Genomic DNA, 106445 nt, shown 5'->3' with positions numbered 1-106445 from the left:
CAGGAACTTTATAAATATTTAGTCTTATTGTTGCACCTTAGGCACAAGTAGACAGGAAAATTATGATACTCCCATATTTAACTATGAAATAACCTCGTTCAGACAATCCTGGTTCATACCAAGGACTCTGCACTGGCTTGTCAGGGTCTCTTGAGTTTTCATTTTTCCATCCTCCTCCTCCCCCTGGCAGTTGACAAATGTGGAAATATAAATAAACCTTCCACAGCAGCAAGGGTTCCAAGGTAAGGAAGCCCAGCATGCATTCAGTCGCACTGGCTGATGGCATGCTGTGTATCAGAATGGGTGAGGATTCAAAATAAACATCACATTTAAAATTCCTGATTGAAAAGTGTGAGAAAATGACTCATTTTTAAGAATGAGTAATTTGGTTGAATGTACTGAACTAAAGTCAGACCTCACTGAATTTCCAGTTTTATCTCTTTTCTGTTTCTTTTTTAGATACATGTGTAGAGAAGAAACCTAAAAAAATGTGACTGGAACTGGCAGGCTTAGAGTCATTCTTTATTTCAAGTGGAGTTTTTCAAAAGTAATTCACCTGTTTCTTTGCAAATTCCTATTCAACAGGCTCTTCCTTCAAGGTTTTAATGGCTCTAGGTTCTGGAATGATGTTCTTGGAATGCATACAAGGGTTATTTTTGGATGGTGGAATTTCAGGTGATATTTTTAAATTGACTTTATTACTCATATTTTCCTGCATTTCTTGACCTTTAGCTTTAAATAAGAAAGAAGTATTATTTTTACAAAAACAATAGTGAATAAATAAATTTGAAACCCCTTGCTACTGATTTTATTCTCTTCTTGGCCATATATCCTGAGTTTTTAATGGACCAGTGCTTTCTTCCTGCTTTCTTTAAGGATTTAAAACAAGCAGTTGTACAGTAATTAATTTCCAATTGGGAAACTGAGAGTTTATGAAATTGAATGGGGAGATGATTTTGATCCAGGGAACCCACTCAGCGTATAAAGCACACTTAGATAAAATTGTCTCTTTTGTCTTCATTTACTGGGTAATTCAACCCAAGGCAGAATGGATCTCTTGAAGGTGAATTATGCTAATAATGTTCTGTTGATCTAATCTCAAGATGATTCTATTAGTTTTAATAGTTCTTGAGCACTCAGGGTGCTTTAGCTGCAATGCCAGCTGCAGACAAGCAACAGGCAATAACTTCACATTCAACAATCTTACTTGATGAAAGAATAAAACGATTTAAGACTCTGTTTTGTGTATTCGTGTGTGGTCGCTTTTCTATTTTGCCTTTATACCAGGGCAGGGCAGAGCATTTGATCACACAGGGGGCCAAGCTTTCCCTTCACAGCCCATCTTTGTTAAGAGGATGCTTCCTGGAGGATCTGAAAAGCATCTATTTATTCTTCCTACAAGTCTTTATTAAGCACCTATTGCATGGTGGTCCATATTCTAGGCAATGGGTTAGAATAAGGAACCAGAATCTGTTTCTGATCCAAAAGGCTCCTGAAGGAAACTGTCTATAGACAGACACTGAAATGTTAGGAGTGAGGTCTGAAGAGAACATTCCACGGACATCAGTCCCACTGTGTAAGGGTCAACACAATCTGATGGAAATGTGGGAAGGAGGATTAGAAAATACTTCAAAGAATGGAGGGAAGAAAAGGCAAGTGTGGCAGAGCATGAGCAATCTGAAAAGGCAGAGTGATGGGAGAGAGCGGGGCTCTCTTTTAGGATTCTAGAGGCAATTTTTATATGTCCTTCTAGTGGGAAATGGGTGAGTGATATGAGAATGATTGATGGAAGGTAAAGCCAGAACAATAAACAGGGATCGGACTCTAGACGTGAATTTGGAATTTATATAACACCCCTCCCCCCACCAATGAAGTAGATGTAACCACATGTTCCAGGCTCCTCTATGCTAGGAATAAAAAGTAGGGTCACCAAAAAGGAAGTTTGCCTTTGATCATTCTGGAGTGACATAACTCCCTTGAAATCCCTGTGTTTCATGTAGCACCAAGATTGACTCTTCTTGGTCTCTGTGTCCACCATTTTGTTCCTCTCTCTGTATTCCTCTTCTCTTCCTGGCTAGAGCCATAGCAGTAACCACACCCCTGTACTTGTAAAATCTCAGTTCTAAGGATGAAATTCTTAGTTTGCTGAAGTTGATGCTGCTGTCTCTGATGTCTGCCCAGGGATCTACTGCGGCTACTCTCAACGGGTCAGTTCCTTTAAGTCTTCACAGGCTCTTTTTTTTCTTGCCTTGTCCCAAGGTTTCAACACCTCTCTTCTCTGGTCTATTGTCATTGGCTAAACTTATAGATTTCTGTCCCCTCTCTCCTTGAGATGAATCCCCTCTCAAGCAATTTCCTGAACTCCCTGGTAAGCAGACCCACTGGAAGGTTGCCTTCTGGAATTAGTCAAATATGCCTGAGTCGTTGGGAGAGCACAGTTCTGATGCATGCTGGTAACTCTGGGAAAGTCACAGGAAAAGGAACGGGAAGAGAAAACAAGAGCAAGAAAAAACAGGCTGAAACATGACTCTAAGAGACAAAGTAGGCAGCTTGTGTGGAGCTTCCAAATGCAGCGCAAATAGCACCATTTGTATATTCTTCCTGCCCATGCTGTTTTCATCTGATATCCGCTCTTATTTTTCTATTCTGTATTATTTGTATCTTATGAGCCACCTTAGAACGTTTTAGAACGTTCTTAGAATATAAATAAATGAATGAATAAAGAAGGTAATTTGCAGTTACACTGAGTAATTAGCATTCTGAAGACAGGAGTGTTGTAGGTAAAAGTAGAGGCAAAAACACTTTTTGACAAACACGACTATGGCCAGAACTTGAAATAGTAGGAAGACTTCAAATTACAATTTAATTCCCAAATGATTTTTCAACCTTGACCTACTCTGCTGACGGCTGAGTACTTTGGCAGAATTTCTCCTAACCAAACCAAACCAAACAAAAACCAGGCATAAAGAGGCAAGCCTCAGGGCACTGACTCCTGGGGTCAGGAACCAAATGCGCTGGTGGAGGTGAACCGTGGGGTTAAGGGCATCGCTGTTTACAATGGTTTCCGATGCAGCGAATATCGAGATGTCAAGCAGTTACCCTGGACGGGACTTTCTCTCACTTGCTGTCCATCAAACCCAGGATTATTCCTCTGATTACTCAGGTCCTCCCCACCTCTGCTAAGCTAAACTTGCCCTCGCTCAGCAATCTCTGATTCTTTCCCCTGGGATCCCCACCCCCTGTTCCCCGCGACGTGCCCACACTGCCCAGGCAAGCACTAGCACTCCGCGCTCCTTTTCTGTCGACCCCCGGTCCTCGGCTTCTGCCTCCTCCTCTCCTCTTCCAGGACGCCCGTCACTGCGCTCCCCACTGAATCAGACCTCGGGGACCAACAAAGTCGGGGGCGCGAGGCGGCAGGTGGATGGACCGGAAAGGCGGGTCGCGGATGGAGTCGGCGGCTCAGCCAGCAGACCGCCGGGGCTGAGAGGGAGAGCGACTTTGCGGCCCCTCCCGGCGGGCGGGCCGGGGGGCGGTCCCAGGCCGCTTGCTCGCGCCGCCGCTCCGCGTGCGCCCTCCGCGCTCCAGTCGGCGGGAGCCCAGGTGCCCGTGGGCTGGACGCGCCCGAGGATGTGCCGCTGGCCGCTGCTCCTCCTGTGGGGGCTGCTCCCCCGCGCGGCGGCGGGGGGCTCGGGCTGGCCTTTCCCGCACCGCACGCTCCTCGACTCCGAGGGCAAGTACTGGCTGAGCTGGGGCCCGCGGGGCGGCCGGCTCGCCTTCCGCCTCGAGGTGCGGACCGCCGGCTACGTGGGCTTCGGCTTCTCGTCCACCGGGGCCATGGCCGCGGCCGACATCGTCGTGGGCGGGGTGGCCCGCGGGCGGCCCTACCTCCAGGTAAGCGCGTATATACCCTCCTGCAGCTGCCCCGCCGAGCCTCCGCCGGTCCGGATTCTGGGCAGGCAGGCGCGGTTGGGGGGCGCCCTGGGCCACCCGGCTTTCTCTCCGGCGGAGGCTGGCCGCCGTCTCCCCCGTATCCCCGCAGCCTCAGCCCGGCTTCCCCTACCCTTTGCGATTCGCTCTTGCACCCCGGAGCCCAAGCCCCTGGGGCTGGACTTCCCAACTCCGCCGCCCAGCCCCCGGAAAGCTGAACACGGTAACCCTGGGCTAGCTTTCCGTCTCTGAACACTTTCCTGTCCCCTGCGCCCCAATTAATACATGCCCCAAGTGCACACCTGCCACGCACCACCAGTCATCCCTGATGGTTAAGGAGACATCTTTGGGCTTTGGGGATCTACAGGACGGCTCTCAGGGTTGAAGGGACCGGAGAGTTTTGGCATCTGCTGTCTAGCTGTCTAGAATCGTGGATCTCAGAAGGCTTTTCTGAAGCTTCCCAACTCTGGGGCTGGGTCAGCTACCTCATGCCAGCAATGACTGAAAGGTCCCCAAGAATCCTTAGGAACTTGCTATTGGGAGCCGTTTAGGAAGCTGCGAAACCTACAAAACCTGAAGTCTTCAGGCAAAACCCCATATTAAGTGACAAAACGTTTCACTTACTTTGAGTTCAGTTCAGTCGCTCAGTCGTGCCCGACTCTTTGCGACCCCATGGACTGCCGTACGCCAGGCTTCCCTGACCATCACCAATTCCTGGAGCTTACTCAAAACTCTTGCCCATCGAGTCGGTGATGCCACTTACTTCATTTAATAGCTAACAAAATTAAATTGACAGCTACCGTTTTGCTTTGAAAGAGCCAGAGTAGAGACGTTGCCCGTTCACAGATATTTTAATGAATAGGAAAAAAAATTAAAAAAGAATTGAAGTGATCGGAATGATTAGATGCTTAGGTTTTTGGACATTTTTGTCTGTTTGATCTTGACCAACATTTGAACACTTCTCCACTATGATATAACATCGTGGTGAATATAGTGTTGCTTATCAAAGTTCATCCAAAAATACTGCCCTTTGCTAAAAGTCTCTTAATCCATATGAAAGCTAGTTCTTCTGGCTATGTATTACGTTTTGATGATAGTAAAATCGATGTACCTGATAAATTCCCAAAAGCATTTCTCAGTAATTTTATTTCTGACGTCTAAGTTTGATTGCCATTAATTTTTAACGCTAATTCTGGCAATGAGCTGTTAACTGGCTAGAAGTTTTAAAAATGACAGCAATAAAAACTTTAAAACCCTTCCGTTGTCTATTTTTTCATGAATTAGTCCTTTCCTCCCCCAAATAAGCACAACTCCAATCAAGTTTTATGAGAATTACACCGTTGAAGTCATTCATGTATAAATTTAATCCTCCTGCAGCATCTCAGACATTAAATTTGTAAATCAAGAATTTGACCCCAAACACAGGCCTCACTAGCTGAGTAATTCAGCTCTCTTCTGATATGAAGTAGACAGTACCTTATTTCAACATCTATTGAGCCACATATTTTTGCTTGTCTATTTTTTTTTTTAGGATGGGCAGAATCAAATGCCCCTTAACTATCCTTAAATGTTTTGTTGAAGGGAGCATGGAAAGTCTTACTTTAGTGGTATCATAAAACATGTATACTTTAAAGATAACTTGATGTTTTTCTCAAAGAGTAGCGTTTCTAGAAAGCCCATCAAGTTTGATATCAAATGAAAGACTAAGAGCAGAATTCTGTTTCAACATGCTATAAGGGGCACACCACAAACATAGTTTGTTAAACTACAGTATTTCCACACTGCAGGTGGCTCTTTGTAAAGAGAAAATAAGAACTAATTAAGGGCCCTTTAGATGGGTTTTGCAGCAGCAGCAGCAGCAGATGGGTTTTGAAACGTAGAACTTTTCTTAAGGTAATTTCTAAACACATAATACTGTTCAGTAAGCCTTGGATATGGACCTTTTCCCAATATATTTAATGAGCAAGAAATAGAACTTTCCCTTCTATTTTTATTCCTAAGGAAATGGAATTTTTATTTTCATATATAAAGGATTGTCATTTTCTCAATTGACTGACATCCTTTACTACTCCATTTTCTTAAGCATTGGTAAAGAATTTGCATGCCAGTGAAGGAAATGCAAGAAACTGGTTCAATCCCTAGGTCGGGAAGATCCCCTGGAGTAGGAAATGGCAAGCCACTCCAGTATTGTTCCCTAGAGAATCTCATGGACAGAGGAGCCTGGGGCTTCAGTCTGTGGGGTCGCAAAGTGTTGGACATAACTGAACACACACACAGCACAGCACAGCTCACTCATTTTAAGGCATATAATATACAATAAAAATTATGCATAGCAGTTAAGTAGAAAGAAAATTGATTAAAAACCTTTTTAATAAAATTAAAGACCCCAGACACTAAAAACAAAAAGAAATGTATCAATTCCAGCTGGATCATCCAGGTTGGGAGATTCCATTTTCCAACACTTGAAATTGTATCTTCTCCCAAAACCTACTAATTTGAGATTCTTTGTACAGTGAATGGCATCTTCAGCAACTCTACCAAAAGGTAAATAAAGTTCTTAAACATTGTGTATGTGATTCCATTAGGAAACTTTGATTTTCATGTAATTTTACTTTCAGTGAGAACAAACTTTGCGTGAAACAATACAACACCAAGCATTGCTTCTGGGGCAATGGCATTAAACTGTAGATGACTGATGACAACCTAAGCTGATGTCCAAGTCACCTTCCCTTGTGGCTACTTTCTGTATATATTATTTCATTCTTTCTTATTTAATTAGAAAACTTGACCTTTAGATATTTTATTTTATTATTATTTGGACTTTTATTTTTTTCTGATGATATTAAGACTCTTCTTTCAATAGAATTTTAACTCCTGGATAACTATGTAAGACTAAATCCCAACTAGCCAGGCAGAGAATTGTTGGTGAAACAGATGTCATAAACCCAAATCCATACAGAGGTCAGGAAGCAAATGTAAAAGAGTGACAAGACTCCAGTGGAAAGGCAGTATTGTAATGCAGAAGAGTAGAGGGGATGGAAGAAACCCCAGTTTTCACATGTGAATTACTGTTATGTGGGAATGCAAATCAGGTATTGCCAGATCTTCTGTTTGTTTTTTGAGAGATGACAGATGTGTGTGTGTGTGTGTGTGTATGTGTGTGTGTGTGTGTGTGTGTGTAAGTAAAATCTGATTAGTAAATAGCAGCCACAATTCAAATTTGTATAACACACCCTGTTTTGCATATATACACACATAATTTCAGTTGAGATATATCCCATGGACAGCTTGATCTGAGACCAAGAGGGAAAAAGCTAAAGTGAATCAACCCAAATTATGAAATCTGGTGAAAGGCTGAGAGGCAGGTTCCAATTCTCTTCAGGCCCCATTTATTCTGTGTTAGGAAATGTTCAGTGTCAGAGGGGACCTTGCCCCTCTTTTGGTTATCTATCACTGTGTATAAACTACCCCCCAAACATGGTGGTTTGTTTTGCTCACAAAGCTACTATTTGAGCAGGGCTTGGTGGTGACAGGTCTTTTTTGCTTCACTTGGTGTCCACTCCAAGGTGAGTCACTGAGTCATCTGGAGGCTCTCTCACTGGTTTTTCTGACTGGTGACTGAGGCTGGCTGTTGGCTGGACCTCCCCAGGTACTGTGGTAGGAATGTGGCCTCTCCCTGCAGCTGCCCGGCTTCTTCCCAACAGTGGCTTGAGTCCCAACAGTGAACATCTCAAGAGGCCCAAGTAGAAACTGTATGGCCTTGGAGTCCTGGACTGTGTCTTTTGCTGTGGTCCCAGTCCCTCTGGATTCAAGAGGAAATCTAGATACCACCTCAACATCCCATGGTGAGGAGGTCACATGGGAGGGGAAGATATTAGCATGGCCATCTTTGCAAAATCCGTGCAACCACACTCATTCTCACCAACCTGTCAATCTCCCTTCAACCACCGCTTCTGAGTACCTATTACTGTGTATCCACTCTACACTGCTGAGATGGGGAGGCAAGCGTTTACTTATTCACCTCTTTTTCACTCCCTCATGCTTACACACACACACACCCCACTCACAAGAAGTTAGTGCATAGTTAGTCTTCCTGGTCCACACCCTTTCCACCCTCCCCCTGCCCTTCAAAAAAGAGTTCTAAACCTCAGCAACTCCAGATTTTTCAGTGGTTGCCAGTCACTAATTCAGGACTGGATGCAATGAGACTACCTCCAGGGGGCAGTGCGATATTTGCTTGTAGATGGAAGTATCAGATTTTGATTCTGTTGCCTCAAGGCAGTATACTGGCTTGGACACTCTTAAAACTACACCCAGAGATGAGGTATTATGGAAATTGGCCCTGCCCATTTTGTAATCCTCCAACCCTGGAGCAGATGTTTCTTTAAAGGGTATATAATCGGGTACCATCAAAATGGGAAAGAAGAGAGAAACGTGGTTGTGGAGTAAAGCCCTTCTCCATGTAACCTATCAGATAAGTTGTTCACTTAGGGACACAGTACTCCTGGGATGGTACTGAGGTTGGCTTCCAGGCACTGTATTTCAGAGAGTTGCCAGGGGTGGGAAGCAGTCTTTCCTTTCGCCTTGGCTTTGGAAAGCCTCACTATTCTGTCTCAGTGAATTAACTCAATGCTTACTTCCTTGATAGATTCGTGTCCTCTCCTTGTACTTTGCCCCTTTCTGACACAGAGCAATCCCACCCCCATCCAAGCCACTTAGCAACTGTTGAGTCGCCATTTGGGGAAAGTAATCAGGGTTGATGAATGCCTAGTTTGTGCGAGTTGGAGAAGAGGGCAGCATTGTCAGATGTGCCTGTTGAAATCTGCACAAAAATGAATTCACTCTTCCTTTGGGGGTGTAAATTGCTGGAGAATGGAGGCAGAAACCGATGTCATCATTTGTTACAACCTCACTGGTTGGCTATTGCCACCACCAAAACTTTGCTGTGATGAGGAGTCTCTTCAGCAGCGGGGTAATTGCTGCCGGGCTGCTTGCTGAGGAAGTGCTGGGAAATTGTGCTGTGATTTGGAATCCCAGAAAACAGTGAGCATTCTTTGTGGTTAACGATGTGCTTCTTTTAAGTGCACCGCAGCCAACGGCAACAAAGAAATGTTTGGAAAGCAAATTGAAAAGCTGTAAGGGGAAGACGAAGAGAGTGTACAACCCCGACACAGATCAGCTGGGGCTTTGTTAAGAGGTATTTATAAATCTTCAGGTTATGCCCTGCCCCCTGCTCCCTCTTTGCCAATTTCCAGATGACAAGGGACCTCTCCAACCTTCATGTTTGGTGTATTAGTAGTAAGTCCACATGCACCAGTGTAAGCGGGAACCAAGAATCACCAGGATGCTCTTCAGCTGTGTGGTCTCCCTGACCGAGCAAATGATTTCAAGAAGCCAGCCCGAGGAAAGGACTAAGAGCCAGGAGAACAATGCACCTGAATTGACCGCCAAAGTTCAAGGCTTCAGGCGACCAACGGCCTATTTCTGGATTCTTGGGAAGAAAGCCAAGAGTGCATCCACTTCAAAGAAAGTGAATGGTGGTTTATTGATTCATCATTCGTAATAGAGCCCTGTTAAAATAGAGTTGCTGGCCAAAAGAATGAATTCACTGTATATCATCTTGTTTCTGGAAATGTTTGATCTATATGTAAAACAAACAAACAACTCTGCCTAAGGATGCCTCGTAATGTGGCTTATTGTAACTTTTAAAAGATAATTAGTACAGAACTTTTAAACAGAGAATTATTTCTCTAGAAAACCTCTTCTCCACTTCTGTCTTTTTTTAACTTGTTAAATTCTGGAGTAGACCAAAAGTAAAGAAAAGCTTAAAGCTTCACAGCATATAGTATGCACATAAGCAGGAAATTCTGCAAAAATAAGAAAGCTTCAAATGTATTAATTTTTGTTAACAGTAAAAATGGGATTATATATGAATGCTATGGAAATAATGTATAGTTCAAATTTAATTTACTATTGAGGTCTTTTGTATTCAACTAATATAGCCAAATATTATGATAAATCTTTAAACAGTGTTTGGTTTTACAAATTGAATATTGATATTTTGGGCACTTACTTGTTGCTCTTCAGAGCTCAGAGTTCAGTTGATCCGCCTTAAATTTCCTAACTCTCCCACCTGAATTTTACAGTTAAGAAACTGGGCCTTAGGTACCTATTAAGTGACCTGTTGGAAGCCATATAGGTCAGTGGTCTGGATTCATTTCCTCTTGGTCCTGGTTTGGTGTTCTTTCTTCTGCAAGCAGCTGGTAGCTTAAATAAAAACATTCCAATTTTCTTCCTCAATAGTGAAAGAACGTGTTAATGAAAAGCAGTTTTAAAAAGATTGGTAAAAATAAAATCATAGTATTTCTGTTACTATTTTTGTTGTACAAATACCATAGATATATATTTCTGTAATGTGATTTTTCATTCATGGAGTTCTTAATATATGCCATACATTATAGTCTTTCAAGTGTGTTATCTCATGTAATTCTCACAATAGCCCTATGAGGTCAATATCTTATTTCTTCCATTTTGTAAATGTATAAATTTGAGGCTCCACGCCATACAGCATGGGGATCATTTGTGAGTTTCACATGACTGTTTTAGTAAAGTACTCACTGATAATGTTGGAGTGTTCATTCATTCATTCAACCAATATTGATTAAAGGTTTATTGAACAGTTCTAGATCCTGGGGTCATAGCATTGACTGAGAGGAAATCAGTAGTCTCAAGGAGCTCCCATTTTGATGGGGGTAAACAAATAAGCAGGAAAAATATCAAAAAGTGATAAGTGTGTGCAGAGGTTTAAAATAGGGTGATGTGATAAGGGGCAGTGCTGTGGCTATATCAGATTGGGAGGCTTACAATTAAAACACGAAGGAAAACAAGTGTCCGAAGTTTTAAATGTTGTCTTTCAAAATTAACTATAGCATTTACCATTCAAAGTATTATATACTATGAGGAAGATTATCTGGCATAGGCTTCAAAGGACTCGGTAGACATTGACTATAGGAGTCTGCCTACGTGGAAGAAATATAATTAAAGTGTCTGAACCACCTGAGCTCTTTTCTGTTTCTGTAGCCTTGTTACACACATGTTTAGTAAGCTCAACTAGAGTCTTTCAGGCTTTGATCTAGAGATTTGGTGATTTTATAGGAGTTTCTTTCTTAATACTAGGTGTGAATGTTTTTCTCTTATACCCTGTGTTCCTTCTCATCTTCAATAATATGAGAGAGCTAAAGGACTTGGAGAAGCTAGATCAACAAAACTACATGAGTCTGGGGAAGATTTCCATCTTTCAGGCAATTTGTAAACTAAAACCTGAGAACCTCAGTTTCTTAGATACAACTAAATTGCTATTATTTTTTTTCCCCCCTAAAAGCTTCATGCCCAGAAGCCCATTCATAGAGGAAAACTCATGGTAGATGAAACCATGTAGAAGCAAGGCCTCCTGGTATTTTGGACCTCCAGATCCCTTCAGACAGGGCCAAGATGGCAACAGCAAATTGCACTCCAGTGGTGAGCAGGCAGTGCTAATAGAGGACTGAGAACTGGGAAGATACTTCCCATGTCAGAAATTCCCAAATTTGCACGTTGGAATCACCTGCACATCTTTTAAAAATTTTAGCATCCAGGCATCCCCCCTCCCTCCTTTACACCATTAAATCACAGCCTCTAGCAGTCTACACAGGCCTTAATGTATTTTAAAGTTTCTTAATTGATTCTGTGCAGTCAAGTTCAGGAACTACTGACCTTGTGTGGTCAGGCTCTTTGATCAGAATCAGGTAACTCCCATGTCCACCTACAGAAGCTTGGAAGATTCCAGACTCTGGGCATGGAGATGCATAGCAAGATTCCCAACAAAGCAATTCAGAGTGACTGATGTTTGAAGCAAGGGTTAGCATGTGCTTGGATAGAGATTATTTTGTAAAGTCGAAAAGTCAAGTGGGTTTTTCTAGAATTGAAACACTTCTGAGATGTTTAACAAATGTGTTGATAATTTAAAGTATTTTCTCAAAGTTACATGCTGAAATGAGAACAGCGATGGAAGAACTGTGGGTAGCCGTGTATTTTGAAATACTCTGAGCCAGAAATCTCCCTCCTCCCCGTACCTCCCTGCCATTCCTACACACCTTTTGTCAGTTGGTTCTAGCTGCTATATTTCTAAGCAACAGAAATATCTGCCCACACAAAGCCTAAAATTGGTAAGTTATATATGGTCACAGGGCATCAAAGGAATATTAATAAATGAAAGTCTCAGGTTCGTCTCAGCCTGCATGTAAGCCAAGAGATGTGTTCTGCTCTCAAATCTTTTATTAGAATGAACAGTAACAAAATGACTCCCTTTGTATTTGGAAAAATTCTGAAGTGTATTTCTAGTTAGTGTAAAGTGTAAATAGATACTCTTTCCTTTCCCACTTTCATTTCCCAAGATTACTAATAAGCAGTGAAATGCCCTAAAGCTATAGTTGCAGCAGGGAGAAGGAGGAAAAGGAGTTTGCGTAGTAGATAATTAGTGTTTAATTAGGGCGTGGATGGAACATCTACAAGCTGATGAGTGTCTCATTTCCTGAGGGAACAGGAAAGAGTCCATTTGCCTGGTGGGTCCTCAAGAAATACCTGCTGAATAACTACTGAGCAGTTAAGAGCAGGAAGTCCTGCTATGAGTCCCAACACTGCTTGCTGCTTATTCCTTATGTGGCCCTAGGCCAACTCTTTAACCTTGCTCAAGTGACAGTTCCCTTTATGAAGAAGGAAATTATATCTACCCATGGCATTTGTTTGTGAGGACTCAATGAAATAGGCACTTAAAGCTCTTAGTAGAGTATGTGGTACACTGAAAGTACTCAGTCAATACAAGGTACTGTTAGCATGAGTCAATCACTTAGTGAAATATCAGAATTGTCAGATGACTGTGTGCATGAGTGTATGGTCAGTCACTCAGTCCTGTCTGACTCGTTGCAACACCATGGACTGTAGCCCACCAGACTCTTCTGTCCGTGGGATTTCTCAGGCAAGAATACTGGAGTGGGTTGCCATTTCCTGCTCCAGGGGATCTTCCCAACCCAGGGATCGAACCTATGTCTCCTGCATTGATATGTGAATTCTTTACCACTGTGCCACCTGGGAAGCCCTTATCAGATGATTACATGGAGACAAATGTCCCAGATTTTCAACTTGGAGGTTGAGAGTCATTTGTGAAAACTCAAGGACAAACTTTAAGCAACAAATTTGTGAATGCTTTGCCTGAAGCAATTGGTTTGTGACTAGAGGTCAACATGCTTTCAATAAACACAAATTATACTGACAAGACTGCATTTTCTTTGGCATTTGATTTGCTGGACTTGTAGTTCGGCTAATAAATGAATGTTGTGTCTAAATGATACTAAGGTAATTGGCAGGTTTCCTATGATGTCACTGTAGAAGATGGACTAATAAAGTTGAATTCGTTATTGTAAATATTTAAACATCCATACCCAAAATATGTTGATAACAGGCTGCCTATATTAGGCTACAGAATAAGGACTCAAAAGATAGTGATATATTAAAATAAAGAAAGAAAACTAAAAATTAAAAATTCAGTGAGAATACAAATAAACACTCTAATGTTTAATTCTGTATGTACAAAGTGTGTAAAGTTGGTCTTAATTGGAATTCATATTAGGTAGTCTTTCATCCTAAGCTCAAAAGATATGCCTGTTGAATACATGAATGCAATGCAATGCTGCTGCTGCTAAGTTGCTTCAGTCGTGTCCGACTCTGTGCGACCCCATAGACAGCAGCCCACCAGGCTCCCCAGTCCCTGGGATTCTCCAGGCAAGAACACTGGAGTGGGCTGCCATTTCCTTCTCCAATGCATGAAAGTGAAAAGTGAAAGTGAAGCTGCTCAGTCGTGCTGACTCTTAGCGACCCCATGGACTGCAGCCTACTGGGCTCCTCCGTCCATGGGACTTTCCAGGAAAGAGTACTGGAGTGGGGTGCCATTACCTTTTCCACATGAATGCAATATTAGCCTTTAAATACTACATTGACATCAAGGGAAGTAATATTGACATTGTACTCTATTCTAGGCTAATCATTCCAGAAGATACCTTCTAGAATAACTTTTTAAAAGATGTATGGGTAACCTGGATTATTCTAAAGGCGAATTACAAAGATAATTGAAATCTCTGGAAATTGGGCTACTGAGGCAATGGGAAGCATCTGGCAATATTTGGAGAAAGAACAGTTGGAAAAGACATAATCTTTGCCTTGAAATAGTGAACAGCCTTCCTCAAGAAAGATGGATTAGATGTTACCTATTAGGCTTCAGAGGAAGAAAAAAGACCCAATTAGTATACTTTAAAGATAGAAGCTTTCAGGTTAGTATAAGAAATACATTTCTACCATCAGAGTTATTAAAATGAGTTGCAGTATTTCCCTGGCTGTCCAATGGTTAAGACTCCACACTTCCAATGCAGGGAGCATGGATTCAATTCCTGGTAGGGGAACTAAGATCCCTCATGGAGCAGCATGGTGTGGCCAAAAAATAAACTTGTTAAGTGCATGAGCTTTGTCACTGGAGATATTGAAATACTGTGATCCTTTCCTAAAAACATTTTTTAAAGAAATCTTCCTTTGGTGGGAACTACGATTAGGTGTCATATCTTTTTGCCTTTTCATACTGTTCATGGAGTTGATGAAGAATTGATACTTTTGAACTGTGTGCTGGAGAAGACTCTTGAGATTCCCTTGGACAACAAGGAGATCAAACCAGTCAATCTTAAAGGAAATCAACCCTGAATATTCGTTGGAAGGACTGATGCTGAAGCTGAAACTCTAATACCTTGGCCACCTGATTAATTGGAAAAGACCCTGATGCTGGGAAAGATCGAAGGCAAGAGAATAGGGCAGTAGAGGATGAGATGGTTAGATAGCATCACCAACTCAGTGGACATGAATGTGAGCAAACTCAGGGAGATGGTGAAGGACAGGGAAGCCTGGCATGCTGCAATCCATGGGGTCCCAGAGTCGGACATGACTTAGCAACCGAACAACAGCACAACATGGGTTAGGTATACTTCAGGCTGTCTTCCAACTTGAGTGTGATGCTGGAAATAACTTTACTCCACAATCATACTTTTAGATTATTCAAGAAATTACCAGAAGAGAAAACATTATCAACTATGAAACTATGTGTGTGTTTTTTGCCACTTTATTTTTTTAATTGAAGGATAATTGTTTACAGAATTTTGTGGTTTTCTGTCACACATTATCAAGAATCAGCCACAGGTACACCCATGTCCCCTCCCTCCTGAACCTCCCTCCCACCCCCCTCCCCATCCCATCCTTCTAGATTGTCACAGAGTCCTTGTTTGAATTCCCTGAGTCATACAGCAAATTTCCATTGGCTATCTATTTTACATATGGTAATGTAAATTTGCATGTTACTCTCTCTACACTTCTCACCCTCTCCCCTCCCACTCCGTGTCCATAGGTCTGTTCTCTGTCTGTTTCTTCATTGCTGCCCTGAAAATAAATTCATCAGTACCATCTTTCTAGATTCCATATATATGTGTCAGTATATGATATTTATATTTCTCTTTCTGACCTACTTCACTTTGTATAATAGACTCTAGGTTCGTCCACCTCATTAGAACTGACTCAAAATGTGTTCCTTTTCATGGCTGAGTAGTATTCCATTATATATGTACCACAGCTTCTTTATCCACTCATCTGTTGATGGATATCTAGGTTGCTTCTGTCTTCTAACTATTGTAAATAGTGCTGCAACGAACATTGGGGTACATGTGTCTTTTTCGGTTTTGGTCTCCTCAGGGTATATGCCTAGGAATGGGATTGCTGGGGCATATGGTGGTTTTATTCCTCGTTTTTTAAGGAATCTCCATACCTTCTTGCATAGTGGCTGTATCAATTTACATTCCCACCAGCAATGCAAGAAGGTTCCCTTTTCTCCACACCCTCTCCAGCATTTATTGTTTGTAGACTTTTTAATGATGGCCATTCTGACTGGTGTGAGGTGGTATCCCATTGTAGTTTTGATTTGCATTTCTCTAATAATGAGCAACGTTGAGCATCTTTTTATGTGTAAAAATATGGAACACTTCATGAATTTGCGTGTCATCCTTGTGCAGGGGCCATGCTAATCTTTGTATCATTCCAATTTTAGTATATGTGCTGCTGAAGTGAGCACATCTATGTTGTTTTTTAACCTGCCTCAAGAAGTTTTGTTTCTGTGGATAGGTGTGCAGTGAATCTTTACAATTATTGTGAGAGTATTTCATTTCTTTCCCTACTATATTTCAGTATATTTGAATTATATACGTGAATATATGTTAATCCTATATGGTGAATATATATTCGTTCTGAAACCTAAAAAATGAAGAAAAAGAAGAAAGAGAATGTTTTATGACTTGTAAATACTCAGAAGAGTTTGGGGGGCTTTAGGAGCCTTTATATTCAAGGCTGACTATAGAGTCAGTGAGTTTCTGAAACTTGGTTGATGCATTATTTTGATCTAAGAACAGTCTGTATATACTCTGCCTCTAGACTTTCTCACCTGGATGTCTAGATAGCATCTCAAAGCTGCTTCTTCCCTGGCCTTTCCCATCTCAGTAAATGGCACCTCCTGGTAGCTTCTGTCAAAAATTAGGGGTCATCCTTTTTTCTTCTCCTTCCTTCATCCCACATATAAAACCTGTCTTCAGGTCTATTGGTGCTTCCTCCAAACTAAATCTAAAACCTGCCTACCTCCCTTAGTTTTATCACCATCACTCAAGCTTGAACCCATGGGATCACTGCTTGATTCCTGTCTTCTGACCATGGCTCTTCTTTCTTCTTTTCATTTTTACACGGCAGCCTCAGTAACACACATACACACACTCTCTCTCTCACACACACACATATGCACACATAGGCACATATATACATATTTGCACATCAATCAAAATATGGCACTTGCTGCTAAAGGCTCAAATGACTGTATAAGCTTAGTATTAAATTTGAGCTCCCTATATTGATTTGTAAAGCATCGTAACCTTTGGGGCATCAGCTGATCCCTGCTGACTTCATTTTTATGTTTTGGGCACTGGAGTTCAGTCATACTGGCATTTATTTGCTCCACCAAACTGGACAAACCTTGCCCCTGCCTCTTCCCCTTCTTTCCAACAGCTGCTATCTCTTCCTGGACCTACTTCCTCCACACTTTTCGTTGGCTGGCTCCTAAATGTAGTTTATTTCTCAAAATAAGTCTCATTGTCTCAGTGGTGACTTTTCTGATGCCTCAACTCCAGGCTTTCCAATCCATCTCTAGAATCTCTGTTTTATTTTCCTATAAGCACTTATTGTCAAAATATTTTTGGTTGTATTATTATTTAAGCTCAAAAATTGTTTATTCTGCAACTACACTATCAGTTTGATGATGATAGGGACTTTGTCCTGTAGTCTATACTGTACAGTCATGTGCTCTCAGCCCTACCACAGGGACTGAAGAGTAGCCACCATGCAATAAAATATGTGTTGGAAAAAAGGAGAAGGAAGGAAGGGAGGGAGGGAGGAGGAAAGACAGGAAAGAAGGAGCGTTCTTTTCAAAATTTATTCCTTGCATCAACTAGTCATTGGAGAAGGAAATGGCAACTCACTCCAGTATTCTTGTCTAGAAAATCCCATGGACAGAGGAGCCTGGTCAGCTACAGTCCAGGGGGCCGCAAAGAGTCTGACACAACTGTGCGAGTTGACAAACTGGTCATAGAGAGTTAAGAGAAGCCATCTAAAAAATTTTTTAAGTTAATATGATGAAATAGGTTGAAAGTAAAAATATGTCAGTGGTAAAATCTGTAATTCTTTTTTTCGTTGAAGTCTATTCTTAGAGATCAAGTCAAAGTTTTAATTTTACACTTTATCTGATAATTCTATAATGATAGCAAAGTATTGTTTCTCTCCATGAAAACTAAAATGAGGTGATTGGCTGTGGGAGAAAAATCAGGATGTGTATTTTCAGAAGGTAGCACTTAAAGAACAACCAAATTGCTCCGGTGGCCCCTCCCTGGAAAGCAAGCTTACAGGGCTCCTGTTTTGATATTCTGGCAGCTACTTAACAGATCACTTCTTAGAACTAGAGTCTCAGTTTTATCTGAAGTGGTTCCTAGAAGGCAGTCCCCTTCTGTTTTGACATTCCTCTCAAATTTTCAAGATTAGCAAAGAAATAACTAATTAAAATCAGCTTATACTGAAATCTGAAGATTATATTTATATAGTTTGTTTATAGGGTTTTATGGTTTTTTAGGATGAAAGATTCCCTTGAACACAAAATATCTATTATACTATCAGTATTATTAAAGCACCATAACGCTTATTACAGAAATGGATATTACAAACAGAAATGTTTGAAGTAACAAGGCTTTTGTGATTTAGAAAAAGAAGAAAAACTATAAGCACCTGTTGAAGAAAATGATGACAGATGGTCACATTTTTCTCAAGGTTTCCCCTGCAGCTGTGCTTACATTCAGTTCCCCAGGCCGAACTGGGGTTTATTCATATCTTTTATTACACCCGTAAGAATTTTCACTTCATCCTGTTTAACACAGCCACAGTCAAAGCTCTATGCTGTTAAAGAGATTTTATTCAAGAGAGAAAGACTGACAATGAGTGAGGACCAATTTCACATCTGTGTAATCATGTTTTTTAATAAGAGTTTGTAGCCACCCTGTGGATTATCAAGGCTAGCGTTTGGGGTATGTTATCTTAGTTTGTAGGTGGCAGTCATTACTCTGGCTGTCATGCAAAATGATGATGCCAACTTCTGCTGATGTTGGCTTCACTTTACTATTGCCACATAGCATTTTGAAGTCTCAGTAATATGTTTCATTTATTTCAGAGCATAACCTGTGCATAAGGAAAAATATCCCATGAGAATATGTTTCAGGAGTAATATTTTTATGATACAACTGCAGATTTATTTTATTGCCAAAGTCTAATTATCAAAGCAGATTTTCAAGGGTAAAGCTAATATTTTATGTTTAAAAAGTATAAACAAGGTTAATATATGATTCATATAATAATCTTTGATTAAAACAAAAAATAAAGCCTCAATGATAATTCATATTGAAACTTATCTTTATGCAGATATTTGAGTTCAAATATTATTGAAATCCACATAAAATCATTTATCTAGGAAAATATTACTTTCACATTTCACTTTACAGAACATTAGAAATGAATAAGTAGAAAGAAGAATGACTTTTGCATAACAGCTTTTATATATTACATAATTAAAACATTACATATTTTTATTCTTAAATGCTTAAAAAATCTCTATAGAATCATGATTCTCTGAATCGTCTTCAACCCTCCTGCTCTCATAAAGTCAATTTTTAGTGATTAACCAGAGCATACCTTTATTTATCAGTATTTTATGTTATATTTATAATTTGTAAATATATTTAATACATATATCATGCAATGAGACTTTTACACTGGCTGTGATTTTTATAGTCAGACCGTGATAATAAGAGTGTACTGTGATCAGTATTCCTGCTTTTACCTTAAAAGTCCTGGAATATCAAGCACTATAGCAAGATGGCTAAGGAATGGCCTTCACCATGGATGGACAGTGAAGCTACATCTGGCCCCCTTTGCTAAATGGATGAGGAGTGAGAGGGAGGAGAGCCATTTGTTTCTAATCCTAAAAGTGAAAATCAAATAGTAAAAATGATCTGGAAAACTTCCTTAAATATCCTGTAAGTACTATACTATCTGATTTTGTGAAGATAAATTTCTAGGTCATGTTGCTGCTGCTGCTGCTGCTGCTGCTGCTGCTAAGTTGCTTCAGTCGTGTCTGACTGTGCGACCCCATAGACGGCAGCCCACCAGGCTCCCCCGTCCCTGGGATTCTCCAAGCAAGATCACTGGAGTGGGTTGCCATTTCCTTCTCCAATGCATGAGAGGAAAAGTAAAAGTGAAGTTGCTCAGTCTTACCCAACTCTTAGCTACCCTGTGGACTGCAGCCTACCAGGCTCCTTCGTCCATGGGATTTTCCAGGCAAGAGTACTGGAGTGGGGTGCCATTGCCTTCTCCACTAGGTCATGTTATCAGTATTCAAATTCTTATTTGAATGTTATTCTATGTTTTGCTGTCATTCTCCATTTTTTCCCCTAGAAGATGATAGTAACAAAGTAAGTATTCTATTTAATTACCCACTTGAAAACATTTATCCCTTTGTTAAACTGTCAGGAAACCCTTGAACTCACTAAAGTTTTTTTTTTTTTGGTTTAGCCAATTTGAAGGACCCATTCTCAAGATTGTTCTCTTAGTGACCCGCTTTCTTTTCCTCCTTCCTTCTTCCTTTTTTCCTCTCTTCTCTCCTTCCTCCCAGCTAGAATAATTGAAGGATAAGAAATTTGAGACCCAGGTTTTTTTTTTGCCCTTTTGTCTCCTCTTGATTCATTTAATTGTGCCTTTAAGGTTTGCCAGTATGTCATTCTTTTATTGTATAATATTGACATCATTGAGCCTGTGTTTAATTATAGTTCATATATTTTCTTAATACAGGCTGAAGGAAGAAGGTAGGAACTACTAGGGAATATTTTGCTCCTACTAAGTCAAATTATTCCTATACCACAAAGATATGAATATTGGAGGTTCATCAGTTCTTTTAGCTTCAAAATTACCCCCTCATTTAGATTTATCAAAAGGAAAGGCAGGATGTTACTTTCAAAATTGCGCATAATGTATTTAATGACTCCCCAATATGCAAGTCACTCCATTAGACACTGAGGACATAAATTAACATTAGAAAATATTCTAAAATAGGGTTTCTCTTTCTCAAATCTGTTTTTTTTTTTTTTAATTTCTTTAAAATAGGTAGGGAATACCCCCTAGTGTAAAAGGATTTCAATGAACTGTTGTTCATTGAACATGCATAAACTCTTTTTCTAAATGTCGATGTCAGTTTGATAAGATTCATGTCTGTTTAAGGGCTAAAAGGTCACAACAGCCTTCCCAGATGTGTCTGCATCACAGATCATGCAGACCCAAACTCATTCTAGCATATGGTTAAATACATTCCACACCAGGTCTTAAACATATGTAAATATTATTAAGAACAAGTGGGAAAATAATCTGTTGCTCCCCTCTTTTTGTTTCATTCACAATATAAACAACTTTTTTAAGGTGTAAATTTATAACTGGATTAGCAAGATTAAGTGTCTATTTCTAGGCAATTACCACTGGTTAGAGATACCAAGAGAATATTTCATGCAAAGATGGGGACAATAAAGGACAGAAACAGTATAGACCTAACAGAAGCAGAAGATATCCAGAAGAGGTGGCAAGAATACACAGAAGAATTATACAAAAGAGATTCTAATGACACAGATAACCACGATGGTGTGATCACTCACCTAGAGCCAGACATCCTGGAGTGTGAAATCAAGTGAGCCTTAGGAAGCATCACTACAAAAAAATCTAGTGGAAGTGATAGAATTCCAGCTGAGCTATTTCAAATCCTAAAAGATGATGTTGTCAAAGTGCTGTAATCAATATGCCTGCAAATTTGGAAAACTCAACAGTCACCACAGGATTAAAAAAGGTCAGTTTTCATTCTAATCCCAAAGAAAGGCAGTGCCAAAAAATGTTCAAACTACTGCACAACTGCACTCATTTCACATGCTAGCAAAGTAATGCTCAAAATCCTTCAGGCTAAGTTTCAATAGTATGTGAACTGAGAACTTCCAGATGTTCAAGCTGGATTTTGAAAAGACAAAGGAACCAGAGATCAAATTGCCAACATCCACTGTATCAAAGAAAGAGCAAGAGAATTCCATAAAAATATCTAGTGCTTCATTGACTAAGATAAAGCCTTTGACCGTGTGGATCACAACAAACTGGAAAATTCTTCAAGAGATGGGAATACTAGACCACCTTACCTGCCTCCTGAGAAACCTGTATGCAGGCCAAGAAGCAACAGTTAGAACCAGACCTGGAACTATGGGCTGGTTCAAAATTGGGAAAGGAGTACATCAAGTACATAACTTACATGCAGAGCACATTATGCAAAATTGCAGGCTGGATGAAGCACAAGCTGGAATCAAGATTGCCAGGATAATTATCAATAACCTCATATATACAGATGACACCACCCTTATGGCAGAAAGCAAAGAGGAACTAAAGAGCCTCAATGAGAGTGGAAGAGGAGAGTGAAAAACTGGTTTAAACTCAACATTCACAAAATGAAGACCATGGCATCTGGTCCCATCACTTCATGGCAAATAGATGGGGAAACAGTGGAAACAGTGTCAGACTTTATTTTCTTGGGCTCCAAAATCACTGCAGATGGTGACTGTGGCCATGAAATTTAAAAACACTTACTCCTTGAAAGAAAAGCTATGACAAACGTAGACAGCATATTAAGCAGAGATGTTACTTTGCCAACAAAGGTCCATATAGGCAAAGCTATGATTTTTCCAGTAGTCATGTATGGATGTGAGAGTTGGACCATAAAGAAGGCTGAGTGCCAAAGAATTGATGCTTTTGAACTATGGTGTTGGAGAAGACTGTTGAGAGTCCCTTGGACTCCAAGGAGATCCAACTAGTCAATCCTAAAGGAAATTAGTCCTGAATATTCACTGGAAGGACTGATGCTGAAACTGAAGCTCCAATACTTTGGCCACCTAATGCAAAGAACCTACTCGTTAGAAAAGACCCTGATACTGGGAAAGATTTGAAGACAGGAGGAGAAGGGGACAACAGAGGATGAGACGGTTGGATGGCATCACCAACTCAATGGAATGAGTTTTAGCAAGCTCCAGGAATTGGTGAAGGACAAGGAAGTCTGGCGTCCTGCAGTCCATGGGGTTGCAAAGAGTCAGACATGACTGGGTAACTGAACAACAGCAACCACAGTGGTTGAGAAGATAATGCTGTGCCTAGAATATATTGCATGCTACACAGGAATGGAAATAGAGGAATAAGAATTTGGAGAGGGAATGATCACTTCCAGTTGGAATGATTAGAGAAAACTCTGTAGAAGAATCATGAGTCTTGGAGAAAGGAAGCTTTTCAATGCAGTTGTTTCAATGGGTGGAGGTAGTGGTGAATATGTCAGTGAGGTGAAGACAGTGGGGGAGATAGAGAGGAAGAATATGAACAAAAGCAAAAGGCTGGGCAAAGGCAGAAAATTGTGTGTATGTGTGCTCAGTTACTCAGTCTTGTCTGACTCTTTGTGACCCTATGGACGGTAGCTTGCCAGGTTCCCCTATCCATGGGATTTTCCAGGAGGATGCTAGAGTAGGTTGCCATTTCCTACTCCAGGTGATCTTCCTGACCCAGGGATCTAATCCAGGACTCCTGCATTGGCAGGCAGATTCTTCACTGCTGAGCCACCAAGATTTGAAGGGAATAATAAATAGATAATAGAAATTATGTGGTGAGATTAATGATAGACACCCTGGAAAACCAGGCTAAACTTTAGAGAAATTTGAATCTAAATTATAGAACTTAGTACTCTATACTGTTAAATAAAATGTAATGGCATGTTGAGAGTGATTTTCAAGGAAGAGCTTGACAAAAATATGGAGTAATAGAATCTGAACTTAGAAACTGAATGGAGCAGAGGTAAAGGTGGGTTATTTTTGAAAATGAGGAATCGATAGGACCGGGGATTATCTGTGGAGTTTTGAGTAATAAAGGAAGAAGTTAATAATACTGATTTTTGAATTTTGATTTTGAATTCACCTTATAGGTAAAAGGTGAATACAATTTTAATCTTACATTTGAAATGAAAGTAAAGAATTCCGAGTAATGGTATCCAATGGACTTTTGGATATATGGTACTAAATAAGGGTAATGATTAGAAACTCTTGGAGAAGATGAGATTACCAAAGGATGAAATATGAAAACACAGTAGTGTAATGTCAAGGACAGAACTTTGATGACTTAGTTCAGGAATGGGAATAATAGAGACAAACTGTCAGAGGTGGACAACCAACGATGGACCTTTCTGAAAGTGAGGAGGTGGATATCCTTGCCTTATCCCAGGACTTTCTTGTTCCCATACTTAGTGGGGAAGAATTCAGTCTTTCATCATTAAATGTGATGTTATTAAGTTTGTATGCTTGCATGTTAAGTCGATTCAGTCTTGTCTGACTCTTTGCGACCTTGTGAACTGTAGCCCTTAGGGCTCCCCTGTCCATGAGATTCTCCAGGAAGGAGTACTGAAGTGGGTTGCCATGCTCTCCTCCAGGGGATCTTTCTGACCCAGGGATCGAACCCACCTCTTTCATGTCTCCTGCTGGTAGGCGGGTTCTTTACCACTAGTGTGACCTGGGATGCCCTGAGGTTTTGTAGACTCTTCCCTCATAGCTTAGCTGTTAAAGAATCCGCCTGCAATGCAGGAGACCCCGGTTCGATTCCTGCATCAGGAAGATCTGCCAGAGAAGGGATAGGCTACCCACACCAGTATTCTTGGGCTTCCCTGGTGACTCAGCTGGTAAAGAATCCACCTGCAATATGGGAGACCTGGGTTCGATCCCTGGGTTGTGACGATCCCCAGAAGAAGGGAAAGGCTACCCACTCCAGAATCTGGCCTGGAGAATTCCATGGACGGTATAGTCCATTGGGTCGAAAAGTGTCAGACATGACTGAGTGACTTTTACTTTTACTTATAAGGTTGAGGAAATACCTTCTATTGCTAGTTTACTGAGAGATTTTACCATGGATAAATGTTTCAAATAGGTTTATGTATTTATTGAGATCATTGCATGGTTTTTTTTTTTTAGACTTTGATATATTGAGTTGCATTGATATTTTCTAATATTGAACCAACTCTGAATGACCATAATACAGTATCCTTTTTTAAAAAAATATCACTATGTTCTACTTGCTGTTACATATTTTTAAGAAAACTTGCACTTTGGCCTATGAGAGGTCATGATCTTTGTTTTTTTTATAATGTCTTTGATTTTGGTATTAGGGTAAGTGAAGTGAAGTGAATTGAAGTCGCTCAGTCATGTCTGACTCTTTGCGACCCCAGGGACTGTAGCCTACTACTCCTCCATCCGTGGGATTTTCCAGGCAAGAGTACTGGAGTGGGTTGCCATTTCCTTCTCCAGAGGATCTGCCTGACCCAGGGATCGAATCCAGGTCTCTCTCACTGTAGGCAGACTCTTTACTGTCTGAGCCACCAAAAAGTGAGTTAGGAAGTATTCCCTCCTCTTTTCTCTTCTGGAAGAGTTTGTGAAAGATTGATATTACCTCTTCCTAAAATATTTGGAGAAATTCCCAGTAAAATACATTTTGGCTTAGAATTTTCCTTGTAGGAAAGTTTTTACCCCTAGGTTAGACTATAGGCCATTGAGTGTCTTTTTTTTTTTTTTTTAACATTTTAATATATTTATTTTTAGTTGAAGGATGATTGCTTTAAAATATTGTATTGGTTTCTGCCATATATCAACACAAATTATCCTCCCTCTTGAATCTCCCTCCCACTTTGCACCCTATCCCACCCCTCTGCTGCTGCTAAGTTGAGTCAGTCGTGTCCAACTCTGTGCGACCCCACAGACGGCAGCCCAACAGGCTCCTCTGTCCCTGGGATTCTCCAGGCAAGAATACTGGAGTGGGTTGCCATTTCCTTCTCCAAGGCATGAAAGTGAAAAGTGAAAGTGAAGTCGCTCAGTCGTGTCCACCCCTCTAGGTTGTAACAGAGACTTGGTTTGAGCTCCCTGAGTCATACAGAAAATTTTCACTGGCTATTGGTTTTACGTAAGGCAGTACATATGTTTCCATGCTGCTCTCTTCATCGTCCCACCCTGTCCTTCCCCACAAGTCTGTTCTTTATGTCTTCATTGCTGCCCTGCAAACAGGTTCATCAGTACTATCTTTCTAGATTCTATATATATGCATTAGTATATGATATTTGTTTTTCTCTTTCTGGCTTACTTCACTCTGTATAATAAGCTCTAGGTTCATCCACCTCATTAGAACTGACTCAAATGTATTTCTTTTTATGGCTGAATAATGTTCCATTCTCTGTATGTACCACAGCTTCTTTATCCATTCATCTATCAGTGGACATCTAGGTTGCTTTCATGTCCTAGGTATTGTAAATAGTGCTGCAATGAACCTTGGGGTACATGCTCCTTTTTCAGTTATTGTTTTCTCAGGGTACACGCTGAGTAGTGGGATTCTTGGAACATATGGTAGTCTTTTCCTAGTTTTTAAAAGAATCTCCATATTGTCCTCCATAGTGGTTATATCAATGTACATTCCCACCAATAGGGCTAAAGCAGTCCCTTTTCTCCACCCTCTCCAGCATTTATTGCTTGTAGATTTTGGATGGTGGCCGTTCTGACTGTGTGAGGTGATACCTCATTGTAGTTTTCATTTGCATTTCTCTAATAATGAGAAACGCTGAGCATCTTTTCATGTGTTAATTAGCCATCGTCTTTGGTGAAATTTCTGTTTAGGTCTTCTGCCTACTTTTTGATTGTGGCGTTTGTTATCCTGGTATTGAGTTGCATGAGCTGTTTGTATATTTTGGAAATTAATCCTTTGTCAGTTGTTTCGTTTGCTATGATTTCCTCCCATTCTGAGGGTTGTCTTTTCACCTTGTGCAGTTTCCTTTGCTGTGCAAAAGCGTCTAAGTTTAATGAGTTCCCATTTGTTTATTTTTGTTTTTATTTCCATTATTCTAGGAGGTGGGTCATAGAAGATCTTGCTGTGATTTATATCATAGGGTGTTCTGCCTATGTTTTCCTCTAAGAGTTTTATAGTTTCTGGTCATTAAGAGTATCTTTTATTAAATACATTTTTCTGGTTTGTGTTCTTCAAGTACTTTGTCTGTTTCTCACCTAAATTGTTCAAGCTTTTCCCATCAAAGTGTATATAAAATTATTAACCCTTTGATGTCTGTAGGATCTATTGTAATATTTCTGTTTCATGTCAGTTACTTTTTGCTTTCTGTTTGTTTCATCTCTTTGTTTTTTATTTCTCTTTTCCTGCTTTGAGATTGATTTTTATGATGCCATTAAGTGATATAATATTTAGAATAGACAGAAGGCAAGATATAGCTCACATGTATATCATAACTGAAATTCTCTCAGTGAAGGGAAAAGTCTGATCAAAAGCTGAGGGCGGGAAAATGTTGGCATCTTATATAGAGAGGGTTTAGAATATTTGTTCTAGGAGATCTCCCAGGAATAGTAAGAGATTAGCTTGTGGGTTTTTAAGTAAGTAAACATGTACTGATAACACTATTTGGGTAATTAAGGTGTACTCTGATCAAATCTGAAGATATGTCTCCAAACAGACCCGAAAAATTGAAAAATGAGGAAAAAAAATTGTAATGGAATTACAGTGGTGATTAGGCTATTTCACATTTCAACCTTATATAAAGAAAGCTCAGTACCGAAGAATTGATGCTTTTGAACTGTGGTGCTGGAGAAGACTCTTGAGAGTCCCTTGGACTACAAGGAAATCCAACCAGTCAATCCTAAAGGAAATCAGTCCTGAATATTCACTGGAAGAACTGATGCTGAAGCTGAAACTCCAATACTTTGGCCACCTGACATGAAGAACCGACTCATTGGAAAAGACCCTGATGCTGGGAAAGATTGAAGGCAGAACGAGAAGGGGACACCAGAGGATGAGATGGCTGGATGGCATCACCGACGCGATGGACATGAATTTGAGTAGGCTCTGGGAGTTGGTGATGGACAGGGAAGCCTGGCGTGCTGCATGCAGTCCATGGGGTTGCAGAGAGTCAGACATGACTGAATGACTGAACTGACTGAACTGTACGTTTCAACCTTAGTTTTATTCAAACCCACTTATGTTTTCCCTTAGTGAGGTTGAAGATACCAACTTCTTTTGGACAAACACACTTTTCCAGACGTGTATAACTTTGACATAATTGACAGCCGTCTTTTCTGAACATTGAACACTCAGTGGTTCGATGAGTGCTCACAGTGCAGATGAGCTCAAGGGACTTTCAGTAAGACCTGAATGAGCTTTCTCCCCCTTTCTCATAGTTCAGTTCTCCTTTACTTTTCGCTTTTCTTCTTTTCACAGCTATTTCTCATAGTTAAGTTATCTGAAAAACCAGAAAAAGGTGGAATAACTGAAAAGAATTGGTTTTGGTGAGTGGAAATAAAACAAATGGAAAATTGGCAAGCCAGCTGGGTATTTTGTGGTACTAAGGCTTTGGAAACATATTTGCAAAACTCAGATAATTATTCTACTCTTTGAACTGATTGCATTTTGTATTGTATTCTGTTTGTTTGCAAAAACCGTGATTGCTTCAATCATGTAATGTAATGTGAGCTTGGTGTAAAGACAGTCAGTTTATCTAAATCTCTCATCCACAGGCATTGTTATTTCATTTATATACTGAAAATCTATGTGATCAAAAGTGAGAAAAGCATGGTTATCATTGGAATATTTCATTTGAATTGCTTTCACAATTACAGCTGGTACATTTTTGACAGACCCTGACTTTAGCAGTAGAAAAAGTAACACTTTATATGAAAAAATACTTGATGTATATAGTTCTGTAGGCAGAAGTATTTAAACTAACGCATCCTTTTCCAGCAGTGGCCACTGTGGTGTAGAACAGTGAAGGAGGCTCAGACCAAACTGCCTGAGCTGCAGCACTGGCTTTACCACTTACTACCTGTATGATTCTGGCCTAGCTGCTTACTTCTTTGTGCTTCAGTGAAACAGGAACATCATTTTGTCTCATAGCCTTGATATGAAGATTAAATGAGCTAATACATGTAATATGCTTAATCTGGTGCATAGAATGTACTCAGTATGTTGTCATTGTTACCAGAGTGAAGTTAGTTAGGGTCTGTGCATCACCAATAATGTGAGATTTGAACAATGTCAGGATGTGGTACCCTGAATGTCAAGCTTACATACACTAGATAGCTACCTTAGAAAAGTGCTAGGAATAAAAACGCTAAATGCCATCCATTTGAGAATGACCATTTCTTGTTCTTTTTTTTTTTTTTCACTCTTAAACGTTTAAGTGTATAATTACCAAGAACAAGGACATTCTCTTACATAACCATGATAATTGATGTTAGGTCATTTAACATTGTTATAATACTATTATCCATATCCTAGAGTATGACAATTATAGACAACTTAAAGTTTTTCTCTTGTACAACAGTATTTTCTCTGTCAAGCATGCAATCATTTCTTCAAATGTAATTTTAGTGTTATTAAAACTAGTTGTAATTTTATTTCAGCATGTATATTCTAAATCAATTCTTTGTGATTTATCAGACATAAAATACCATTATATGCTGAAAAACCAGTATAATTATGGCAAATTTTATATCTTCTATAAGTAATAAGAATGAACAACATGATTTTTATAACTCTTAACATAGAAAGCCAGTGGTAAAAAGCATAGAGAATATTTTGGGGAAAAACTACTCTAATTGCAAAAGAGGGAAGAAGATTGGCATTGAGTGAGCTCTAACTATGGTTGGCATTTTTTCCCTTATATACTATTTCATGTATTTATCTTTCAAAATTCATACAAAAAGTATGTATTATCTCAATTTTATTTTATTTCCTTTTTTAAAGATTTTATTAGTGTGGACAATTTTTAAAGTCTTTATTGAATTTGTTACAATATTACTTCTGTTTTATGTTTTATTTTTATTTGGTCACGAGGCATGAGGGATCTTAGCTCCTCCACCGGGGATCGAACCCATACCCCTTGCACTGGAAGGTGAAGTCTTAACCACTGGACCATCAAGGAAGTCCCTATCTCAATTTTATTAATGCTAGAACAAAAGTTCTGAGTTCGATTTCAACAATTCGTTAACATTTTTGGAGTAGAACTGGGGGGCTCAGATCCTAATTATCTGATTCAAAGCCTATGTGATTTCCATTGCATCTGTGTGCTTCTAAGAAGTGATCTTACACCATTGAACTAGTTTAGTATGAGAATTATAGCTGAACCATCAAAACAAAACATCTCTAGTTTTTCACTATCTTGTAATTCAACTAGAGTAATTTCTTTCCATATTATCCCACTGCATTTCATTTTAATAAATGTATGTCATTAAAGCTCATACTAAAAAACCCTATAACCTTAGCCTGAGTCTCCTTGCTTTTAGAAGTGCAGAAGGTAAGCACCGTAAAATGTAATAGTGGAAAAAGTGCTGGTACCGGGCCTGGTCCTGGTTTTACTATGAACTAGTTATTCATTTCACTTTGGAGCAAGTCATTTCCCTGTGTTGAAGTTCTTTTCATCTGTAGAAGGAGGAAAAAGTACTCAGTGATTACTCATTCCAGCTCTTTCAATACTCTCTGTTGTAAATCCACACTGCCTTTTCCTGAAGGGCCAGAAGTTCAAATATGGATTTGTTTCCTAGGGAACTGTCCCTAGGGAGAATACTCCAGCCCCTTGGAAATTCCCAGGACTTAAAAAATGACTGTAAATACAGGATTTTGTAATGAGCAAACCAGAATTATTTTTCAACGTTATATGTATATGCTCTTAATCTAAATTCTTTTCACTCTGAATTTAGAATAGCTGGGTTTTCCTTTTTCATATTTTCCACAGGATTATTTTACAAATGCAAACAGAGAATTGAGAAAAGATGCTCAGCAAGATTACCACCTAGAATATGCCATGGAAAATAGTACACACACAGTAATTGAATTTACCAGAGAACTGCATACGTGTGACATAAATGACAAGAGTATATCGGTAAGAAGTCTATCAGTAAATGCATGCATGAACAGATTGTACATTTACAGTTGGGAAATACTTTGCAGAATAAAAAATATTTAAAAATAACCCTTAGCAACAAAGTCACATAATCTTTTGGGAATATTTTTGAATTCTCCTTAGAAGCCATGGATTGGGGTGGGGGGGGCCACCTATGACTATAAACTTCAATAAAGGCAGTTTTTGTGTGAATCTAAAACTTGGAAGAGTTGCTTAAAGTATGTGTGATTTTATCTATAAAAGATTGTAGCTTCTTTATAAAGTTTGAAAATAAGCAATTGATAAAGGTTGGAAGAAATCATATTACATAAGAGAGAATTATGATACTAAATACTAGGCTATAATTCATCTGAATTGTTACTGATTCACTTTTGTGAATTTCTGAAGTCAAGATGAATAGTAGACTGATGAAAATTGCCTGTCAACATGTTATACAAGATTTGTTATTGTCAGGCATCATGCAAAAATTAACATCTTTGTGCATATGCAAATTAAATATTTAGAGGATCTATAATTCATGTGGTACTTTGAAACTTTCCATGAATTTCTGAAACCAATTTCATTTTGTATAGACCAACAAGATTACCTTTTTTTTTTAATTGTAATTCATAACTTTAAAAATGGAAATGTAAAAATCTGAGGCAGTTTTGATTAACATTCTGCATAAAGAGTAAAAGAGGAAGAAAAATGTGTGCAACAACAAGGACCACTTTTATGTAATATACAGTGCTCTTATACTTTAACTGTAATAATAATTATAGTCATTTGACTTATTAAGAAATAATATAACTTTTAAAATGAATAGCTTTTGTTTTGTTGTTTATTTTCTTTTTTTAGAATAAATTTATTTATTTTAATTGGAGGCTAATTACTTTACAATATTGTATTGGTTTTGCCATACATCGACATGAATCTGCCACAGGTATACACGTGTTCCCCATCCTGACCCCCCTCCCACCTCCATCCCCATACCATGCCTCTGGGTCATCCCAGTGCACCAGCCCTGAGCATCCTGTATCATGCATCAAACCTGGACGGGCGATTCATTTCACGTATGATAATATACATGTTTCAATGCCATTCTCCCCAATCATCCCACCCTCGCCCTCTCCCACAAAGTCCAAAAGACTGTTCTATACCTCTGTGTCTCTTTTGCTGTCTCATATAAGGTTATCGTTACCATGTTATTTATTTGCAATGTTCTCATTATAAAGATCTGACAAAGGCATCTTTATGTGTGGGGTACTAAACTATTTTTTTATATCCCAGCACACCCTCCCCGCTGCCCCACCACCCTTTGGGCAACCAGTTTCACCTGACAGCACTTTTCCTAGTTGGAATGCCTCAGTCCCTTGAAAATTCCCAGAGTTCATGAAATGATTACACCTAGATTCTACGATAACAAACAACCCAGAATCAGAAGTTCCTCTTGCATTTCCACTTTCTCTAAATTCATACATGTGACTGGCCTAGAGTCTAGGAAAAATCTATTGTGAAAATTAAAATCCTGACCTGGGAAGTCATTTTAACTTTCATTATATTTATTTGTTTTCTTTAAAATGTTCCATAGCATTGAAACAGGTTTTAATTATCCTAAACTCCTGCTACTTAACAAGAGTAATTACCTGGTAACTACTAGTTTGTTTTCAGTGTTTGGAGTTTTTGCATGACAATGATTTACTGTTGCTATCAGCATGAAAGGATAACTACTAAGTCACTTGTCCTTCATTCTATTGGGTTGACCACAAAGTTCACCTGGGTTTTTCTGTTAACAATTTACTATAAACCCAAACAAATTTTTTGACCAACCCAATGTTTTGGAACATATTATCTTGCAAATATAACATATATATCATATAACATATATAAAACATATATCTTGCATAATATCTTCCAAAATATGTTTTGGAATATTTTATCTTGAAGAGATGATTTCTTTCAAAAAGGAACTCATCTATTTGGATTTTTAAGACTTAATCAAATCAATTAAGTGAGAGACCATATTGAGACCCTGAATGTCATGCTCTTTTCTTTGCTTCTGTATCCTGCTTTAGGTAGCATTCATTAAACTCAATTCAATGGTAAAGAAAGTGCTGTCATGAGACATAACCCTACCCATTTCTGTTCACCAGGAGAGCACAGTAAGGGTGATCTGGGCCTACCACCATGAAGATGTGGGAGAAGCAGGTCCCAAGTACCATGAATCCAATCGTGGTACCAAGAGTCTGCGGTTACTGAATCCTGAGAAAACCAGTATGTTGTCTACAGCCATACCATACTTTGACCTGGTCAATCAAGACGTAAGTTTTTTTGTTTTCAGGTTTTTATGATTCTAGGGATGGGTTTATTGAAACCGTATAATAGTTGTGTTTCATTTTTTTACTTAAATTATTGTTTTTAATAGAATGTCAAGCCAATATGACTTTTGTCCCCTTCTCCTTTTTATTTATTTATTTTTAAGATAGGTTTCCATCCCAAACAAAGGTACAACATACTGGTGCCAAATGTTTAAGATTCCTATGCTCCAGGAAAAGCATCATGTCATAAAGGTATGTGATTCACGCACAAGCTAAACTTAATTTGTATGAATGGAGGAGAAATTGTTCTTAAAATGAAAATAATAAATTTATAGAAATGATTTTCAGTTATTCAAAAGTTACTTAGAGAGCAAGAAATCGGCTTATCTGAATCACCCACTGTCCTAAAAGTCACTGAATTTAGCAAGAAACTTGGGTTGTAGCTAGTATTTTATGTTTTGTCTCCTAATTTTATATGCTTAAAGGTTAAAGTTTTGGGATGCATTTGTACACCTCTGGTTATTTCTGAGGTAACAGTTCAACAATTAGAATTTTTGGAATTACAATTTAAAATAATATATTTGTATATCAATAAATTCTATCCAGGAAGTTTACATTTCCCTCAAATATTGTTTCATAATATCTGCTTCAGTGATATTTGGCAAAACTAATACAATTATGTAAAGTTTAAAAATAAAATAAAATTAAAAAAAGAAAATACTGCATATTTTCATTAAAGTAATTGTTACAGTATTTTTTTTGAAAATAGGAAAATGAGAAAATTGTAGTGAATTTCTATAGTATTGAAAAACACAGAATTGGGTAATAAAGCTAATTTGCCTGTGGCATCTAATTCTTATCTAATTCTCACTTCCTTCAGGGATAGGTCTCCCAAAACTTACATCTAGTTAGTGAATGAATAGGTATTTTTAAAAACTTAGAGGTCCTTGGCTCTGTGCTAGGAATTGTTGGGAAATTCCATAGAGGTTGAATATATGATCCATGCTCTCAAAGAACCTACAGTGAGATTGTGGGAGATGTGGACAAGACACAAGAAGGAATAAGATAGAATTACACAATGTACACAAAATACTGCAGACAGTCAGAAGGCCAGCTACTGCTGACTTTTTGTCGTCCCCTAGACTATGTGAACTCTGGGAGTTGGTGATGCACAGGGAGGCCTGGCGTGCTGCAATTCATGGGGTCGCAGAGTTGAACACAACTGAGCGACTGAACTGAACTGAGACTATGTGGTAAAGCAGTGTAGATACAAGAAAGGGAGAAGCTTCTAGATTCTAGAATCTAGAAGGAAACATGCAGGTTTAAAGAGCTCTTATATGGTCTCTTTATGTAGTCTCAAGTAAGTCACTCTGGGGTAATAATGCTGCCTGTCCTTGTTTCCTCATCCGTGAAAAGGCAGTCAGTCATTCCATTTTTCCTGCCAACCTCAAAGCATTCTGGCAGAGATGGAAACATTGAGCACGTTCTATAAAGTGATTTAAATTTGTTAATTTCTAATATATTTCTCCAGTGGCACAAATCTGCCTTTTGTTTATAGAATGACTCATAACTACTTAGAGAGGCAAGAGGAGTAGGTTGGAGAATGATTATTGAATTAAATAAGTAGTCCTAAATATTTGTAGGATATTTTTACCATCAAATTTACCAACAGTGTGACTGTGGATGAGTCATTCACCTCCATGCAGTGTTAGTTTCTGTTTTTTGCTTGTGAAAGGAGAATGCAGATTCTAGTCTTATATGCTTAATATTAATAGTGCCTGAGTGCTTCCCTTAAACCAATGAAAAGCCTTTCTCAGAAAAGAGAATGTTATGCATGCTGTGTGTCACTCTAGAAAATTGAACTGGAACCTGGCTTAAAGGTCAAGTATAAAACTATTGGTTAAGCACATGTTTCACAAAACAGGTCCTTGATTCATTTTTCAGCAAATGTTAATTGATAGGATGTGAAGTTCTTAACCACTTACATAAATGCATTTTTTTTCTTGTTTTTATTAATGCTAGTAATTAAGTTGAATGAAATAAAAACAACTGTCTACACTTAAGGGATGGCAGTATATGTTCTGACCCTCTGTGTAAGGTATTTGCTTGGTACTTCATCTGAGAATTCTTAGTTTTCCCATTACAAGCATATTATAGTAATGCTCAGCTATGTGTGCATCTATTATCTAAGGATATGCTTAGAATTAAGTACTTTTGGGTTCACATTGCTGTTTCAAAAGTATAAAGAGGAATCTCAGTGACTTGAAAGACTTTGGAAATCTTTTTTTTTTTTCATGTTTGAAGATCTGTAAGAGGACAAAAATTCTTTACCCTGAACAAGAGGGGTTTTGAGTGAGGGAGGGTAGCAGATTGGTGAGCAGAGCTTATACAAACTTTTGTGGTTGCAGGGCAGAAAGTTGGTGACTAAAATTTAAACTCAATTACTTCTCATGAATGGGGCTCCCTTGTTGCCTTAGTGGTAAAAAGTCTGCCTGCCAATGCAGCAGATGCATGTTTGATCCCTGGGTTGGGAAGATCCCCTTCAGGAGGAAATGGCAACTCATTCCAGTATTCTTGCCGGAAAATCTCATGGACAGAGGAGCCTGGTCGGCTATAGTCCATAGGGTCACAAAGAGTCGGACATGACTTAGCGACTGAACAACACACACAAAAAATTATTTGCTACTAAAAGTATGAAATAATAAGGTAAGTTATTTGTAAAATTATAAAATAAGAAAGGAAAATAACAATCTACAGGAAAGATTGGGTTATGATATAAATTATTGATGGTTCCAGTTCACTTGTGATTCCATTTTACTGATTTATATTTTGATGATAGCAAACAAAGTTGAAAATTATGACTTGAAAATGTTGATGTTGTCTGATGCATATACAGAGATTGTGAAAAAAAAATTCTTGGTAAATTATATTAAAACCACACTTCTCATAGGAGATCATCTCTGTGATTCCTTCTTGAGATTCACCCTCCAGCTCATCTCTTCATATTTAAGCATGACCCTATTTGAGCTTTGCCAAATAGGTGACATTACCCCATATTTAAAATTTTTTAGAGGAAGTGATTCTTTCCATTCTCTTTTGTTGTTGTTCAGTCGGTCAGTCATGTTCAACTCTGCGACCCCATGGATGCATCATGTCAGGCTTCCCTGTCCTTCACTATCTCCCACTCCCGGAGCTTGCTCAAACATGTCCATTGAGTCGGTGATGCCATCCAACAATCTCATCCTCTTGTTGTCCCCTCCTCATCCTGCCTCTACTCTCTTTAGTCGGTATAATATCATTATCACAATTAATAATTGGATATACTCTGCTAGATGCTGGGGCTATCAGTTTTTTTGAGGAGCTTTTCGTGTCAGTGGATTCTCCCCATAAACTAAACTCCTCATTCATCTGTTTAAATCTGATGTCTTAATCAATTTAATAAATAGTTGTTGATGGCTTATTGTGTTAAAGAGGAGGAAAAAGAAAAACATCCAGGTTGAATCATCATCCTTAGTCATCTCCCCTTAAAGGAGATGTCTCCCTAGTAGGAAGGCAGTAGGTGGGTTCTGCATTTGGATGGGCCAGATTTGAATCCTTCTTTCCATTAGTCATAGAACAGCAGGAAAGTTATTCATCAGGTACGTAAAACTCAGTTTCACTATTTAAATAGAAATAGTGCTTTCCTAATGGTATTGTTTAGAATAAAGATTAAATGACAGGCTTAAAAAAATTTTATTAGCACTTGCTACAGTATCCAATACAGAGGACTCTTAATAAATTCAATTTCTATTATCAGTCTATGTATTTTCAGTTTTGCTCTCCAAACAACTTTTCATTGAAAACTGCTATTTTTGTCTGACGGCCCAGAAAAGGAAGAGCGTCATGCTAGAAGGTTGACTATTGCTGAGTTTTAAGAGAGGATTTCTTTTACTAGTTGTGTGATCATGGGCAAATTATTTACTGTCCTGTACCTCAGTTTTCTCATCTGGAGAAATGGACATACTAGTTCTCTAAGAGAGCTGTTATGACCATTAATCAAAGGAGTTTAATATTTGTAATTTAGAACAGTGCCTGGCACACAGCATTTGTTAAATAAAGTAGCTAAATAAAATTATGTTGATCACTAGTGATACACAGTTGCTAATCTGTTGAACATCTTGTTAGGTTTCTGGGTTCCTGTGGGATTCCAAACCAGCCAACCTTTTCCAGACAGAATTCTAAATAAAACCTGGATTGTCACTTATTTCATTTAGGCAGGCCACTCAGAACTTTCTGCTCTGGAAAAATTGAAATTGAGTGAAAAAAGCACTCTTATCTCTCTCTTCTTCAGCGGTAGACACAAGGAGGGAAATCCTATGCTTTCTACTTGCTACTGGACAGCATATCTTTTATTGCCATTAAATTAGAAGCTGCTGCTCTTTTCCGTTGGTGGCATTCATAAATCTGTGTGGTTTAATTTGGGGGAATGTTTCCTGGGATAAGGAAATCTAAGCACGATTGACACTGAATACCCATGAAATGTCCTTGAACCCAGAGTACTGTATACCCATGAAATGTCACTCAAAAATCAATTTTCCTATGCTAGACACACAGCATGAAACCGTGACTTTATACACGATATTAAATGAACACTGCTGCCCATTTTCACCATCACATTCATTCCTTCTTCTTTCTTAAATGAAAGGACACCATCAAATGGAAAATTTTAGCATTAACACATTCTGAAACATGTGTCTCTATTTCTGAAAATGTGTAAGACTTCAAAGCTAAATTTAGTAAAATGTGGGAATTCTCAGTGTCAAACTACATAATTTGACAACTGTTAGAGTGCTTTCTTCTCAGTCTACTTCCTTTTGTTCCCCCTGAAATGATATTTCAAAATATATTTTAACTGGTATGATTTTTCCCCCTGATAGAAATAGCATTTTGGTTTGTCATCAGGATGCTTTTACACGGACTCCATGCTTTAGTTCTCATTCTTTCACTGTGTGTTTACCTTCTGTTTCACTTTATTCTGTGGCAGACTAGTAGGTATTTATTATTGACCATTGACCGAACAATTGTTTGTATTTTCATCCATTTTCATTCCAACTCCATAGTACTTGTTCAGGTTTTCTGTTTCCCGTTTATCTTTTACTAATTTAACCATATTTCCTAAAGGCAAGCTTTGGCTTTTCAGATAGATTTATTTAGTATGTTGAAAAAAATTAATTTTAAAAGTATGCTTTGTGTAAAAATACTTTGCATTCCTCTTAAATAGTTTGCAACACTGTATTTGGTTATTTGGCTCAAACGGTAAAGCATCTGCCTACAATGCAGGAGACCGGGGTTCAATCCTTGGGTTGGGATGATCTCCTGGAGAAGGAAATGGCAACCCACTCCAGTATCTTGCCTGGAAAATCCCCTGGACGAAGGAGTCTGGTGGGTTACAGTCCATGGGGTCGCAAAGAGTCGAACATGACTGAGTGACTTCGCTTTCACTTTCCTTTCACTTTTCTTAACATCAGTGTATTACCATTGACATCTGTGAATTTTATCACGATTGACAAGACAGATGATTTTTGACCTTCTGGGAAAAAAAGATCATGTGGTAAAATCATAAGAATCCTCTTCTTTGGGATTTTGTCATCCAAAATTTACAAATACCAAAATAATTTTACCTTTATATCCAAATATATCTGAAATGTTATATATCTTTTATCTACCAGAGAAGAGTTGGAAGTACTTGGGTGTTTACTGTAACAGTCTGAAACTATAACTTGGAACAGAAGTTGGTAGGAGCACCGCCCCTAACAATAATGAATTGACTCAAAGTAGCACATTTTAAAGATTGTTGACTTAGATTCTCAGTGTTGCCAAGTTCTTTCTAGATCCTCTTGGGTTACATAGACTACAAAAACACTGGAGATTGTCTAGCTACATGGGTGTTCTTAATAGCCACTAGAGTGGAGGTAATTGAATTCACTTTGAAAGCATGTCTTTTCATGGAAGTGATTTATTGCTAACTCTGTCACTAATTAGCTTTCTGACCCTAGAGAAAGTACTTAACCTCGCCCTGATCCTCAAATTCCTTGTCTATAAGATAAAGGGATTGGACCAGATGATTTCAATTGGTTCTTTTTTACTTCTAAGTATCTATGACTTGCTGAAAACTAAAACTGAAATCTGTGTGGGGGTTTGGATGCCCTGTGGTGTGACTTCCTGTTACGCCTGATTCTCACCATCCCTGAGCAGGTGCTCCAGGGTGAAAATGCTTAGGACCCCATTGCCGCCTCTGATGTTAAAAGTCCTCCTTCTTAAAGTTAAAAGTCTCCTTCTTTAGTCCCTTGGTCATGGGCTCTCTTATTTTTTTTTTTTAATTAATTTTTATTGGAGTACAGTTGCTTTACAATGTTGTGTTAGTTTCTACCGTATAGCAAAGTTAATCAGCTTTATATATATATATCCCCTCTATTTGGGATTTCCTTTCCATTTAAGTCACCATAGAGCACTGAGTTCCCTGAGCTATTCAGTAGGTTCTCATTAGTTGTCTATTTTATAGATAATAGCAGTAGTGTGTATATGTCAATCCCAACCTCCCAATTCATCCCACCCCTTTCCCTCCCACCCCTTAGTGTTCATACGCTTGTTCTCTTCATCTGTGTCTCTATTTCTGCTTTGCAAATGAGATCATCTATACCATTTTTCTAGATTCTACATATATACACTAATATATGATATTTGTTTTTCTCTTTTTGACTGACTTCTCTCAGTATAACAGTCTCAAAGTCCATCCACATCTCTAACTCTTAGCATATATTCTGAGGCTTATGTTTCCATCTATAAAGAGGATAACAATAGTACTTGTCTCAAATGGTAGCTGTCATTACCAAATGAGACATTATGTGTAGAGTTCTTACGTGTTTGGCATATATTAGGTAGCTCAGTAAATACTAGCTGTATTCCCAGTTTACTTTGGTTTTCAGATACCTATAAATCTTGGAAATAATCCAAATAAAATAATTTAAATAAATAAACAATGAAATAAATCTACATATTGGGAATAATGTCCTTTTAAAAATAATAAGGATTGAAATTAAGAATGGCAGGGTGAGGAAGGCTCATAGGTTGGCACAGCGCCCACGATGGACTCTGGAGATAGGTAAGGGTTGTGTTCTAATTCAGTTTTTCATTAACTGAGTGATCCGGGCAAACTAAACTCTGTGTGCATCTTCAGTTGTGAGGCAGGAAAAATAATTTCCAGTAAAGATGAAATGATTACAAGTGAAAACACCTGTTCCATAATCGACTCATAATTGCTTGTTTTCTTCTCTTGCTGGGGATTATAGAGATGGATGACTATAAATTCATCTAGTATTTTCTCATACTTAAAGTCAGGATTGCCCTGAAATCATGGTAGGCAGTAAGTCTCTATTTTATTTTGACGAAAAGATTCCTTGGGAATTAGATTTCATAGCTTGCTTCCATTATTCTAAACCAAATGAAATCTAAGCTAATTTCCTCCTGTTCTTGTCTTACTAAGGATAAAAACCAGCTGGTGACTAACCTCTGGGAAATATTCTTTTACATTCTTAGATCGCCCATCAACTTTCCACTCTATGACCTTAAAAATTTTCCACAGACATAAAAAGATAGTTATTCTTCTTTGTTGCTCTTCTGCCACCCAACTCCACACCCAATCTACTATATTTTTTTTTTTTAAATAGTCCAAAAGTTTGGATTGCAGAATTGAAAAGCATTAGCTCATTTATTGATAATTATTGGCTATAAATGTTGGTAAATATTTTGATTAACAGCATTTCTTTTGAAATAGTATTAAGAAGGAATTCCCTGGTGGTTCAGTCATTAGGACTCTGTGCTTTCACTGCAGGGGCACAGGTTCCATCCCTGGTCAGGGGACCTAAGATCCATGCAGCCTTAGCAATAAATAAATAGAAATTTTTTAAAAAATGGAGTACTAAAATATTTAGATTGGATTCTAGCTGTTGATGGCACAATAAGATTAAGAAATGTGGAAATATTAATATATGAATGACTTTACTTATATACAAAGAAGTACATAAGTAAGATATTTTTTTGCTACTTGAGATATATTATCTTGTTGGATTTTCACAGCCTCCCTTTAACACCACTTTCCAGATGAACACAGTGAGGCATGGCATGCATAAAGAACTTGCTTAACATTACACAAGGTCTATGAAACAGAGGATAGATTAAACACAGGTCTTCATAGCAAAGCTAGTAGATCTTTCTCTCTACAATACTACTAGCCCAGGCATTATGGTTTTTCTGGGTGATCTATGCCAATGGGAGCCTCCCCAGTGCTCAGCGGTAAAGAATCCCCCTGCAATGCCGGAGACCCAGGTTCAATCCCTGGGTCGGGAAGATCCCCTGGAGGAGGTCATGGCACCCACTCCAGTATTCTTGCCTGGAGAATTCCCATGGACAGAGGAGCCTGATGGGCTACAGTCCATAGCATCTCAAGGAGTTGGACATGACTGAGTGACTGAGCACACATGCATGCATATGCCAATGAAACATAAATACTACTAGCCCAGGCCTTTCTAGGTGATATATGCCAATGGAACTTAATTTGAATAAGCTTCTCAGTATCCAGGCTGAGGATACTTTTGTATCCTATAAGATCTGTTCCTAGACAGAACCTTCCATAAATATCAGTATAAAGGTCCTGGGAACTGAGTTAGAAAAGATTTGCGTTAGGTTGACTAGGTGAAGGATTATGCTCGTGAGTACAATAAGGCACAGAATGTTAGATCTCTGAGATGATGTTAGGGAGAAAGGAACTGGAAATTATTTCAGCGGGAAGAAATGCTACCTGTCTTGTAGCATAAGGATAATTGGAAACAAGCCCATAGCCTTCTGTATAAGCTGAGTTACAGTCCTCTTTGGAATTAAGTGAAAAAAATGGTAATGACTTATTTTATTCTCTTTCACTGTATAAAAAGAGACTTGTGAGAAAAAAATACCAACATTTTCATCTGGAAGTTAAATGTATGGCAAAATGCCTAGAGAGCAAGGACCCTAAAAGCAAGAAGAGCCCTGTTGTTGGAGAGAGGTCTAGAAATGTTGGTCTCTCTGAATGACTTAAGAATCAGTCTGAGTGTGGGTTCTAATCCTGCAGTAAACATTGGTCAGCTGATCAGTCATGTGTCTGCATCACAGTGCTTCTCAAAAGATAGAGTTCACGTCAACAACACAACTCAAAGGCTATAAATCCATATAACTGAGAGATTGTCCTAAGTGATCTTGAACCCTTAAAATTCTATGGCTAGTTAAATATTGAAATTGAAAAAACTGGAAATGTATCAAATAAATGGATACATTCATAAAGTTTGTAAGATAAACTGTAATAAAAAGTTATGCTAAAAATTACAAAAGGAGTGAAGATAATTGTGTATATTTCCATGGGATATAACACACCAATTTTGCTTTGATGTCTGTTTTCAATGTAAGGAAATTGTATACATATCAAAACAGGATGTCATCCATTGATGACATCCTTTTTAATGCAACACTGAAATTTCTTACAGTTTTTATGAATGGAGCTTTTAGTAAAATGGCACTAGTCGTAAAGAATCTGCCTGCCAATGCAGGAGATGCAAGAGACACAGGTTCTGTCCCTGGAGCAGGAAGACCCTCTGGAGAAGGAAATGGCAACCCACTCCACTATTATCGCCTATAAAGTCCCATGGACAGAGGAGCTTGATGGGCTATGGTCCATGGGGTTGCAAAGAGTCAGACATGACTGAGTGACTGAACACATTACAACAGAAAAAATTATGTATGTTCTAGAAATTCAGTTTAAATAAGAGTTATTTACTATTCAAAGTTTATAAACTCAAATTAAAGAATAGCTTTATACAATCCTGATCAAGTGATAAAAGATTGCACTGTTGTGGATCGTTATCAAACCTTTCACTACATTTGAAATGAATGTATTTTTATGTCAAAAAATTCAGAATATACCTGATTTTAATAATATATATATTTTATGAAGAAGAAGATTATGCTCATATATCAAAAAAAGTTATGGTTGAGTCTTGCTTCATTGCATAATTGTTTTTGTTTTTCTAGATTCATAACCTAGGGTACACATTAGAACCATCTGGATAGAATCTTTAGGGATAGAGTCCAGACTTTTATGTTGCTGTCATTTGTACAAGTTCCCCGATGATCTTCAAACAAACCCCATGGTTGAGAACCAGTGTTTTATATTTATTAAAATTTCCCAGAAGACCATATTTAAATTATATTTTATAGCACCTAGTAAAGTGCTCTTCATATTACATAGCATCCATGCATATTTTTATAGTTATATACTGTTTTAATTAACAACTGTTGTAAAAATTAAACACACATCAAATGTCTCCCATTGAAATGCACTGTTGTCTGCACATGAAGAAGACTTAAGCAATTTATGGTTTTGAGATAGTTTGTTCCTGATGCATTGCATATTTCTTTGTGGAAGTGGAGAGGCGAAAACACCAGCTGTTTCCTGGAACCACAGCTGACTTTCATTATAAAATTTCAACGAACTAATTCAGATATAAGGGATACTTTCTTCTATGAAGGGAAAAGGTTTATGTTCTAGTGAAACATATACATCAAGTTAACTCTGTACATTAACGTTTATAATGTAATGGATCCATTTTAGAAACTGTATACGGAAGGCCACCTTGCTGACTTTTGAATGCATTCCATTACCAACAAAGAGATATCTTTTCATCCGTGTAATCTCACTGAATTGCTCTGTGTGGAATCATAAATATTAACTAAAGTCCAGACCATGTAAATAACTTAATAAGTACATAAATGCTACCAAAAGCCTCTCAGCCTTTCACTTAATGTGAGGAAGTCTTACGAATATAGAAGAGGTACTTTGTTCGTGGCATATTTCAGAAATCAGGTGTGTACTTAATACACTATATGCTTAATCAGTGAGAAGTAGTCCTTCAAACTATCCTGTAAATCTCAAAGAATTATCAGTGTTTAGTGAGTACCCACTTCGGACAAGCTATGTCTTTTGTCAAATACAAGGTGATATAAGACATGGCCTTTCACCCCAATGATCTAGTCTAGATGGGGAGAAGAGACGCACATATGAATGAGAGAGAAACCCTAAAGCTGGCAAGTGAACATTGCTGTCTAACGACATAGTACAGGCAGTCAAGGCGAAAAGAAAGGAGTGAAGGTCTGGGCACAGTCCCACGCCATATGGAAACAATCATCTTGGGAGAGTACAACCAGATGGATCTTAGGTAAGAATCCAGGTGTGGTGAGGATGACCAGGAGACAACCTCTGGTTTATGTGCTTAAGCGCCAATATAAAATTAGACGGAAGACACTTACTGAAAACATCATACATTCTGTGAGTCACCAATCCTCATAAAACAGCCTAGGAAATAGGTAGTATTATTATCCTCATTTTACAGATGAGGAAACTGAAGCCCAGAGAAGTAAGTTGCTCATTGCTGGTACTTTTCCCGTTTATATGCTTTTCCCCAAGGAAGAAGTATATTTTAAAAATAAACATGGACAAGCACTTTTGCTGAGTTAATCTCAAAATATGACTATTTAGGCCCATGGCAAAAAACAATCATTAGCTGAAAAATAGGATTCTTGCTTCAGCAGTAAAGTTTTGAAGTTGGTCTGTGCAGAAGTTTCCATCTGGTCCCACATGTGGCAAATAATCCTCGATGCTCCAGCCAACATCTGTCTGGGCTACAGCCGGCTAGCAGCTGCCGGCTGAACTTTAAATCCATAGTCTGGTTATGTTAGATTAGAATGCAGAATCCCAGCGGTTACTTGTTGTCAGGGTAACTGCATTTTTTGATCAGAGAATGCCTTCACCATACCACACCAAAGCCCCTCATGTGAAATATTGAAAGGGACTGTAGATTGTGGCTTTCACTACCTAAATGGGGTCACTGATTTTATCTTGAATGATACTATTGTGTAGCTTTACCCCCAGTCATGAACTTACAGTTTTACTTATGTTAAAACTCTGGGTAGTTGCGTCATGCCCTCCAAAATAGAAACCAAGGCTACCTCTTAATTGCACACACATGCATACAAGCATTTAGTTCTTTAAAGAAAAGCTGCAGACAGTTCCTCGGAAAAGAGTGCTGGCCTTTCAGTTCTTGTGGAAATGAGAGGTCTTCCCTAAGAGTTCTAGTCACTGTAGGGTGGCTTGACTACTGAGGTTGCTGGACGTCCATTCCCATTGTCAACATCAGTCATGTTTCCCCAGTACTTTACAAGTATGTATTATGTGTGGGCTTCTTTACACAAGAGGTTTGTATCACTTAGTTCCCTATTTTATAGAATCATGGACCTGGTAAGGATCTCAAGAGACAGTTTATTCATTTATTGCCTGAGATTTGAAAAAATACTGCTTTGAAACCACTCTCCAAAGAAGAATATTTCTGTTATTAAAAATTTCCAAATCTATCTTTATTCATGAAATTGGATATTTTCTCCATGATAGCTGATCTTAACATCATAACTTCAAGGCAAAATTAGTTCTTTTGAATGGAAACAACACAGTTTTTCATCACATCAATAAATACGGTGTTATTTATTATGCTGTTATTGAATATGCTTCTCTCACGTTTTATGATATTGGTATCAGTGTATGTTGTTGTTCTAAGTCATATCTGATTCTTTGTGACCCCATGAAGTGCAACACGCCAGGCTTCCCTGTCCTTCACTATTTCCCTGATTTTGCTCAAACTCATCCCACTGAGTCCATGATGCCATCCAACCATCTCATCCTCTGTCGTCCCCTTCTCCTCCTGCCTTCAGTCTTTCCCAGCATCAGGATCTTTTCCAGTGAGTCTGCTCTTCTCATCAAGTGGCCAAAATATTGGAGCTTCAGCTTCAGCACCAGTCCTTCCAATGAATATTCAGTGTTCATTTCCTTTAGGATTGACTGGTTTGATCTCCTTGCTGTCCAAGGGACTCTCAAGAGTCTTCTCCAGCAACAGAGTTCAAAAGCATCAATTCTTCGGCTCTCAGCTTTCTTTATGATCCAGCTCTGACATCTATGACTACTGGAAAAACCACAGCTTTGACTATATGGACCTGCAAAATGGAGACAATGATTCTTGTCTTTTCAATGTTATTCTGAAAGTGCTTTAAAAATACTGATTTTAGAAAACAAATATGGGTTGATTGGTCTTAATGTTCCAGCCACTGTGCTAAGTACTGTTAATACTTACACTGTTTTGCAGAGGAGGAAGCTAAGGTTCAGAAAATTTAGATGTCTTTCCTAATGTTACAGAGGATTTAGTATTATAAAACATATTCACTTAGTTAGCAGTGGGAGCTTACAGAATATATTTAAGTTATACGTACCAAAGTTTCAAGGACCCTGTCTTTGCAGTCACTTAGAGCTGGTTTCAAATCCTGGCTCTCCCGTTTACCATTTGTGTGACCTTTGTGGTTGTTCAGTCACTAAGTCACATCTGACTTTTTGTGATTCCATGGACTGTAGTATGCTGGACTTCCCTGTCCTTCACTGTCTCCTGAAGTTTGCTCAAACTCATGTCCATTGAACTGGTGATGCCCTCCAACCACTGTGTCCTCTGTCATCCCCTTCTCCTGCTCCCTTCAGTCTTTCCCAGCAGCAGGGCCTTTTCCAATGAGTTGGCTCTTTGTGTCAGGTGGCCAAAGTATTGGAGCTTCAGCTTCAGCATCAGCCCTTCCAGTGAATAGTCAGGATTGATTTCCTTTAGGATTGACTGGTTTGATCTTCTTGCTGTCCAAGAGCCTCTCAAGAGTCTTCCCAAGCACCACAATTTAAAAGCATCAATTCTTCAGTGCTTGGCTTTCTTTATGATCTAACTCTCACATTCGTACATGACTACTGGAAAAACCATAGTTTTGACTATATGAATCTTTCTTGGCAAAGTGATATCTCTCCTTTTTAATACTCTGTCTAGGTTTGTTATAGCTTTCCTTCAAAGGAGCAAGTGTCTTTATTTCATGGCTTCAGTCACTGTCCACAGTGATTTTGGAGTACAAGAAAGTAAAGTCTCTCAGTCTTTCTACTTTTTCCCAATCTATTTGCCATGAAGTGATGGGACTGGATGTCATGATCTTAGTTTTTGAATGTTGAGTTTTATGCCAGTTTTTAACTCTCCTCTTTCACTCGCATCCAGCTCTTTAGTTCCTCTTCACTTTCTGTCATTAGGATGGTATCATCTGCATATCTGAAATTGTTGACTTTTCTCCCAGCACTCTTGATTCCAGCTTGTGATTCATCCAGCCTGGCATTTCACATGATGTACTCTGCATAGAAGTTAAATAAGCAAGGTGATAATATACAGCCTTGATGTACTCTTTGCCCAATTTTGAGCCAGTCCATTGTTCCATGTCTGGTTCAAACTGTTGCTCTTGTCCTGCATACAGGTTTCTCAGGAGACAGGTAAGGTGGTCTGGTATTCCCATTTCTTTAAGAATTTTCCACAGTGTGACCTTGAGTGAGTTAAACAGAATTCTGAACGTCACCTTCTTCATTGGCAAAATGGAGATACTCATAGATTAATTATCTGAAAATGTGTGTAAAACACCTGATATAAAGGCATGGTATGGTTATTTTTTACTCTGACACTCTAAAACTTCTGTTTACTTTCATCAACATTTATTTCATGGTTGCAGAAAATGAAGTCTCGTGAAAAAAAACTACCTTTCTCATCCAGTTAATTAATTGAAATTGGGATTCAAACTTAGGTCATAAATTCCAAATTGCTGTTACTTATCTCTTTTTTAACATATGAAATAAAAAACAATTTTACAGTAAAAAAATATACCCAGGGTTTGTAACCGTTTCTAACCTGTCATCTTTCAATAATCTCTAATGAAATAATTTATAGAGCTTTTGAAAAAGTTCTAAATTAATGAATAATTACATCCAAGTAATTTAGAGCAGTTGTGAAACTCACTTTGATTTCATTGACTTTTTTGAGACATTAAAACGAAGAGAACATTGAAATATATTTGTTTATAGCCAAGAGGATTTCATATTATATATTGGTCCTTTATAATTTGCTATTCACTATTTCTGCTATCTTCACTTTTATTTCTGTATTCATTTTTAAGATAAAGCTTGATTCTTACAAGAACTAGGCTGCCAAATGTATCTTATTTGTTACTTAAGGTAAACTCCCATTTCTAGAAGTTGTAAGATTCACAAATGAATCAAATTTACAAGGTTAGGGAACTAAGTTTTTTTTTTAATGATAAACAGGAAATGTCAGTACTCTGAGTAATATTTTCCACTCATATAGCAAATAAATTTTCCAATGGATTTTTGGATTGGTCACTTTATGTCAAAGTATATTTGTTCCAAGTGCTAAAAGATATGTTATAGGAAACTTTATTCTTCTGCTTGAATTAATAGCATATGATATTTATGTGATAAGATGTCCTCCTGGACTGGCCTTTAATAATCTTGAAAAGAGATCACAACTATTAAAAATTTGTCCCTCATTATTTTAAAGATTAAGGAGTTTGTTCTGTGCACTGTTTCTCAAGAGAATGCTTTAGTTTTTTCTCCTTTCTTGGGGTCTATTTTGTGTAATGTTCACGTTTACCTGTGCTGATTGAATATAAAATTTGAAAACTGCATTTAATGAGGTGATGGGATGTTCTTATTTTTAATTTAAATGCTGAGAGTTTAAGAAAAAAATGTTATAGGTCTTTTAAAAAAGATTGATTGATTTTTTGGCAGTGCTGAATCTTCCTTTCTGCACAGGCATTCTGTAGCTGTGATGCACGGGCTTCTCGTTGCGGTGGCTTCTCTCGTGGGACCCAGGCTCTGGGCACTTGGGCTTCAGGAGCTGTGGCTTGCAGGCTCTAAAGTCCTGGCTCAGTGGTTGTGGCTCACTAGCTCAGTTGCTCCGTGGCATGTGGGATCTCCCTGGATCAGGGATTGGACCGCTGTCCCTTGTATTGCAAGGTGGATTCTTAACCCCTGGACCACTAGGGAAGCCCTGGAGTTTTTTGTTAAGTGTTTTCTAATTTGTGTATAATTTTCTTTTGCAATGTAATAAAAACTTGTTACAACAAGAAAAAAGAGTGAACTGTATAGAAGAAACAGTGGGGTTCCCCTTCTTCCAAATTCCACTTCTCTGAGGTAACCAATGTTAATAGGCTTATTTGTTAATTTCTATAACTTTATATTCAGGAAAAAAAATACAGAATTAGATAAGGTTTTATTGGGTTAATATCCCTTCTTTTTTGAAACAAAAGTAGGATCACTATATATATTACTTTGAAATTTGCTTTTTCAAATTACCACCCTTATCATTGCAGGTCAAAATGTAATAACACATGCATTTTAATATTTAAATAATTAAGTCCCCGGTTACATATAAACTGCAGCTTTTGTAATGATCCACATTTGATGTATATTCAAGGGGATTTAACTCTTTTGCTGCTATGAACAGTGCTTCAATAAATATTCTAGTAACTATATCCTTACATATTAATGATTTCATTTCTATAGGATAGATTCATAAAGGCATTGAGTAAAGATTATCTGCATTCCAAATTTTAGTATATTTATTAGATTACTTTCTAAATTTCACATACTAGCAGTGTGCAGTATTTCCTTATTCCCTCTCAAGTACTGAATATTTCAGTCTTTTAAATATATTGCCTACTGGTGGGTGAAAGCTAGTATTTATGAGTGCTTTGACTTGCTTTGCTCAGACTACCAGTGGGAGACTGATGCTCTTTTTATTTATATTACCTCTTTGATGAATTTGCTGTTCAATTCCTTATCCATTCCTTTTAAGAAATCCTTTTATTGAATTATATAAAAGTATACAAACACTAGTATATGACCCTTGGATTTTCACAAGATGAACTAGCTCACGGAATCAGAGTCAAGTTCAAGAAATCAGAATATGACCACTCCCCCAGAAGTGGCACTTGAGGCCCCTCCAGGTACCGTTTCTCTCCAGACATAACCACTATCCAGTCACTTTACTAACTTAGCTTGTTTTGAACAGTGTGCAGAGAGAATCAGGCAGTAGTACTCTTTTGTGTTTGTCTTCTTACCTCAACATATTGTGAGTCAGCCATGCTTTTGCATGTATAAAACATGTGTTCATTTTCATCTTTGTGTGATACAGTGTTCAATAGCCTGTATATACCAGACTTTTTATTTGTTTCAGTTAGCTATTGCTGTGTCCCAAATCATCCCAAAATTCAGAGGCTTTAAATAAATACACATTTATTACAGTTTACAGATTAGCCGGCAGGTGTTCTTCTTTTGTTGCTTTGCTTACTCATAGTTCTGTAACCAGCTTGGGTTGTGTAGGTGGTTCTTTAATGGTGGCTGGGCTCTCTCATATGGTTGGAAGTTAGCTTTTTGTAGGCTGGTCTAGGAGTCCTCAGCTGGGAAGTGAGCTCTACTTTATAGTATCTTGTTCTCCAGAAGTCTAGACTGAGCTCATTCAAAGGTGGTGGCAAGGTTACAAACACATTTCTGTAAGACCATTTGATGCCTCATCTTGAGATTGACACACCTTTACTCTTAGCCCTATAAAATAGTTTCAACCTAGATAGAAGACAGTTTTCAATGGTTTATAATGTTCTAATTTATAATAGTTCTAATTTATATATGTTCTAGTTTATAATGGTTCTAATTGCTCTGTATCCTTGTAAATCTTGATATTACCAGTGATTTCCATTTTTACGCTTTTGGGTCAGAAGTCCTTGGGTCAGGAAGATCCCCTGGAGGAGGGCATGGCAGCCCACTCCAGCATTCTTGCCTGGAGAATCCATGGACAGAGGAGCTTGGTGGCCTACAGTCCATTGGATTACAAAGAGTCGGGCATGACTGCTGCAACTTAGCACACACACAGATGGAGCATGGTGATTATTGCATGGTGTGATTTTTAACAGGTTTGCTAAGGTGTAAATGATGTCCACTATCTGGAGAGACACTGTTCGACATCACTACTCATTGTGCACGAGTGCTTAGTTATGTCTGAGTCTTTGTGACCCCGTGGACTGTATGTAGCCCACCAGGCTCCTCTGCCCATGGGGTTTTCTAGGCAAGAATACTGGAGTGGGTTGCCATTTTCTCCTGCAGGACTCATTAAGCAAGTGCAAATTAAAGTCACACTGGGATTAGCTATCACATATAAAGCTGCTTTGAACACTCTTTTACAGGTCTTTTTTGGACAGATGCTTTTATTACTCTTGGATATATGTCTAATAATAGAATAGCAATAGCTGGATTCCGTGGTGTGCATGTTTAAGAAACTGTCAAATAGTTTTTAAAAGTAGTGTTGCTATTTTATATTTCCATTAGCAGTGTGTTAGAATTCCAGTTACTTCATATCTTTCCATCCCTTTGTGTGTATTCACAGTCACTCAGTCATGTCCAGCTCTTTGTGGCCCCATGGACTGTGGCCTGCCAGGCTCTTCTGTCCATGGAATTTCCCATGCAAGAATACTGGGCCTGATTGCCATTTCCTACTCAGGGGATCTTCCAGACCCAGGGATCGAACCCACGGCTCTTGCATCTCCTGCATTGGCAGGAGTGTTCTTTACCACTAGCAGCATCTGGGAAGCCCCTTTAATTTTAGCTATTCATATAGGTATGTTATGGACAACTGGTAAATGACAGAAATTTATTTCTCACAGTTCCAGAGGCCAGGAAATCCAAAGTCAAGGCACCAACAATGTAGGTTTCATCCTGAGGCCTCCTCTTTTGGCTTATAGGCAGCTGCCCTCTCTTTGGGTGCCCATATGACCTCTTTACAGGAAGAAAGAAAGGAGAAAACAAACTGCCTGATTTTTCTTCTTAAAAATCTTTAATTCCAAGATGAGGGTCCTACCCCCATGACTTTATTTAACCCTAATTACCTCCCAAAGGCCCCATCTTCAAATATCATCACATTGGAGTTTAAGACTTCAAGATATAAATTGAGGGGGAGGACTTATTAACCCAGATTTGCCGGGGTCCAGCCCCGGCTGATCCAGGGTATTCGAAGCGGGAACGGCGTTGGCGAGGATCAGGATACAATAGCTTCAATTAGATATTAATTAGAGATGTAAAGAGTAATAGAATGAGGATAGCTCAGCAGGAAAATTCAGTGGAGAAAAGAGGCTGAGTAGCTTGGTTTATGTGGGAGACCAATAAAACTTCAAGACAAGAAGTTTGCACCACTTACGTAGGCCGCAGGCGTCCTTCCGTTCTCCCAAAGGAGAGGAGACACTGAGGCCTCCCTGGTCGGATCTTAGAAGCCCAGGCATAATTAGTAAGCATGGCGGGTTCCGCGCTCCAGAAGGAGACTCAGCCAGAGTGAGAGAGAGAGCGACATGGGGAGACCAGTATTTCAAGAAACTGATCCCAATTCTTTATTTTCCATGGTCTACTTTTATACACTGAGATGTTATGCAAAAGTCTCGCGGGGTCAGCAGTCCTGACTTTTATCAAAGTCAGGTGCTTTATACAAATGTATACAGAGGTCTTAGGGGTGTAAGAGGTCTTATATCATCTTTTGGCCAGGGGGCCTGCTGACAATTTATGACCCTCTCCTTGTGACAGCGGTCAGTCAACCAGGACACTTATTTCTCCAGGGGTGATTATTCTTAAAACAGATGCCACCCAAATAAAGTTACATTCCTATAGGGTGAGGGTGTAGTGGGTTTTAGTTAAGGAAAGAATTTACTTAGCCTAAGGTCTAACGTGATTAATATCAAAGGTTAATACTTATTTCTTCTATATATTCATTAACGTGTGTAAGGGCAGGGGATGTGGAGACTTAGCAGCAAACATTGGTTCAACAAATGAAAAACCCCTCACCAATACAATTTCTAATCAGCCCATTATACTTATACTCATAGTTTTCTAACTTTTCTAAGGAACCTGTTTTTAGAAGGTTTAAAGCATCTCCTGCCTCTCACGGTTGGGAGGCTGTGAGCAATCACATGTGGCCGGACAAGTCTGTCAGGCAGGCTAGAGAACCTTCAGAGGAGTTTGTAGGTTAAAACACTCTTGTCATGCCCCGGAGTTTTTATTAACTGGAGCTGTAAGTTAACTCCTTCTCCGAAAAAGGTGGTGGGGGACAGCCCCCCGTAAAGTCAAAGGTGTAGATGAGCACAAAGTAGTAAAGTAGGCAGGCTCTGGTTATGGGGGTAGATGCTCGAGGATTTCCAGGGGGACTCTTGAGGCTCGATCCAGCCTTTGCGTATGTCGAGCCTCCTTCCTCATGACCTTTGCCATGGGCGGAGTGCCTCACTCTGGCCCCCAACACAGATTTGTGGCAGAAGCAAGTTTTTTCATTGGCTGCCTTTGCTAGCAGTTAGATTTTTCTAGTTTACCATTTTACTGGAGTTGTATCAAATTGAGGGGTCCAGATTCTATGTCTAAATGGAGTTGGGGAAGAGGAGTGTGTCAAGCTCAGTCTCCCTCAGAGCATTCCATTAGCTATCCTGTTACTGATATTCCCTGAGTCTCTGTGATCATAGTAGAGACACATATTCTCATAGGAGCCTCAGCTTCAGTTTTTGTCTGTCACTTTGATTTCAAATATATGTATAAATTTACCTTTGAGAAGTTTCCCTTTATTTCTTACTGAGCTTATCAATATGCTTGATGGTATATTTAAGTTTTGAGGATCCAGATGTTTTCCAGCTGAGGGGTGTTTAAAACAGCTAAATATCCTAACAGAACTTGAATTCTGGTGGATACATTTCAGTTTTGCCAGATTCAGGCTTGAGAAGACTGGAATGCCATGACCATAAGTGCTGAGAACAGATCTTCCTGGTACGGTTTGGGGGTCTTGTGACACTATCATATGCAGCATGGGTGCTGCTAAGTCACTTCAGTCGTGTCCGACTCTGTGTGACCCTATAGACGGCAGCCCACCAGGCTCCCCCATCCCTGGGATTCTCCAGGCAAGAACACTGGAGTGGGTTGCCATTTCCTTCTCCAATGTGTCAAAGTGAAAAGTGAAAGTGAAGTCGCTCAGTTGTGTCCGACTCTTCACGACCCCAGGGACTGTAGCCTACCAGGCTCCTCGGTCCATGGGATTTTCCAGGCAAGAGTACTGGAGTAGGGTGCCATTGCCTTCTCCAATGCAGCATGGGTAGGAGGCTGAAAAGTGAATTTCTCTTGAAGCAAAGTGGAGCTGTTAGGTTCTGCCTAGAGGAATGGCATGATTTGTTGTTGAGGTTTTAAAACACCAAAGCTTAGAGGAAGGAGTTTAGCCCTGACAGGTTGGAATAGTGTATGTGAGAGGAAAAGACAGACTCCACTAGGAGAGTGGCTTGGGAATGAGAGAATGCACATGTGTTGTTGTAGAGGGAGAAGTTGAAATACTTGGCAGCTCACTCGATGTTAGAGGTTAAGACCTTAATAAAAATTTGAAAGAAGAGATGGTTCATGGGGGAGAGAAGATGATGAGTTCTCTCTTGGAACCATTATCATAGCTTGATTTATCAAATAATTTTTAGATATCTTCTTTCAACTTCCAAGAAAAGAGATTGGCCACATTATTGAAACTGCACATTTCTCTTGGAATATGAATACCTATGAAGGCTGTGAATTATGAAGTTTAGATTGCATGTGTCTTTTATCTGATTGAGAAGAATGTGAAATAAATCACCCATGCTTGGGACTTCCCTGGTGATCCAGTGGTTATGACCTGGTATTCTCAGTGCTGGGCCCAGGTTCAGTCCTTGGTCAGGGAACTAAGATTCCATAAGCCACAAGATCCATGGCATGACCAAAGAAACATAAAAGCAAAATAAGTCACCCTTGCTTTTTATAATGTTTCTCTATAAGTCAATCCATACAGCAGACCTAAGAATATTTAAATTCTGATAAAAAATATTGATTGCCAAAGTTATTTGAGGTTTAATTTAAAGGAGGTGGTGGCCATGTTTAGGAAAAAAAGATCAGACTTGTTGAAACTGATGATGCCTGAGTTTTTCCTTGAGACTCTGAATACCTGAGTTTGTCATTCAGGTCATCCTTGAGTACCTAGTGAGAGCAGAGACATGTGCTGTGTTTAGTGGGGGCAAAGAAGAATAACAGTGTAAAAATGACAATATGCTATTTAATTCTGGGTGGTTGTTATATAAATTGTTATATTATTTTCTCTGTATATAAACTTCTCAAAATCAAAAGCAAGCAAGTAACTTCAAAGATAAGTGTTAACTCAGCCATAGCCTGAGTGAGACACTCTTCAGCTTATTGGTTTCCCCTTTTCTTGGAATTGCTCTGTAAATGAGGACTTCTTTTTATGGAAGTCTTATGTTTAAGTATGTAGAGAATAAGAAAGAAACAAAGAGAGGAGACATAATTACAAAAGCCATCCACTGGTATTCATTTATTTATTTAAGTTTCCTGAAATGTAAAGATGATTCATGTGTATTTCTTTTATTTAAAAATTTTTTTGGTTGGTTGGCATATGGGATCTTAGTTCTCTGACCAGGGATCTCAACTGCACCCCCTGTAGTGGAAGCGTAGAGTCCTAATCACTGGACCTCCAGGGAAGATGCTATCAGTTCAGTTCAGTTCAGTTCAGTCGCTCAGTCGTGTCCAGCTTTTTGCGACCCCATGAATCGCAGCACGCCAGGCCTCCCTGTCCATCACCAACTCTTGGAGTTCACCCAGACTCATGTGCATCGAGTCTGTGATTAGTATTTCTTAATTGATATCAATAATAATGGCTAGGGATTCCCAGGTAGCTCAGTGGTAAAGAATCTGCCTGCCAATGCAAGAGACATGGGTTCGATCCCTGGTTTGGGAAGATCCTACATGACTCGGAGCAACGAAGCCGATGCATGACAACTCCTGAGGCTGTGCTCTAGAGTCCGGGAATCGCAACTACTGCAGCCCGAGTGCTAGAGCTTGTGCTCCACAATCAGAGAAGCCACTGCAATGAGAGGCCCATACACTGCAATAAAGAACAGCCCTCCCGGTGTGCAACTAGAGAAAAGCCCGTGCAGGGATGAAGACCCAGCACAGCCACCACCACCACCACCCCGCCCCAAAAATAGCTAGCCGCAAATTCTGTGAGGTCATCATCTTTTTTATTATTTTTAATGATCTCTTTTCCAGCCAGAAGGCAAAACTTCATAAATAAAATCAAATGACTCTTTGAAACAGTGCTGTAGTGTTAAAGTAAAAAATTATTTTTGAGCCTTATTCCAACTTCTTTTCTAACCATAGCTCCCAATTTAGACCCCCTCTGCAACCTGTGTGGATAAGAAAGGGAGAGAAGAACAGTCCCCCAGAATGGGACTTAGGCCAGTCAGCCCTGTTGACTTAAGACAGTTCAAGCCTACTACTCAGCAGGTGTGTGAGTTCATTCCTTTGACTTAATTGCTTGTTCTATTGACTCAGTTCCCTTGTCTGTAAAATAAGGACATGATACCTGTCTCTAGATGGTATGAAGGTGAAATGAAATTAAGCATCATAGTGTGTGTAATGTCTTGGAGCATATAAACAGAAATGATGGCTGTTACTGAATGCTATAGTACCTATATATTTCCTATAGGACTCATCTTTTTTTTTTTTTTTTTAATTGAAGGATAGTTGCTTTACAGAATTTTGTGGTTTTCTGTCACACATCAACAAGACTGACTTTAGAACCTAAGCCGTGGGAAAATTGTTCTGTTCTCATCCTTAGACCTTCAATTCTGGGCAGTGGTGCTTGGTGAATGTTTGTTGAATGAATGGCCCAAATCTAAATTCAAGTCAGTGATGGTGAGTTATAAACAATGTTCAGAAAGATCTCTCTTATCCATGAAACAAATGAACTTTGAATGTGTGGCACTATGGATTATGTTTCAAATTTAAGGGCTGAACTGAACTGTTCTGCTGTGCTACTTGTAGACACTTCATAGAAAGGGGCAAAATTCAATGAAATTAATTATTTTGGGGAAACCTGCATTTATTACCAGCTCTAAAGCAATGTTACTTTGTATCTTAGAGAAAAATACTTAATATCAGTTTCCCCTACTTTCATTACAAGATAAAATAGACTATGCTTTAAACTTAAATTTAATTTAAAGAGCAGTGAATTCTAGACCTTTGGATAAAAGCCAACATAGAATTCTGCATCAGGCAAGTGTTATTCATTTGTATTGCTTATAGTTATAGCTAATCTTTAAACTATGCCTGAAGGAATAAAAACTACCATGAAATGATTATTTTCCTCTTCCTAGAAGAAAAATAAAATGGCCCATTTATTAAATTTCTGCAGGAAACAAAGTCCTTAAATTATGATGAATCAATGCTAAAATAATATACTTTATTTAAATAAGCCAAAAGTATTATGATAAATTATATATAAACATATCTATTAGAAGTTTCAGAATGTGGAAGTAAGTCTTGAAGTGAAAGTGAATGTGAAAGTCGCTCAGTCGTGTCCAACTCTTTGTGACCCCATGGACTGTAGCCTGCTTTGCTCCTCTGTCCATGGAATTCTTCAGGCCAGAATACTGGAGTGGGTAGCCATTCCCTTCTCCAGGGGGTCTTCCCAACCCAGGGATCAAACCCAGGTCTCCAGCATTGTAGATGGATTCTTTACCATCTGAACCACCAGGGAAACCCTCAGTTCAGTTCAGTTCAGTCGCTGTCATGTCTGACTATTTGTGACCCCATGGACTGCAGCACGCCAGGCTTCCCTGTCCATCGTCAAACCTGGAGCTTGCTCAAACTCATGTCCATGGAGGTGGTGATGCCATCCAACCATCTCATCCTCTTTTTGTCCCCTTCTCTTCCTTCCTTAAATCTTTCCTAGTATCAGGGTCTTTTTCATTGAGTCAGTTCTTTGCATCAGATGGCCAAAGTATTGGAGCTTCAGCTTCAGCATCAGTCCTTCCAAAGAATATTGAGGCAAACCCTAGTTAGTATTAAAATATGCAGAATTAAATCAGTTATATTTACATGTAAGTTGTATTGAGCTAAGTGAAATACTAAGCTTTTTTTCCCCTTAATTTAGGGCTATGGCATTTTATCGTGAAGATCATCTGTTAGTCATTGAGTTGTTCTTTCATGAATGGAATTATTAGGCCTTTAAACTATAAAAAAACAAACACACATACACACATAACAGCAATAACAACAACAAAAAGCAGACTATCTACTGTAACTTCAAAGGAGACCAGAAAGCGGAAACAATCCAGGGAGACAGAAAATGTTTGGTGTAGAACCAAGGGAAGGTCTGGGTGTCTTTGCTAAGACTCTCCCAGAAGGAGCTGTGTCTGTTTAGAGGTGAAACCAGCTCAGTGACATCTGCCAGTGGGCTGCAAAGTCTTGAGAGCAGGCTTGGGGAGAAAACTCTTTTATTCTAAGGACCTAAAAATTTGGAGGCTATAATTGGGTTTTCAGAGGAACAGTATGTTGCTTCATCTTGATCAGTTATCACTCTAAATAACTAATTTTGAATTAAAAATTCATGAGAAGAAAAAACTATGTTCCCATAATTCAAGATTAGGGAAATAAACATTTTGAAGGACTCCATATAATATATTTAAGTCTAATAGTATAGTATAAATGCAATATATATGTAATAGTCAAGGAAGTATTGTAGGTAGATTATGAATCAGAAATGTGAGAACTGACATTTGATGAATGGTTGTATATACTATGCACTGTGTAGAAGTTGGGCTTCCCGGCTGGCTCAGTGGGTAAAGAATCTGCTTGCAGTGCAGGAGACACAGGAGATGTGGGTTCAGTCCCTGAGTCAGGAAGATCCCCTGAGGAGGGCATAAAAACTCACTTGGGTATTTTTGCCTGGAGAATCCTATGGACAGAGGAGCCTGTCAGGCTACAGTTCATACGGTCACAAAGAGTTGGACACGACTGTGACCGAGCATACTTCCATAAGGGCTCTGTCGCCAAACACAGTCACTTTGGGGGTTGAGACTTCAATGGATGAATTTTGAGAGATACAGCATTCAGTCCATAATACTCTCAGACATTGCCTTTTAACAAACTTCTAACATGTTGCCAATCTGATAGGTGAAAGAGTATATTGTTTTCATTTCCATTTATTTAATTATGAATGACTTTTAACAACGTTTTCTCTGTTTGTAACCAGTTGTATATTTTTGCTATGAACTTTTCTTTCATGTAACTTTGCCTTTCTTTACTGGGTTTTTTTGTTTATTTATCAGAGCTTTTTTATATTAAGGGAATAGGCCCTTTTCTTGACATAAATGTTGCAAATACTTTCCTCATTTTTTTGGTGATTTAATGTTTACTTATCTTTGCTCAGCTGAGTGTTGCTTCCAATTCTTTCCTCTATTAATCTTTAGTCCACTTCTCCACTGTAGGAAGATGGGTCACTTTAGATAAAATTGGAGTATTCATGCATTTTTATTGCACTGTTCTGCCTCCCCTGTCATTCTGTGATGTGGAGCTATGTTCCTATCAGATATCCCCCATTTCTGCACTTCTGATTTTCCATAAAACATGTTGGTCCTTGTGTGTCTTTCTACCCTGCAGAAATCCAGATATACTCATACCTTTGATGTATGTATTGCTGCATTGAATAGCATGCACTGACTAACAGCATTGTTGGATAAGTTCTCTGAACCATTTTTCTGTACCAGGAAGCAGTAAATCATCTCTATTTTATATAAAGAGTATGTACTTTTGATTCCATGAATTTCCAGAATCTGAAATGCAAGTTAACCTAAAATATTCAATTCATTGTTTACAAACAGCTTATACTTACAAGTAAGTTAGAAGTTGCTTGTTAAAGAGTAACTGGCAATATCTAGTATTGATATACTATTCTCTTAATTACAATACACAGAAATAATAAACACTTTGAAGAAGTCTACTCCCTGGAATGAATTGTCAACAAATGGTAAAACAGTGAGTTGCAACTCCAAATAAGCAGAAAAAACTCATATATGAAATTATTGCATCCAATAAAAAATGATACTAAGTTGCACAGAATTGAGTAGAGTTTTCAGCATTGTACTAAGAGTTATGAGCTAGACATATTTTCCTTTACTTTTTATAATGGATTAGAAGTTGATTTGTATTTACATTTTATACATAAAGACCCTAAGTTTCAATAAGGTTAAGCAATCTGCCTCAGGTCACACAGCTGGTAAGTGCCAGACATTGGATTCTAAACCAAGTCTTTGGTTTCAGTCTACCACATAGTATTGCCTCCTGAAAGAAGTTCAGAGAAACAAGACAAATATGAGCCAAAATAATCAGGGAAGGCGTCTGGGGAAAACAAAACCTGGGCTTTCAAGAATGAGTAAGATTTTAATAAGCAGAGTTGAGTAAGGGGGATGTACTGGATGGAGAAAACAGTACTTAATGAAATCATGGAGGGAGGAATGAACATGGTGCATAAAGAGAAGGGATTCCTATGGCTGGAAATTCATGCATATTGAGACTGTGTAAATAACATGCAGCCAATGAAAGAGAGTCCTTGATATCAGAAGCATAAGTGTGGAGTTGATTGGCTATAAGAGGTGGGGTGGTGCCATCAAATATTATTCTGATTAACAAGGTTAAAAGTGCTGATTTCTTTTTTTTTTTTTTTTAAACTTTACAATATTGTATTAGTTTTGCCAAATATCAAAATGAATCCACCACAGGTATACCTGTGTTCCCCATCCTGAACCCTCCTCCCTCCTCCCTCCCCATACCATCCCTCTGGGTCGTCCCAGTGCACCAGCCCCAAGCATCCAGCATCGTGCATCAAACCTGGACTGGCGACTCGTTTCATACATGATATTATACATGTTTCAATGCCATTCTCCCAAATCTCCCCACCCTCTCCCTCTCCCACAGAGTCCATAAGACTGATCTATACATCAGTGTCTCTTTTGCTGTCTTGTACACAGGGTTATTGTTACCATCTTTCTAAATTCCATATATATGCATTAGTGTACTGTATTGGTGTTTTTCTTTCTGGCTTACTTCACTCTGTATAATAGGTTCCAGTTTCATCCATCTTATTAGAACTGATTCAAATGTATTCTTTTTAATGGCTGAGTAATACTCCATTGTGTATATGTACCACAGCTTTCTTATCCATTCATCTGCTGATGGGCATCTGGGTTGCTTCCATGTCCTGGCAATTATAAACAGTGCTGTGATGAACATTGGGGTACACGTGTCTCTTTCCCTTCTGGTTTCCTCAGTGTGTATGCCCAGCAGTGGGATTGCTGGATCATAAGGCAGTTCTATTTCCAGTTTTTTAAGGAATCTCCCACTGTTCTCCATAGTGGCTGTACTAGTTTGCATTCCCACCAACAGTGTAAGAGAGTTCCCTTTTCTCCACACCCTCTTCAGCATGATTTCTAAAGGCGATTTGCCTGGGATAGGGTTGTTGTTGTTGTTATTCAGTCACTAAATTGTGTCCAACTCTGTGATCTCATGGACTGCAGCACACCAGGCTCCTCTTTCCTTCACTGTCTCCCAGAGTTTGCTCAAATACATGTCCATCGAGTCAGTGATGCTGTCTAACCATCACATACTCTGCCTTCCCTTCTCTTTCTGCTCTCAGTCTTTCCCAGCATCAGGGTCTTTGTCAGCTCTTAGATTCAGGTGACCAAAGTATTGGATATGGAGTGTGGTTCAGAAAGCAAACTCCTGTACATTCAAGAAGATAAGTGTGTGGCTATTGCTATAATTCAGGTAGGATGCATAGGAGGTGTGGACTGGGATGAATATTATGACAGGAAAGTTGCTTGAAGGGTATTTTATAGGTGGGAAATACAAAATAGGATGAGCCATATTGCTCTGAAAGTGAAAGTTAGTTGCTCAGTCATGTCTGACTCTTTGCGACCCCATGGACTGTCCATAGAATTCTCCAGGGAAGAATACTGTAGTGGGTGGCCATTCACTTCTCCAGGGGATCTTCCTGACCCGGGAATCTAACCCAGATCTCCTGCATTGCAGGCAGATTCTTTACTGTCTGAGCCACCAGAGGCATATTCTAAATATTTAGTGTTCTCATAAAAAAAATTGGTTTTCAAATATGTTACATACAGAACCCAAAACTCAGATGTTAGCTATTTTGGGAACTCGTTTTTGTGGGTTTTTTTGTTTTTGTTTTTTTTTCAGAAGTCTTAATTAACAGAGCTTATAACTTAATCCAGATTTGAGTGCTCATCTCAGTTTGCGTTATTTGTCTAAAGAGAGGAAAGAAATGAAGGGTGATGGAAGAAAATTATTGTTATTGACAATTACTATCAGCACCAAACTGATTTTCATTTCAACTGAGCATTGCTTTGTGTTGATTTCAGGCAAATCTGTTAGTCTGGAGATTTATAATGTTTCAAGAACTTCAGCTTCATTGACTTTGGCCCTTACTCTTCTATTATTTTCATCCTTGGCCTGTTTTCTCTCATGTTAGGAAAATGGTGGCCTCAACTCCCAACATAACATTTTTTCTTTCACATCTTGGGGAAAGGAGAGGACATCTCTTCCATCAGTCACCATGGAAAAGTCCCTGTGATTTGACCAATTTAAGTTCATGTCAAGGATGGGATCACATAAATGAATTTAGGCCACATAAGGGAAGTAGGAATCATTCTTAGCCCATTGGTATAGCTAAGCAATTCAGGATTCTGGTAGGGAAATCTAGGGGAATCAGTGCTGGGAGGCAACCAGAAATTATCATTCTCTGGTCTATACTTCTCTACCGTTCTAGAATATGAACCATATTGTTGCAGAAAGTGGGACTCCTTCCAGGGACCGAAACAGGGCTCTTGTCTAACACTTGGAAATGAATTGTCCAAGGAGACATATGTGCTGACAAAGCAAGAGATTTTATTGGGAAAGGGCACCCTTGGAGAGCAGTAGGGTAAGGGAACCCAGGAGAACAGCTCTGCCACGTGGCTTGGTGTCTCAGGTTTTATGGTGATGGGATTAGTTTCTGGGTAGTCTTTAGCCAATCATTCTGACTCAGAGTCCTTCCTGAGTGGTGCACACCTTGTTCAGTGAAGATGGATGACAGTGAGAAGGATTCTGAGAGGTGGTTGGACATGTGATGTCTTCTTTTGACCTTTCCTGAACTCTTCCAGTTGGTGGGGCTTATTAGTTCCGTGTTCCTTAGCAGGACCTCCTGTTGTAAAACAACTTACGCAAATGGTTACTATGGTGCCTGGCCAGGGTGGGCGGTTTGAGTCAGTGTGCTTCCCCTAACAATATGACTGTCAGAGTCATGTTTGATGCCTCTTTGCTTTCTCCTTTGACACCTAACACAGAGTGCACAGTAGACTAGATATAGGTGTGTGGTTTTTTGTGTTTTTCCTTAGTTGATTAGTCAAGTGCATGACTAAATGGAGAGCATCTCTTTGAGAGAAAGGATTTTCAGAGCAAAATGATAAGGAATGTTTATGTTCAAAACTGTATATAAACACCCTTAAGTGTCAATGTAGCTTAGTTTCTTTTGGAGAAAGGAGGGAGGCTGTAATTCAGAAAAAGATCTCTGTAGAGAAAATACATCTCAGTCTTATGTATACAGATTTAAAATTCAAATCAAGTCTTTTAGTATGTTGTACACCTTAAATTTGCACAGTGTTATGTGTCAAATATATTTCAAGAAAAATAAATAAGGTAGTAATGGAGAAAGATTCAAATCCAAGAAAATGTGGTCCAAAAATGCATTACACTACTTGTCTTAGGTTGGGTAACCAGAAGCAGTCCTTGGAGACAAGAATTTATGTAGGAAGGATTGATTAAGGAAGTACCAGGAGAAAACAGTAGGGGGCAGAGTAAGGCTATGGAAAGAGCCAAGCAAGGATATGATGGCTTTGTCGTTCCAGGTTTAACTTATTCTCAATATCTTAGCCTGTTTGATCTAACAGAATACCACAGACCGGGTGGCTTATAAACAAGAGAAATTTATTTCTCATAGTTCTAGAGGCCGGGAAGTCCAAGACCAAGGCACTGGCAGCTCTGGTGTCTGGTGAGAACCTCTTCCTCAGAGGTGACTGTCTTTTCACTGCAACCTCACATGGAGGAAGGGACAAGGCAGCACCCTGGGGTTACTTACAAGCACAGTAATCCCATTCATGAGGATCTGCCTTCATGACCTAAACACCTCCCAAAGGCCTTGTTTGTAATAAGCTTGGGGGTTAGGATTTTAATACATGAATTTCAGGGCGAGGCACAAGCATTCAGTCCATAGCATATGAAGTATGTTTAGAGCTGTCCCACTTGACCCAAGATTGCTAGACATTCATCCTCCCTTTTCACCTTCCCTAGAGCAATGTACATTATCTTGCACTTCTTGCTGTTTGCAAAGTGAGTGCAAGATTATGCCTCCGAGGACTCTCAGGGGAAGTAATTAGAAATTAGACAACAGAATCTGGATGATGGGTATACAGTAAAGGCTATGGAGACCTGACGTGATCTCGGTGGAGCAGACACTGCCACCTACTACCCTGCCGATAAAGAGGCCAGTGCATCAGTCAGTGTGGTCGTGAGGAGCACCGACTCACAGTCCAGGCCATCAGAAGTTAAACAGGGCTTTGACACCTGGGCAAGTTTCTTAATTTATATGTGTTTTACTTTCCATTTATAGAAAATGTGATATTTCTATTACCTAAGCTCATTATGTTGTTTTGAGGATTAAATGAATATAATGTTTATATGTCTTGTCCAACCTAGACAGCATATTAAAAACATAGACATTACTTTGCCAACAAAGGTCCATCTAGTCAAAGACATGGTTTTCCAGTAGTCATGTCTGGATGTGAGAGTTGGACCATAAAGAAGGCTGAGCACCGAAGAACTGATGCTTTTTAACTGTGGTATTGAAGAAGACTCTTGAGAGTCCCTTGGACTGCAAGAAGATCATACTAGTCAATCCTAAAGGAAATCAGTCCTGAATATTCCTTTGAAGGACTAATGCTGAAATTGAAACTCCAATACTTTGGCTACCTGATGCAAAGAACTGACTCCTTAGAAAAGACCCTGATGCTGGGAAAGATTGAAGTCAGGAGGAGAAAGGGATGACAGAGGATGAGATGGTTGGATGGCATCACTGACTCAATGGACATGAATTGAGCAAGCTTCAGGAGTTAGTGATGGACAGGGAAGCCTGGTGTGCTGCAGTCCATAGGGTTGCAAAGAGTAGGACATGACTGAGCGACTTAACTGAACTGAGTCTCTATATAAACATGAATCTTAGAGCCTGATAAAAAGTAAGCACTAGTGTGATGTGACCTGCTCAAAGTCCTGTCACACAGCAAGACACAGTTAATGGCACAGCCAGGAAATGAACTTGGTCTCCAAACCTCCAGGTCATTCAACTACTCTTTACTGGCCATATAGCAAATTTATAAATTAAATAAAAATTTAAATAAATTAAATTTAAATTTATAAAATTAATTTTATAGTTAATTTAAATTTTCTTAGAGTAGCTTGGTGGTCTCTAGTTTATTAAAAATTTCAATTAACAAAAAATTAATATATAACTGTAGGTCATGAATAGTCTGTTAAGAATTCAAAGAACAATATATACACTATGTTGTGTTATAAACGCTCTTAAAGGTAATTTTATATCTTTTTTTTTATCATTATTGAACTGTTTGGCAAAGGTACCTAGTTAATTCACATGCAGAAGTAAATGACTAAGAATCACAATGTTTAACATTTCTCAAGGATACTTGCATATTCACCAAGTAAAACAGGCTTAATGTTTAATATTAAGTGCCTTGGATTTCAGGAATCAATAAGCAAGGGATAGAGATACTTATGTGTGTTAGGGGGTAGATTTCTCTCCCCATATTGTCTTTCAAGGGCATTTTATTGAAGTAACTTTGTTATTACCTTCAGTTCAATTCAGTTCAGTTTAGTCACTCAGTCGTGTCCGACTCTTTGTGACCCCATGAATTGCAGCATGCCAGGCCTCCCTGTCCATCACCAACTCCCAGAGTTCACTCAAACTCAGGTCCATCAAATCGGTGATGCCATCCAGCCATCTCATCCTCTGTTGTCCCCTTCTCCTCCTGCCCCCCAATCCCTCCCAGCATCAGAGTCTTTTCCAATGAGTCAACTCTTCGCATGAGCTGGCCAAAGTACTGGAGTTTCAGCTTTAGCATCATTCCTTCCGAAGAACACCCAGGGCTGATATCCTTTAGAATGGACTGGTTGGATCTCCATGCAGTCCAAGGAACTCTTGCACTCAGCTTTCTTCATAGTCCAACTCTCACATCCATACATGACTACTGGAAAAACCATAGCCTTGACTAGATGGACCTTTGCTGGCAAAGTAATGTCTCTGCTTTTGAATATGCTATCTAGGTTGGTCATAACTTTCCTTCCAAGGAGTAAGTGTCTTTTAATTTCATGGCTGCAATCACCATCTGCAGTAATTTTACACAGATCCAATTATGAGTAATAATTAAAATAAAAGAGTAAAACAAAAGCAAAGTAGTTTTATGTGGCAAATTTCCTAAGAGAAAAAGAGATGTTTTCAGATAGTACTACATAAATGCACACGCATATTGATAAATTGATGATATATGGTTAACGGTGTGATTGTTAATCGGTGGCTTCCGCAGTGGCTCAGCAATAAAGAATCCACCTGCAACGCAGGAGCCACAGGAGTCATGGGTTTGATCCCCGGGTTGGGAAGATCACCTGGAGGAGGGCATAGCAACACACTTCAGTATTCTTGCCTGGAGAATCCCATGGACAGAGGAGCCCGGTGGGCTATAGTCCATAGGGTCACAAAGAGTTGGACACAACTGAAGCAAGTTAGCAGGCACATGATTATTAATCAGGACTCTTGGTTGCAAGTAACAGAAACCCAACCTGAACTAGCTTAAGAAATAGAAAGGAATGTACTGACTCATGAATTAAGAGGAAAGGTTGAATAAATAAGCCACAGGATGGTAGAGACAAAGCTGGTTTCAGGAACAGAGTTAAGTATTCAAACCCTACCAAGACTGTCTTATCTTTGGCACTTTTCTGTGTGCTGTTATTGTATCTCACCACATGCTGGCTTCTTCCACAGTCTCCACCTTCTAGTAGACAATGAGTTCTTTTATCATAGTTTGAAAATCCAAAAAAATGATTGATGTGTTGGGCACCGGCCCCGGAACTAGTCAATTGTGGCTGGCAGGGCATGGTCCCACCTGAAGATGGTAGTTCCTTTGAGAATTCAAGATTTCAGTAGGGGATGAATTACTTCCCAGTGGTGTCTCTCCTTCAATTTTCCCCTTTTCTTCATTTCTTCTATTCATCTCCATCTGATTTGAACATGATTTCCTGGGCTTTAGTTGCCAAGTCCATTCAAGCTGTGGCCCCTTGATAACACATCAACAAGTCGGGTTTTGCTTTGAACCCTGAACTATTTCAGGCTGGATTACCTGTGGGACAATGATATCGTTCTCTTGCTCAATTTGGTTGCCTCTTAAAAGTCAGATATATTGTCATTCTCAAAGAGCTCTGCCCAGCGAGGATGGAGATAAGAAGGGAGAAAGGGAGGCAAATAGTCATATGACTTTATAATTATCTGCACTGCTAGTTCTGGCTGAAATGTTCTCATAGGCTGCATCACTTTATCAACCAGATGCCCTTTGGCTAACCTTTGTCAGAGATGGTTTGCCTGCTTTACATGGACAGCAACCTATGCCTCGGGTGGGTACATAGAATGGGATGCCAGGGACAAGAACAGGCAAGAACAGTGATGAGGATTTACAAAATTTCCAGCTCATTACAGATTCCACCCATCACCTCTTTCCTTTTGTTTTAATTTTTAATTTATTGAACTGCAAGTTGGCTTTGGAGAGCTGTGTTCCACACATGTTTTAACAAGTCACATCTTAAATGGGAAGACATAGAAGAATAAATAAAGGAAAGTTGCTCTTAAGAGCTCTAATAACCTCCTGTTTTTCTCACTGATCTCAGTATTCCTAGACCAGTCAAGAAGGGCATTTTATCCCCCCCTTTTTTTAACCCTCCTAAAATAAAATCAAAAGCAAGATGCACATATATTTGGCTATAGATAATGAATCTTTTTTTTTAATTTTTTACATTTTTAAATTTTGAAATCATTTTAGACTTACAAAAAATAGTTGTAAAAATAGTAGATTTTCCTAAATGGTAATATCTTATCTTCCTTAGTTTGATTATCAAAACCAGGAAATTACCCTTGAGACAATATTATTAAATCACCCATGTGCAGGCCAAGTTGCTTCACTCATGTCCAGCTCTTTGCAATCCAGTGGACTGTAACCTGCCAGCCTCCTCTGTTCATGAGATTCTCCAGTCAAGAATACTGAAGTGGGCTTCCATGCCCTCCTCCAGAGGATCTTCCTGACCCAGGGATTGATGCCACATCTCTTGCATCTTCTGCATTGGCAGGCAGGTTCTTTACCACTAATGCCACCTGGGAAGCCCCCAACTAACCTACAGACCTATTCACATAAGAGGAAATGATGTATATTTGTGATAAGTTCATGTCACAAACCAGTGCAGAGACAACCATGACCTAGCTACAAATGCACACATCTGAAAATTGTTAGTTTTTTATTTAAAAATTGAGATGGGGGCTGTACTAGATTCCTAGAACTTCCACAATAAATGACCACAAGCTGGGTGGGTAACTTGAAACAGCAGAAAGTTACTCTCTCAGAGCTCTGGAAGTCAGAAGTCCAAAATCAAGGTGTTGGCAGGGCCATGCTTTCTCAGAAGGCTCTAGCAGAGAAGCCTTCCTTGGTCCTTCCAGTTTCTTATGCTTTCTGGGGTTACTTGGTTTCTGGCAACTTAACTCCCATCTCTGCCTCTATCTTCAGATGGCCATCTTCTCTTTGTGTATCTGAGTCTGAATCTTCTCTCTCTTCTCTAAAGACACTAGTCATTGGATTTAGGACCCATCCTCAGCCAGTGCAAACTCATCTTAACTAATTACAGGTGCAAAGACCATATTTTCAAATAATGTTACATTCTGAGGTTCTAGGTGGATGTGAATTTTGCAGGAACACTGCTTAACCCAGTACAGGGGAATTAAGCAAAAAATAATTTTATTTTGCAAGCGTTAGTATTGAGGTCATTGGTATTTGAAAGCTAAGAAAACATGGTTACACTCAGGTTACCTTTTTTAAAATTAATTATTCATTTATTTTTGGCTGTGCTGGGTCCTCATTGCCACACATGGGCTTTCTCTAGTTGTGGTGTGTGGGCTTCTCACTGAGGTGGCTTCTCTTGTTACAGAGCGTGGATCAGGGATTGAACCTGTGTCACCTGCATTGGCAGGCAGATTCTTAATCACTGGACCACCAGGGAAGTTCCTAGGTTACCTTTTAAAGGTAGCACTCACTAGACTTGGTGACTGCATCTCTGGGAGATGGTGGAGGAGGTGGGATGTAGCCTAGGTCCCTGGAGTTGAGAAGATCAGGAAATTAGGAGGCAATGCGTTTGATGACTCAGCCTCCTTAATGTTGGCTTCATTTCCATTCAATGAGTAGCTATTAAGCAGTCAGTGTGTTACAAGGACTTTGCTTTGACCTGGCTAAAGAGAGTAAGAGAAGATGGGTTCATGAGGAACGGTATAAGGGCTTTTTGATGCTCAGGAACATAAAACAACAGTCAATAACACTGCTTTATGGTCAGTTTTAACTTTCGCCTTGATCTTGGCTATGCTTAGCAGCTCTCGTTTTTTCTCGTTTTTATTGCTAAGTCTTCTCAAGAATACCCCAAAGTTCCATTTTCTTGAACTAACTGAAGGGACTGTTTTAATCTTTAAAATCCTTCAGGTTAAAGACTTCCCTCTCTTTTTATCTGTGTTTTGGTTCCTGGGCTGTTTTTTAGTTTGCACATAGGCTAACAGATAACCCACAGCTGCTAGACCATCCTTGCTTAGCTTGTTGCATGTGACGGTGCGTGTACAGGCCTACCATCTGTTCTAGGTCTGTCAATTTCACTTATGTACAAGAACACAGTGATCAATGACATAGTTTAATATTCGGTGTCATTGCCACCTACTTCCATAGGCACTTTTAAATTATATTTTTTTAAATTTATTTCTTCTGCCAAACTCATACTCAGCTTAAAAGCAAAATTCACTTAAATGTTCATTGCAGTCTCAGAAATACCAATTTATTTATATTTGTGTGCCTTATCTGGCCATGACCTTCTGTGGCAGTTTTTATCACTGCAATATTTTTTTGAATAGAGGAAACTTTGGGGATTCCCATTTTGATTGTGATGATAATGTGACATCTGTGAAGTAGGAATCAAAATAAGAGAGTGCTTCCCCTTATAGTAGTGATAGACAAATAAGCATTACAGCCTTGTTTGTCTCAAAAATTTTTAAATACAGAAGTATAGAAGTCCACCATTGATTCAAATCGGGCGGTGATGCCAAAGGAAAACTCTTTCCCGTGGACTGTTACCAGGACACAAGAAAGAGCAGTGCTGAATGCTTGTGTTCTGCCACCAAGCAGCGTGAGTCATGGAGCTCTGTGCGCTTCCGTCTCCTTCCTCAGATGGTGCTCGCCTGTCTCTGCCTCACTCTTCCTTGGTGTAAAGAAGGATATCACAGCAGGGGATAAAACACAAGTGCTGTGACTGCTTCAAATGTTTGTGGAATGGTCATGGCAGCAGAAGATAATATGCAGTGGTCATTTGGTGGGTGATTGGTAGCCATGAGCTGGCAGCACTAGGCTTTGTAAGCATGACAGGAAGCTTTGTGGGAAATTCTACCCCATACCGGGTGCCATGAGCCAATGGCCCTGTCCTGCATCAAGCTGTTCACATTCCCTGGAACTTGGACTCTGTGCTAAGTGGGTATTTCCTGTCCAGAGGGATATTATTGGTGTCTCACTTAATTATCCCCCATGGTCAACTCAAAATTCTCTATCAAGAAGTTCTCCTCTTTTCAAGAGTTTGATAGCTCATATATTTTCTGGCGGCCTCTTGGCTCACATGGTAAAGAATCTTCCTGCAATGCAGGAGACCTGAGTTCTATCACTGGGTTGGGAAGATCTCCTGGAGAAAGAAATGGCAACTCACTCCAATATTCTTACCTGGGGAGTCCCATGGACAGAAAAGCCTGGCGAGCCGCAGTCCATGGGGTCACAAAGTGTTGGACACGACTGAGCGACCAACATTTCAACACTTTATTCAGTAGTTATCCTTACATATTATTCTCAGGCACTTCTCTTTCTTTGTCTCTCAATCGCACAACAGGAAACAAAAACAAAAACAAAACATCTTTTTTCTAAGGACTTTGCCTCTTCCAAGGCTTCTTATATTTCCCAATGAACAGTACCTGGGTTTGCATGCAGTAAGTTTCCTTGTTGCTTTGTGGGTGTATTTTTCCTAGGAAATCCTCATTTTCTAGGCTGTACTATCAATTTGTAACCTGGGGGTTGGATTGCAATTTAATTCTCCTTGAAGCCTTCACTGGGTTTCCAGGTGAGACCTTGTTATTTGCCCTCCCACAAAGGCCATAGTCTGTCTCCTCTCCCTAGAGACCAGGGCATGTGGACAGGGTAGCAAAAGAAGGCAGGAGACTCCCCAGGCATGAGGCTCCCTCCCAGTGTGGTGCTGCTCCCTTGATGGCAGCATTGTGTGGGGATTTTCAGTAGTGGCTCCCGAAGCACTTCCTGGGGCTGGCTCCCTGGTGTCATCACCCTCTTGCTGACAACTGTCGGCAACTTGACTATGTGAAACCTTTCATCCACCCACTCACTGGCAGCAACTTCCAAAGTTGTTGGTGATCTCCAACCTATCTTCCTTCAATATTATGTGTTGCAATTCAAAGAGTACTAACTTAAGGGGTCAGACCAGCCTAGTTTCAAATCCCCATCTACCACTTCCTAGCCATGATTGGATTTGCTGCAGAATCCTCCGAGTCTCAGTTTTCTCCTCTGTCAAATGGAAACAGTAACATTTACCTAATAGATTTGTTATAAATAGTAAGTGAAATATGTGAACTGACTCAATAGTGGCTGGTAGGTAGGAGGTGCTAAATAAAAGACAGATGTTACTATTGTCATTCCTAGAGTGCTTTGTGAGCTTGGCAACTTGGTGTTGGTTTCAGCACTCGCTTTGTATATAAAAAAGCACTTATTCTTTTAAAATTAATTATACTGGAGTTGCTTTACAATGTTGTGTTGGTTTCTGCTATACAGCAAAGTGAATCAGCCATGTGTGTACATATATCCCCTCTTTTTTGGATTTCCTTCCCATTTTGTTCACCACAGAGCACTGAGTACAGTTTCTTGAGCTATACAGTAGGTTTTCATTAGTTATCTATTTTATGCATAAAAGTCACTTACTCTTAAAAGTTTTTTTTTTTTTTAAGGATTTTTAAAGTTATTTGAAGCTCCTTTAAGCACCATCCAGCCTCACATAATCTGCCGCCTTGCTCTCTAGTGCCCTCTTGTGGTGCCTCAGTGAAAGCCACTAGTTTCTGCAGCAGCCTTGCTGTGTGCTGTGCTTAGTCACTCAAGTGTGTCCCACTCTGCGACCTGAAGGACTATAGCCCACCAGGCTCCTCTGTCCATGGGATTCTCCAGGCAAGAATACTGGAGTGGATTGCCATGCCCTCCTCTAGGGAATTTTCCCAATGAAGGGATCAAACCCAGGTCTTCCACATTGCAAGTGGATTATTTACCTTCTGAACCACTAGGGAAGCCCAGGGTAGCTGCCCTGGGAGAAGCCAATCCTCATATGCCCTTAGGGGCTCCTATCCAGAACCTAGCTAGTAGAGCTCAGTACAGCCTACAGGGTTTGGCTTGAACTTAGAAAGAAAAGAAAGTGAAGTCGCTCGGTCAGGTCCGACTCTTGGAGATCCATGGACTGTAGCCCACCAGGCTCCTCTGTCCATGGAATTTTTCAGGCAAGAGTACTGGAGTGATTTTCCATTTCCTTCTCCAGGGGATCTTCCTAACCCAGGGATTGAACCTGGGTCTCCCAAATTGCGGACAGACACTTTACCATCTGAGCCACCATGAAAACCCCTAGGCACATAGCAAAATCCTCACATGTGCCTGAATATTTAACTAAAGACATATTAGCAGTTCCCTGTCCCCCTTGGAGTACTGATGCACCCAAATAAGTATCAGTTCAGTTCAGTTCAGTTCAGTCGCTCGGTCATGTCTGACTCTTTGCGACCCCATGAATCGCAGCACGCCAGGCCTCCCTGTCCATCACCAACTCCCGGGTCCATCGAGTCGGTGATGCCATCCAGCCATCTCATCCTCTGTTGTCCCCTTCTCCTCCTGGCCCCAATCCCTCCCAGCATCAGGGTCTTTTCCAATGAGTCAACTCTTCGCATGAGGTGGCCAAAAAAGCGCCTTCCCTGTTGGCTCAGTGGTAAAGAATCTGCCTGTCAAATTCAGGAGCTGCTGGAGACATGGGTTTGATCATCAGATTGGGAAGAATACCTGGAAGAGGAAATGGCAACTCTCCCCAGCATTCTTGCCTGGAGAATCCCATGGACAGAGGAGCCTGGCGGGCTACAGTCCTTGGGGTTGCAAAGACTCAGACACAACCAAGCATACATGCACACACACACAAATCAAATTTGACATGGAAACTATAATCTCAGAAAGTCCTGGGCTGCCCTTCTGTGTAATTGTTATACCATGTGTGAACAGTAACTGTCATTTTGAAGCAAAATAGAAAACAGTTTCTGTCTTCAGGGTATACAGTCCTCTAGAGATGAGTGCAAGCACAGCCATGTGCAAGGTCATTTTCTGTGAATGTGATGTTAAAAATGTACTTGTGGGTTAGGCATAGCAGGGCTCACTATTCCACACAAAACAAAAGCTGGATTTAAAAATTCAGACCGCCTGGCTGCCCATTCAAATCTCTACCTAATGCCTACTGCTTCTCTCTTTGGCTGCCTTGACCTTTCCTATTAAAAAAGTAAGAATGAATGAGAGACTATATAGAAAATCAAAATGGCAAGACTTAGGAGGAAATAGCTGAAAAGACTTCATCTTTTTATGCCCCTCGACTTCACTTTCACTTTTCACTTTCATGCATTGGAGAAGGAAATGGCAACCCATTCCAGTGTTCTTGCCTGGAGAATCCCAGGGACAGCGGAGCTTGGTGGGCTGCTGTCTATGGGGTCGCACAGAGTCAGACACGACTGAAGTGACTTAGCAGCAGCAGCAGCAGCAGCAGCAGCAAAGCAAGGTTTTTAAATGAATTGTTTGCATTTGAGTAGTTAGGGCTAAAAGCACAAGGATGGATGAGCTCTAAGACAGCAAACTCTTGAAAACACACAAAGGATCACTTTGTCAGATGAACAGAAGGCTCTACGAACCTTGTAACCAGTGGCCATCCCTATAGTCCAGCTAAGCCAAGTATGGGATTTGTCTACCTTCTCTGGCAGTAAGGCTTTTTGAGGTGTTAGAATGTGCTTAGCTCATTCCGGTTTCCTGGACAGTGTTCTGAAGGGAACTTACAGAAAGGACAGTCGAATGAACATAGTCACCTTACTCATGCTTTCAGGACCAACATCACCACTCATTCTGTTTTCAGCAGTTTCCAGTCTCCTTCTAATTTGAATCACTACACATCACATCACTACAATGACTTTTTCTCTCCTAAATTCTAATGGTAAAATTCTTATTAGAATTTGATTTTAATCACTAAAATAAAAGTGTCCTTTATTGAGCCTTCCTTTGTGCCTAGTACTATGCTCTGCACCATATAGATGATAGATAGAAAGATAGGTATTACTACCTCCAGTGCATGTGTGCTAAGTTGCTTCAGTTGCCTCTGACTCTTTGCGATCCTGTGGACTGTAGCCTGGCCAGGCTTCTCTGTCCATGGGATTCTCCAGGCAAGAATACTGGAGTGGGTTGCCATGCCCTCCTCCAGGAGATCTTCCCAACCCAGGGATCGAACCTGTGTCTCTTAAGTCTCCTGCATTGGCAGGCAGGTTCTTTACCACTTGTGCCACGTGGGAAGCCCCAATACCTCCAGTAGGGATGGGCGAAGATAACATTTTAAGGGAGACTGAAGGAGTTTATGCCTGTGTGATTTTTTTTTCCTCTGTGAGAGGGAGACAGAGAGATGGAGAGATAGAGAGTGCCAGGCAAAGTAAAGCCTGGAAGAGAGCAAGCAGGTTTTGAAACAGCTGCTACACAGAATATTAAGGGAAACAACAAGTTTAAAAAGCAAACAACACATTAGTAAAGTCCTTCCCAGGTGGTAAGGAATCCACGTGCAGTACAGGAGATGTGGGTTCAATCCCTAGGTCAGGAAGATCCCCTGGAGAAGGAAATGACAACCCATTCCAGTATTCTTGCCTGGAAAATCCCATTGACAGAGGAACCTGGAGGGCTACAGTCCATGGAGTCACAAAAGAGTTGGATTTGACTCAGTGACTTAACAACAACGATTCTTAGAGAAGTGAATGGTTATTGCATCTTTGCTCTTGCCATCATCATCATCAGTCATCATCTCCAGAATAAATTACGCTTCAACCGCACAACAGTTACACAATTGAGAAAACTATTCCTTTGAAAAACGGATGATCATTTATGCTAGTTTCATGCCTATCAGAGGGTGTTGAAGGGTGTTTATTGATTGCATCGTCCCTCTCACCTGTGCTTGCTTAGGTTGAGCCCGTGATTCAGAAAGGCCACGAGAGTCTGGTCCATCACATCCTGCTCTATCAGTGCAGCAGCAACTTCAGTGACAGCGTGCTGGACGACGGGCACGAGTGTTACCACCCTAACATGCCCGATGCCTTCCTCACCTGTGAGACCGTCATTTTCGCCTGGGCCATTGGTGGAGAGGTGGGACCACCGATTACTGAGATGTAACAAAGTAAACTGATCACTTTCCCCCCTACAATTCTAACACTTCTAAGTAAAACTCGATGTACGCTTTTTGATATGAGGGTGGGTTATTTTTCTTTCCACAGGAAATCATTCTTAAGCCATTTTATTTGATCAACTATAGATTAATACAGTTGTAGAATGTTGAAATATCATTGAGAGTGTTTGGTTTTTGAATGGAGTAGAGCTCGGAGGGACTTTCACAGAACACTGTGTCATGGAATTTTGCTCTTTTAGGGTTTTTCCTATCCACCTCATGTTGGATTATCCCTTGGCACTCCGTTAGATCCTCATTATGTGCTCCTGGAAGTCCATTATGACAATCCAACATATAAGGAAGGTGAGTATTTTTGTATACATTCTACCTATGATTTTTAAAAGTTTTGTAACTTTTCCCTTTATTTCAACAGAGTTAAACAGACTTCAAATAAAATAGCATTTAATGTTGTAAAAAAAATTAACCTATACATTTGTCATCCAAATTAGGATACCTTTTAGAGTAGAAAAGGGCACTATAAACAGTTACACTGGGACAGCAGTCATTGGCCAGCAATGAGCCAGGCGAATGGGCACATGTGGTCACTAATCTTAAAAAGCCATTTGGACATTACTTACCAGAAAGTAGAAATATAGACTTTTCCCTTTATGGTGTAAATTAGTCTGAAATACATGGTGCTTATGAAACATTTTCTGTCTAAAAGCACATATGAAAAACTACCATTCATCACACTAGAAGATATTAAGCATTTTGCTGTGTTGACAACTGCAGTTGACACTGGTGTAATATGTTGAAATGAAGAGGGGCAAGTATTTAAACCTGAATTTACTATGTAATATCCCAACACCAAAAACTTAAAGGATTCAATATGAAATTATCAATAAAAGAAACTCAAGGTTATGATTTTACACTGATTTGTGCAATTTTTCAGAAAATACTGAGCACCAAGGATGTGCTGGATCTGTGCTTAATCACATAATGTCCTCACCTTCAGGGATATTATAGTGTAGCGGGAAAGGCGAACAATAAAATAATCACAACAATTAATACAAAATTATTTATATGCTAATTGATCCAATGGGTCAGTGTACAGGTAGGTAAGTCACTGTTGCAGAAATGAGTCAATTAATTTCCAAGTGGAATGGATTTATGAAGTGTTTGGGGCCTATACTCTCCCTCCTTATGATAACTATGTCACAGGAAGAGGAGTACCTTATCTTTCCTCCCCACCAGGCCTGTTGTTATGCTGTTCACATCATAGATTCTTAATAATTGTTTGTTGATTATATGACTGATGAATTATTAAAAGACTGGTGATAAACTATAAAGAAAGTTAATTATTAATATTTTTCTCCATCATCACATGGTTTCTAGACCCAGTGGTTTTCACCTCTATGTAAATGTTACTGAGCTTCACCTCAAAACAGTATCAAATAAAACTTCCATTGAGTTACTATATATTCTAATGAATGACTTAGAATTTTTATTTCTGTCTTCATGTTAGATAATTGTGGAATATATCATTAGATAATACAAACGTGTCTCCCATGGTACGCTGTGTAAGTTTTTTTTGTGAATCTGGATGTTGCCTTTCATTAATCTTTGCTTGTATTCCTTTCCTTTGTGAGAGTTTAAGGAAAATCATAAAATAAATGATATTTATTTATAAATAAAATATATATAAAAATAAACCTATATCAGCTGAATATGGAAAACTTTTTCAAGTACTCAAGCTCACTTCTAATTTTTCTTGTCTAAATGCTCTTGTTCCAGGCTTAATAGATAATTCTGGATTGAGATTATTTTATACGGCAGATATAAGGAAATACGATGCTGGGGTGATTGAGGCTGGCCTCTGGGTAAGCCTCTTTCACACCATCCCTCCAGGCCTGCCCGACTTCCGGTCTGAGGGTCACTGCACCCTGGAATGCCTGGAAGAGGTATGGTGTGTCTGGGTCTGTGAGCTGCTCTTCCTAGATTAATCTATGCTCGTAGAAACTGTGTTTGGAAAATTCCAAGTTTATTACTAACCTTTTTCTTGTTGTCATGCTATGAAATGATTGTTTACAATTTTAGCGAGACCTTTATTGCTTTTTAAAATCCTGAAGGCTGCAGGAGTAGAATTTTGGTGTTTTCCTTCCTTTCCCTTCCTTTGTTTGTTTCATATTGGACACTTCATTTTATCTTTTACGGTTTCAGCCTTTGTGTAGTCCCCTTTTGCTTTCTCAACTTTATTTTTTGTTCATATTTGTTTTTTCCATGATTTATTTTCATTTTTTCTCATTTTCTCTGATTTATAGCTACTGACCCTTCTTTAACCAAATAGCAAAAATAACTAATATAAAATACATATTGGATAAGAGAAAACTATATATAAGTATTTTATAATGGCTGCTTCATTCATAGTTCTTTTTTTCTTGAATGAAAGTATTTCAACATGGATCGTATTCTTTATAAATTATAGGATATTGTGGTTGTAGACAGTATGGAAGAATGGTAGAATGGAAAGGTTATGCTCTTCTGAATTATTTAGACTATTTAGACCATGAATTAAATTGCCATGACATCATTCTCTAGCTGTAGGACTGTGAGCAATTCATTTAATTTAATTCTCCCAGTTCAATTTTCTTATCTGGAAAAGTGGGAGTAGATTCTCCCTTTAAGAGTTTCAATTTTCAAGCTACCAAAATACTGGATTCTTTTTGCCAGAAGCTGTAACTGTTTGCTCACTTCCTAAAAGAAGAAAAAAGAAAGATAGAAGTGATCAGTTGGTCCTCAGCAAGCATTAGTTCTTCTTCTTTCCTCCCAGCCAGTATCGCTTCACAAAGATTGGAATAAGTCAGGAAAAATCCAAATTATAAATGTCTGGCAGCTCATGTGTTGACTTAAATTGTGTTAGCTTTTCTTCTCAGTTGTCCCTCCAAGTCTGTTTTAAGGTGAACTGTTTGCACTTGTTTGGACACCTAATCAGGGCTCCCCCTGTATCTCCCGTAGGCTTTGGAAGCTGAAAAGCCAAGTGGCATCCATGTTTTTGCTGTTCTGCTCCACGCTCACCTGGCAGGCAGAGGCATCAGGCTGCGTCATTTTCGCAAAGGGGAGGAGATGAGATTACTTGCTTACGATGATGATTTTGACTTCAATTTCCAGGAGTTTCAGTACCTAAAAGAAGAACAAACAATCTTACCAGTATGAATGTTTTTATTCTTTATCACTGAATGTCATCAAAATCCTGAAGCATATACCTGCTAAGAATTAGCCAGGTTTTTCCTGGTGTAATGAATTGTTCATCCTATCCATAGCTTCAAAGCCACCCACCATGGCTGTTGCACGGAATGTGTTTGATCTGTTTTCCAAAATTGAAACTTGTTTTTCTTACTATTCCCAGGGGCAACTCAAGTCGTTGATTTCAAAGGAAATAAAACTTAGGTTTTGTGCTCTAAGCACCATTTTTCTAGACTCCCCAGTTAGTAATCCCTTGGCTTGCAGTTCTGGTAATGGTAAGATCAGAAGTTTTGAAAGTTCCATTGCAATAAAAGTGAATATAAGATCACTTTTTCTTTTGACTAAGGTATTAGGACATAGCTAATTATATTACTGTGTGTAACCCGGCTGGCAACCATACTTGAAGTTCTGATGAAACAACACAGAAAGGAATCTTGTGCCTTCCAATGATGAACAATTTAAAAATTTTATGATGCTTCATTTTGTCAAATTTTTTGACATTGAGCTCAATAGTTATACAAGTTCCTACCCTACTTTTCTTCTTAAGAGTCAGATATTTGTACTGTTTATGAAATGAGAATAATAGCAATATCTTTTCTACATGCAGTAATTCTCTGGTATACTCTGGGAGTAGAAGGATGAAGTTTGAGTGATCTCAAGATTCTTAAGGACTACACTCCGTTTTATGGTGTTGTCTGGTGTTGGGGCTCTCTCACCAGCTTTTTTTGGGTTGTCTCAGAGTTCCTCAACTGATATGTCATGAGAGGATATAAATGTTGAAATACTGATTCCTCCCTCTGAATATCCAGGCAGCGAGGACAAATCTGAGGGCCATTACCCAGAGCTTGCTGCTTCTGGTCTGTAACTAGCCTGTCCACTTACCTGACCTGGAGCCATAAAAAATTAGTTTATTTATGTGCAGTACTGTTCAAAAGGTTGAAAAGTACTGGAAAAAATAAGTTACTAGTAATTTGCCTCACAAGTCTGTTTTACGAAAATAAATACCTGATTAAGGACCTTTAAAGTAAATAATGTAAATAAGAAGATAATCACAGTAACTAGTATCTGTGGCCAACACTTAAGAAGTGTTTAATCTGTACTTAGAACTAAATGTGTGTTCTGTCATTTAATTTCCTCACAACAGCTGTGTGAGATAAGTGCTATTTTTATCATTATTTTTTAGATGAACAAATTGTGCCCAGATGATTCATTTCCTTACCTAAGGTCATGCAGCTAGAACATTGTGGAGTCTGGCCTGAACAAAGAGAGCCTTATTTGTTTGTTTGCTTGCTTATTATGCTAGCAAACCTAGAATTTAATAGATCAAAAGTCTACTCTTGAGTCAAATTACTTAATGCATGCATTCATATAGCAGATTAAACTGTTGGCCTACAGATGTGTTAGATAAATAAAACAGCATGAAACTCCAATCTGAAAGCTTCCACTTTTATGTTTTAGGGAGATAATCTAATTACTGAGTGTCGGTACAACACAAAAGATAGAGCCCGGATGACTTGGGTAAGAAGAATTTTATTATTAAAATTTATTTGTGGAGGGGGAGAAATAAACTTTGATTTTAGAACAGAAAAAAAGAAAAAGCATTCCTATTTGGAAGCAAAATTCCTGACTGTCTTGAACATGAAACATCGTAAAAGTGAAATCAGAGCTGTTTTAAGATTTTATCAGATTAACTAATGATACTATGGTAATATTTGCAGTGCAATTTATTGACTCTTTCATGAAAAGCTATCCTTAATCTTTTAGTTTTTGCTCACCGAATATTATTAATAAAAGACCTGTGGTTACTAATGACCATGCACATGAGTCTGGACTTAGATGAATCAAAACTTCAAAAAGAAATGAATTCCATGACCTTAGGGCTTCTGACCCAAAGAGAAATCTGGTTCCAGCAGATTTACTGGGGAGTTCTGCCAAACATTCAAGAAATAAATCTCTCATGTCTTCCTCAGTCTCTTCCAGGGAACACACAAAAAAGGGGGAAACACTTTCTACCAACTCATTTTATGAAGTTAGCATAATCCTAGTACTGAAACTTGACATGGGCAGTACAAGAAAGGTCAACAAGACGCACCAGTTGGAAGTCATTTGGACAATGTATTGACAAACCAAATCTCTCATTATATAAAAATGAAAGTTAGGACTGATTTGGGTATAACTAAGTAATGTAAAATTGGTTTGAATTAGAAAATACATTAATGCCATTATACATTAAGAGACTGAAGGAAAAAGACTTATGAATTATTTCAATCAGGGCAGAAAAAGCACTCATAAAATTTGTCAGTCATGGGGGTAAAAAAGGACATTTATCAAACTAAGAATAAGAGAGAATTTCCTTAACCAGCTAAAGATTAGCTGTGAAAAATCTGTAGAAAATATCAAGCTAAATGAAAGGCTAGAAGTATTCTTTAAAATCAGGAAGAAAACAAGGATATTTATTATCACTGGTTTTATTCACTATCATAGTAGAAAAGAAATAAAATGAAATATGAAGATCAGAAAGGAAGAAGCAAAGAAGTAAAACACATTATTCACAGATATTGTCATTTTCCACATCAAAAACCTCCCCCAAATTGATATACCTAAAGTTAATTATATTTTAGTATGCAGTAAACTATCTGAAGAAACTGTAATTTAAGACTATAAATTCTATAGAAATAAAATAACACTAGATGTGTTTGATCTCTGTGAAGAAAATTATTAGTTTTTAAGACATTAAAGGTCACCTAAGAGATTGAGAGCCTGTGTTCATGGATAGAAGGCTCAGGAAAAAAAAAAAAACAACACAAAGATAATCCTTCTTTATAAATTGGTTTATAAATTTGATGTAATTCATAAAGCTTTTATTATTTGGGGTTTTGCTGTCTAACCAAGAAATCTTCCCTTAGCCAAAGGTTTTCTCCTATTTTTAAAAAATTTTCTAAAAATATTGCAGCTTTTTTTACATAGAGCAAGTTAATTATAAAATCTACATAGAAGAGCAAAGGGTTAAGATGGCAAGACTCTACTAAAAGAATAAGATGAGAAACAAATTACTAGGTATGAAAACTTACTTTCAAGCTATGGTGATTAATAGTGTGGTTTGAGTCCAGAGTTAGAACAAGTGGAATGGAATAGAGATTCTGGAAACAGACCTACAAACCCCCTGTATGGAAACTTGATTTAGGATAGAAATTGGCATTCAGGTAAGTGAGAGAGGATGGACTTTTCACTAAAGGATTCCTGGTACAATTGCCAGATGGCAAAAATAAAATTACATCTTTATCTACCACAATTCACACATAAAAATAATTTCCAGGTAAATTAAATATTAAAATGTGAAGAATAAAATTTTTAAAACCATTAGGAGAAATAGATATATATATATAAACAAATGTATATTATATATATATAACTTTATGACTTTGGATTAGGTAGGAGCTTCTCAAAATATGAAAAGTACAAACTAAATTAGGAGATTGATGAGTTTGTCTACTTTAACACTTTTGGTCACTTAAAAACACTATTAGGTGAAAAGATAAGTTTTAAACTGAAAAAAAAATTTGCAACACATAAAGCCTTAGTATCCAACATTTAAAATAAATTCTATAGATCCACAAGACGAGCATAAGACAAACATACAATAGAAAAAGAGCAAGTGTGTCCTTCACTGGACGTTGCTGTTGATGTCAGGGAATGACTCACTTAAAGTCATACTCTCTTCAGTGGGGCAGCCAGCAACCAATGACTGGTTGATGCGAGAACACAAAAGCTTGATTCCCTTCCTACAGTTTGATGTAACTCTGAGTAACCATCCAAGCTCAACGGTAGATTAAATAGATTTACTGAGATGTCAGTTGCAGCCTCATTTGTAGATCAGCTTCTCCTTTTACCCAACCCTTTGTCAAGAGCAAGGCATGATGTTTTGCAATTTGTAAAATCATTGCACATTAGCCACTATACTACATTAATGTATAGCTATGAACACTACTGGCACCCCACTCCAGTACTCTTGCCTGGAAAATCCCATGGACGGAGGAGCCTGGTAGGCTGCAGTCCATAGGGTCGCTAAGAGTCGGACATGACGAGCGACTTCCCTTTCACTTTTCATTTTCATGCACTGGAGAAGGAAATGGCAACCCACTCCAGTGTTCTTGCCTGGAGAATCCCAGGGGCGGGGGAGCCTGATGGGCTGCCGTCTATGGGGTCACACAGAGTTGGACACGACTGAAGCGACTTAGCAGCAGCAGCAGCATGAACACTACTTGGAGAAGGAAATGGCAACCCACTCCAGTACTCTTGCCTGGAAAATCCCATGGATGGAGAAGCATGGTGGACTATAGTCCATGGGGTCACAAAGAGTCAGACACGACTAAACGACTTTGCTTTACATTTTTTACTTTTTATGAACACTACTACAATGTTTTCCATCTTCACTTTTGAAGGATAGAGGATTTGCTGGATACAGAGTTCTTGAATAATTTCTTTTTTCTGGAGCACTTGAATATGTAATTCCAATATCTTTTTGTTACTTCCATCATTTATGATAAAATGTCAGTTGTCCATTGTATTATTGTTCCCTGTATGCAATATATCATTTTGCCTTGCCGCTTTCAAGATTTTCTTTTTGTCTTTGGCTTTCAGCAGTATGACTATAAAGTGTCTAGGTATGACTTGCTTCATAATTGTCTTTGGCATTTGTTGAGCTTCTTGGGTCTGTAAGTTAATGTTTTTCACTAAATTTGGGAGGATTCCCACCATTTTTTTCAAATAGTTTTTCCTACTCTTTTTTCCTCTTCCTTCTCATTCAGGGCCTTCGGTTGCATGAAGTGAAAGTGAAAGTCGCTCAGTCCTGTCTGACTGTTTGTGACCCCATGGACCATACTGTCCATGGAGTTCTCCAGGCCAGAATACTGGAGTGGGTAGCCTTTCCCATCTCCAGGGGATCTTCCCAACCCAAGGATCAAACCCAGGTTTTTTGCATTGCAGGTGGATTCTTTACCATCTGAGCCACAAGGGAAGCCCAAGAATACTGGAGTGGGTAGCCTATCCCTTCTCCAGCGTATCTTACCATCCCAGGAATCAAACCAGGGTCTCCTGCATTGCAGGTGGAGTCTTTACCAACTGAGCTATTGGGGAAGCCCATTTTGGTTGCATATATGGAATATTTAATATTGTCTTACAGCTCTCTTGGGTTGTTTTTTTACTCACTTTAGTCTTTCTCTCTTTGTTCTTTGAGTTGGGAGATTTCTAGAGATCAGTCTTCAAGTTCATTGCTTCCTTCCTCTGCCATCTAAAGTTGCTGTTGAGCTCATCCTGTGAACTTTTAATTTAGTTACAGTATCTTTCAAATCTAGACTTTCTATTTGGTTCTTTTTTTGTGTTTTCCTTTCTCTGATGTTATTCCTTATTTGTTCACTCATTTTTAGCTTATTTATCTTTTTTTTTTTTATTTTATTTTATTTTTAAACTTTACATAATTGTATTAGTTTTGCCAAATATCAAAATGAATCCATCACAGGTATACATGTGCTCCCCTATTTATCTTTAATTGAACATCTTTATTTAGCTATTTAAACATGTGTATGTCTGTTTTTAAGTCTTTGCTAAATCCAGCTTCTATATCCTTCACAATAAATTTCTGCTTCTGAATACAGGTCATAGTTTCCTGTTTCTTTTCATGTTTAATAACTTTTGGTTGAAAATTGGACATTGTAGATAATATATGGTAAGCAACTCCAGATTCTGTTCTTCAGAGGATCTTTGATCTTTTTTAATTGGTCCACTATTTACATTTAGATTCAAAGTGTGTAATCTGTTTCCCCTGTGGTGTGCAGATGCTGATATTTATGACAACAAGATTATAGAAAATTCAATGCAATCAGGCAAAGATTCCAGCACACTGACTGACTGGTATCATGTTGCTGAACATCCTCGGAAACGTTCACTATAGTGAGAAGTTTACACCATAAACAGAACTTTGAGGAGATTATTAGGTTATTTAAGAAAGATAACTTTTAAAGAGTTGGAAATAATTAATTTTAAAAGTGCTACTATCTTTTTGAAAACCAAATTGTCATTTAGGTGATTATTTTTCAGCTTTAAGATGGGTTACATTTCAATATTGGAAGAAACTGTATAACATTTGTGGTTTGTGTGCTGTATTAGAGTTGGTGGAACATATACTTTTTTAAGTAAAATATCTCCATTTTCAGGGAGGATTAAGCACCAGGAATGAAATGTGTCTCTCATACCTTCTTTATTACCCAAGAATTAATCTTACTCGATGTGCAAGTATCCCAGACATCATGGAGCAACTTCAGTTCATTGGTGTTAAGGAGATCTACAGGCCAGTCACGTAAGTAGTAAATGGATTTCATGATGTGGTATGGGTGGGCTTTATTTTCATTTTAGATTCATCACCATGTTATGGGATTCCTTTATGTGCTGTTCTATTTGATTATTTTCAGCTGAGGCGTCCAGGTGACCATCTTGTTTGATATGTCCAAGGTCTTTCAGACTACTCATAGGTTCTCTAGTTTTCTAGGAAGACCTGAAGGATTCAGCATGTAATTATATTCATGGGTCCATGGGGTTGCACAGAGTCAGACATAACTGAGCGACTTCACTTTCACTTTCAACACATATTATAGTGAGACTATAAAAAATGAACCAAAGGAAAAAATACATGAGGCAAAATCCACAGGAAACCAGGTACAAGTTTCCAAGGCAAGCTTTTAAGAAACCCCTTCCAGTGGAGTCTCACAGAATGTGCTTAATTCTACCAGCAGCAAATTATGACAACACAGATGAAGTGTTGTCAATTGGAGAAGCTCATTAGAGACTCAGAATTCAGAGTTTTTATTGGGGGCTGGTCACATAGGTGCTTTCTGCTTGGAAAATACCAAAATTCCAGACTCCCAGAAGGAAAGCAAGTATTCAACATAAGCAGCATCATTTATACAGACAGTCTAGGTATGGTAAATTATGCTTATCATTTAGAGAAAGTTCTATGTTAGTAGAGAAAATTGTTTGCTATTTAAGTTCCCTGATGTCAGCCTTCCAAGCAGGTGTTCCTAGGATGTCAGTCTCAGGCTTGCTGTGTTAATTCTTTCTTCACAGTTGTATATGATAGGAATGACTTATGGCAAAATAATAAACAAGATAAATATTATTCTTGCTCCCTTGAGATTGTATATTAGAGAGGGTAAGAAGTAATAAGCAAATATACATATAAGATTTCAGATATTGAAAGATGTTATGAAAATAATTGAGACAATGAAGGAAGTGTGTTGTTGTTCTCAGCTGGGTGGTTAGAGCTTATCTGGGGAGCTGTCTTAGTCCCTTTTGTTTTAACTACCACAGATAGGGTAGCTTATAAACAATAGAAATTTGTCTCTCATTGTTCTGGAGGTTGAGAAGTCCAAGATCAAGGTTCTGGCAGATTCAGTGCCTGCTGAGGACCCAGCCAGCCATCTTTTCACAGTGATCTCCCATGGCAGAAAGCTCAGGGGAGCTTTCTCAAGCTGCTTCTATAAGGACACTAATCCCATTTATGAGGACAGACTGTTCCAAAAGACCCACCTCCTAATAACATCACCTTGGGTGTTAGGATTTCAACACGTGAGTTTGTGGGGCGGGGCGGGGACACAAATATTCAGTCTCTATCAGAAGGTGATGTTTGAACAGAGACCTAAGTGTTGAGGAGCCAGTCATGGAAAGATCTGCAAGTATACTCTGCAGAGAGAATGAGGCCAGCATGTTCAAAGAACAGCAAGAAGGTGAGTTTGGCTGAAGCAGAGGGAGAGATGGTGGGCAATAAGTGGAAGGTCTAAGAGTGAGGGGGACCAGACAGTGTAGGACTTTATAGGCAACAGAAGGACTCTGGGTTTTAAATGCAAAGAGAAGCTCTTACAGGATACGGTGCATGTATGCTAGTTGTTTGGTCGTGTCCAACTCTGCAACCTCATGGACTGTAGCCCACCAGGCTTTTCTATCCATGGAATTTTCCAGACAAGAGTACTGGAGTGGGTTGCCATTTCCTACTCCAGGGAATCTCCCCAACCCAGGGACTGAATCTGAATCTCTTTTGTCTCCTACATTGGCAGGCAGATTCTTTACCTTTGTACCACCTGGGAAGCCTTCTTATAGGATCAGTTCAGTTGCTCAGTCATGTCCAGCTCTTTGCGACCCCATGCACAGCAGCATGCCAGGCTTTCCTGTTCATCACCAACTCCTGGAGCTTGCTCAAACTCATGTCCATCAAGTCAGTGATACCATCCAACCATCTCATCCTCTGTCATCCCCTTCTCCTCCTGCCTTCAATCTCTCCCAGCATCAGGGTCTTTTCCAATGAGTCAGTTCTTTGCTTCAAGTGGCCAAAGTATTGGAGCTTCAGCTTCAGTATCAGTCCTTCCAATGAATATTCAGGACTGATTTCCTTTTGGATCGACTGGTTTGATCTCCTTTCAGTGCAAGGGACTCTTAAGAGTCCTATTATAGGAAATAGATATTCAAAATGTTAATTTAGCCACTATGTTGAGAAAAGACTCTAGGAGGGCAAGATTAGAAATAATATAATCAGGCTGACGCCTGAGGATGGCGGCGGCGGTGGTGGCCGTGGCTATACCCGCGGCCAGGAGAGGGTCAGCACAGTCGCTCAGACGCCGAAGAGCCCGCTGCCCGCGCGAGGTGTAGATGAAAAAAAAAAAAAAAAGAAATAATATAATCAACCAGGAGATTTGTGATTGTCCAGTTGAAAGGTGAGAATGACTTAGACCAGGATGGTGCCAGTAAAATTGGTGAGAAATGGTTCCAATCAGATTACCTTTTGAAGGTAGCCCTCACTGGACTTGTTGATTAACTGCATCTCTGGGAGATGGTGAGGGAAAGAGAAGAGTAAAGGAAAAATAATGATGTCCTAATGGTACAGGGAAACATGTTTGAAAAAGAAATTGAGAATTACTATTATTATTAATATTAAGTTTGATATAGAAAAAAAGGATTTTATCCATTATTAAGCAGTACCACAAAGAAGAATTAGGATGGCTGGTAGAAAGTTTGAAGTGTAGATTTTATTTTTATACAAGGAAGAATTTTCTAATGATTAGGATTTTTCTAAATCAGTCAATTACAAAAGGACTGATGTAATTAGGCAAAAGTGACACATAGGTTTTTGAGGGGGTGTATTTAAGGAAAGATTAAATAAACACTTAATGAGGACGTGGTAAAAACATAGATCTGAAGGAGAATATAATTATGGCCTACTTTTTGTTCCAAAATTTTATAGGGATTATAAATTAGAAACTGCAAACACTCTTCTTTTTAAATTAAACCCACTATTCATAGATACGTTCTACCGAGTTCCTATTCAGTCAGCCCAATGACCACCATATCAGAGGTCTGTATCTGCTAAAATACAAATAACAAAATGCTGATATAAATTAGGTTGTAGCTTCTGAAGTGTTTTCACATACGTAATTTCAGTTAATTTGTTTTCACACAGTTTTATTAGGTAGAACAGTATTTGCAGTCCCAGTTCAGAGAAGGAAAAATGGAAACTAAAGATTAAGAATCTGTTCAGCTTCATAGATTACATAATCAATGGGGAAGGTGGGATTTGTATTGTCGTTGCTATATATGTGCCTTTTTGTTCACAGTGACTACATTGCGAACAAATAAAATGTCAATAAAATGACACATAAAATGTCACTCTAGAAGCACTAGAAAGTAGTCTTCTTTTTAAAATATCAAGATTGCGTGTTTCTTGCATGGATGTTTAGTCACTTCAGTCACATCTGACTCTTTGGTACCCTATGGACTGTAGGCCACCAAGCTCATTTGTCCATTGGATTTTCCAGGCAATAATACTGGAGTGGGTAGCCATTTACTTCTCCAAGGTATCTTCGGGACCCAGGGATCAAACCCAGGTCTCCTGCATTGCAGGCATTCTTTACCATCTGAGCCACCAGGGAAGCCCATAATGCTTCTTACTAAGACTTAAACGGGCTTCCCCAATGGCTCAGACTGTTCAGGAGTCCAGCTGCAATGTGGGAGACCTGGGTTGGGAAAATCCCCTGGAGGAGGGCATGGCAACCGACTTCAGTATTCTTGCTTGGAGAATCCCATGGACAGAGGAGCTTGGCAGGCTGCAGTCCATGGGGTCGCCAAGAGTTGGACATGACTGAGCACAGCACAGCAAGACTTAAATAGCTTTGTTTTTTTCCCTTCAGAATATTTTTAATGTATTGACTAGACACTCCCTAATCAAGAGAACGTTGGAGAGAATGTTAGGTGAACATTCAAAGCTGTGTATTTACAAGATGAACAAACTGCGTGCTATGATCCAGTTACTTTCTTTTCTGCTCAACTTGTATGAAGCCTCAAAATGCTTATCTCCTGTGTCCCAACAAGCTTTGTCAGTGTCCACTAGTTTGATCTCCTCCAGGAAATACTGAAGTTGGGATTTTCATCACTTAGACAGGGAGAATTGCTTCACAGAACAATACTAGTTTTGAGATGTCATTGCCCACATAAAAAGTTTAACTACATGTTTAAATATATTTATTCTACAAAAATATGAATGAAAAAGAACCTCTGTTGTAAGTACATGTTTGGACTTTAAATCAAACTTTTAAGTTTAGTTCATCATCAGTTCAGTTCAGTCAGTTCAGTTCAGTAGCTCAGTCATGTCTGACTGTTTGCGACCCCATGAATTGCAGCACGCCAGGCCTCCCTGTCCATCACCAACTCCCGGAGTTTACCCAGACTTATGTCCATCGAGTTGGTGATGCCATCCAGCCATCTCATCCTCTCTCATCCCCTTCTCCTCCTGCCCCTGACCCCTCCCAGCATCAGGGTCTTTTCCAATGAACGCTTTGCATCAAGTGGCCAAAGTATTGGCGTTTCAGCTTTAGCATCAGGCTTTCCAATGAACACCCAGGACTAAACTCCTTTAGGATGGACTGGTTGGATCTCCTTGCAGTCCAAGGGACTCTCAACAGTCATCTCCAACACCACAGTTCAAAAGCATCAATTCTTTGGCACTCAGCTTTCTTCACAGTCCAACTCTCACATCCATACATGACCACTGGAAAAACCATAGCCTTGACTAGACTGGACCTTTTTTGGCAAAGTAATGTCTCTGCTTTTGAATTTGCTGTCTAGGTTGGTCATAACTTTCCTTTCAAGGAGTAAGCGTCTTTTAATTTCATGGCTGCAATCACCATCTGCAGTGATTTTGGAGCCCCCCAAAATAAAGTCTGACACTGTTTCCACTGTTTCCCCATCTATTTCCCATGAAGTGATGGGACCAGATGCCATGATCTTAGTTTTCTGAATGTTAAGCTTTAAGCCAACTTTTCCACTCTCCTCTTTCACTTTCATCACACTGACATAAATATTATTAAAGGCCAAAGCAACAAGGTACTGGGAAAAAGATAGAGAAAAGGTTTTGGGTGCTTTTTTTTTGTTTTGATTATGAAAATATTGCTAATTTGGTTTTAGGATACAGTATTGAACAGGAATATCATATAACATATAACCTAGAATCTTCTAGTTTTGCTTTTAATGTAAGGACTATTTAGGTGCCCCATTTTATTTTAAAGATTCTGTAGCAATTTTAGGATTAGAGGATACATTGGGAGAAAAATAGAGACATGTACATCTTGTCTCAAAATTTGTGTGTTGTGGAGGGTACAGTTTTCCTCTGCCTTCTACAGATCTGGCAAGGCTTAAGGAAAAAGTAAACCTCCCAAAGATCAGATAACAGAATAGATAATGAGTTTAGATAAATTTGTATTCCCTGCTGGACAATACATCAACACTCTCCATGTGGTTCCAGTGAGGTTTATGTGATGGGAAGTTCCTGCTTCATTTGTTCTCTTTCTTAAAAAACAAAAAAATCAGGAGAGGTGTTTTTCCTATTCTCTGCAGGAAAAAAAAAATCACTTTATGTTGATAAGGTGTTAAAATCACATAGGCTTATTATAGAGCATTTAGGTAATGCATAAAAAGGTTTTAAAAGAGAGGAAACAAACTATCACTCAAATTCTGTTAGAAATAAATAATACTGACATTAATTGAATTGGAGACATCTTTCTGTATAGGTATTGACGCAAAGATGAACAGATCAGGGTTGTGAAAAGTCTCGCAGTCGTGTCCAACTCTTTGCAGCCCCAAGGAATTCTCCAGGCCAGAATACTGGAGTGGGTAGCTGTTCCTTTCTCCAGTGGATCTTCCCAACCCAGGGATTGAACCCACATCTCCTGAATTGCAGGTGGATTCTTTACCAGCTTAACTACAAGGGAAACCCAGATCAGTGTTAGAAAGATTATAATTTGTGTACTGCTTTAAGCAAAAATATTAAAATTTAATTTTGTTTAAATTTGTCAGAAGACTAAATTAAAATTGAATAATTATTGAATAAATAAACGTTGTTTTTAATGACAAGAAATAATATTATATAAAGGAGCTCTCAGATGCTGAGAAAATAGGTCATAAAAGGTATTAACATTTTTTTTAAACACTGTATTTTAGTTTTAGATCATAAAAATGAGAACATTCACACTTTCACATTTTCTCCCAACCTCCTTTTTTGTACCTCCAAATATTTATTATTTATATTAGAATTTTCGTATTCTCAAGATTTTTAATTTTCACCTTTAATTCTGAAACATAATTTCCACAATATTTATTGCAGCTTTTATAGATTCTGTGATAATCCCTAATCTTCATATGATTTCTGCATTTCTAAGGGCTTCCCTGGTGGCTCAGACAGTAAAGCGTCTGCCAGCAATGTGGGAGACCCAGATTCGATCCCTGGGTCAGGAAGATCCTCTGGAGAAGGAAATGGCAACCCACTCCAGTATTCTTGCCTGGAAAATCTCACAGATGGAGCCTGGTAGGCTACAGTCCATGGGGTCGCAAAGAGTCAGACACAACTGAGTGACTTCACTTCTACTTTATTAGGTGCTTTAATTTGACTCTTCAGTATTTTGTCCTTAGTAACTTAATCAAGAAGGGCTTCCACATGCTTTATGTCCTTTATGTTTGGAAATTTCTGTATTTATATTTGTGCAGCATTTGGTTAGATATAGTAATTGGGACTTAACTTTCACTTTTTGCTTTCATGCATTGGAGAAGGAAATGGCAACCCACTCCAGTGTTCTTGCCTGGAGAATCCCAGGGACGGGGGAGCCTGGTGGGCTGCCGTCTGTGGGGTCGCACAGAGTCGGACACGACTGAAGCGATTTAGCAGCAGCAGCAGCAGCAGTAATTGGGAATCATATTCCGCCGCCCGCCACCTTCCAAGATATCTTTGGATAAATGGGCTCATTCTTCCTCTACCTGTATTTGTAAGTTCACTTGAACATATTTCAGTGTTGAGTATATGAATCAAAATTTTTGGAAATACAAAGTGTTTTACATATTTACACATATAAATATTTACATATTTTCTGGAAGTATATGTATTCACTTCTTTTTTTCATTACAAGGAAATTTTCTTATGTCTACAAACTTTTTTCTAATCTATTTGGGATTTTTCTCAAGAGTTTCCCTATTATTTTTCAGAAGTGCTCTTCTCCCTCTTGCTTTTTTTTTTTTAAAAAAAAAAACATACTTGGTGCTAAATTTGTTTTGTCTAAAATTTATTTCCTTTGGTCCATCTCCTTTTTCATCTCATTCTGTTGTTTTATCATCCTGTATTTGAGCTCTTGTTTAATCACATTCATGTTCTTATTAAATAAACATAGCATGAAACACTTGTGGAAATTCTCTCCAGTATACTTGGTTTATATAATCTTCTAGAATAGATTTGTTTGTCTCTCCCTCTCTCTTTCTTTTTGTCTTCACTGGATATTGAAATAGTTGAAATGTGATATTATTTCCTTTCACCCTAAGTTTCATGGTTGTTTGGCCATTCCTTCTTTTTGCTGAGCCAGTTCTGTTTAAAACTTCTCTTTAGTAAACATAGGTGAGGTTTTGACTACTTTCTAAGCAAATCTGAGAGTAGTTTGCTTTCTCTCCACACCACAGTTTGAGGTTTGGGTGAGATAGATAGATAGATAGATAGATAGATAGATAGATAGATTTTTTTTTTTTGAGGGGTGATATATTTTATGTGGGCTTCCCTTGTGGGTCAGCTGGTAAAGAGTTCGCCTGCAATGCAGGAGACCTGGGTTCCATCCCTGGGTTGGGAAGATCCCCTGGAGAAGGAAAAGGCTGCCCACTCCAGTATGCTGGCTTGGAGAAGTCCATGGACTGTATAGGCTATAGGATCGCAAAGAGTCAAACATGACTGAGCAACTTTCACTTGTCCACTTGTTCATATTTATGTACTTTCTTTTTTGTATTTTGAGGGTAAACGGCTCTGTGTGCAGAGGTGTGACTCTGTTCTCTATATCACAATACAGGGGTGATTCCTTCCTCAGATTTTATTAAAAATCTATTAGAGGATGTTTTCTAACTGGTTGGAGCTGACTGCCTTTCAGTAGAGCAATGTCCCAGGCCTTATTATATCAGTCTGCCAAATCTGATCCATCCCAGGGATGGGTTCCATCAGCTCACAAACCTCTGCTTCTGTCAGGGAGATTCAACTGTGCTTGATCCTTCCCAACTTCATTTACTCAGAGAGCATGGAGAGGGTTAGGAGTTGTGCCTCATTAAGTCAGATTTCCTGGTTTCCTTCTTTAACAATTTGATTGGTAAAGTATAGGTTGTATCTTTTTTGTCTGTTTGTTGATACATTTTTATTTCTTGTTTGTTATTTATTGATTTAAGTCAAATTGCTTGAAATAGAGCTTACATCCAATTAAATGCCCTTTTGTTAAGTATGGGCTTCCCAGGATGTGAGAGTTGGACTGTGAAGAAGGCTGAGCGCCGAAGAATTGATGCTTTTGAACTGTGGTGTTGGAGAAGACTCTTGAGAGTCCCTTGGACACTGCAAGGAGATCCAACCAGTCCATTCTAAAGGAGATCAGTCCTGGATGTTCTTTGGAAGAAATGATGCTAAAGCTGAAACTCCAGTACTTTGGCCACCTCATGCAAAGAGTTGACTCATTGGAAAAGATTCTGATGCTGGGAGGGATTGGGGGCAGGAGGAGAAAGGGATGACAGAGGATGAGATGGCTGGATGGCATCGCTGACTCGATGGACGTGAGTCTGAGTGAACTCCGGGAGTTGGTGATGGACAGGGAGGCCTGGCGTGCTGCGATTCATGGGGTTGCAAAGAGTCGGACACGACTGAGCGACTGAACTGAACTGAACTCCCAGGTGGCTCAGTGATAAAGAACTCACCTGCCAACACAAGAGATGCAGGAGACATGGGTTCAATCCCTTGGTCGCAAAGATCCTCTAGAGGAGGAAATGGCAACCCACTCCAGTATGCTTGCCTGGGAAATCCCATGGACAGAGGAGCCTGGTGGGATACAGTTCCTAGAGTTGCAAAAGAGTCGGACAAGACTGAGCAACTGAGCACACACGTGTGCTAAGTATGCTGTTAGAAAGTTCTCTGATGTGTTCCCCTGTTTAACCACATCACAGATGAGCTCTAGGGCATTTTCATCACCACTAAGACTTCTGTCACACCTCTGGAGACACCCACCTCCACACAAAGCCCCAGGAAAGCATGAATCTGCTTTATGTCACTATTAGATTGATCTTTTCTAGATTTTATGAACATAAGATCATATGGTATATACTCTTTTGTGCCTGGCTTCTTTCACTCAGAATGTTTTTGAGATTCGTCTATACTGAAAGTCATCTATACATATATATGCATGTATAAATTTGTGTGTATGTATGTGTATCACCAATCCATTCCTTTTTATTGCTGAGTAATATTCCCCAGTGTGTATATACCTAAAATTCCATTTATCTGTTCACCAGTTGAAAGACATTTGGATTGTTTCCAGTTTGTGGCAATGATGAAGCAAGCTGCTATAAACATTATTGTATTCATCTTTGTATGGACATATGTTTTCAATGTCTGCTTTAATACCTAGGGGTGGAGTCCTTGGATTGTACACTAAGTCTGTGTTTACTGCACTGAGACTCAAACGTTCTCCCAAATAATGTACCTTTCTACATTCTCACTGGTAATCTGTAAGATTTCCCATTACTTAGCAATCTTACCAGTGTTCTCTGAATTTTCTGTATTTTGAATTTCATCTATTTTAATGTGTATGCAGTGGTATCTTACTGTAGTTTTATTTTCCATTTCCCCTGTGACAAATGATATTGAGCCTCTTTTCACGTGCTGATTAGTCATTTATATATGTTCCTTTTTAATTGTTCAAATTCTTGTCCATTTAACTGAGTTACTTTTTTATTATTGATTTATAAGAGTTCTTTACAATTTTAAAGAGTTCTTTATACTTTAGATATAAATTCTTTGTCAGGTGTATGTTTGTAAATAGTTTTTTTTTCTGGTCTGTGGCTTGATTTTAATTTTTTAGCTGTATTTTTCTGAAGTCCATTTTATTATTTTTGGTTTGTTTTGTGTTTTTGATATCCCATGTAAGAAACTGTTGCCTGCCTAAGGTTGTGAAGATTTTCTCTCTCTCTTTTTTTTTTTCCCCTTAAAAGCTTTATAGTTTTAGCGTTAGGTTGAAGATCCATTTTGAATAATTTTCTGTTTGTTGAATTTTCTGAGGTTCATTGTATTTCATACAGACATCAAGTTGTACAAGAACTGTTTGATGAAAAAAGCTACTTTTTTCCTATATAATTACCCTGAAATGTTTGTTGCAAATTATTTCACCATATATTGACAATTTCTAGACTCTGAGTTCTGTTCATTGTGGTACATGTTTAGTTTTACTATAATACCACACAATTATTATTATAGTTTTATAGTAAATCTTGAAATGAATGTGTAAATCCCCAAACTTTGCCATTTTTTAAAAATTATTTTGGATAGTCTAAGTTTATTTCATTTCTGTACATTTTTAAATCGAGTAGCCAATTAAATTATGCTCATAAAGGAAAATTACTCATCAGTATTAAATCCTTTATTTTTATCAACTAAAGTGATATATAAATAGTACTCTTCAATATATATGTGGATCTGGGTATTTAGACACTGCCCAGATGTGCAGAAATGTAATGGTTTTACTTTCTAGAACATTCCTAAATTTTTAATAACTAAGTCCCAGTCCCAGTGAGAACAGAACTTGCTACTTGGACATTATCTGTTTCTGGTTTAGATTGTAGTCTTTTAAGGAAAAATACTTAGGATAAATATTTACTTTTTCAGGATTACTCCTCATTCTGTATTTTCCTTCTCTTCTCTCCAGTGGTAATCAGCAAGTGTGGTGTAGGACAGGCTGGAAGGTTAGGAAGTTTGTTGGTATGACATTATAAAGTAGGAGCCTGAACAAATTTAGTAGGAAGGGAAAGGAGACAATAAAAATGGGAGAAGATGCCAGGTTAGGGAGGTTGTGACACTCTCCCCACCCAGCCTGTCCTGCTGGCTCCAACATAAGGTTCATTGGGCTTGCCCTTTTAAAAATCCTTTTCTACATACTTATAATAAAAAAAATGTGTTTACACCTCTTCTGTAACTTGATACTGTGAAATCTCAAACGGATGCTAATTTGTTCTAGCGGTAAAACTTTTTTAAGATTTCATCTATGTAATATACAATACATTAGTGGTAAAAAAAACAAACAAACAAAAAACCCCACCAGCCAACCCAGGAGACATTAGAGACTGGGTTCGATCTCCAAGTCAGGAAGATCCCCTGGAGGAGGGCATGGCAACCCACTCCAGTATTCTTGCCTGGAGAATCCCATGGACAAAGGAGCCTGGTGGGCTACAGTCCATGGGGCCACAAAGAGAAGACACGACTGAAGTGACTCAGCACACACGCGTTCACTCTTACTAGCAAACTGCAGAAAACTTAGGGAGTTAGCAGAGATCCAGTGCCCCCTTGTGGTGGTTTAGGAGATTACAGGCTGATGCTCTCCCGCGCACCCCCAGCATTTTCCTGGTTATAAAGTAGATTTTTCCTTTTTTCAAAACAAATACCTTATTTCCTTGAAAAGTAAATTTGCTTTTTAATGTTTGATTTAAATTTACTTTATGGGAGGCTGTAGTTGCTTCAGTTGTGTCTCTTTGTGACCCCATGAACTGTAGCCCACCAGGCTCCTCTGTCCATGGAATTTCCCAGGCAAGAATGCTGGAGTGGGTTGTCATTTCCTTCTCCAGGGGATCTTCCCCGTCCAGGGATGGAATTCACATCTCCTGCATTGGCAGGCGAGTTCTTTACCACTAGGACCTAGCTTTTAGTATATTTTAAATAACATGGTATGTAAATATAATGGGCCCCTTTCAAGTTAAATTTTTACTTTAAACAAGTTTTTACATGTACAAATTTTATTTTGTACTAATTCTGGATTGTACCTCTATAAGTCTCCACAGAGTATTTAATTTACACTGTTATCAATTTTAGGTCATTGCCAGATCTGTTTGCTGCAGTGTGATGGCATTTGCTCATTCTTTATGGAACTTTAAGGTCTCTGCAAAACACTGCATTTAAAACTCAACAAAGATATATTGACTTTGATTAAAGAAAAAAGGTTAAGAATAAAGAATATAAAGATCCTTGTATATAACCTATTGTATTATTCATTATCTCACATTAAAGTACAGAGGAAATGTTTTCATTTTAAACAAAAAATTTATCTTCATAACTCTAAAAGATTAATAAAGAATGTTTAATTTAATTAAAAAGATAATATTAAATGTGCCTGATTAGGTTATGTGTGTAAGAGAGAGAGCTGATATGACATAATTAAATGAAGAAATTATGAAGATCAAATATTAAAAATGTAGATTCCTCAGCTGGAGGTTAATTCGTTGCTAACTATTGAAAATCGCTGGAACTTCCTCTTGGGGTATTAAGGGAGCCGAACACCTACCAGTTACCTGTGATAATGTCCTGGATGGTCCATAGAACAGACCATGCAAATTTTTGAACTACACTTAAACACTTTTCCTTTTTTCAAGAATCAATAATATAAAACTTATATTTCTTGGACATTTAACATATATTTTTCTTCAGCAGCAAGTAGAAGCAGAGTGTATCATCTTTAAAATATTTTTTCCTCAGTGAAATTTTAAAAACACTGGTTCAATTTTTTTTAAAAACATGTTGCTACTTAGGCAAGCAAAAACAGGGCAACCAGCAGTGGTCAGGCTTTTCAACAGTGTGGACTTGAAATTTCCATTGTTGTTCAATATCTTTTGATATTCTGCAGATTTCTTCATTACACCATTAGCATGGTAGTCTTCAGAACTGAATTCCTATCAGTTATATTGTTAACCAAAGCAAAAACAGTTATGTGAGGAATTGTGGGACTCCAGGGAAGCTTTCTAAGTCAAAACTATTGGTCTAAAAGTAACACTCACTGATGTATAGAACAGGCTTATGGACTCTGTGGGAGAGGGAGAGGGTGGGAAGATTTGGGAGAATGGCATTGAAACATGTGAAATGTCATGTATGAAACGAAAAAAAAAAAAGGCAGAAAAAAAAATGATTTCTTATTTTGTATGTATTTCTTCTAGTAACTGCTTAAGAGTTCATTAGTACTTTCAATTAGGTTATCTATGTGTGTATAAAAATGAACTAGTATGAAGTCTGTTTTAGAATACAGTACCCCCACTCCAGTACTCTTGCCTGGAAAATCCCATAGACGGAGGAGCCTGGTAGGCTGCAGTCCATGGGGTTGCTAAGAGTCGGACACGACTGAGCCACTTCACTTTCACTTTTCACTTTCATGCATTGAAGAAGGAAATGGCAACCCACTCCAGTGTTCTTGCCTGGAGAATCAATGGGACGGGGGAGCCTGGTGGGCTGATGTCTATGGGGTCGCACAGAGTCAGACACGACTGAAGTGACTTAGCAGCAGCAAGTCCCCTACATACAAATGCATTTCCTTCTGAGAGTGTATTCATAAGTCCAATTTGTTAAGTCCAGCAAAGTTAGCCTAGGTACCCAGCTAACATAATTGTCTATATAGTACTGTACTGTTATAGGTTTATAATACTTTTCACACAAATAATATGCAGATAAAAAACAAACATAGAAAGTAAAGAAACATTTTTAATCTTACAGTACCATACCTTGAAAAGTGCAGGAGTACAGTGCAACAGCTGGCATACAGGGGTCTGTTTGCATCTTTTTGCATCTTTAAAAGCTCACATGTAGGGGACTTATGGTATTGAAAAGTAATGGAAACACAAAATGCTTTTGTTCTGAATATAACTCATTCTGGTTATTTATTTTATGTTCAGGACCTGGCCTTTCATTATCAAAAGCCCTAAGCAGTATCGAAACCTTTCTTTCATGGATGCAATGAACAAGTTTAAATGGACTAAAAAGGAAGGTCTTGCCTTCAATAAGCTTGTCCTTAGCCTGCCGGTCAACGTGAGATGTTCCAAGACAGACAATGCAGAGTGGTCGGTAAGTCCCACTTTGTTTTAATCTTCAGGGAAAACAGATACTGCATCTTACCTGAATCCACAACAGATAACATGAAAGGAAGGAACAGACAGATATCCACAAATTCAGTTGTCTTTTGATAAGTCTGAGAATTTTTCAGTGATTACGTAGATGCCCCAAAACTCCTGATCCCACTTCCTTATTGTAAAACTAAAGTTGGGATGAAAAAGGAATAAGGTGGGATGAAAGCTTCAAAATGAAATCCAACAGAGCATGTTTTATCTCTTCTTTCTCAAAGGTGTGTCTGACCCTTTCTCCACGTTCCTGGGAATCCCTAGGATTCTGACTGCCTGATGGACAACTTCAGCATCCGTTCCCCCTCTCCCACCCTTTTAACCCCTGCAGAAGTGCAGGGGCTGAGCAAGCTTGGCCGCAGTCCTGCTCTTCAATCACACACTCAGTGGCTTTGTTTCTGCTCTTTGCTTTTCAGATTCAAGGCATGACAGCATTACCTCCAAATATAGAAAGACCATATCAAGCAGAGCCCTTGGTGTGCGGAGCTTCTTCCACTTCCCTGCGTGGAAATGTCTGTCTCGAGCTGCTCCTGAGCTTCGTGGTCCTGGGCAGCTCACTCAGCACCAGGAGCTTGTGGCCGTAACTCTGTCCTGCTCGGAGACCATGGTTTTCCGTGATCTGAGCCTGACATTTCACGTGCTGGTTAAGGACATTTATGGGGTGTGAAGGATGAGGGTGAAGACCTTGGAGACTTCCTTTCACAGGTTCCCTTCCTCCTGTCCCCTCTTCCTTCCCAGGCTTCCTGAGAGATGTCCATCAGGTTCTCATCTTTTCCTCAGAAATATCTGGTAACATGTATGAATCGTTCAGTAAAGCAAAATTGACCTTACGTAACCTCTTTGAAAAATTGGACAAAGTCAAGTAGAAGTAAAAGACTTCTTTATCTCCTGTATTTCATTTTATTGAAATACTTGTTGCTATTTTACTTTTTAAAATTTTTGATTTGATTTCTATATTCCTCTTTTTAAATGTTTTTATCTTAAAGGTGTAAATGGAGGTACTCTCCATTCCAGTGTTCTTCCTCTTCACTGCTCTTTGGTGTGATTTCCGCAATGGAACAGTGGTTCCTCCTACTTTCTTGTAATATCCGGTTCTGTCCTTTTCTGTGAATTATCCATGGGCCCCTGACCTCAACACTTTCTGATGGTGCCCATTCTAGTCTGCTCATTCACTTGAGCCTGAGTCCCAAACTACCCTGAACCCATCTTTTTTTCCCCCTTCCTTGCTCAGCACTGGCCAGGTGAGTTTTTCCTTTGAGCTCTGTCACTATCCAAAAAGAAAGAGGCTATAGAAAACACAGCCATGGTACATCACTGATTGTAGGCTGAGGAGGAAACGTAGCTGGCTGCAAACTCAGTGCTGTGAGGGGTCTTTTGTGAAGGTCCAGGACAAAGGCCAGAGGCTGTGAACCAGCTGAGGAGGATGTGGGGTCCTCTCTGACCATGTTGGGTATCACACGTGTTGCATACTGGCTCGATTTGAGTCACAGTTGCTATTGTAGATATATTTTTATATTAGTTAATGAACTAACTTTCCAGAATAAAACTGTCACCAGTCCTGTCACCTTTTTTTGTTCTTTTGGTATAGATCAGCCAAATCTTGTCTTGTGTCTTTTGCTCATTGTCTTAAGCTAAGTTCGTTTGATCATATTAATAAACTAAATGAAATTAAATTTTTGTGTGATATCTCGTATACTCCTTGAGAGAAGCAAGTGGTTCAATACTGCCCGATTTGCCAGTCACATCAATTAAGAGTGTTGTATTTTTCCATTTCATTTTTAAGCCGTTTCTCCCCAGCAAACAATGTCTTAAACACAAACTATGCATGCGTGTGTATTTAGTTGTTGAGTATGTGTGACTCTTTGCACCCTATGGACTTAGCCTGTCAGGCGTCTTTGTCCATGGGATTTTTCAGGCAAGAATACTGGAGTGGGCTGCTATTTCCTCCAGGGGATCTTCCCTGTGCAGGGATCAAACCCATGTCTCCTGCATTGCAGGTGGGATCTTTACCACTGAGCCATCTGGGAAGTCCCAACACAGACTATATTGTTTTTTAAATAAATATTGTCTTTTGGAGTTTTTCCTTCTTGATTCTTTGAATTTGTCCACTTAATGGAATGTTTGTAATACTTATGAGGAGTATTTTACTGTTAAGTTTAATTCTTTTTCATAAGTGCTATATCAGATTCTATGGTTTTCCATCCAAATATTTATATAATATGACCATCCCAAACACTCCGTATTTGAAATTTCATGTTTATTTTTAGTTCAGAATTTCTGAATCTGAGATGTCAAAGAAAAATGATTTCCTTTGGAAATTGTGTAATATTTTATTTGTTTTCATTGTTCTCGGTAAGGAAGCTGAACATACTGGCTAGAAAAGGATACACAACTTTTGAAAACTCAAATTTTTGGAGCCAGAGGAAATCTGTTTTTCCAGTCGATGTTGCTAAGAATAAAGCAGGTATTCCTCTCATAGGAATCCTCATGAATATATATATATATATAATATATATATAATTTTGAAGCACTGACTCTTTGAAAATTAGGATAGGTTATCTGTTGTATTCAAATCCAGTATAGTAAGGTGGTATTTTATAAGCAGAAAGTGGTCAATTGAATAGACTCATGGCAGCATCCCTTATCCCTTGGGCCAGAGGAGTGTTCCATGGAAAATATGAAGAGCTATGGAAAATTGCTACAAATTTTAAAAGGCTTACTGTTGCACTTCTCAGTCTTGAATATATGACTGCGTATTGGAAAGTTCAAGTTATGTAGGGTGAAACATTTCCCAAACTCATTGACCACTTGACCATGTTGTCTTGGACCAACGTTCCTCAAGGAATAAGCTTTGGGACATGTACTTTTCCCAGCAGAGCATGTCCAGGTTTATGCAACAATTTTTCTAAGAATTTCAAGCTGTTCATGGTGAACTGCAAAGCATAGCCCAACAAACATGGGCCTTCCACTTGTGTTCACTAGTCTGTTCCTAATTTGCTGTTCTATTTTGCCAACACACTATTTTTTATTAACCTAGAGTTAGTACAATTTACAGAGAAATAGAAAAGGAAATTTACATTTTTAAAAGTGAAAAATTCACTAAACTGAATTATGTGGCACGAATGAAATATTTGAGAAGTATTGACAAATAAGGCTATATATTTTTGAGAAGTTTTAGACCTATGCTGCTGCTGTTGCTAAGTCGCTTCAGTCGTGTCCAACTCTTTGTGACCCCATGGACTGCAGCCTACCAGGCTCCTCAGCCCATGGGATTTTCCAGGCAAGAGTACTGGAGTGGGTTGCCATTGCCTTCAAGATGGGATTCATGTAATGCAAAAAATTTTTTTTGAAAATTGGGAGGAGTCATTCCATATTGCAAATATAGAATGCAAGTCTGATTTGAACCAATTTCTCTCTTAGTATTTTAAAATAAGCCCATTAAATATTGACAACCAAAATAATTCCATATATTTGTACAGTGCTTTGAAATTTGCAAACTGCTTTCATGATATTTCTCAGTGTTTAAAACTGCTTTTCAAGTTGAGTACTTGTATGCAGAAAAGCTAACAGATAGCATACTGTACTGCAGTAATCATTGGAGACCTAAGTTTCAATCACTTTACAAACTACACATGTATAAATTAAATCTAATTACTTGCACTTAGTAAGCTTTGTTTTCCTACAGGTAAAGTAGGAATAATAGATTCTAACCTTATGAAGTTGCTTGTGGATTAAATGTGACAATCAAGAAATAGCATCTGGCATAATGAACTGTCAATGTTAGTTTTCTTCCTCCCTTTGCAAAATCTCCAGTTTAAGGTAAACAGTATCTGATAACAAATGCAGATTTTTCTCTTCTCCTTACAGACATAATCAGCTGAAATTTGACTTTAACCACTTTTACTAAGTGAATGACACTTGTCAAATGAATAGTAGGTCTGAGTGAATTTGGCAATCGTGAGTTCATGCTCAGTTGCTAAGTCGTGTCAGACTCTTTGCGACCCCATGGACTGTACCCGCCAGGCTCCTCTGTCCATGGAATTTCCCAGGCAAGAATACTGGAGTATGTTGCTATTTCCTTCTCCAGGGGATCTTCCTGACCCCGGGATCAAACCCACGTCTCTTGCATTAGCAGATAGATGGGTTATTTACTACTAAACCACCAAGGAAGCCTGAATTTGGTAATCACTCCCTCAAAATTTTTTTATTGACTGCCTGCTTGTTAGGTTTTATGTTTCTGAAGAGCAAAAATACTATGTTTTGCTCTTTTATTTCTGAAAATAATGTGTTCTCATTGAAACTAATGATATTTCAGAGTTCAAATGCACTGTTTCTTGTCTTTTATGTGGTTAGTTTTTAAGGTGAATAGCTTTAAAATTCTACACTATTTTTTATTGCTTCATGAAAATTTTTCTTCCATATTTGATGACAGCAACTTCACTTAATCTTGAGAAATTACTTTATAAGTTGTCTTCTCTTATCAAGATATTTCAGGAAAAATATGTTCTTCCAAATAATTCTACTAAATATAATATTCTGTTAACCAAAATTAAGGAAAAGACAGGGGAAATAAGAATGGGGTGGTAGAGGTATCCATAGTAACGAGAAAAGTTTCTATTCACCACTAGAGGGCGCTCTGTGCATCTGTTTGTCAATCCTGTCCGCTCTGGAGCAGGTTTAAAAGTGCTGCTGCTTTAGGTGTAGAGTTAGGTTATTTATTTGACTTTTTTCTTGTTTCTTGAGGTGTGCCTGTATTGCTATGAACTTTCCCCTTAGGCAAAACACTCTCCGACATACATCACAGCAGGATCCTCTATGACCCACCTCCCAGAATATTGGAAATAAAAGCAAAAATAAACAAATGGGACCTAATTAACCTTAAAAGCTTCTGCACATCAAAGGAAACTATTAGCAAGGTGAAAAGACAGCCTTCAGAATGGGAGAAAATAATAGCAAATGAAGCAACCGACAAACAACTAATCTCAAAAATATACAAGCAACTCCTACAGCTCAACTCCAGAAAAATAAACGACCCAATCAAAAAATGGGCCAAAGAACTAAATAGACATTTCTCCAAAAAAGACATACAGATGGCTAACAAACACATGAAAAGATGCTCAACATCACTCATTATCAGAGAAATGCAAATCAAAACCACTATGAGGTACCATTTCACACCAGTCAGAATGGCTGCGATCCAAAAGTCTACAAATAATAAATGCTGGAGAGGGTGTGGAGAAAAGGGAACCCTCTTACACTGTTGGTGGGAATGCAAACTAGTACAGCCACTATGGAGAACAGTGTGGAGATTCCTTAAAAAACTGGAAATAGAACTGCCTTATGATCCAGCAACCCCACTGCTGGGCATACACACTGAGGAAACCAGAAGGGAAAGAGACACGTGTACCCCAATGTTCATCGCAGCACTGTTTATAATAGCCAAGACATGGAAGCAACCTAGATGTCCATCAGCAGATGAATGGATAAGAAAGCTGTGGTACATATACACAATGGAGTATTACTCAGCCATTAAAAAGAATACATTTGAATCAGTTCTAATGAGGTGGATGAAACTGGAGCCTATTATACAGAGTGAAGTAAGCCAGAAGGAAAAACATAAATACAGTATACTAACGCACATATATGGAATTTAGAAAGATGGTAACAATAACCCGGTGTACGAGACAGCAAAAGAGACACTGATGTATAGAACAGTCTTATGGACTCTGTGGGAGAGGGAGAGGGTGGGAAGATTTGGGAGAATGGCAATGAAACATGTAAAATATCATGTAGGAAACGAGTTGCCAGTCCAGGTTCAATGCATGATGCTGGATGCTTGGGGCTGGTGCACTGGGACGGCCCAGAGGGATGGTATGGGGAGGGAGGAGGGAGGAGGGTTCGGGATGGGGAACACATGTATACCTGTGGCGGATTCATTTTGATATTTGGCAAAACTAATACAATTATGTAAAGTTTAAAAATAAAATAAAATTGGAAGAATTAAAAAAAAAAAAATAAAATAAAATAAAAGTGCTGCTGCTGCGGCTGCTAAGTCGCTTCAGTCATGTCCGGCTCTGTGCGACCCCATACACGGCAGCCCAACAGGCTCCGTCCCTGGGATTCTTCAGGCAAGAACACTGGAATGGGTTACCATTTCCTTCTCCAATGCATGAAAGTGAAAAGTGAAAGTGAAGTCGCTCAGTCGTGTCCGACCCTCAGCGACCCCATGGACTGCAGCCTACCAGGCTCCTCTGTCCATGGGATTTTCCTCCAACAACCTGATCTGAGCCTTCACATCTTGGATTCTACTTCCTTCCGTACTACTTTTGTTTTTGTTCATTCTAAACTCAGTTACCTGAAATTTAAACTTTCTTTTTGTGAGTTTAGCTCTGGGATCAATCTTAAGTTTTTTAACCTCTTACTGTAATAATTCTAAGCCTCTTTCTAAAACTTCCAAACTGTCATTTTACTGTAGCTTGTGTTATTTTATACTTCACCTTCTATTTGGGGTTTACTTTGATCTTAAATGTCTGTTCTCTCACTGTTTGGTTTTAATTTTTTAAGTTGAATTGTTGTTCAGTCGTTAAGTTGTGTCCAGCTCTTTGTGATCCTATGGACCGTAGCACACCAGGCTTCCCTGTCCTTTACTCTGTCCTGGAGTTTAGTCAAACTCATGTCCATCAAGTCCATGATGCCATCCAACCATCTCATCCTTTGTTGCCTCTTTCTCCACCTGCCTTCAGTCTTTCCCAGCGTCAGGGTCTTTTCCAATGAGTAAGCTCTTTGCATCAGGTGGCCAAAGTACCCAAGCTTCAGCTTCAGCCTCAGTCCTTCCAATGAATATTAAGGATTGATTTCCTTTAGGATTGACTGGTTTGCTCTCCTTGCAGTCAAAGGGACTCTCAAGAGTCTTCTCCAGCACCACAGTTCAGAAGAATCA

General features: G+C 38.9%; 1 protein-coding gene and 1 non-coding gene across 4 annotated transcripts; one reads left to right on the top strand and one right to left on the bottom strand.

The window, feature by feature from the left end:
• Positions 1-3583: 3583 nt before the first annotated feature.
• MOXD1 (monooxygenase DBH like 1) lies at positions 3584-101178 on the top strand. 3 transcript variants are annotated; one of them, XM_086316558.1, is made up of 12 exons: positions 3584-3891; positions 30503-30649; positions 32803-32970; positions 33136-33219; positions 75547-75726; positions 76006-76108; positions 77540-77706; positions 78761-78952; positions 80447-80506; positions 85201-85343; positions 99284-99452; positions 99922-101178. In XM_086316558.1, exons 1-12 carry the CDS (start codon positions 3628-3630, stop codon positions 100087-100089), a joined length of 1845 nt encoding a protein of 614 aa, XP_086172684.1. In that variant the 5' UTR covers positions 3584-3627; the 3' UTR covers positions 100090-101178. The 3 variants fall into 3 exon arrangements, with proteins under 3 accessions (XP_086172684.1, XP_086172686.1, XP_086172685.1); XM_086316560.1 differs by having other exon boundaries at positions 99730-101178; XM_086316559.1 differs by lacking the exon at positions 80447-80506.
• On the bottom strand, positions 16017-16120 carry LOC147366117 (U6 spliceosomal RNA). The gene has a single exon (XR_015133522.1). It is a non-coding gene; the product is annotated as a U6 spliceosomal RNA (small nuclear RNA).
• Positions 101179-106445: the final 5267 nt, after the last annotated feature.

This window comes from Bos grunniens, chromosome 9 (assembly GCF_055505025.1).
Source record: "Bos grunniens cultivar Pamir isolate PY7600 chromosome 9, Bosgru_T2T1.0, whole genome shotgun sequence".
Taxonomy (NCBI): domain Eukaryota; kingdom Metazoa; phylum Chordata; class Mammalia; order Artiodactyla; family Bovidae; genus Bos; species Bos grunniens.
The sequence above is the reverse complement of the archived record's forward strand: the minus strand, read 5'-3'. Positions and strand labels throughout refer to the sequence as shown.

Bases quoted from the DNA above. Each gene is read 5' to 3' on its own strand.
- MOXD1 (XM_086316558.1), top strand. From the start codon at position 3,628: ATGTGCCGCTGGCCGCTGCTCCTCCTGTGGGGGCTGCTCCCCCGCGCG. The intron at 78,953-80,446 runs GTATGAATGTTT...TTTATGTTTTAG, and splicing joins AAGAACAAACAATCTTACCA to GGAGATAATCTAATTACTGA. The intron at 80,507-85,200 runs GTAAGAAGAATT...CTCCATTTTCAG, and splicing joins ATAGAGCCCGGATGACTTGG to GGAGGATTAAGCACCAGGAA.